At 52.9% G+C, this 123398-nt stretch overlaps 15 non-coding genes and 1 pseudogene across 15 annotated transcripts; 8 read left to right on the top strand and 8 right to left on the bottom strand.

The window, feature by feature from the left end:
- Nucleotides 1-2764: 2764 nt before the first annotated feature.
- Nucleotides 2765-2837, bottom strand: TRNAA-AGC (transfer RNA alanine (anticodon AGC)). Its single transcript has one exon. It is a non-coding gene; the product is annotated as a tRNA-Ala (tRNA).
- Nucleotides 2838-14217: 11380 nt separating this feature from the next.
- On the bottom strand, nucleotides 14218-14290 carry TRNAV-AAC (transfer RNA valine (anticodon AAC)). The gene has a single exon. It is a non-coding gene; the product is annotated as a tRNA-Val (tRNA).
- A 6715-nt stretch (nucleotides 14291-21005) lies between these two features.
- TRNAL-CAA (transfer RNA leucine (anticodon CAA)) lies at nucleotides 21006-21114 on the top strand. Its single transcript has 2 exons — nucleotides 21006-21043; nucleotides 21069-21114. It is a non-coding gene; the product is annotated as a tRNA-Leu (tRNA).
- Nucleotides 21115-28242: 7128 nt separating this feature from the next.
- Nucleotides 28243-28314, top strand: TRNAG-UCC (transfer RNA glycine (anticodon UCC)). Its single transcript has one exon. It is a non-coding gene; the product is annotated as a tRNA-Gly (tRNA).
- A 9569-nt stretch (nucleotides 28315-37883) lies between these two features.
- On the top strand, nucleotides 37884-37956 carry TRNAF-GAA (transfer RNA phenylalanine (anticodon GAA)). The gene has a single exon. It is a non-coding gene; the product is annotated as a tRNA-Phe (tRNA).
- Nucleotides 37957-51803: 13847 nt separating this feature from the next.
- Nucleotides 51804-51885, top strand: TRNAS-GCU (transfer RNA serine (anticodon GCU)). The gene has a single exon. It is a non-coding gene; the product is annotated as a tRNA-Ser (tRNA).
- Nucleotides 51886-55050: 3165 nt separating this feature from the next.
- Nucleotides 55051-55122, top strand: TRNAQ-CUG (transfer RNA glutamine (anticodon CUG)). The gene has a single exon. It is a non-coding gene; the product is annotated as a tRNA-Gln (tRNA).
- Nucleotides 55123-58763: 3641 nt separating this feature from the next.
- Nucleotides 58764-58836, top strand: TRNAA-AGC (transfer RNA alanine (anticodon AGC)). The gene has a single exon. It is a non-coding gene; the product is annotated as a tRNA-Ala (tRNA).
- Nucleotides 58837-65845: 7009 nt separating this feature from the next.
- TRNAK-CUU (transfer RNA lysine (anticodon CUU)) lies at nucleotides 65846-65918 on the top strand. Its single transcript has one exon. It is a non-coding gene; the product is annotated as a tRNA-Lys (tRNA).
- A 4003-nt stretch (nucleotides 65919-69921) lies between these two features.
- TRNAT-UGU (transfer RNA threonine (anticodon UGU)) lies at nucleotides 69922-69995 on the bottom strand. Its single transcript has one exon. It is a non-coding gene; the product is annotated as a tRNA-Thr (tRNA).
- Nucleotides 69996-83544: 13549 nt separating this feature from the next.
- Nucleotides 83545-83616, top strand: TRNAC-GCA (transfer RNA cysteine (anticodon GCA)). The gene has a single exon. It is a non-coding gene; the product is annotated as a tRNA-Cys (tRNA).
- A 7422-nt stretch (nucleotides 83617-91038) lies between these two features.
- Nucleotides 91039-91139, bottom strand: TRNAL-UAA (transfer RNA leucine (anticodon UAA)). The gene is given in 2 exon segments: nucleotides 91039-91084; nucleotides 91102-91139. It is a non-coding gene; the product is annotated as a tRNA-Leu (tRNA).
- A 2914-nt stretch (nucleotides 91140-94053) lies between these two features.
- Nucleotides 94054-94125, bottom strand: TRNAP-CGG (transfer RNA proline (anticodon CGG)). The gene has a single exon. It is a non-coding gene; the product is annotated as a tRNA-Pro (tRNA).
- Nucleotides 94126-97842: 3717 nt separating this feature from the next.
- On the bottom strand, nucleotides 97843-103428 carry LOC142005144 (C-signal-like; annotated as a pseudogene).
- Nucleotides 103429-107137: 3709 nt separating this feature from the next.
- Nucleotides 107138-107209, bottom strand: TRNAQ-CUG (transfer RNA glutamine (anticodon CUG)). The gene has a single exon. It is a non-coding gene; the product is annotated as a tRNA-Gln (tRNA).
- Nucleotides 107210-110258: 3049 nt separating this feature from the next.
- Nucleotides 110259-110340, bottom strand: TRNAS-GCU (transfer RNA serine (anticodon GCU)). Its single transcript has one exon. It is a non-coding gene; the product is annotated as a tRNA-Ser (tRNA).
- Nucleotides 110341-123398: the final 13058 nt, after the last annotated feature.

Consider the following 123398-nt stretch of genomic DNA (forward strand, 5'->3'; position numbering starts at 1 on the left):
GAGCAAATCACAGAGTAGAGGGCTGGAAGCCGGGAGGTGGTGGTCAAGAATTAGATTAAGCCAAGTATGCAAATAAGCCCCTTTAGTGAATCAGAAAATCCCCATCCCAGTTCAAACAATGTGTCAATGTGCCGAATTTGAGTAGAAAAGACAGCTCAGCTGTTTCCCTTTGAATAGAGGTGGGATTTCTTTTTTCAGTAACATGCATACTCTTAAGTCATTAATAGAATGGTCAGTGCATTAAAATGTTGACAAACTGGTTTGTGGATCTGGAGTGTTTTGATGCCTGTTTTGTGCCCATTAACCCTTTGTTGAAGGGAATTAGAAGTTTGTCCAATACACAAAGCATCTGGGCATTGTTGGCATATGATGGTAAGAGAAACGTAGGGAACACAAAGTCAGGGAGAGCAGCAAACACACTCTGTGGCGGGAGCATCAGGGAGTTCAACTCAAGACTTCTTGCTCCCTGAGCAACACTCGGCCTTGCAAAACTCATCTTTGGAGGAAAAGCAAACATCACATATCAGAGTTTTAGACAAAAACAAAACCAACCAACCCCCGCCACACAAACCCCAGCTGCACTTGACTTCTCCTTGCCAAAGCCTTCCCCACACTTCCTCCTGCCTGGAGGGAGATTCAGCTGGTGCTGCTGGGCTCAGTCATTCACAGCTCTGCCTGGTCTGTGTGACCCCACTCAGCACAAGTTGAGCTTCCTCCGGTGCCTTATAAGATCCAAACAGCATCAAAGCTGGGCAGCCCCAAGTGTTGGGGCTGGCAGGGAGTCAGGTGTGGGCACAAAGCAGAGTTTTATCTGATATTTCAAGGAAAGAAGTAGAAAGAGTAGTGGTACGACTTTAGAAAAACAAATGCTCGAGAAATGATAAGATCATGCGAGAGATGATCAAATACAGCAGAGAAAGTACGTGTCAGGAAATACACCGACTATATAAGATTGCAGGGAAGGAAGGAAAGTCCACTGAGGAATGGACAACAACCGTGCTGGCGACAATACACAAGAAAGGCAGTGCACAGAAGGATTGCCCTAACAAGTCATCTAGGCAAGCTACTGCTGATGATACTGATGGAGAGATTGAGATCAAAAATAAAAGAACATCTAATAGGCAAGCAAGTGAGATTTGAGAAAGATAAAAGAACCATACAGCAAATAGACACTAAGATTAATAGCAGAGAAAGGCGCTGAAAGAACAAGGGCATCTGTAACTGCTTCATTGATTGGGAAGGAGGCTCTTGAAGAGTCCCATAAGGATTTCAACAGTTTCCACCCCACCATCAACATTTGTCTGGACTAGTCCACAAAAGAGATCCACTTCCTGCACACTATTGTGCAGATAAGGGATGATCACATAAATACCACCCTATACTGAAAACCCACAGACCTCTTTGCTTATCTACACGCCTCCAGATTCCATCCAGAGGAGACTACATGACCCATTGTACACAGCCAGGCACGAAGGTACAACCATATTTGCTGTGCTCCATCAGAGACAAACATTTAAAAGACCTTTTCCAAACGTTCCTCAAACTGCAATACCCACCTAAGGAAGTGAGGAAACAGAGTGACAGAGCCAGATGGGTATCCAGAAGCCACCTCCTAAAAGACAGTTCTTGCAAGGAAAGCAAGAGAACACCACGGACCGTCACATAGAGCCACAACCTAAGGCCTCTCCAACACATCTTCAGTGATCTGCAAACCATCCTGGAGAATGACTCTTCACTCTCACAGCCCTTGAGAGGCAGGCCTGTCCTCGCCTACAGACAGCCGGCCAACCTGAAACAAATCCTCACCACCAACTAAAGATCACAACACAGGGAACCAAGCCCTGCAACAAACCTTGCTGCCACTTCTCCTCGCATATCTACACCACGAATGTCCTCACAGGACCTAACAGAAACCAGACCAACAGGGGCTCCTTTACCTGCACATCTACTAATATAATATATGCCATTGTGCACCAGCAATACCCCACTGCAATGTACATTGGCCAAACTGGACAGTCTCTATGTAAAAAACTAAAAGGACAGAAATCAGACTTCAGAAAGGGTCCTGGAAACAAACCTGTGGGAGAGCACTTCAATCTCCCTGGACACTCACTAACAGATTTAAAAGTAGCAGTCCTACAAGAAAGACATTTTAAAAATCAAATCGAGAGAGAAATCTCTGAGCTGCAATTTATTTGCAAATTTAACTCCATCAACCAAGGATTAAACAGAGAGTGGGAGTTGCTGGCTCCTTCCAAAAGCAGCTCCTCTGCCCTGGGTGTGAACAGCTCCACATTAGTCTCTGACAATGGGCCACATCCCCCTGTGTGATCTGACTTGTTTTTTCCTCTTTTGATACAAACTACTGATCATGGGCCATTTCCACCTGGACAGAATAGACCGTGTCAGCTCTGGCCCTCCCTTTTACTGGGACCCCACTCTTGGTGTTCAGAGAACCATGCTCAAAGCAATCGAGCAAGCCAGCCTGCACAGTGACAGCTCACAAGGGCCCTTTCAGAAAGGAGCAAGAGGCAGCTGCAGGGTCCCTGGGGCCTCTGGAATTAGCTTGCGACCCCTCCCCCACTGCTCAGAATCCCCACAGCAGGTGGGAGAGAAGATGGTCCTAGTGCTCTTTTGTGCCCTTGCACACAGCTGAGCACAAACACCTGCAAATGGCCCCTGTCGATGGAGAGCTTCCTGGGGAGCAGCCAAGAAGAAGGAAGTGGGGAGGGGTCTCCTGTTGCCTTGGGGGAAAAGTCAGTACTGGAGAATGTGGGTATCGATCCCACTACCTCTTGCATGCTAAGCAAGCGCTCTACCATTTGAGCTAATTCCCCTCTGGGAAAGGAAAAGTTCTGCCCCAGCCACCTCATTGTTGAGTCCATATGTCCCTGCAGCTCCCCTGACTCCTTTCCTAAGATGACACTTGTAAAACCAGTTCCAGCCAGCTGGCTGAGCGGTTTCGACATTGGTCATAATAACCTCACGGTGACGGTTTCAAGCTCCAGGTGAGCCCTTGGGGCATCTTGACTGAGTGGCCTGGCTGCTATGGATGGGGAGGTTCCATCACGCACAGGGATCTGTGCAGGTCCAGCCTTGTGGGAGGGCTCTATGAGAATCCCTGCCTGCATCACAATGCCACTGCCTGGGGGTACTGGCGGGTGCTTTCTAACAGCTCTGGCTAGAAAACACACCCAGATGGGGCACTCTGAAAACAGCTCTAGAAATAAATCACACACATGGCCAGTAATTAAAAGCATTAAAAATATGCTCCAGAGCCCTAATTTGAACCCCTCTTCCCACAGTCACTGACTGTCCTTGATCTTCTCTGCAGCTGCTCTCAGAAATGAAGCATCTGCCAAAGCACCACGTTACAGACCTCTGCAGTTCACAGGGCCCCCCCTGCTGCGTGTATATCACCTGCCCATGTAGATCAGTGAAACTCTGAGACCAGGGAGGTGACACAGCCAGTTGAACCTGTTCAGAGAACACCAGGTATTGCAAAGCCAGGCTGCCAGGCACCAGCACCCCCAGGCAGTGGCATTGTGATGCAGGCAGGGATTCCCACAGAGCCCTCCCACAAGGCTGGACCTGCACAGCTCCCTGTGCGTGCTGGAACCTCCCCATCCACAGCAGCCAGGCCACTTCGTCAAGATGCCCCAAGGGCTCACCTAGAGCTTGAAACCATCTCCTTGGCATTATTAGCAACTGTGTCAAAAGAGCTCAGCCAGCCAGCTGGTAGGAACTGGGCTGGAACTGGAACATATGGACTCAGCAATGAGGTGGCTGAGGCAAAACCTTTCCTTTTCCAGAGGGGAATTAGCTCAAATGGTAGAGCGCTTGCTCAGCAGGTAAGAGATGGTGGGATTAATACCCACATTCTCTAATCAACCTGATATTCTTGAAACTTCCTGCCCAAGGAATCAAGATGAGCTCCTCAGGGCTGCTTTTGCCCCCCCAGGAAGCTCACGATGTCCATGGGGGTTTGAGGCTGTCCGTGCTGAGCTGTGTGCACTGGCACAAGAGAGCACTATCAACATCTTGTCTCCCACCTGGTGGGAAGAGGAAGTGCTCTCACCTGGAGGCTGGATTTGAAAGAGGAAGTCAGGAGCATGGGCTGCCTCAGGTGAGAGAAAGTGGTGATGCACAGGTGAGCCATGTACTGATGAGGGAGATACCCCTGGAGACGGTAGGAACAAGTTGCAGGGGGGTCATTTTGGAGGGCAGGTTTAGCGCTGCGTACGCAGATGTTCTGGAGTTGGGGTGACAGCTGTGGGCTCTGTTTCTGTGGTAGGAGAGCAGCCAGGGCAGCTGCTGCTCCAAGGCCATGTGCTCTGGGTGAGCTGGGAGCAGCTGAGCTCAGGAGCAGGCAGCAAACTGGGGTCCCTCCATCGGAAGCACATTGCAGCAGTGGGTGGTGATGGTGTTACCCTCTCTCAAGGAACATGGGCCATGTTAAGGTCGTGCTCAGGGGAAGAGAGGGAGGGGACAGGCAGGGTCTGACGGGACACCTGGCAGGGCCTAGGACAGCGGGTGAGGGGCAGCAGGGTCTGAGGGAATTCCTTGCCAGGGCTCAGGGCAGTGGGGAATGGGAGACACAGTCTGAGGGGGGGATTCCAGGTGGGGGTTCAGGGTGGTGAGGGAGAGGCTGAGGGGATGCCTGGGTGGGATGCTGAGCAGTGGGGGAGGGACAGCAATCTCACTCCAGGAACCACACTGTACCTACAGCTGCCTGTTGCTCCTTTCTGAAAGAGCCCTTGTGAGCTGTTTCTCTGTAGCTTGGATAGTTTAGGTGGGTAGCGCATGGTTCTCATAAAAGCAAGGGTTCTAACCCTTGCTAGCCAGTAGACAAGTGCAGGGTGTTGCTCTGTTACCCTTTGCTGGACTGCTATAGGCAGCAATGTCCAAAGACATGAAGGAAGTTAAGTGACTTCTGCAGACCAGACCAGAGTCTTGTTCAGGAGGCTTCACTCTGCTTTGCTGGGAGGAGCCCTGACCTTTATTCCCTTCACTCCATTACGCTTCCTAATGCCCCTTCACTGGGGTGCTGATGAGTGACAACCTGACCTGCAGGGCTTGTTATCTTCTGAGCAGCTGCTGCTGTGCCTGTCACAGCCCTGGATTTATAAGGGGCTTCTGCACAACAAAGTTATTTCAAAATAACTATCCCAGCCTCTGCACAAGGCAACCGCTGCTTTGAAATAATTCAGAAATAAATAAATAGGGGACGGCTTATTTTGAAATGAGTAAACCTCCTTTTACAAGCACAAGTACAAGTAACAGCAGCTATTTGGAATCAGGGGCTGCTAAGACAGGGGCTTGAGCCTAATTTGAAATAGGCCATAGTGTGTCCATTGGATGCATCTGAAATTAGCTTCCTGTGTGTAGATGTGGTATTAGGAAATCTTGGTCTTGCCACTCACTGGTGCTGCAGCTCCCCAAACACTTCATGCACCCACAGTAATATTGGCACAACACATTAAGGCTGACACAATTTAGCACTGACGAGGGCAGAACCTTAATCTGGTGTTTTCCCTGTCTCTGTTTTGCCCCCCACCAGCTGGATCAGACTCTGACCCTCCCCACACAGACGCTGCCGTCCAGCGCAGTTAGTCGTGGGAAAGGAGAATGGGCCAAAGAGGATCCTCCTTGCGCTCACGTTCCTCACCATGAATTCTCTCCCCAGCCTCCAGGGCAGAGCTCTGAAGAAGGAGACTCCCTGAGGCAAAGCCCTGGGGGGGGGTCTCTGAGATGGCCCCGGCCCTGCAGCCTGTCCCACCTGGCCATTGTGCTGGACTGTCTGTGAGGTCACCACCTCCCCACCTCCTTTAGCCAATCATCTGAGGTTCTTCCAAAGGCCCTTGTGATGTCACAGACACACCCACCAGTGCCCTGCAGGGCTCATGTCCTGCCCCTGGCAGCCCCCTCTGCAAACGCACCCCAAGGGTCTGCAACACAAAAGACCCATAAAAAACACAAGAACCCAAACTCCTCCCATCCTCAGTGTCCTGTGGGATCCTGGCGCTGGGGCAGGTGGGGAGAGAGGAGGGGAGACTGGTGGATTCTGACCTGTCCACTGCAGAGGGCACAATAAGTGAAAGGAACATTTTAACTCCTCCCGTCCTCAATGTCCTCTAGGCAGCAAATCCAGCTTCCCTCTGGCACAATGTCTGTGCTGGGGAATGGGAAGGTGTTGTTGTGGGCAGTCCAGCCGTGTGGGTTGGCGCCACGAAAACACAGTTCTTAAAAGTGCTACAGGGCTGTTTTTTGGTTTAAGACACAGACGAACACAGTTACCTCCCTATCAGGAAGCAGTAACATAACAAGGAGACTATTGTGGCTTACCTGGCTAACATACCTGCCTCATAAACAGGAGATCATGAATCAGCTCCCAGTGGTGCCCTGCTGTATGTCCTCCCTTGGCAATGTCTCTCCCTGCTGGGGAAGGTAAAGGCTGATGGAAAAGGAGCGTTGGAAAGAATCTAGTCACAGCCTGGAGCTCGGGAAAAGGCAGTTGTGATGGGTGTGGGGAAGGTGCTGCTGCGGCTGCCAGAAGACAGTCTGTGCCTCACAGCTTTGTGGTTCTGGGGAGGCCTGTGCCAGCCAGCTCCTCCAGCACGTTTGTAACACAGACACAATTCCCTGTCGGCAGGAGCTCTGTTCTGCCCTGTCTGTGGGAGCAGCTCCTGCCCCAGCCCTGCCGCTGCAGAGACACCCCACAGCCCTCTCCCTGCACACCATGTGCACACACTAGTGCGTGACAGGGGGCATCTCACTCCCAGGCACACCCAGCTCTGCCCCCACCCCAGTGGTAATTCACCTCTCAACCCAGCTGTCCCCAGTGCTGACCTGACACACCTGAGATCCCTCTTGTAGCTTCCTTCTGCTTCCTCACCAACATTTCCTAACCCTGCTGGGAAGCAAAACCCCTGCAGTGGACATGAATTGTGCAGGTGGGAGACGTTCTGACACAGCCCCTGGGCAGGGCCCAAGGTTTCAGCTGGTGACTCTACAGGGCAGAGGGAGGAGGAGTTTGGCTGCCAGGGGGGAGAGGTGACAGGTGTGAAGGGGAACCCGGGCAGGGCTTGCGGCTGAGGGAGGAGGGGAAAAGGGAAGTGGGGGGGGGTTGGCAGGGTCTGAGGGGACAAGGGGATCAGGGCACTGGGGAGGGGTGGGAGAGACAGGATCTGAGGGACCCACTGCAGGGCCCAGGGCAGCTGGCAAGGGGCAGCCGGGGCTGGGGGAACTCCAAGCTGGGCTCAGAGCAGTGGGGGATGGGTGAGAGATTCTGAAAGGGGAGGCCAGGCTGGTGGGGGAGGGGAGGAAATGTCAGTCCAGGGGCCCTGCAGCTGCCTGTTGCTCCTTTCCAAAAAGGCCCCTTGTGATTCCCTTTTCAGCTGGTCAGAGCGTGGTGCCAATAACGCCAAGGTCGTGGGTTCAAGCCCCATGCTGGCCATGGGTGGGTCTTTTCTGCTTTTCTTCGACTGCTCTGGGCAGGAGGCCCAAAGAGCTGAAGGAACCAGGCTGAGAGGCTGGCAGGGAGCAAGTCAGAGTCACCACCCCAGGCTAAGGGGGGGGCTGCAGAGTGGGTCTGGGGTTGGTGAGGATCTCCAACTCTGCAACACACACCTCCCACAGGAAGGAGCAGCAGGAGCCCCCTGCCAAGGGCACCAGCCCCCTACAGCAGCTCCATTGGCTTTCTCTGCTCCCCATCTCCCCACAAAGGCCGCCTGGCCTCACAGGCTCCCTCCCTGGACACCTGCTACTGCAGCACCACAGGCCCAGGTAACTCACCAGTGGTGCCAGTCCCTGCCTGCCCTGCTCCTCTTCCTGCATGAGTTCTGCTTCTTCACTCAGGTCCCCCAGCTGCTGCTCTGGTGGGCAGAGGGCTGGGGAAGGCACAGGAAGGGCCCTTGGGGGTGGGGTGCAGAAGCACAAGGAGCAGGCCCTGGAGGAAGTCCATGATGAGCAGCTTTGGCCATGGGAGCTCAGGTGAGGGGCAGAGAGGTAGAGGTGACAGGATGGGTGGGTGGGTCTCTGCAGAGGTGGGGTTGGCTGGCGGTCCTTGGGGAAGGGGGAGAGGCCTGTGGGGAGGAGAGGAGAGAGCAGCAGGCTGCTGGGGGCAGAGCTCAGGGGAAGAAGCAGAGGTGGGATAGGAAGAGGTGAGACGGGAGGAGGAGCACAGGTGGCCTCAGAGGGAGCAGGCCAAGCAAACCAGATCCCCTCCCACTCCTCGGGACCTTCCAGCACTGGCACCAGCCTCCCCAGTGCAGCTGTCACAGGCCACAATGGCCATTCTGGTGCTTTACATGATGCTGACAGGCACTGACCAGAGAGGTGCAGAGTTATTTCAGAAGAGTTTATTCCAGAATTATTCCTCCAAAATAATCTAGTTCACAATGACGCCTTCACGCTGCAAGGCAGCCCCAGAACAAACAAAACATGTTTCATCAGGGCAGGTCCATGCACAGCAGAGCCTGTCTGTGAATAGAGACCCTGGGGCCATGCTGGGGCTATCGCTGCACAGCAGCGTTGTTTTGGAATACACTGTTCTTCAATAACTTACCCATCTCCACCTGGCTGTAAGGCAACATTTCTTTCAAGCCCCCGGAAAGATTAAAAGGGTTAATTATTCTTTGACAATAAGCAGCCTGCAGAGAATGAAGAGAAATGCAGGGACTGGGGAGCTTGGTGGTGCGTGTGTATGAATATCGACCTGAGGGAGGACGTAATGGCCTTCGCTGTGAATTCCCAGAGTAATTGACATCCTCTCAACACACACATTTACAAAGTGTGCAGAGACCTTTCCTGCTGGAAGTGACGTATTGGATAGACTCTGAACGAGCATCTCTTTATGGAAATGAGACCCAAAATCCCTCATGTCAGTGTCAAATGTCAGTTTCCCTGTGGAGCCAGATTTCAGCAGAGGGAGGGATTTGCTAAGTTTGTCTGCATGGGCACTGACAAATGTTAAGGGCTCATTTCCATTTTCAGGATCCCCGTACTATAGAAATCCAGAGCATGTTGGTTAACGTGAGACAACTCTTGTCATACAAGTGGCTGCCTTTGAAAAGGGGAGCATGGATTAGAAAGAAGATCACTTCATCTGAAATCAAACACTCTGCCACTGGCCTACACCCACATTTCACTCTTGCTTGAATCACTCATCTTCAGGTCCCTGTCGGACAAACTCTTCTTCCCCAGGCTCCTTTTTCTGTCCCAGCCCAGAGTAGTTTTTCAAATGGGGGTTGATGAAACTTTCTCTCCCCAGGTGCACACCACAGCTTCCCCACTGACCTAGCTTCTCCCACTCAGAAAGCTACTATCACTCAGGGGCCGTGTCTACACTAGCCCCAAACTTCGAAACGGGCATGCAGATGGCCACTTCGAAGTTTACTTATGAAGCGCTGAAATGCATATTCAGTGCTTCATTAGCATGCGGGTGGCCGCGGCACTTCGAAATTGACGCGCCTCACCGCCGCGCGGCTTGTCCTGATGGGGCTCCTTTTCAAAAGGGCCCCGCCTACTTCGAAGTCCCCTTATTCCCATCAGCTGAGTGATCTAAAGCAAATGAAACCAGAACATGGGGTTGAAGACACATGCTCCGTGATTCATATTTCTGGTTGTTGCCCACTCTCCTCAAGCAGGTGTTGGTGGTGTAGTGACTAGCACAGCTGCTTTCCGAGCAGTTGGTCTGGGTTCAATTCTCAGGTTTAGTTCTTCTTTTCTTTCAATTTCTCTGTTGGAAGTGGAGAGAGGAGATGTCCTGCTCCTTGGTGAAATGGGAGGTGTCTTGGCTTTCTAAGCTGTGATGCTTGGTGTGAGCCGAGTTCTGTCAGCTAAAGGTTGCGGATAGCTTGTGTGCAACCCGCCCCACTGCCTTGTGGTTTATCCTGGGAAGGAGCAAGGCTGAGGGAGTAAACCCTGACAGAAAATCCCGAGGGGAGTCCTAAGGCGGTTCTGTGCCAACTTCTGGCATTGACCTGGCAGTTCCTGCAGCTGAGCTGGTACCAGACGTAGAGGTTATCCTCTCCTTTGGACGATATCAGTAAAGCCGAGAGGGGGACGCTGGCGTCTGGGCAGCCCAGCGTCCCAAAAATTGCCCAGGCTCGCACCTGGAGAGGTTCTCCAGCATCTGCAGTAGCTTTGTTGATTTTCAAAAGGCATTTGACATGATAGAGCAGACAGTGACTTGGGCGCTGTTGGAGTCACAGGGAGTGAATAGCAGACTGATCGGTTGTTGATAGGTATCAACAACAATGCTCAGGCAGTGGTAAGAATGGTAAGTGGTGAGGCAGTGGTAAGCCAGCTCCTCAGCAGCTCTCTCACTGCTTCCACCTATGGGACTCAGTGTGGCAGTGGAGCAGGGGATGTGGCCTCAAGAGGTTTCTCGCCTTCGAATGAGAAGCAGAGAAACCCCCAGTACTGCAAAGGGGCTATTAAATGAGCTCCCTGCAGCACAAGGATGAGCACCATTTGGAAGAGGGAAACTGCTCCACACACAAGCCTGATTTACCCCCCACCTTCTTTGGCAAGTCCAGAAAGGTAATGGCTCAGTGGGAGCAGCCAAGGCTCATGCCTGCCCAGCGACTGCCTCTCAGAGTCCAGTTGGAGCCAGACCATTGCTCAGAGCAGCCAAGGAGAAGGTTGCAATCTGTGGGCAAAGGCTGCACAGAGTGAGTGTAGAGCAAGTAGGAGCACATAGGAACTCAGACCACCAATGGTCTCATCCGAAGTCCAACACTGTGTCCAACTGGCCACACAGAAAAGCGGCGCCTGAGCCCTCCTTTCTGGCAGGCAGATGTTCTGCTTCTTATGCCGTTTTGCAATGAGCAGAGACTCTCTGGGCTCCCATCAGTAAGTGGTGAGGACAGCGGCTCGGCGTTAGAGGAACCTCCTGGAAATCAGCCTGCATCCCCCACTGGTACACAGCCCTCCCATGGACCAAACCCAAAGGGGCCTTGCTGTTGTGTTCACCTCAGCTGCTCTGAGGGAGGCCACTGCTGTGGCCCAAACCTTCCTGCCCTCACACCCCACTGTGCCAGACCCTGAATGGCAAGTCCGACCTGGTATGGGAGTGGAGAGGCTGTGTTAATAAAGGTGGGGGGGTCCTTGTAATCTGTGCTACCTTCCCCCACCAGCAGCCCCCAACCCTGGCACTGCACCAAGTGGGATGGAAAACTTTAGTCAACTATGAACCTCCTTGTCACCCCAATATTTCCCACTGGGCCTGTTCTTCTCCTTGGCTCTAGTACAAACAAAGACAGAACAAGGAGGATTGGGGTTGACATTCTGCAGCCCTCTACTTGGAAGTAGTGGGGTCTGCAATGGCAGGAATCAGCTCTTAAAGCTGCAAGGACCTGGAAACCCTGAATCAGGAAGCTGAGACCATGCAGGCAGCAGCCATACCATGAGGTGCTCCTCCAGAGACCAGATGTCAGCCAGCCCCTGAGTGCCCCCAGGGCTCCCCCACCAGGCCATCCCATGGCTCTCAGGCCTCCAGCCATTGGAACAGGAAGTGGGGCCCGTCCTGCACTGAGTCTGAGCTCTGTGACCTCTGGAGTGAGGAGGACGTGCTCCACGTAATGGGAAGCAAACAATGGAATGCAGAAGTGTTCACCCAGCTGGCCAAGGGCCTGACCACCTGTGGTCACCCTGCCCACATGCCTCACCATATCAAGAGTAAGGTCAAGGAGTTGTAGCAGGGTTATGCCTGGGTGCAGGACTCGGCCGTCTGGTCTGGGGGCTGTCCCCAACACTTGCCCCTATTACCGGGAGCTCATAGCCACCCTGGGCCCCAGGGACACCTCCTGTCCCCTGGCCTTCCTTGACGCCATGGCTGAGGAGCCCCAGCAGGATATGAAGTCTGAGTCTGGACCAGAGCCCAGCCCCACAGCGGGGACCATCCGCCCCACCATCCAAGTGATCCAGCGAGGAGGTTGAGCGCGTGCTGGACGTCCCCTCCTACAGCTCCAGCCAGACATCTGCCCAGTGGTCATTCCCAGACCATGGCAGTGGACTGTCAGGCATGAACCCCACAGGGCACACGCCCCCAGGGCATGACCCCCACATGCCAGGGCCCGGGCACACCGCAGCACATGGAGAAGGCCACAGCCACCAGCACCCTCACCGTCGGAAAGTCCCATGTGCCCCATGGCCTCCCATGTAAATAGTTAGTGTATATAGTTATCCCCCCATTGTACATAGTTAGTTATGCTGGTGGTTGTTATGTTCCATGCTCAGATGTGAGCTTTTAGGTTGTTTAACAAGGAAGCAGTTTCATTTTTCACACCCCCCCCCCCAATGTGTTATGTGTGGGTCCGGTGAGCAGGTGGTGCGGGCAATGTGTGTCTGTGTGTGTGGTGGGGCTGGTGTGTGGGTGATGGGGGCAGTCAGTGAGTGGTGGGTACAGTTTGCACGTAGTGGTGGGAGTGTGCATGGGGGGCAATGGGTTACCCTTTGTGGTGCTCAGTTGAGCCCCCCCAATTAAAGTACTCCCACAGGGCCTGTCAGACATGGACCCAGTCTTGCTGATGGCTACAGGCAGCAGCCCAGCTCACCTGTCCTCCTTTGGGCACCTGGAGGTGCAGCTGCTGGTACTGACACATCCATGGAATGGCTCTAATGCCACAGAGCACCTCAGGACAGCTTAAGAAGATGGGAGGACCATAACTACATGTGGCCAGAGGCTTCTCCCCTCCACCAAACACACCCCCAAAGCAGCAGGCATGCTGAGGCCAGCATCACAAGGTGGTAGAAAATTGGGTGATCCCCAAGTGGGGCCTCTTAACAGTGGGGCTCCTTTTAGCTGTGGGGTAGGAGAAGTGTCCCAAAGGGGCATTCCCCAGCTGCTGAGAAGCACAGAAGAACTCAGGGCTTGCCCAGGGTGGCACAGTTGAATGGAGACCTGCCTCAGGGCCTCTAGCTGGTGCTGTGGAAGAACCTATTGCAGTTGGGGCAGAGAAACATTCATTCCCCTCTGGCAAGTATCTGCTCTTTTCCCAGCTGTGCACTGCCCAGCCCAGGAGCTGGGAGAGACCAGAGCCCCTGATTCAGCCTTGGGAACAGGCCCTTCCTCAGAGGCAGCTGCCCATGTCACTGGCTGCAGCTCAGCCAGGGCTGCCCCCACCTTGCCACTCTGTCTGGCTGGGGCACTGCACTCTGGCTGCAGGGGACTGAGGTGAGTGTAGCACTGTTGGTCTGACACTGGAGATGGGCTGGGCCCTTGTCAGGCAAATGAAATTTTCTCATCCCCGGGAGCCAGAGCTCAGCTCAGCCTCACAGAGTTGAACTGTGCTTGGAGTCTGCCCAGCACAGGAGCTGGGGGGCAGCCGGCTCAGCCGTGCTAGAAGAAGCATCACACAATAGGACTGGAACTCAACAAAGCTCGGCAGGAAGGTGCCTATAAAGGCTCAGTGAGGATGGGATTCAAACCCTGCAGAGCACAATGGATTAGCCGTCCATCCCCTTCACCACTCGGCACCTCACCCAACGTGCCTGGAACTTTTTCATATGTCCCAACTTCCGCCCTGCCAGGAAGTCTGGCCGGGGACACAGGACGGGCAGGTTTGGCCCAACAGGGCTACGCTCACTCCTGTCCCCTGCAGTGCTGCTTCCTGGGGTGAGCAGGGCCCTGTGGTGCCCTGGCCTGGGAGCAGCACAGCCTGGCCATGACCATTCTCTACTCTGGGGCTGGGCCCTGCCCCAGCTCTGTGCATGTGTCCCTGCTGGGTGGGTACAGAGCAGGGCCATGGGCAGGGTCTGCAGCCTTTGTGTCTCCTCCTGACATGCTCTGCTCCTTTCCAGCTGCTCTGTTAGCACAGCAGCTCCGGCTTTATTGCCCCCTTCTCTGCCAGGCCTGTCTGTGAGGTAGGGAGCTGCTGGGAGGCAGGTTCAGGAGCAGGCTGTGGCTGGGAGGGAACACGTGGGATAGGGCAGGGGCACTCGCCTGGCACAGCTTCGGTTGGAGGAGGGGCAAAGATAGTTCTGTGGTTCCCAGCCAGTGAAATCAGTGAGGGAAAACCCTTCAAGTACATGCCAGGAGAGAGCTTCTGTGCAACAGCAGCGATGCATCTGCTGGGCTCCCCTCCTGGACAACAGGGTCTGGTTGAACTTCTTCTGTCACATGGGGGTTGGGCTTGTCAGAGAGAGAGGCTACAGGAGAAAGAGATGAGCCCTCAGGGGCATAAGAGAAAGTGAGACAAACAGAGACGCTCGTGCTTCTGCCTGGTTTTGACCCAGGGACCTTTTGCGTGTTAGGCAAACGTGATAACCACTACACTACAGAAGCTGACCTTGTGCCTAGGTGGTAGATTGCCCTCCACTAAATTGCATCCTCAAGCCACTGCTTGCCCTGCCACATGTGGATGGGGGACCTAATAGAAATTGAGGGGAGTCCTTTACCGGCTCAGCTGCTGGAGGAGAGGGCAGCAGCTGCACTCACAACTGGGAATTTCAATATCAGCTCTTCCAGAACTGAGGTCCCAAGTGGTTATGCAAATGAGACATGCAATATTTTAGTCTGCACTTCATTTGCATTTCTTATTGGCCATACTTCCATGCCACTTTCAAAAGGGCTGGGCAGTGGAGCCACAGCCTTCCTGTGTAGATGCTCAACAGGACTTTTTGAAAGAGCTGCGGCTTTTTTGAAAAAAACTCTCTCGTGCAGACATAGCCGTGGGGAAAAAAGTAGAAAAGCAGAACCAGGCTCCAGCCGAAACATTTGCAACAGCTGATAACAAAGAAATGTGTGTGTGCGTAACAGAACACTAGAATTCTTTTAACAACTACAGAACATACAAATGTTTAAACTCCAGTTTTCTTCTCTCTCTTCACACTTGCTTCAAAAAAAGTAATTCTCAGCACACTGAAATGTCTATCAAAAGGTTCCCATAAGAGCTATTTACTTGGGCCATGGCTTCACTTTTGAAAGGGAAATGCTGATGAGGCTCTGCCATTCCACACAGAGGAGCAAGGAGCACTGAGCTTTTAGCAGCCCTCCCCACATAAAGGAAATCATCAATATGTCTTTTGGGGGGTCATAGCTAACATGCACAAGGACACATCCTGTCCACAAACAGGGGACCCCATGAAGGCACCACTAGAAGTTGAACCCAGGATCCCCTGCTTACAAGGCAGGTGTTTTAAACAGCTAAGCCATGGTGCCTGCATCTAGGCATGCTCTTCTGTCTGCCCACACCAGACTCCCACCAGCCCCACCTGGGCCTGCTTCGCTCTGCTGGAGTTTCGATCCTGTCAGACAGAGGAGCTGGGGAAGTTTAACTCCCAAGGGGGGTGACTCTTGGCATAGGTCTGCGCTCAAGAATTAGGTGGTGTCACTCAGGGGTGTAAGAAACTGTCCCCCACCTCCGGAAGAAAACTGACCTACTCCAGTGCTCAGACTGCCATGGCAACCACAGGGCCTTCATGGTCCACATTGGTTGGGGAAGGGCCTTGGCCAGTGAAGACCCAGAGGACAGGTGTCCTGTGACTGCTGTACTGGGGAGACTGTGGTCAGCGCTGGAAGCTCCCTAGAAATGGGGAGCTGGCGACATCTGAAAGATTAGGTAATCATAGCCCATGACCCAGGTTAACCTTTGTTTTAAAGAGAAATCTTTAAGGCCAAGGAGGCTGGGGTCCAGCAGCTTTCGAACCCAAATGGGCTGTTTCTTTGCAGGGGCAAATGTAGGAAATGGAAGGGGACACTGGAGAAGCTTAGCTCCTGGCTTGGCACTGCCTTGGAAAAGAAGGAAAAAAGACACCACTTCTGTTGGAGAATGTGGGCATTTATCCCAAAGCCTCTCGCATGCTAAGTGAGCGCTCTACCAATTCAGCAAATTCCCCTGTGTCTGAGCATAATTTCTGACTCACCGATCTTATTCCAGAGGCCAAAACATCCCTGTGGCCGCCCATGGCTACGGCAAAGGGTCGCAAAGGCTGTGTTTGCACAGCAGTGTTGTTCCTGAATAAGCGGTTCCAGAAGAGGTATTCCAGAGTTGTTGATTCCGATATAGCGCAGCTGCACACAACGTGGAGTTTGAAATACTGCTCTGCTACTTTGACATTCAGCATCTACAAACAATGGAGCCTGTTTTTAAGCTCCTGTTTCAAAATAGCTATTTGAACTAGCTCCAATCATGGTCCCAGGAGATGCCCAGCCAAGACTCTGCTCTCTCTCTCTCTCTGTCTCCTTTGAGCTCCTGGCCTTAGGCAGGAAAAGTCTCTTCTTGTCCTCAGTTGTAGAGGGGAAAATTTGATATTTCTATCACCCTCAGAAAGCAGAAGAGGATTTTCTTCTCTTCAGTTCGATCCCCACATGCCCCAAGAGGACAGAAAACAGCCCTTCGCCAGCTCACTGTCCTCCTCAGCACTCTCTTGTGTTATGTCTTTCCAAATCAGCTCCATTTGTGCCCTGGACCTATAAATGACCTTCACATAGCCAGGAAAGGAGGAGCTCTGAATCTGAGTTATTCACTTACATCAGGCTCTGCCTAATTCTTGACCTTCCCCCTGACCCCTCCACTCTCTGATTTGCTCACCTTGATTATCTTTTTCTGATTTGTCCTCCTTGCTTACTGTTTTTGGTTCTCTGTGCCTGAAATATTGAGTCTGTTCTGGTCTGGCTATGGTCTGAAGAAGTGGGTCTGTCACACGAAAGCTAACCTCATAAACCATTTTGCTATTCTTTAAAGTGCTACTTGACGGCTTTTTGTTTTGACAAGGATAAGGGTTTGAACACTCTGCCACTCGAGCTAACTCCTCTGCCTGGGAGTAACTCTTAACCCACTCACCTTGTTCCTGAGCCCATAATGGGCCTTTCTCTGCCCCTGAATCGGTTCTGAAAGGGCCACTTCTAAAGCATTTTTCAGGTGACCTGAAACTAGCTAGCTTAAATGTTTGGTTCCTTGCAATAATAACACCAAATTGGTGGGTTTAAGTCTGCTTGGGTCACTTGGTAGACTGTGTCCAATGTTCTCACTTAGCTCACAGGTGTAAGCGGGCAACAGAAGCTGGTGGGAATGTCCATTTCAAAGATTTGTGGAAGTGTAGACTCGGCCAATCAGAGCTCCCATCAACCACCTATTTAGTAAATATGTGCATAGAAGAATGCCAGGCCTCTGTTCTGCAAGCAGGTGGTTCCCACTTCGTCCAAATGACAAAGCACCTCCCAACGTTAGGTGAGGGTGATTGTGTATAACAACAAGCTCTGCTGAAGAACACCAGTTTGGTGCTGAAAAAGATGCTCTCCTGTGGTCTGCCTGAGCAACTCATCAAACATTAAAGAGAACTGGGACTGACAGTTCCCCTTTCTCACCACTGTCAGGCTGCCCAGGTGCTCCGTGACTGCAAACTCAAGGTACTGTCTGTCCCTTCTTTTGGTCTTCTGGTCTCCAAAGGGAGGTGTGGGTTGAAATCCCACTCTTAACATCAGTTCTATTCTCTGAATGCTCTGCTGGCCTCATTTCAATGTCTCTGCTAACATTGCACCAGCCCTTGCTGTGGGTTTCTGGTAGACGAGTGGCACGACAGAGGCAAAATTAAGACACGAACTTCATGGAAAAGTGATGGGGATCCTCTCATTTCTGCACTGCAGGCACCCAGTCATGTAGCCAGCACCTGTACTGGGCACCTATTTTCTGCTCTGAGAACTACACTAATGCCAGGTTTGTAATACACCAAAGGAGATTTTGCCCCTGTGGGTCACTTCCCCACCTGGCAGTTGTGCCCTGGGATAGCTGTTTGGTCTCAGCCTGTGGGCGGAACAATTCTATGCAAGGGGGAGGGAGCCGCACACCTGTCTGTGGTGCTTGTGGTACCCGAGTGGGAGAAAGGGAAAGATGCTCAGTCCTGCCCCACACCGCTCACACAGGGGATGGGAACTGTGGTGGGAGTGGCAATAGCCTCAAGGGGCTCAGAAAGAGCTACAGGTGGTAACTCGACCCTGTGACTGTCTAACATGAATGAGGGTAAATAGGGCTGCCAGGCTGGTCCAGGGTTGCTCTGAGGACGCCCATTGACCGTTTCCTCTCCCACCTGGTGGGCAAGGGAACAGCTGTGCCTAGGGGGCTGCATTTGAAAGAGGAAGTCAGGCCTAGGTACTGCCTTAGCTGAGAGAAAGTGGTGATGCCCATGTGAGCCGTGTCCCGAATAGGCAGACAGCCCTGGAGCAGGTAGGAGTCAGTTGCAGGCGGGTCATTTCAGTGGTAGAGAAATTCTGTTCCTCTATCTCAGTTTTCATTCTTTTTTTTGGAAAGTCCTCGAATCCTTATTGCATCTAAAATAACCTCCAGAATATGAAACTAGTGTAAACGATGCAGCAGAGTCTGAGTTTTCAGAGAGGGGTGAACCTGCTCATTCATCTCAATGAGGTGTTGACTTGGAAACCAAATCACAACTCATGGAACGACAGTATTAGTGATTGAAGTGCTGATTCTCCAGCTCATGTCTGCTTCCATTGATGCTGGATGTAGCAGCAGGTATCCTGGCACAGCACAGTGAGGAGTCCAAGCCTATTAACCCAGGTGTAAAGCGTCCCTTGCAAAAAAATGAGGCGAGAGGAAGAAGAAATTCATTCCCTGTTTCGTACCAAGATTCTTATCTTCTTCCTGAGCATGAAGCCTTCCTGGGCAGGTTTAGCACTGCACAGGCACAAGGTTCTGGAGTTGGGGTGACAGCAGAGGGGTCTGTTCCTGTGGGGTCTGTGTCTGTGGGTAGGAGAGCAGAAACGGCAGCTGCTGGTCCAAGACCATATGAGCTGGGAGCAGATGAGCTCAGGAGCACGCAGCAGGCTGGGGTCTCTCCATCAAAAGCATATTGCAGCAGGTGGTGATTGTGTTCCCCCTATTCCAGGGAACATGGGTCGTGTTAATGTCGTGCTCAGGGCAGTGGAGGTAGGGGGATAGAGAGGGTATGAGGGAACACCCGGCAGAGGTCTAGGACAGTGGGTGAGGCGCAGAAGGGTCTGAGAGTTCTCTGTTTGACCCTTTTCCCCCAAGGGTTGACCTGGTGCCTGTAATTCTTCCTGCCTGCACTGTCCACCCAAATGCTCCCTCACAGGGCATGTTTTGCAGCTCAAGCCACAGAGGGAGGTGTAATTGTCACCAGCTCAGGCTAAGGGAGATGCTAAACTGTGGTCCCAAGCCATGTAAGTCTGGGGCTTAGCTGGGCAGAGGCAGTCACTGGAGTAGGGGGTGGAGAGCCATGAGCAGCAGGTGGGCAGGCCTGGGGGGAATACAGGAGAGAACAGCAGAACGGCAGGCTGGTGGGAGGAGAGGTGAGAGCAGGAGGCAGACTGCAGCGGAAGAGGCAGAGCAGGGATGGGAAGAGGTGAGCTGGGAGTGAGGGGAGAGCACAGGTGGGACCTCAGAGGGAGGAGGCTGAGCAAGTCATCTGGAGGGGATATGGGCACAGTGAGCAAACCAGTGCCTCCCCCATACTTCTACAGAGCTCCAAGTGCTCACATGAAGCCTCCACTTCTCGGGACCTTCCCGCCTTGGCACCAGCCATTTGGGAAGAAGGGGCTTTTGAAGTCCAGGGGTCCTTTAGAAAGGCCCCTGTTTACATGGGCAGGGTGCGTTTGGAATGTGGCACTTTTGAATCACTCATGGACACCTCTATGCTAACGGGGAGCTGCATATTCATGGCAGCACCTCATTCGCCTCTGAAAAAATCCCTCATTACCTTTCCCCTTTTGAAAGGAGGGGGCAGTGGAGACAGGCCCTGTTTGTGCCTCTCCTAAGTGCTGTGGGAACAACCTCTGGCACGCAGAGAATCCATTCATGGTCTTGCATAATGGTTTCCTGTTTTATTGAAGGGGTCCCAGTTGGTAAGAAGGAAATGTTGAGTGGATGTGAACATTGTTGGTTGGAAGGTTTGGTTGTGTTTTGTCTCCTCAGGAGAAGTGCAAACTGGGGAAGCTATTGTACCATTGCTATTGATGAAGTTTTTAAAAGTTCCTGGTGCACTTTGCTTTCCCGTTCTTCAAAGGGAAAGTGGCTGATGCACTGGCTTCTGAGAAAACTTTAGAAAAGTGTCCAAAATGTCTCAGGAGGTATTTTCTGCAGCTTGACACTTATCACCTTTGCTTAACAAATAAGTAGTCACTTGTTCAAAACCAGACAGAAACCTTCCTCCTTTCTCTTGTTGTTTCTTCTGTGGGATCAGCTAATTTCTGAAAGAATCCTGAACAGCTCTGCTTTCTTCCTCATTGCTCTTTTTTCTTTCATGAAACTTTAACACTTGAGGGATAGTGGGGAATAACAGCCAAGAAGAAGTCCCATCACTTGAGCACTTGATTGCCACGTATTTAAGAAATATGAGCAAAGAAGAATTCCAACCCTCAGACTGTGTCAACATAAGTGAGTTCTTCTGAAAGATTTTTTGAATGAAGGGGGCTCTTTCAAAAGAGCTCATGGATTGTCTTCACTCAAAAACCATTCTTTTGAAAGGAAATTGAAAGAATGCGTTGCTCCTTCTGCAATCAGTCGTCCTTTCCTGTTTCAGGAACAGCACCTCCTTTCCAAAGCTTCTTTTGAAACAACATGTGCATAAATGCTTTGCAGGGCCTGTCTTTTGAAAGAACCGTCTTCATTTAGGATCCCTGGTCCATTCTTTTGAAAGAGCGGGGGCTGTGTGGATGCTCGCTTTTGAAAGAGCAGATCACTCTTTTGATAGTCTTCTTTGTGTGTGGACGCACTCTTTGAAAGAAGTTCTTTTGGATGAGATCTTCTGGAGGGCTTCTTTCAAGGGATCTCTGTGGAGTACCCATAGCCTCAGCGTGGCAAACTGGCAGTTCCTCCTTCATCCATTTCTTTTCAGCTAATGGCAAAGTACCTCCCAGCATTAGATCATATTGGGGTGATTGCGTATGAAAGCCAGCTGAGCTGGAGAATGGCTCTTTGCTGTTGAAAGATTTGTGCTACAGATGAGTACAGAATGAATTGAGCCTGCCTGGCTCATCAAATATTAAGCAAAACTAGCATAAAGAGAGTACCTTCTTCAGCTGTGTCAGGATGGCCGAGTGGTCTAAGGCGCCAGACTCAAGGTACTGTCTTTCCTTCACCTGGGGGTTCTGGTCTCCTGAAGGAGGCATGGGTTCAAATCCCATTCCTGACATCACTTTCATTTTCTACATGCCAAACTGGCCTCCAGAGGCTCCTGGAAAGAACTGACCTGTCAGCATACTTCCACTGGCTGGAGTCTACCAAGCCTTGCTTTGGATTTCTGTTAGAGCAGTACCAAGACAGGCATAACTCTGACATGAACTTGGTGGGCAAGTGATGGTGAACCTGCAGTGTCAGTTTGACACTTGGAAGTTGCTGTGGGAGGAATATGTCTCTTTGGGAAAGGATCCTGAGTCCTTATCCCAGCCATGTGCCTGGGCACAAACAGCAATGGCCCCTGCATGAGGTGTGTCATAGGGATAAGAGTTACCCCCACCAAAAGCACCACACTGGTGAAGGAAAAGACTTCTCTGTGTTTAGGCAGCTGACATTCAGCTTTATTGAATTCAATAAGGCAACAGATGAGCCGAACTGGACACCAGTAAGGCCAGGTCCAGCAAGGCTGCTTGATGCAGCTAACTCGAGTATTTTATACCCTCCCACAAACAAGTCCAGAGCCAGAAGCAATTAGTTCGAGAAACATCAGTTATTTTCAGAGAGAAAACCGTTCTCAGCAAGGAGGAAGAGGCACTGGGGAGCAAGAGCCCCAAATGCAAGGAGTTCAGTGAGGCATTCCACTGAGCTCACCCTCCCTGCCAGGCCCAAACAGGTGAGGGAAAGTCCAAGCTCTTGTGCACATGCAGAAATAAGAAACAAGAAACGGCGTCGATCTAAGATGGCTTCCACAGCACCTCAGAAAAGAAAACGGCTGTGACGTGACCCAACCAACCCGGCCGCACACCCAGCTCAGCATCCCCAGCTGGCCGCCCCCAAACTCCCAGCGAGGCCCAGCACACAATGAACAGCCCTGCCTTGGCCTGGCTGGACACCCACAGACAATGTTCCCTCCAGCCTTTTCCACCCATGTGTGCAATAAATTTTAGACGCTCTGAACTACGCACCAATGTGCAGCACCAACAGAAACAAAAGCCTCAGTGGTGAGCGCTCTGCTAATCAGCTGGGCAACACTCGAGTCTCTCCGAGCAGTCACACAAGGGCACAGCTGACAGGGAACCCAGCCACAGCCACAGCACCGCACCCAGCCCTGCCCTGATTTGCCTCACTGCAGGGCACAAGGGCTCAGCTCCCTGGGATGCACTGAGTGAGGCAGCCGACTGGCGGGAGGGGTCCGATGCCCTCACAGCTGCAGGGCAGGTCACCCACCTGCCCCTGAGCTCAGCCCGTGCGGGAGGCAGCCGGACAGCTTAAGCAGAACACAGTGTCAGATGGGGGGGGGCTCCTGAGTGCTGCTTCCCAGCCGCGTGCGTCAGCCATGGCCCTGACTTCCTCTTATAATCCAGCCTCCCGGTCAGAGCTGTTCCCGTTCCCTCCACGGGGAGGGGAGATGGTCAAGGTGCTCTCCTGTGCCATTGCATATGGCTGAGCACAGAGAGCCCCAGATCCCCACCAGTCCCGTGCGCTGGGAGCCAGGAGGTTGTTTGAATTCTGTTTTGCTGAAGACGTCAGGCCTGGGCCCTCTGATTATTTTCATGTCTCTGGCTTAACAGCTGGCAGGGCCTTTCAGCTGTGATGGTTGAGTGGTTAAGGTGTTGGACTAGACCTCCCATACGGTTTTCCCTGGGCAGGTTCCAATCCTGCTCACAGCGATGCCTGTGTTAGCCACACTCCTACCCTGGCAATGCAGGCAGGCGCTCTGAGCACAGCCTGAGCTTGCCACACAAAGGTGTCTGTGCCTGGGGCAAATGCTGAAGCTGTGATGCAGTTGCTGCTCCAGACACACACTGGCTGCTGCTGTTTGGGGGAGCCTCTCCGCCGTACCGCTTGCTGGAGGACCGAGGTGCAGACGGGTTCGAAGGAGGCGGCTGGGAGCTTTGAGTATCTCTGTGGAAAGCTGGTCCCAGGTGGGAGGGCCTGCGATGGAGAGAGCAGGAATTGTGTGTGTGGCTGATCCAAGAGGCGATGGAGGCTGGGGTGAGGCTGACAGGAGGTGGGACCTGAATGGGGGTAGCAGTAGCGCAGGGCGGTCGCTCACGAAGGGCCAGGTGAGTGCAGAGCTGCAGCCTGTGTTTGAGGAGGTGAGAAGTGGGAGTCAGCGGAGGCTGCAGAGACAGGGGAGCTGTGTGAGCAGCAGGCCAGGAGAAGGCCCATTTTGCAAATGCTGTGCTAACGGAGCAGCTGCAAAGGAGCAGAGAGTGTCCGGGGAGACACAAGAGCTGCAAACCCTGCCCAGGGCCGCCCATAGCCCCTGTCTGTACCCGTCCAGCAGGGACACGTGGACAGAGCTGGTGCAGGACCCAGCCCCAGAGCGGAGCCTGCCCATGTCCGGACTGTGCTGCTCCCAGGGCAGGGCACTGCAGCTGGGGTTTTGTTCTCAGTGGAAGCAGGGGAAGAGGGAGCTTTGGTCTGGGCCTCGCCCAAGGTCCTTGCATCAGGGTTTTCCTTTCCACTGCACAGAGGCTCTGGGTGAAGTGGGGTCAGTGTCAACTTGGGAAGGGTTGAAACAGCTCCCCTCCGCCCCAAGCCCTGCCCTCGCCTCTGGCTTTACCCCTTTCCTGCACCTGCCCCACCTGCCAGTGGGAACAAGGTTTGGGCTCCAGGCCCTGTGTGTGTCTCTGCGCCCTCAGGACGTTCTCCCACCCTTGGGGTTTGTCCCCTCACTCCCTGTGCACAGCCCCATGTGCTCCCCACTGGCACTTTCTCAGGAGTTCCCCACACTGCATTTAGTGCAGCCAGGGGCCCTATTCTGCCTGGGCTGTTGTGCCGTTGGGGAAGTGCCCAGCTCCCAGGGCAGCAGGAGCAAACGGCACTTTCAACAGCCTTTCTCTGGGCACTGCTGAGCAGGGACCCCAGGGGCTCCAGGGTGGGACAGCCACATGGACACCTGCCTCAGGCCCTGTGGCTGGTGCTGCAGACTGATCTATTGCTCTCAGCGTCAGAGAGAGGGGAGTGTGACATTCATCTCTACAGGCAAGTGTCTGCCCCTTTCCCAGCTCAGCCCAGCCCCTGGGAGAGACCAGAGCCCCTGAGCCAGCACTGGGGACAGGCCCTTCTCTTTGAGGCAGCTGCCCATGTGAGTGGCTGCAGCTGAGCCAGGGCTGCCCCCACCTTACCCCCATGTGTGGCTGGGGCACTGCACCCCAGCTGTGCTTGGGGCCGTGCTCACCCCAGGAAGCCGCACCGCAGGGAAAAGGAGTGAGTGTAGCCCTGTGGGGCCAAACCTGATGTCCTGTGTCCCCGGCGGACCAGCCAGTGGCAGAAAGGTTCCTGGCAGCATTCACTTTGGTGAATATAAAAGGCTCATAGAGGTATCAGGTGAGGTGGCTGAGTGGTGAAGGTGATAGACTACAAATCCCTTGTGCCCTGCATATTATGCAACCCTTCTATTAATGGCAGGTGCTTGCCAGAACAGCCGGGTTCAACTCCTGGGGGGTTTCTTGTCAAGGACACAACCAATCAGCTCAAGCCCCCACCCAGTGGCCTGGGACAATTTCAGCCCACTTGCTGGGTGCCTGTAAGGCAGTTCTCCCCCTGGCACCAGCACAGAGTCTGAGATAGAAACAGCTTATTTAATAGCAATGACCATAACGTACCCCAAGGATACAGTGACAGATGCCGTGTGTCTAAGCAAAGAAGAGAAAAACCCCTTTACCCAGATCCCATCCCCATACGCTGTAGAACCAAGTCTCTTGCTGGGGCTCTTGGCCCTTTACCCCACACACAGTTTCAGGGTGTACCTCCTGCGGTGCATCCCGAACCCAGAGCCCATAGATACGTCACAGGGGCAGTACGAGCTGCCCACTTATCTGCAGCATCCCACTGGCTGCCCCTCCTACAGGCCAGTCAGCCACCCACCCACCGGTTGCGGTCATCCGCACTCTTCCTACATGCCATCCACCATCATCCATCACTACGCCTACCAGCCAGCCACCTGCCAGTCAGCATCGTCCCTCCCTCACCCATCACACTGCTGGGGATTGCCCTGAAGTAGAAACCTGTGATTTCAGCTCTATGTGATCTTAGCTGCTACTTTGCAACTTCAGCTCTTAATACCTCCAGAAGGGCTTCATGAACACCCTAGCACCCAACTCTTTGTTGCAACAGGTAGTAACAGCCAGACCAAACCAGACCTACAGCTTTACAACCAACCAACAGACAGACAGACAGACAAGACCCAATCAGCAAGCAAGCCAACTAACCTAATTAGTCCTGCTCCTCAGATGTTTACAATGCTTTAAATCAGGGAGCCCTTCATTATCAATGTCTTTTGCAGCTGTGGCAACTGCTCTGTCCACTACAACAACCCAGAGCATTGGTGAGATCTCACAACTCCCACACTGAGTGTCAGCTTAAATTGTGATTTTACAACAACGTGTTTACAATAGACCAAATCTCATGGCTGACTTGTGACCCATTAGGCTTTGCCTGAAAGGTATCACACATGCACACCTTTGCACTCTCATGCAAATGGCCTCTGGGGGACACATTCCTCCCAGCCTCAGTAACCTTGTGTTCCTGCTGCCACATTCCCTACACAGAGGTTCAAATCCCATTATCATTGAATCTTTATAGTCACCAGCCTGCTGAGGTTTGTTGAGCTCCAGCCTGTGTGTGTGATGTTGCTTCCTACACACCCCCTCCCTCTGCCTGCTGCCTCCCAGCTTCTCTGCTGGCCACAGGACAAGCACAGACCAACTCTGGGAGGCTGAGCTGAGCTCTGGCTGCCAGAGGTGGGGGTGGGATGATTTCATTTGCCTGACAGGGCCCAGCTTGTCTCCAATGTCAGCCCAACAGTGCTGTGCTCATCTCAGTCCCCTGCAGTGCTCCTGCCAGGACCTCAGTAGGGCCCCAAACACAACCAGTGGTGCAGTGCTCTGGTAAAGAGGGGAGCCCTGCTCAGGTGCAGCCAATGACAGGGGAAGGGCACCTGCCCAAGGCTTCATATGGTGCTCTGGTCTCTCCTAGCTCCTGGGCTGGCAGTGCACATGTGGGAAAGGAGCAGATACTTGAGCAGGGGAAATGAATGATGCTCTGCCATGGACAGTAATAGCTCCATCTACAGCCCAAGTCACAGGGCATGAGGCAGGTCTCCTTTCAACTGTGCTACCCTGTACAGATCCTGACTTCTTCTGTGCTTCTCAGCAGCTGGGGAAAAGCCTCTTTGGGACTTATCTCCTGCCCCACAGCTGAAAGGAGCCCCACAGTTAAGAGGCCCCTTTTGGGGAGAGCTGATTTTCTATCCCATTTTGATGCTGGCTGCAGAGCACATGCTGCTTTGTAGGTGGGAACAGCCAGGTTCTGTGATCTTTAGGGAAGTCCTCTGGCCAATGCAGTCATGGCCCTCCCCTCCTCTTGTGCTGGCCTTGGGTGCTCTGGAGCATTAGAGCATCCCATGGAGGTGTCAGAACTAGCAGCCCCTGCTCCAAGGGCCCAGAGGGGGACAGATGAGTTGGGCTCTAGCCTGGAACTCTTCCTCTCACTTGCTGTCCCCTGACTTTCTTAGCCTGCTCTGGATGGTCCTTCCTTTAAATGCCAAGTGTGCAATAGGAATTGCCTGGCAGCTCCAGGTGCTGGCAACAATTGGGTGGCAATCAGGAGAAGCTGTGAAAAACACAACCTCACGCCTCAGGTATCTCTTCACAGACTGGTAAGTTGCAGGGCCTCGACCTATTGCAGCCATGTTGGTGACTCAGCCCAGCCAGAGTCCTATCTAACTCCAGTGGGCCTCACTCATCCAGCAGGAGGAAAAAAACACTTTGTCAGGTGCACCAGTGAATAAAGAAGCCCAAGCTTTGGAGAGACAAAGATTTACAGCAACAACACAACCAACCAGCCATCCACTGAGATTTGAACTCAGATTGCAGAGATCAGACTCCTGAGTAGTGCTTTTTACACCTCAGGACCAACCAAATGTAACTCCTTAGAGCACCTGTGACTCTTGACAGGCTGGCACCCTGCACTCCATGCCACCCTCCAGCTGTTTCACCTCTCAGGACACTCCTTCCTGCCCCATTTCTACCACTCTTCTCCCCTAGACATTCAGCCCAACCCGTCTTGCTGCCAGCTCCACCTGGTTGTAAGGCAACATTTTTTAGAAGCCCCCAAAAGGTGAAAAGGGTTAATATTTATTTTACAATTACCAGCCTGCAGGGAATTAACAGAAATGAAGAGACTGGGGAGCTTGCTGGTGCGTGTGTATGAATATCTAGCTGAGGGAGGACATAAAGGCCTTGGATGTGAATTCCCAGAATAATTGACATCCTCTCGACACACACATTTACAAAGTGTGCAGAGACCTTTCCTGCTGGAAGTGATGTATTTGATAGACTCTGAATGAGCACCTCTTTATGGAAATAAGACCCAAAATTCTTCATGTCAGTCTCAACTTTCAGTTTCGCTGTGTAGCCAGATTTCAACAAAGGGAGGGGTTTGCTAGGTTTATCTGCATTGGCACTGACAAATGTTAAGGGTTCATTTCCATTTTCAGGATCCCCATACGATAGAAGTCCAGAGCATGTTGGGAAAGGTGATACAACTATTGTCATACAAGTGGCTGCCTTTGAAAAGGGGAGCATGGATTAGAAAGAAGATCACTTTACCTGGAATCAAATACTCTATCACTGGCTGACATCCATATTTCACTCTTGCTTGAATCGCTAATCTTCAGATCCCTGTAAGACAAACTCTTCTTCCCCAGGCTCCTTTTTCTGTCCCAGCCCAGAGTAGTTTTTCAAATGGGTGTTGATTAAACTTTCTCTCCTCACGCGCACACCACAGCTTCCCCACTGACCTAGGTTCTCCCACTCACATAGCTACCATCACTCAGGAAGGCAGATTTCCTTTGTGTGTGGGACAGTGTTCTTCTATATGCTTGGAGACTGTTTAGTAGAAATCAGAGAAAATGCACTGAAGGACATGAGCCGATCTGTGAGGTGTGGCTGGGTTTGCATTCAGGGTAGGTAAGTCTTTTATCTGGCACATTTGATTATCTAGCCCCCCGGGTGCCCTGTGAGTGATAGAGAATAGATCTTCTACAATATCAATATATCAAAGCAAAACCTGGGGTTGAAGACACATGCTCTGTCCTTTATATTCCTGATTTTAGCACAGGCCCTTCAAGGAGGTGTTGGTGGTGTAGTGGTTAGCATGGCTGCCTTCCAAGCAGTTGGTCTGGGTTCAATTCCCAGTCAACACAGGTTAACTTCTTGCTTTTAATTTCTCCGTTGGAAGCGGAGAGAGGGCATGTCCTGCTCCTTGGTGAAATGGGAAGTGTCTTGGCTTTTTAAGCTATCATGCTTGGTGTGAGCCAAGTTCTGTCAGCTAAAGGTTGTGGATAGCTTCTGTGCAACCCGCCCCACTGCCTTGTGGGTTATCCTGGTAAGGTGCAAGGCTGAGGGAGTAAACCCAGACAGAAAGTCCGGAGGGGAGTCCTTAGGCAGTTCTGTGCCAACTTCTGGCATTGACCTGGCAGTCTCTGCAGCTGAGCTGGTACCAGACGTAGAGGTTATCCTCTCCTTTGGATGATGTCAGTAAAGTCGAGAGGGGGACACTGGAGTCTGGGAAGCCCAGGGTCCCACAAAATTGCCCAGGCTCGTGCCTGGAGAGGTACTCCAGCATCTGCAGTAGCTTTGTTGATTTTCAAAAGGCATTTGACAGGATAGATCAGAAAGTGACTTGGGTGCTGTTGGAGTCACAGGGAGTGAATAGAAGACTGATCGGTTGTTGACAGGTATCAACAACAATGCTCAGGCAGTGGTAAGAATGTGTGGAGGGATGGGCATTTGGTTATAACAAGTATCTTCATCATGCATCTTGACAAGATGGAGGAAAAAGTAGACGGAGTAGCTGCTCGGGATGATAATCTACAAGCTGAGGTTTGTGGATAATATAGTTCTCATTGAAGATGATGAAAAGAAGGAAACAAGAATGGTGCAGGTGCTAAATGAGGAAGGGAAGTGGTAAAGATGGATTATGAATATTGTTATACAAAAACAACGATATATGTAGATTAGAAAATTAGAAGGGAGATCAGTGCAGATGGGATCGAAGTAGAGAAGATCACATATGTGGGAAGCAACATCATATATGCTCTGGGCTGTGAGAAGGAAATAGCGACTTGAATTGTGAAAGCAAGTGCGTGTCTGAAGGCAATGGATGAGAACTGAAGAAACAAAGCAATTATGTTAGGAGCAAAGCTGAGTGTCTCGAACACGTGTGTATTCAGCAGCATGATGTGCGGTTGTGAGACATGGGTGATCAGGAAAGATTCAAAGAGAAGGATATTGGCATTTGAGAGGAGCTGTTATAAAAAGATTCGGATAATGGGATAGATGCTGAAGCTCACCTATGAGGAATTCTACATAAAGAAGCAACTGAAAGAAAACCTACTGCAGCAGGTTATGCAATGGAAGTTACAGGAATTTGAGTCTATCTGCAGAATGCAGGAGGAAAAAAAAATCAAGACCCTGGTATTTAACATTATGAATGGTTCAAACAGGAAAGGCAGAGCCCACAGAGAATGGGGAGATGGTGCACTAGATGGGTGTGGAGTTTGTCTACAGAAACTAAGCTGTTCCACCCTGGACAGGGAAAGAATGAAGGAAATTGGGAGTCATTGGCCACCAGTGAGCACTGAGCCACTGGTCCTTGAGGGTCTGTGGATTAGCTGGTTGAAGCGCATGTCTTAGAAGCAGAGGAGCCTGGGTCCCATTCCCAGTAGTGCCTGGGTTTTAGCAATGGCGATGGGCTCTGTGGCTTAGCTGATGAATGCATGACCTGGCATCCACCCACCCTCAGGCTCTGTCTCCCATTCCCCACAGCCCTGAGCCCTGGCTAGGAATTACTTCAGACCCTGCTGCCCCTCACCCGTTGCGCTAGGCCCCTGCCGGGTGTCCCCTCAAACCCTGCCTGTCCCCTCTCTCTGCTGCCCTGAGCACAACATTAACATGGCCCATGTTCCCTGACAGAGGGTAACACCATCACCACCTGCTGCAACGTGCTTCCAGCGGAGGGAGCCCAGTCTGCTGCCTGCTCTTGAGCTCAGCTGCTCCCAGCTCACCCACAGCACATGGCCTTGGAGCAGCTGCTCTCCTGCCTGCTCTCCTACCCACAGACACAGAGCCCGCAGGAGCAGACCCCACAGCTGTCACCCCAACTCCAGAACCTTCTGCGAATGCAGCACTAAACCTGCCCACCAAAATGACCCACATGCAACTCACTCCTACCCGCTCCAAGTGTATTACCATATTAGGTACACGGCTCACATGTGCATCAGCACTTTCTCTCGCCTGAGGTAGTCCATGGTCCTGACTTCCTCTTTCAAATACTGCCTCCAGAGCAAACGTGTGTGAGTTCCCAGCAGGTGGGAGAGGAGATGTTCAAAGAGCTCTCTTGTACCCTTGCACACAGCTAAGCACAGACGGCCCCAAATCCTGCCTCCACATTGAGAGGTTTGGTGGGGGGAACCCAGCTGTAAGAGGAAGGGGCTCTGGTCTCACTTTGCATTGGAAGAAAAGGCTGGAGAATGCAATTCTTATTGGAGAACGTGGGCATCGATCCCACTGCCTGTTGCATGCAAAGCAATGCAATTAGCTCTACCTTTTGAGCTAATTCCCCAGGGTATGAGATAAAGCCCTGCCCCAGCCACCTCACTGTTGAGTCCATATGTCCCTGCAGCTCCCCGGCTCCTTTCCTAAGACGACACTTGTAAGACCCGTTGCTACCAGCTGGCTGGCTGAGCTGTTCAGACAGTGCTGCTAATAACGCCGAAATGACAGTTTCCAGTTCAAGGTGAGCCCTTGGCGCATCTTGACTAAGTGGCCTGGCTGCTCTGGACAGGGAGGTTCCTGTGGCTTTGCAGTGCCTGATGTCGTCTGAACAGGTTCTACTGGCTGCGTCAACTCCCTGGACTCAGCTTCATTAAGCGCCGTGGGCAGGTGATATCCATGTAACGGGTGGCTCTGTGAACTGCAGAGGTCTGTAGCATGCGGTGCTTAGGCAGATACTTCATTTCTGAGAGCAGCTGCAGTGGAGATTGTGGAGAGTTCGTGGTCTGTGGGAGGAGGTGTTTCCATTGGGGCTCTGGGGTGGATTTTTATGTTTCACTGAATGGCCATGTCTGTGATTTATTTATAAGGCCATTTTCAGAGTGCTTCATCTGGGTGTGTTTAACAGCTGGAGCTGTAAGAAAGGGTGATCAAATAGAGGTACTGAAATGGGGCATTAATATTCTTTTTAATATGACGTCACATGAAATAACTATTAGAAACATTGCTCCTTGTGAGTTATCCCCCGGTTAGATGTGTTTGTCTTCCATACCTTTGATCTGTTCCAAACATGTATTTATAGGTAAGGATGTTAATCTGTACCCATGATGCAAATCTGCACATGACCCCAGCATTGGTGTTGCCCCTAAAAAGTTCATCCCACCTTAAAGGAAATTCCACCAGCCCGAGGATGGGCAATGTCCGAGGGAACACGGATGTGGCCTTTGTCCTCTGGTGACTGAAAGAGGGTGGTGTGAGTGCTGTAACTGGTGAACCTCGTGGGCTGCTGCCCACCCCCAATGGCCAGACCACTGGAAGGATGCAGAGCAGAAGCTATAATTCTGGATAGTTTTGCAGAAAATGTTTGCTCCCTGCCTTGGAATTGACTGGGGCTGAGGGAGGTCTGGACTGTTCCATGTTACACCACTGAGGGGACAATGCTACTCCTTTTGCTTGACACCTCTCAGATTATTCATCTGATTTTTCTGGCCATATTTGGGAAACTGATTCATTCTGTCTGGTGCACTCCCCTGTGGGACCAAGAGCCCCCGGAATGCAGGTAGCAGTGTCTGGGAATGGATATATTGCTTGGCATTTAGCCACCAAGGTCATGAGGTGCAGTGCCTCAGTTTCCCCTTCCCCACCGCAATGCAGGCTTGTTACCCCTTTCCTGCTCTACCCAGTTGTAAGCCTGTCTAAAGGTCGTGGTTTACAAGCTGCCTGCTTTTGGGACTGCTCTGCTCCTGTCCCAGCATGTCCACAATCTTTCTCCCAAAATCATGTGTGTCACACACTGTTAAAGGATTCACCATCATACCTGGCCCACAGACAGCCACAGACACCCCCAGCCAGGCTGCTCCCCAACCCCCTGGAAGACTCAACACTGACCAAAGGCCTCTCAGAGATCAGCCTGAGGGCAGATCGGCAGAGACACCCCCAGCCAGGCTGTTCCCCTGACTCTGGCAGGCCACACAGTGACTGAAAGCCTCCCCTCAACCAGAATGGGGCCAGCTGCTGACAGTCTGCTCCCAGTGTCAGGAGAGCACAGAAAGCAGAGCCAGCTCCTCAGCAGCTTTGTCACCACTCCTGCTTATGGGTCTCAGTTTGGCAGTGGGGCAGGAGATGTGTCCTCAAGAGCTTTCTCACCTTCGAATGAGAAGTGAAGAAACCCCAGTACTGCAAAGGGGCTAGTAAATGAGCTCTCTCCTGCACAAGGACAGGCACCATTTGGAAGAGGGAAACTGCCCAACATACAAACCTGTATTGCCCCACCTCTTCTTTGGCAAGGCCAGAAAGGTGATGGCTCAGTGGGAGCAGCCAGGGCTCATGCCTGACCAGCGACTGCTTCCCAGAGTCCAGTTGGACCCAAGCCATTGCTCAGAGCAGCCAAGGAGAAGGTTGCAATCTGTGGGCAAAGGCTGCACAGAGTGAGTATAGAGCAAGTAGGACCACATGGGAACTCAGACCACCAATGGCCTCATCCGAAGTCCAACACTGTGTCCAACTGGCCACACAGAAAAGCGGCGCCTGAGCCCTCCCTTCCGGCAGGCAGATGTTCTGCTTCTTATGCCATTTTGCAATGAGCAGAGACTCTCTGGGCTCCCATCAGTAAGTGGTGGGGACGGAGTCTCAGCGTTAGAGGAACCTCCCAGAAATCAGCCTGTATCCCCCACTGGTCCAAAGCCCTCCCCATGGACCAAACCCAAAGGGGCCCTGCTGTTGTGTTCACCTCATCTGCTCTGAGGGAGGCCACTGCTGTGGCTCAAACCTTCCTGCCCTCACACCCCACCGAGCCAGACCCGGAAAGGCAAGTCTGACCTGGTATGGGAGTGGAGAGGCTGTGTTAATAAAGGTGGGGGGGGTCCTTCTAATCTGTGCTACCTTCCCCCACCAGCAGCCCCCAACCCTGGCACTGCACCAAGTGGGATGGAAAACTTTAGTCAACTATGAACCTCCTTGTTACCCCAATATTTTCCACTGGGCTGGCCTGCCCCTGCCTCAGCCACTCACTGGCCTGGCCCACACCCCTCCCCATCCAGCATCTTGAACTCCCATCTCCAGAGACGGCTGTGACCAGAAGACACCATCTTAGATGGGTCAGCCAACCACACCCCAGCTTTTACCCTCTTCACCCCACAACCCCCTCTGTCCACTTTGCACCTGCCTCTCCCTGCTGTCAGGCTCTCCCCAAGAGGTTCCTCTGCCCCACTTCAGGCTCCCCGCCAGTCCTACACTGTCAGTGGGGCAATGAGGACCATAGGCCAGGCCCTTGCCACTATTTCCTGTGTGAGCGGAGCAGGAGGTGGCCCCGGGGGAGAAGGTGGGGCAGGGACTGGTGGAGGCAGACACCAACAGACACTGGGGGATGAGGCAGATGGGTGCAGGCAGAGACAGAGCAGAGCAGGACAGCATTGCAGAAGCAGAGCAGAGCAGGGCATGGGAGAGACGCCTACTTGTCTGGAGCTTTACTCACAGCAGGTGGCAGCAGCCAGCTTGTGTCTGGAGCACCGACCACATCACAACCGTGGCATTTCTCCCTCGAAAGAGCCAGCCTTTGTGCAGCAGGATTAGGGACCCAGCCTCTTGCATTTGCCACCCACACAGGGTGTGCCAGTGTGTGTGGGGCTGAATTGCCCTGGGTAGGGGTAAAAGGCAGGCTTTGCTGTAAGCAGGATTTGAACCTGTGCACGGAAACCCTAGAGGATTTCAAGTCCAACACCTTAACCACTCATTCATCACATCTCTGAGCCTTTTACTGTTTTGTTATCATGGATACTGTTCTCAGCCATGTGCAATGGCACAAGAGAGCACCTTGAACATCTCCTCTCCCCCTGGAAGGAACGGGAACAGCTCTGACCTGGAGGCTGGATTTGTGAGGAAGTCAGGACCATGGACAAAGCACATGACTGGGATGCAGCACTCAGGATCCCTTCCCCAAATACAAGTATCTGCTCCTCATTTGACACTGTGTTCTGCTAAAGCTGCCTGGCTGCCTCCAGCATGGGCTGCGCTCAGGGACATGTGGTTAACCTGCCCTACAGATGTAAGGTCATCAGGTCCCTACCACCAGTTGGCTCCCGCACTCAGTGTATCCCAGGGAATGAGCCCTTGTGCCCTGGGGTGACCCAAAGCAGGTCTGGGCTGGGTGGGATTCTGTGTCTCTGGCTGTGTTCCCTGTCACATGCTGGAGTTACCTTCTATCAGAGCTTTAGTTTGCTCCCTGCAAGCCATTTGGTCTGTTTCTCTTTGAGCCTCTCTGTCCGTTGCGGCCAGTGCACAGAGCACAGTCAACCTGGCCAAGGCTGTTGGCTGATGTTTTTGGTTCATTAATTGAAAAACTGTTCCCTGTCTTGCTAAAAGGTATTCCAGGTTCTCACTTTCAGGAACTCATAGGAGCAGGGAATGCTCAGTCACAGACTAGCCATAGAAGCAGAAATCCCTGCCAGGATAGAAATGAGTTGCTGTGTTTGTTGTTGAGTTCAATGGGGGAACTTGTGTGATATCCAGTGTCCCACAGAATCTCACCTGGATTCTTCTTCCTCTCTCCTGAAATGCCATCACCTGGGTGGCACTTGTCATAACACGTGGGTGGGTTGAACTAGCTACAGGAGTGGGCAGAGGTCTAAGTGCTGCATTTCTATAGCTCAGCTGGTAGAACAGAGGACAATAGGGAGTCTTCAGCAAGAAGCCAAGAGCCCAAGGGAGGCCATTGATTGTCTGCCAAGCCCCTGGCCCTGCTCAAAGGTTTCACACAGGGAAAGCTGTAAAGTCAGCCCCGCCCCCAGGGCACAGTGATTTGCACTGGGCTGGTAATAAAGCAAAGGGGTTGTGTAGAGAATCACAAGTGGGACTGAAGGGCAGAAGGAGACAGAAAGGCAAAATGTTCTTCTCGTTACACTGCAGCAAATGCTCACCCTGAAAAGCTCCAGCCGGGGCAGCACAGCCCATCCCCCACTCCGTGAGAGACAGGAGATAACTCTGCCCCACAGCTGGGCCATTCCTCATTCCACCCCTGGGGTGTGAAGAGGGAGAAAGGAGGGTGTGGAGAGCACAGAGTGAAAGTCAGGCTGAGGTAGCAAAGGACGGGCAGGACTCCAGGCTCTGCTGGTGGGATCCTGGCACTGGGGCAGGTGGGGTGGGAGGAGGGTAGATTGGTGGAGTCTGATCCACACACTGCAGACAGGACAGGAAGTTAAAGGGGGTTTTTCGTTCCTCTCACCCTCAATGTCCTCTTGGCGACAACTCCAGCTTCCGTCGGGCACAATGTCTGTGCTGGGCAATGGGAAGGGGTTGTTGTGGGCATCCATCACAGTGGGTCGGCCCCACAAAAGCTCGTCACTTGATAAATTAGGTTGGTTGTCTTTAAAGTGCTACAGGACGGCTTTTTGGCTGAAGACACAGACTAATACAGATACTTCTCTGCCAGGACCCACACCTCAAGCAAAGGGGGCACCATGGCTTAACTGGCTAAAGCACCTACCTTGTGAACAGGGCATCCTTGGTTCAAATCTCAGGGCATCACCCAGGAGTGCCTTGTTGTATATCACGAGCAATGTTTTCTGACATGTGTCTGGGGACCAAAAAGCCCTCCCTCGGCAATCCCAGTCATGGCTGGGGGAGGCAAAGGCTGATGGGAGAGGAGCATTGGGAAGAATCCAGGCACAGACAAGATCTCAGACAAAGGCAGCTGAAACTGGTGTTGGAAAGGTGGCTCCTCTGACTACAAGAAAAGACTGATCCTCCCAGCACTATGGGTCTCTGGCACTGCCTCTGCCCAGAAGGTAACAGTGCAATCTCTGCAGGTGGGGTGGGGCAGGGCAGGAGAGGGAGCGTTACTCTCCTCTCACATCCCTTTGTTTGTCACTGACAAAACACAAAAGAGTTTGGAGAAAAGTCCCAGAGAGGCACTGTGGCTTCCCTGCCTGTGGAGATTAGGAAAGCAACACCCAGTGGTGCCTGGCCAAATCTTTCTGGCTGCCTCTCACCTGCTTTGCAGCACCTCTGGGCTGTGCTGGAGAGTTCAGAGAGCTGCAGGAGGCGGCTGCCGTCCTTCTGCAGGAAGAACAACCACTGACAGGTGGACAGCTGAGGTGGCTGCAGAGTGGGTGTGGGGAGCATGGGAGGAACCCCAAAGCCCTTTGTCTGTTACTAAGGCAGGGAGGTGATGCCCTTGATTCTTGTTATTCACCAACAGGTCTATGGAGCCAAGGGCTCAGCATTAAGGCCTGGGCCACTGAGCACTGGGGAATCCCATTCACAGTGTGTATTGTCTCCTGGCCCTCTCCTGCCCCAGACCTGCCTCTGCAGAGACACCCCCCACACTAGTGAGCGACAGCGTTGGCCTGTGCTTGGAGTCTGCCCAGCACAGGCGCTGGGAGGCAGCAGGCTCAGCTGTGCTAGAAGTAGCATCGCACAATAGGACTGGAACTCAACAAAGCTCAGCAGGATGGTGCCTGTAAAGGCTCAGTGAGGATGGGATTCAAGCCCTGCGGAGCACAATGGATTAGCCGTCCATCCCCTTCACCACTCGGCCGCCTCACCCAACACGCCTGGAACTTTTTCATATGTCCCAACTTCAGCCCTGCCAGGAAGTCTGGCTGGGGACACGGGAAGGGCAGGTTTGGCCCAACAGGGCTACGCTCACTCATGTCCCCTGCAGTGCTGCTTCCTGGGGTGAGCAGGGGACTGTGGTGCCCTGCCCTGGGAGCAGCACAGCTCAGCCCATGTGTCCCTGCTGGGTGGGTCCAGAGCAGGGCCATGGGCAGGGTTTGCAGCCTTTGTGTCTCCTCCTGTCATGCTCTGCTCCTTTCCAGCTGCTCCCTTAGCACAGCAGCTCCGGCTGGATTGGCCCCTTCTCTGCCAGGTCAGTCTGTGAGGGGCCGATGGGAGGCAGGTTCAGGAACAGGCTTTGGCTGGGTCTGGCTGGGACTGAACATGTGGGATCAGGCAGGGGCACTTGCCTGGCACAGCTTATTTTGGCTGAGGAGCAAAGATAGCTCTGTGATTCCCAGCCAGCGACATCAGTGAGGGCAAAGCCTTCAAGTCCATGCTCCTGACCTTGCCTCCCATCACACACACACATTGCCCCCCCCACCACCCACTCACCGCCCCCACAGGTAACACATGGGGGGGTGAAAAAATGAAACAGATTGTGATAGTGTGGGGGGGGCGTGTGGGTGCATGTGTGAGACTCAGGCTGTAGGTAAAGTATCTTCTGTAAAAGGCCTTGTGATTGGAGAAAAACATCTCCAATACGCCTACCTTCATACCTCCAGCTTCCATCCCAGACACACCACACGATCCATTGTCTACAGCCCAGCATTAAGATATAACCACATTTGCTCCAACCCCTCCGACAGAGACAAACACCTGCAGAATCTTCTGACTCAGGAAGCTGCCAACATTCCTCCTGCCTCCCAAGGACACTTGCTATCACAGCAATAGCTGAGAAAAACACCTCCAATATTGAGGTGATGACCTGAAAGCCTCATAAACAGCTGCTGAAGTAGCTCAGTTGGGAGAGCGTTAGACTGAAGATCTAAAGGTCCTTGGTTCAATCCCAAGCTTTAGCAGAACTTTTCTGAACTTTGGCCAGAGAGCAATTAGTGACTGCTTGGTGCCTTGCTGCTCGCAAATGCTCCTGGAAAGGATGTTGTCAGCCCTTCTGGGACACCAAGGTGCTAGCGTGCTCTTCCTTTCTTCTCTTGCTCTTCCGCAGCAAGGGGAGGAAAAAAGCCCCATTGTGCCCAGTATGATCCAGCCAACTTCACAGATCTTGCTGAGTGTTCCCAAAAGTCCACTGCTCAACCCGCCGAGCGAGTGAAAGGCAGCTCTGAGGCCCTCTCACCACCACTTTCTCCAGGTTGGGCCATCCAGGTGTCACAGCAAATGCCACACTGGTGGATGGCATTGCAGGGGAGGCTCAGAGGAACACAGCCGAGATTCTGTGGTGCACTGGTAATCACAGAACTCTCCAAGCTGAAATCAGCAAAAAACACAGTATGTCATTTGTGTCCTGGCATGTGTTCCTGCTTCTATGGCTGGCCTGGAGCCTGGCATTCCCTGCCCCTGTGAATGCCAGCAATCAGACAGCCTGCGGTACCTTTCAATGAGACATGGGAACACTTTTGTAATTAGTGAAACAAAAAACATCCACCAACAGTAGTTGTCCCCTTTGCTGAACTTAGGTGCCTGTATGCTGTTGATTTCTTCTCTTTGAGGCAATAAGAAGCAGCCAACTCAGAAGGTGCTGAGCTCGCCCATCTTCCCTGAGATGTGAGATTGCCTCTCCCCACTTGAGACACCCTTTGAGGTGGTGGGCCGAGAAGCCTTTAAGGACTCTCTTTTCTTGGTTTTCAGCTTTAAGCTGCTGGATGAGGAAAGAGTGGCCAGGCAAGTGGGTGGCTGAAAAAGAGAAAGAGGTCTGACAAACAGGAAATGGTGGAGTGACAACAAAGTCCGCAACCCCTTGCATATTTTTCCAGCCAACAAAATGCAGCACCAGATTTGTGCTTGGTCCACAGGGAGGGATTTGAAGTAGTTAGGGAACGTAGGCCATTTTCTGTGAGGTTCCCCTAAAGTTAAAATACTGTTGATGGAGCTCCAGAGGGCTTCACTCATCCACTAGGAGGAAAAAGCCCCAACTCAGGTGTACCTGTGGAGAAGAAAGGCCCTGGAGAGACAGAGATTTAGAGCAAAACCCACAGATTTGAAACCAGATTGCAGAATGCGGAGCTCTGAACACTGCCATTACGCCATGGGACCTGCAGATAAACAATTTCTGGGCACCTTTGACTCTTTGGAGGTTGGCACCCTGCTTACCTTGGCTATTGATACTGGCATACATGCATTCCTTCTGAGAAAGGTAGAGTTGCTGTGGTGGGGTTCAGGGGTCCCCATGCACTGCACCCTGGCCGTAGGCAGGAGTGACTCTCACTCAGCAGGTAGAGTAGGAAGTTTATTAGGTGACAGAGGTCCAGTTTCTCACAGAAGAGTCAGTGCAGCAATCAGAGAAAGTCATTCCATCTCATCCTAGGGAAAGAAGCCTGAGGGGTTCCTCTCTGAGGTGTAGCTTCCCCCTTGCCCGGCTGGCTGGCTTCAAGCTCCCTCTCCCCTCCAGCTTCTAACTGCCCCCTCCGATTCAAAGCCAGATCAGCTCCTCCCTCCTCTTTGTTCAGGGCAGAGGTGTTACCTGCCAGCCTAGGTTATAGCCCCAGGGGCATCCTTAGCTGCTGGGAGTTGCTCTGCTTGTCTCAGACACATCCAGCCTGAGTCTCACACATGCACTCCTCCCACTCCATCACACTTGCCTCTACAGCATAACCAAACTTTCTCCGTTTTCCACTGGTATAGAGTACAGCTTCGTGGTGGAGCATTTGACTGCAGCTGAAAAAGTCCCAGCTGCTCCTTCACAGATGGTTGTCTTAAGGGAAATAGGTCTTCATCTCCAGTCCATTTGGGGTTTTCCCTGGATTTTTGAAATAGATTTAAACACTTATCATTTTCCTCTGCCAATGTACCAGCACTGAGCAAACCTATCCTTCAGCTGAGATCAGTTCCCAGCCTGCAAAGCTCAGGGTTCTGTTCCATTGAACACACGAGGGTACTGTACATCACAGATATGCAGGGCCCTGCTCACAGTGGCCTGTGCTGGGCAGGAGAACCAGGCCCAAAGCCAGGGGGCTCAGGAATCTAACACACAAAGGCCACTTGGTTCAGACTGAGCTCACAGCACTTTGGCTTCATCACACTCGTCCAGCAGTGTCAGGGCCCACCCCAGGCACAGGAAGAAGCCTGTGTCTCTGACCAAGAAACATTCAACTGGCAGGGGCAGAGCTTCCGGAAGCCCCCGAAAAGAACCCAGCCCAGGACCAGGCAAAGCCCTCCCACAGTGGGGGCTGCAGAAAGGACCAACACATCTCAGAAAAGTCACTGACAGTTCCCAGCTGCAGAGCCCCATGCATTGGCCCAAGCAGCAGTAGCAGTAGGCATCCTTCAGTCTGCACAGCCTATGGATCGCGCCCTTTAAAGTTTCAATGTAAGACGTCATTTACAGCGTCTATTGTGACTATAAAGACCCACACGAGAGTGACAGTCCTTGCTGCATCTCTTGCAGATGTAGTGGGTGTCTGGCAAGTCCTTATTGTGCTTTCTGTGTGCTCGCTTCTCCTCTGCTAGCTGTCTGATCTTCAACTCGCCCTTCTGAAGGCCCTTGTGTAACCCCTGCATCCATCTGCCGCAGTCATCTGCTAGTTCTTCCCAGTTGTCCAGCTCGATGGCTACCTCTTTGAGGTCTCTCTTGCAGACATCTTTGTAACGCAACTGGGGGCGTCCGGGGGCTCTTTTGCCAGAGGCTAGCTCACCATACATGATGTCTTTTGGAATCCTTCCATCGTTCATCCCGTGGACGTGGCCAAGCCAGCGGAGTCGATGCTGCCTAAGGAGGGTGTGCATGGTTGGGATTCCAGCTTGCTCGAGGACGGCAGTGTTGGTCACTCTGTCCTTCCATGATATTCCAAGGATGTGCCTGAGGCAGCGCAAGTGGAAGAAGTTCAGCCTCTTTTCCTGGCGGTCATACAGGGTCCAAGTCTCGCTGCCATAAAGGAGGGTGCTGAGGATGCAGGCTCTGTAGACTTGCATTTTGGTGTGAGTGTACAGCTTGTTGTTATTTCACACTCTCTTGCTGAGTCTGGACAGAGTTGTGGCCGCTTTTCCGATCCTCCTGTTCAGCTCAGTGTCCAACGACAGGGTGTTAGTGATGGTGGACCCGAGGTAAACGTACTCATGGACAACCTCTAACGTATACTTGTCAATGCTGATTGATGGGGATTCAGCAACACCTTGACCAAGTACATTTGTCTTCTTTAGGCTGATGGAAAGCCCCAAGTCCTTGCACGCTTTGGAGAACCGATCCAGCAGTTTTTGAAGCTGGTCTTCTGTGTGAGACAATACAGCAGCATCGTCTGCGAACAGCATGTCTCTGATGAGAACTTCTCGCACCTTAGTCTTAGCCTTCAGCCTTGCAAGGTTAAACAGTTTCCCATCAGATCCTGTGTGCAGCAAGATGCCCTCTGTTGAAGATCCAAAGGCATGCTTCAGGAGGAGCGCGAAGAAGATCCCGAACAATGTCGGAGCAAGCACGCATCCTTGTTTGACGCCGCTCCTGATTCTGAAAGCATCCGATAATGCGCCGTCATATTGGATGGTTCCTCTCATGTTTCCGTGGAACGACTGGATCATCTTAAGTAACCATAGAGGACAGCCTATCTTGTGCAGCAGTTTGAACAGACCATCCCTGCTGACCAAGTCAAAAGCCTTCGTCAAATGCTCTGTGGCAAATACTGGACACCCATCTCCAGATATAGGGGAGCTGCTCTCCTGTGTCAGGGCTCCATGGTGATGGGGGGCTGTGCCCCATGGAGAGACACCACAGGTGGAGGTGCAACAGCAGAGATGAGGGGCAGCAAAGAAGAGGGAGCCCCAGAATCTCCTGGTGGGGGTGTGTGCTGAGAAAACGGACTGTGAAAGCTCTCACCGGGGGAGGGGGGTCAGGAAATGCAGCAGGGGTTCCTGGCAGTGGGGCTGCCATGCTGGGGAAAGGGGCAGCTGTCCCATGGAGGAGATTCCCTGCAGCAGGAGCTGCCTCACTCAGTTGTGGAGTAAGACAAGAGAGAACAGAGCTGAGGTCTCTGAAGCGTAGATCCCGGCTGTTTGAAGTCCCTGCTCTGCCATCTTCGCCAGCCCTCCCAACGGGTACTGCACAGCAAAGTGAGTCTGGCAGCATTTGAACTCACACCCTTTGAATGATTGGCCTTAACTCAAGGTAACCACACAGCACAAAACCGCACAAATGCAGCACTTTAAAGACTAACAAGACAATCTCTTTGGTGATGAGCTTCAGCTCAAGGTGATCACGACAGCTTAGAAGGCCAGAACGTTTTCCATTGCACCACACACCTCTGGCACACAGAGGCTAGGGACACCCAGCATATGAGCTCCCCTCTCTCACTCTCCTGGCTAAGAACCATCCATGTCCCTCTCCCTTTATGTCCTGGGACAGAGTTGTGCCCTTCACTCCACAGTGACACACCTCTGGGCCCCAGAATTCAAGGGGTGGGTGTGGCAGTGACATCACAAGGGCTTTTTTGCAGAGCAGTCACTGATTGGTTAAAGGAGGTGGGAAGTGGTGACCTCACAGACAGTACAGAACAATGGCCAGGTGGGACAGGCTGCAGGACAGGGGCCATCTCAGAGTCCCCCCAGGGCTTTGCTGCAGGGAGTCTCTTTCTTGAGAGCTCTGCCCTGGAGGCTGGGGAGAGAATTCAGGGTGAGGAAGATGAGCGTGAGGAGAAGCCTGTTTGACGTGTTCTCCTTCCCCACCACGAACTGCGCTGGATGGCAGACGTCCCTGTGGGGAAGGTCGAGTCTGATCCAGCTGGTGCTGGGCAAATTGAAGGGAGGAAAACAACAGCTTAAGGTTCTGCAATCCCCAATGGAACCGCACAGTAAATGAATCAGGATTCTCCTTCCAGCTCCCTTGGCCCAGAGCTGGAAAGCGCAACAGTCTGGGAGCCACTAATGCCTTTTTCTCTGGAGCAGGGCTACCAGGCCATCTGCCACAGAAAAGTCTCTTCTAATGTGCAGTGCAGCTGTACATGAAAAAGAGACCTGTTCAACCGACTGCACTAGCTCAGCGCTGAGGTCAATTTTGTCGGCCTTAATTTGTTGTGTCGATATTTCGGGAGGTGTAGAAAGTGTTTGGGACAGCTGCAGCACCAGTGAGTGGCAAGATCAAGATTTCCAAATGCAGCATCTACACACAGGAAGCCTATTTCAGATGCAGCCATTGGACACGCTATGGTTGATTTCAAAATGGGCTGCAGTCCCTGTCTTAGCAACCCCTGTTCCCAAGAGCTGCTCTTACTCGTACAAGGAGGTTTACGCCTTTCAAAATAAGCCAACCCCGATTTACTTCTGAATTATTTCAAAGCAGCGGTTGCCTTGTGTAGACGCTGGGATAGTTATTTTGAAATAGCTTTGCTGTGTAGAACCCCCTTATGAACCCAGGGCTGTGACAGGCACAGCAGCAGCTGCTCAGAAGACACCCAGCACTGCAAGTCAGGTTGTCACTCACCAGCACCCCAGGGACAGGGGATCTGGAATGGTAACTGAGTGAGGGGAATACAGGGCAGAGACTCCCCCACACCCAGCAAAGCATCTGCATCCTGCCACCTCCTCTCAGCAGGACTCTGGCCTGCTCCCTACAAGCCACTCAACCTCTTTCCTTGATCTTTGGCCCTTGCTGTCTCTAGCAGTCAAGCAAAGGGGAACAGACCAGCACCCTGAAGCTGTCTCGGAGGTAGCAAAGGGCTCAGTGTTAAGCAAACAAGCCAGCCAACCCACAGAGGACCAGGCTTCTCCGAGGTGCTTTCAGAAAGGAGCAACTGGCAGTTGCAAGGACAGTATTACCCCTGCAGTGAGATCGCTGTCCCTCCCCCACAGCTCAGCATCCCACCTGCGCATTCCCAAACCCCCTCCCCCCACCATCCTGAGCCCCAACCTGGCTCCTCCGCCCCCACCCCAGACTGTGTCTCCCATTTCCCACTGCCCTGAGCCCTGGCTAGAAATTCCCTCAAACCCTGCTGCCCCTCACCCGCTGTCCTAGGCCCCTGCCGGGTGTTTCCTCAGACCCTGCCAATCCCCTACCCCCACTGCCCTGAGAACGACATTAACGTGGCCCATGTTCCCTGCCAGAGGGGTAACACCATCACCACCTACTGTAATGTGCTTCCTTTGGAGGGACCCCAGTCTGCTGCCTGCTCCTGAGCTCAGCTGCTCCCAGCTCACCCACAGCACAGGGCCTTAGACCAGCAGCTGCCCTGTCTGCTCTCCTACCACAGACACAGAGCCCACAGGAGCAGACCCCACAGCTGTCACCCCAACTCCAGAACCTCTGTGTATGCAGCACTAAACCTGCCCACCAAATGACACACCTGCAACTCACTCCTACCTGCTGCAGGGGTATCTCCACATGAGGTAAATGGCTCACGTGTGCATCACCACTTTCTCTCAGCCAAGGAGGTCCATGGCCACGGCCTCCTCTTTCATATCCAGCCTCCACATCAAACGTGTGTCTGTTCCCACCAGGTGGGAGAGGAAATGCTCAAAGTGCTCTCTTGAGCCCTTGCAGACAGCTCAGCTCAGCGAGCTACAGATCCCCCCCTGTACATCGAGAGCTTTCTGGGGGGTAACCGAGTCAGGGGAGAAAGGAGGCACTGCTCTCACACTGCCTTGGAAGAAAAGTGTGGAAAATGGAGTAGTCATTGGAGAATGTGGGTATCGATCCCACTACCTCTTGCAAGCGAAGCAAGCGCTCTACCACTTGAGCTAATTCCACTGATTATATGTCAGAGTTATGCCCCAGCCCCCTCACTGTTGAGTCCCTATGTCCCTGCAGCTCCCTGGCTCCTTTCCTAAGACGACACTTGTAAGACCCGCTCCTACCAGCTGGCTGGCTGAGCTGTTCAGACAGTGCTGCTAATAATGCCAAAATGACAGTTTCCAGCTCTAGGTGAGCCCTTGGGGCATCTTGACTTCGTGGCCTGGCTGCTCTGGATAGGGAGGTTCCTGTGGCTTTGTAGTGCCTGGTGTCCTCTGCACAGGTTCTGGGGGCTGTGTCCCCTCCCTGGACTCAGCTTGGTTAAGCTCCGTGGGCAGGTGAGGTAGATGTAACGGGTGACTCTGTGAACTGCAGGGGTCTGTAGCATGTGGTGCTTTGGCAGATGCTTCATTTCTGAGAGCAGCTGCAGTGGAGAATTAGTGGTCTGTGGGAGGAGGGGTTTCCACTGGGGCATATTTTTAAGCTTTTACTGAATAGCCGTGTCTGTGATTTATTTCTCAAGCCATTTTCAGAGTGTCCCATCTGGGTGTGTTTAACAGCTGGAGCTGGTAGAATGGGTGATCAAATAGAGGTTCAGAAATGGGGCATTAATATTCTTTTTAGAATGACGTCATATGAAATAATCATCAGAAGCATTGCTCCTTGTCAGTTATCAGCTGCTTAAATCTGATTGTCTTCCATACCTATGAGCTGTTCCAAATATGTATTTATAGCAAGGATGTTTATTTGTACCCATGGGGCAAATCTACACATGAGCCCAGCATTGGTGTTACCCATAAAAAATTCTTTCCGCCCCAAAGGAAATTCCACCGGCCCGAGGATGGGCAATGTCCAAGGGAACACAGATGTGGCCTTGGTTCTCTGGTGGCTGACAAAGGAAGGGATGAGGGCTGCAGAGGTTGAGGCTCGTGGACTGCTTTCCTCCCCGAATGGCCAGACCACTGGACGGATGCAGTACAGAAGCTGTTATTCTGGATAGTTCTGCAGAAACATTTTCCTCCCTGCCCTGGAATTGAATGGGGGGAGGAAGGTGTGGACTGTTTGATGTTACACCACTGAGGGGACAATGCTACTCCTTTTGCTTGACACCTCTCAGATATTCATGTGATTTTTCTGACCAAGTTTGGGAAACTGATTTCTTCAGCCTGATGCACTCCCCTGTGGGACCAAGAGCCCCCAGAGTGCAGGTGGGCACCTCCACTTTGGTCTTCATTCCAATTCCTCTCTTGTGGAACCTCTCTGCTAAGAAGTGAGCCCAAAAGGCCTTCTGAGCCACGCTCAGAGAGGAGGAGGAGGTGGTTAGAGTCTTGTTTTAGCCAGCTGGCAGTTCACTCTGCAGCTCTTCAAGCCTGCACCAAATCTTTGCAATTGGGCTCTGTAATTTGATGGCTCTCACCATTTGACTGTCAACATTTTCTCCCTTTCTTATTCCTGAAGAAAGCTGTCGAATTTAGATTGTACGGTATTGGCACAGTCTGCCCTTTTGGGTAAGAAGCTGAGAGGGAAGGCTGCTTCCAGTAATAAGGAAACTCACACAAAGGTAGTCAGTAGCAGACTCTGAACAGCACCATCCCTGTGTGGGCTTGAATCACCATCTTTCCGGTTAATAGCTACAGGATTAGCACATGGCTGCAAAGCCACTCACCAGGAGAACACTCGCCCTCTGCCAGCGTCAGTGCAGGATACTCACCAGACTGCATGCTGGGTAAAGCCTTCACAGCTGAGTAGTGCGGCGTAGCAGAAGTGTGCTGTGCCCATAACCCAGTGGTCAAGGGATGAAAATGGTTCTCTGCTAGCTGTATAGACTTTGAAGATACCAGCCTGGCCCACTTCTGCTGCAAGCCTGCATCAAAAACTTTGTGACTGAGGTCTGCAATTTGATTGTTTTGGCAATTTTACCCTCCACCTTGTCTTTCTTTTAATTAATAAATGCAAAAGGATTGGCCCAGTGGGCTCTTTTGGGTAAGATCTTCTGGGTACCTTGACCTGGGGCTGTGGCAGGTCTTTTGGAACTGGAAGAACCTGGGTGGATTTGGTGAGATTGGTTTCCGTCTGTGTGAGGAGGATACGGGCTGAGGCACAAGGGAAGCTGGGGTGTGCAAGAAACCTGCTTGTGTGACTTCTTGCTGGCCAGGCTGGCAACAGATGTGCTCTTTGTGACTGGTTTGGTGCCATGTGGGGAGAACACCCAGTGCTGGGCTGTAAGCAGCCCTGTGTAGCAAAAGGGTGTTGCACCCCCATCCCCAGAAGAAGGGGACGCCTGCTGGAGGCCTCAGTGGGTGAGCCCAGAACACCTGTGCCCAGCCCCACAGAGACTGACACAGGAGACAGGACATGCTCATGGCAGGACCCAGGGCTCACTAAAAGGGTGGCCTCTACGCCAAGCAGAGGAGCCTGGCTGAGGTCCTGGAATCAGGAGACAAAGACCATACACCCAGGTGGCTGATTGGCCAGAAGGGCCCACCTGCTGCTTTGACATGACCCCAGAGGTGGAGATGACCCTCCTGCTTACCTGCTACTCAGAGGTCCTGGACTGACCTGAGCTCTCTGCCCCTCTGTGAAGTCACTCCAGGGAAGGTCCTGATCTGCTGGCTGCCAGCTACCTGTGCATCCCAGACCTACCCAGGGGTCCAGAACCATCCTGAGCCGACAGCTCTGCTGTCACTGCACTAGCCCAATGACGTAGGCATGCCCGACTTTCCAGACCTGATGGCGGCGACTTACCCAGATGACATAGAACTGCCCAACCTCCCAGATAACACGGCGTGGGACCTTGAGACAAGGGAGGTGGAGGTAGGAAGCAGCCGGGGGAACGCCCCATCAGAGCCCATGTCGATGTGTTTTGGGGGATCCCCACTGACCAGAGCTGGTGTGCCTGTGCCCCCTCCCCATCTCCTTTGCCTCTCCCAACCCAGAGTGCCTTGGTGGTGTGCTTGGTGCTGTACCCTGCTTCAGGGAAAACCCACTGGCAAACTGTGTGAACCGCTCCGCCCTGCCCCTGGCCCAGGGCTCTTACATTGTTTGGACTGCCCCGCCCTGCGAACAAGCTGCTGAGGCTGATTAAACGCCGCCCAGCCCTGCCCCAGGCCCAGGGCTTCTGCACAGACTGGCTGTGTAGAGGCTGAGTCTGACTAAGGGACTGCCCTAGGGCTGGGGCTTCTATCTTGACTGCCCACCTGCAGCCCTGTTAAATGGGACTGGGGCCCATGGAGACTGTTGTCTGCTCAGAACCAGGCAGTGCCTTGATTTGGAGAGGTCTTGTGGCCTGCTCCACCCCAGAGGGGGTGCACATGCCTGACCCACACCTCTACACCCAGTTTGAAGCAATTTGCCCTGGTTTGGCTCTCTCAGTTGTACCCAGAGTATCCTCCTGTCTTCCAGACACATAAAGAGAAAGGGAGATACAGTGTAGGCAGAGGTTCCTGGCCCCCCTATCCCAGTGACCCCTGCCTGCCTTGGGGACAGGGGCTTCTCGGCCCAGGTTAGGGAGTGTCGGCTGGGATATCTCGGCACAGCTAATTCAACACACTGCATGAGTCCAGGAAAGGTGGTATCATTGCACGTGGGCTCTCCCTGGGCCCTCTTCTCTGCAACAGTGAGGTCCTGGGTGTCCTCCTCACCCCGGCTGCCACCCTCAGCCACCCCCTCCCAGACAGCCACCCACCCAAAGCTCCTCCTTCACAGGCCAGCTCTGCGCCTTGGCTGTGCGGGGAGGAACCAATGGTCACATGGCAGCTCCACCCAGGCGCAGCCAGTGTCTCCCAGGACAGGACAGAGCAGGCCCGGCTCAGGCAGTGCTGCTGCGTTAGCTCAGTGGGTTTATTGAGGACACAGGCACAGCTGACAGCAGGGTCACTGGAACAGCCTGGCCCAGAGGTCCTGGCGCAGGGCTGGGAGCGTCTCACCAGGGAAGAACTTCCCCTTCCCAGTTCCCAAAGGCCCCATTGTCCTTCTCGCAGAGCGTGGAGAGCACGTGCAGCATCCCTCGGACACTCGCCTCCACCGTCAGTAGAGCCTGCGGGGGGAAGCAGAGTTAGGGGGGAGCCTGCCCTGGGACTGACTCAGGACACCAGGGGCCCACAGGCAGGGTCCAGCTGGCATTCCCTTGAATTGTCCCACACCTGAGTGGCATGAATTTTCTCATGTGTGTCGAGGTGAGGGGGGTGCAACACGCAGCTGACGTGTGACTCCTCCCCTTCACCCTGGTGCACATAACACAATTCATGTGGTGGGAGGGGGCCAAGGGGTCTGAGTGGGGGAAGGGCTCCGGGCTGGGACAGAGGGTTGGGGTACAGAAGTGTGAGGGCTCTGGCTGCGAGTTTGGGCTTTAGGGAGGTGCTGGAAATTAGGGATTTGGGCTGCCGGAGGGGAGCTCTGGGTGTGGAAGATGCTCAGGACTGGGGTGGGTGTGAGGATGGGGGTCCAGGCTCTGAGCTGGGGTGCTGGAGTGGGTTTAGGCTCTGGGTAGGGAGTGGGCTGTAGAAGGGGTCCAGGGTCAGAGCTGGGAGTTGGGCTTTTGGGTACATGAGGATACTGGGTGGAGATCACAGATATCACCCCCATGGAAGTACCTGCGAGCTGGTGCGCATGACGACCAGCTCCCCCTCTCCAGCTCCTCACAGCAGCAGCTCTGCTCACCTTCACTCTGGGATGCCAGCAGCTTGAGGAACCAAGCAAGTGGCAGCAGGAGGTTGGAAGCCCAGGGCACAGCACTGAATCCCTGAGGGCATCTGAGTGGGACATGATCCCTCCGTGCAGGGCAGAGGTGGAGGGCAGGATGGGTTCCAGCATAGCCACTACCCATACAATGAACATCTGCCACAACATGTGGCTACCACTGGCCTCTCCCAGCGAGATCGCTAACTGGTCAGAGCCGGAATTCCCCATGTGTGTCTGCACAGCACCAGGGCGGACACCAACACTCAGGATCCCGTCTCCGCCGTACCCCAAGGCCTGGCACTTGGTGAGCATGTTCAGAGCAGCCTGTGGGCGAGATGCCATGAGCAGAGACAGCAGAGTGTGGGGGAGGGAATGAACCCTGTAGGAAATGACTTGCCCTTCCGAGGGGAGGGATGGGAAAGGCTGACAAGGAAGTGAGGCGGCATTAATTTTAATTGTCTTTCCATGTGCAGAACAAATTTTATGTCCACTGAGAAATGTGTGGACGGGCACCGCCAAGAAAAACACATGCTGCCGGCTGTGGGTGCTCTGCTAATCAGCTGGGCAGCATTTGAATTTCTCCTGGATGGCCACTCAAGCACTCAGCTTCTGGGAAGCACTCGTGAGAACAAAACACTCCTGTGGGCTGCACTCTCTCATGCTCTCAATGATGATAGCAACCTACAGAGATGCGGGTATAGCTGCCCTTTGATAAGCCACTGATGCTGAGGCTTCCAGTGAGCTGTGACAGGTGAGCACACCTGAGAGCCGTGCTGAGGCTGCTCTCGGTTATGCAGGGTCTGGTTGGTTAGGGAGAAGTGGAAAAGTGACATGGATGCTCCTTTTGGTTTTCCCATAACTTTTCCAGATGCAGTGAGGATCTGGCCCCCCTTCAGTTGAACTGGGGATGGTCTCTAAATGGGGTATGCCCACCCTTAGAAAGGGGTAGAATTAACAGCTCCTCAGTGACCCTTCCTTGAGCTAACACTGGCTCGACTGGCGCTGAGCTGCACCCGGCCCATCACTGCATGGGGATTTCTCTGGCGGGAGACAGGCACAACAGAAAGTTCCTCACCGGATGGGAACTCTGATCTAAAGCTGTGAGCTTCCACGGCTGTAAGTGGTGTTGTACGCAGGGGAGGGAGAAAATGGCAGTAGGTGAAATAAGACTATCATACTTGCCCTTTATAAAGCTGTGGTATCCCCACGTCTTGAGTACTGTGTGCAGATGTGGTCTCCTCACCTCAGAAAAGATATATTGGCATTAGAAAAGGTTCAGAAAAGGGCAACTAAAATGACGAAGGGTTTGGAAGGGGTCCCACATGAGGAGAGGCGACAGAGACTGGGACTTTTCAGTCTAGAAAAGAGGAGAGTGAGGGGCGATATGATAGAGGTAGATACAATCATGAATGGAGTGGAGAAAGTGGACACAGAAAAGTTATTTACTTGTTCCCATACTAAAAGAAGGATAGGACACCAAATGAAATTAATGGGTAGCAGGTTCAAAACTAATAAAAGAAAGTTTTTCTTCACACAGAGCACAGTCAACCTGTGGACTCCTTTCCAGAAGAGGCTGTGAAGGCCAGGACTCAAACAGAGTTTAAAAAAGAGCTCGATAGATATTTGGAGGTGAGGTCCATAGATGGCTGTCAGCAAGGGGTAAGGGATGGTGTTTGGCCTTTTGTCGAAGGCGGGAGACGGATGGCAGGAGACAAATCGCTTGACCATTGTCTTCGGTTCACCTCCTCTGGGGCATCCGGCACTGGCACTGGCACCAGTATGGCCGTTCTTATGTTCACCTTATAGACTGGGTAAGGGCAGCGATGTTCTTATGCTATTTCTAAACAGCCTTTCTGTGGGCACTGCTGAGCAGGGACCCCAGGGTCTCCAGGGTGGGACAGCCACATGGACATCTGCTTCAGGCCCTGTGGCTGGTGCTGCAGACTGATCTATTGCTCTCAGTGTCAGAGAGAGGGGAGTGTGACATTCAACCCCACAGGCAAGTGTCTGCCCCTTTCCCAGCTGTGCACAGCCCAGCTCATCCCAGCTGCTGGGAGAGACCAGAGCCCCTGAGCCAGCCTTAGGGACAGGCCCTTCTCTCAGAGGTAGCTGCCCATGTCAGTGGCTGCAGCTGAGCCAGGGCTGCCCCCAACCTTGTCCCCATGTCTGGCCGGGGCACTGCACCCCAGCTGTTTTTGGGGCCATGCTCACCCCAGGAAGCCGCACTGCAGGGAACAGGAGTGAGAGTAGCACTGCCGGGCCAAAATATGTCCATCCTGTGTCCCTGGCCAACTAGTGAGTTGCAGAAAGGTTCCTGGCAGGGTTGACTTTGGGACATATGAAAAACCTGCAACAGCAGAAGATGAGGTGGCCGAGTGGTTAAGGTGATGGACTGCTAATCCGTTGTGCTCTGCACGCATGGGTTCAAATCCCATCCTCATCGCATCTTTCTTTGTTGATTTCCAGCCTTTTTTGGGATGCTACTTCCACCACAGCTGAGCCTGCTGCCTCCAAGCACAGGACACCTCTGTGAGGTTGAGCTGAGCTCCAGCTGGCAGAGGTGGGGGTGGCATGATTTCATTTGCCCTGAAAGTGCCAAGCCTGACTCCAGTGTCAGCTCCACTCACCTCTGCCCCCTGCAGTGCTGCTGCCTGGAGCTAAGCAGGGCCCCAAACACAGCCAGGGGTGTAGTTCCCTGGCAAGGAGGGGGCAGCCCTGACTCAGCTGAGGTCAGGCACAGATGCAGCTGACTCTGAGTGAATTTCTGGTTCCCCAAGGCTTGATGCAGTGCTCTGGTCTCTCCCAGCTCCTTGGCTGGGCAGTGCACATCTGGGAAAAGAGCAGATACTTGCCCAGGGGGAAGGAATGTTTCTCTGCCCCTGACAGCAATAGATCCAGCCACAGGGCCTGGGGCAGGTCTCCATTCCACTGTGCCACCCTGAGCAAGCCCTGAATTCTTCTGTGCTTCTCAGCAGCTGGGGAAAAGCCTCTTTGGGACATATTTCCTGCTCCACAGCTGAAAGGAGCACACAGGAGCTGCTGAGTTCAGCTCCCAGGGGTGCCGGGCTGCTACCTTCTGCAGCCCCTGGTGTTGGCCCTGACAGGACATGGGACTGGAGGGACCTTTGTTCTGACCCACAATGGATGTTCTGAAGGTTCACATGCTCGTGACAGGCCAGTACTCCAGGCCCTCCTGGACACTCCTGCCGTTGTGGGAAAGGAGCAGCTCTGGGCTTTCAGGTCAAACTGCACATAGTGACTTCCACACTGTGGGTTGGCTCTTGCAGTGCTGCTGAGGGCGGCTTTGTGTGCTGTGTCTGAGACTGGAACCCCCAAGCCCCTTTGGGGTAACGACTGCAGCAGGACAGGTCAGTGTCCGGGCTCCAACGCAGCCAGACCCACTGAAATGCCGGAGAGTCCAGGGAAACACTTCCCTACCTCTGGGCTGTTTTCACCGGCTTAACTCCCTTCCAGAATTGACCTGAGTGAGACGCTGACAGGGCCACTTCTCAGCCCCAGCCAGGGCACTCAGCCACTAGCACACCCAGGTGCCGCTCTCAGAGCTGGGACGGCTGGGTTTGGCTTGTGCTGCAGGGCTGTAAAATGCCAGGGGAGTCACTTTCCTTGAGTGCTCCTTCCTGCCCCATCTCCCCCTGCCCACTCCCAGACATCGCTCCCAACCCTTGTTGCTACTCGCGCCAACTGGCCAGAGGGGCACATTTGTCTGAAGCCCCCAGAGCTCATTTTTCTTTTCTTTGCTTTTCCAGTTACCAGTCTGGAAAGAAGTCATGGAGATGCAAAGATTGGCAAGCTTGGTGGTGATTGGGTGGGAATATCTGGCTGAGGGAGGCCACAACAGCCTTGGCTGGGAGGTCACAGAGGCTCTGGCCACACTAGCCTCTTGTTTGAGAGGGGCTGTGGTAATGAGCCACGTCGCCAGATGCTAATGAGGCACTGCCGTGAACATGCAGCACCTCATTAACAGAATGGCAGCCGCTCTTGCTTTGGAAGTGCTGGTTTCAGAATACACACTGTGAGTGTAATAGGGGACCCTTCGAAACACTCCCCTGGATTTCAAAAGCCCCTTCTTCCCAAACAGCATCTGGTACAGTAGAGGAAACTTGAACTCAGAACGTTTCTTTGCAATATTGGCCCCAAGCCATTGCACTACTGAAAGACGAGCAGCTCACCGCTTTGTACACCTCAGAGCTCAGCTCAATCACTGCCAAGGCTGGATCAACAGCTCATAGGCCCTCACCGCTGCATGGCTTTTTTGGGGGTGGCAGCCAAAAAGGAAGAGGAAAGACACTGACCGCCTATGGTTAGACTGCAGGTGTATCTCAAAGTAACTGGCGCAGTTTGTGCATTGCCAATTGCATGGTTCATCTGGAAATACCTTATTTGAAATGTGGGCCAATTGCAAAGGTTCCATTCGCCCTCTCTGCAGGAGGGGGAGCAGAACCAGAGTAGAGCACTGAAATGTCTGTACCTCTGTGTCCCTAAATAGCAGCTGCAGTCTAACCATCCCCAGGAAGCAAGCTGCAGGATCATCAAAAGTGCCAGATAGAGAAATTACTGCCACTGACTGCAAACTCAGCAGCATCTGATTGATTGGTGGGTGTCCTTCAGCAGGTTCTTTTTGCAGTGATTGATGATGCTCCAAGCAGATGAGAGAGAGGTGCCCCACACATGCTGGTAATCTGTCTCCCTAAGTGGCTGTAGCTCTGTTAGGCTGTGTCTACACGTGCCCCAAACTTCGAAATGGCCATGCAAATGGCCATTTCGAAGTTTACTAATGAAGCGCTGAAATGTATATTCAGCGCTTCATTAGCATGCGGGCGGCAGCGGCGCTTCGAAATTGACGAGCCTTGCCGCCGCGCGGCGCGTCCAGACGAGGCTCCTTTTCGAAAGGATGCCACCTTCTTCAAAGTCCCCTTATTCCCATGAGCTCATGAGCTGGGGAAAACAGTGTTTGTCCTGCAGGAGGGTGAAGATGAATGAATCCAAGGGGCACTCTTTGTGTGGTGGTATAGTTCAGAGGTAGACTGTCTAAATACAGTTTAAGAGATTTTTGTTCAAATCTAAAGACCTCCCTTTCCCATCACATTCTGCATTTCTATTCTATGTGTGTTTGTCATATGGAGATGAGCCCTCAACATTTGCTACTGCCAATGCATATAACCCCAGCAAGCCCTTCCCTCAGCTGACAAGAGAGAGTGATATGAACAAAGAGGTGCTCACTGAGAGTCTATAAAATGTATCCCATTCAGCCACATGTATCTGCGCACTTTTAAATGTGTGTGAATTCAGAGCCAGGGTTATTGTACCCTCCCTCACCCAGATATTCCTCGACAATCACCTCCAGCCTTTCCAGTCTCTGCTTCTCCCTTACTTCTCTCCAGGCTGGTTACTTTAAAGGAGTAATGAACCTGTCTAGTGTCTCTGGGCTTAGCAGAAAGAAGGGCAGGGATTGATGTCTGGGGGAGGACAGCAGCAGAGATGGGGCAGGAAGCAGTGTCCTGAGAGGAGAAAGAGTTGGAGGGTGGCAAGCGCTGCAGGGTGCCAGCCTAAAAAGAGTTACAGCAGCTGAGAAAAGAGCCAATGGACAGGTCCTATGGTGTAAGGGGCAGCACTCAGGACTCTGAATCCTGTGATCTGAGTTCAAATCTCAGTGGGACCTTCTGTTTGTTCACTGTAAATCTCTTCCCTATCTGTAAATCAAGGGGGACTCTTCATGCCTGTGAGTGTCGATTTCTTCTGCTTGGTTGAGGAATGAGGCTCCCTGGAGCTAGGTCTCTTGTTGGGCTGGTTCACTAATATACCTGCAATAAGTTGGGCCTCAAGAACACAGCAACCCTTCCAGGAATTCAGGAGAACCTGTGGCAGGTGCTGCAAATAGATGGATTGCTGTCAAGGGCAGAGAGAGGGGAGTGCCACATTCATTTCCCCAGGGCAAAGGTCTGCACCTTGCCCAGCCCAGCCCAGCCCAGCAGCTGGGAGAAACCAGAGCCCCTGAGGCAGCCTTGGGGAAAGGGCCTTCCCTCCCAGGCAGATTCCCATGCCCCTGTCTGCAGCTGAGTCACAGCTGTCCTTTCCCCTCTGCCTGGCTGAGACATCACACTCCCCAGGTGTGTTTGGGGCCCTGCTTAGTGGGGGGAGTGTGGCACTGTTGGGCTGGCATAGGAGATAGATTGGGCCCTGCCATGGAAAATTAAAGCATCCCCCTCCAGCCTCAAGCAGTTACTTTGTGCTTGGAGTCTGCCCAGCAGAGGAGCTGGAACCCAGCAGGGTCGGGGACGGGGTGTGTTGAAAGCAGGAGGCACAGAAGAGACTTCAGTAGGAAAGACAGCAGAAAGGCCAAACAATAAAGGGATTTGAATGCAGTGTGCAGAGTACAACACATTAGCAATCCTTTTCCTTTTCCCCTCAGCCACCTCACCTGAGTGGTGCCAGGGCTTTTGAAACATCCCAAGGTGAGCACTGCCAGGAACCTTTCTGCCACTCCCTGGCTGGCTGGGGACACCCGAGGGGCAGGTGTGGCTGTTTAAAGAGGCCTCCTGTGCTATTGTGCACTTCTTTGCTCCTCCCCTGGGCTCACCTTTTCCTGTAGAAACACACTCAGTGGGCACCTTTGCTGAGCTAATGTCCCTGCAGCTGCCTGGCCTGGGCCTCTGCCTCGGGTGCTGTAGGGCAACCGACTACAGGGAGAGAGAATTGGCCTAATCTGGCTCTGGCCTGTGCAGCTCCACTATCCCTCTACAACCATTGACAGTCATATCATTAACACCGCAGACTCCAATCCTGTCCCCGGGCGCACACACACCACATGGCAGTGAGTGTACCGGGGAAGCTGGGCTTGCATTGGCTGAATGCATTGGCCCAGAGCCCCCTAAATCAAGACATGAGTGAGGCAGGCTAACACCAGCACCACTGCCATGGGTCAGAAGGTGGCCTTGAGAGTGAAGAGACAAGACATTCACAGAGTGACACTTGAGAGGCTGAGGGTTCAGAGCCAGTGCAGCCAACTGAAGGGGGAGGTGTAGGAAGGAGTCCAGGGAGGAGCTGGGAGAGCTGGGAGGGGAAAGCCCAGTTGTGCTGGGAGTAGGGTCCCTCCGGGGCTGGAACCAGAAGGAGGATGGGCCTAGGTTCCCCCAGCTGCCACTGAGGTCATGTTGTAGACCTGGCCTGTGGCAGGGAACGAGAAGACTGCAGGGCCACTGTGGGAGAGACAGAGAATTGAAGGACTTGGTCCCAGGAGGGGGGAAATGCCAAGTTATCCAGACAAATGCTGAGTCAAAAGCTGGACCTTTGCAGCTTCTGCCAGTGAGAGGTGCTGCCACAGCAAACGGGACAGGTGTTGTCACAGCAGGGGCCACATCTTGAGCAATTGAAGGGAAGAAAAACACACACAAGGACACCAGCCCCCACTTGTCCTGACTCACTGTCAGAGAAAGGCAGAAGAAGGGCTAGTTTGGGCTTTGGAACCCTGGAGCTTTCTCATCCTGAGCAAGAAGCGCACCCTGAGACCACCCTCAGAAAAGAAGCTCTGGGGGCTCTTCAGGACCACGTTTCAGCAAAGAGCCAGTAGCTGATAAAAACAACAAGAAGTCCTTTGGCGCCTCACAGACGAGCATCTATTTAGGAGCAGATGCTTCCGTGGGTTTCGTCAGTGCTACTGATAAGTCCTATGTCAAACTTCAGGACTACCACTGTGCAGACGTAACTTTGTGTGCCTGAGCCCCAGCCATGAGGCAGCTGCAGGAACGTGGTGGCCTCTGGAATGAGTTCAGTGGGTCAGAAGAGCTCATTGAGCCAGAGGGGAATTGGCTCAAGTGGTAGAGCGCTTGCTCAGCATGAGAGAGACAGTAGCACTGATGCCCACGTTCTCCAGGGGGAGGTGTGTTTTTATTCCCTCTTCTCCAAGGCAGTGTCAGGCCAGGGGCTAAGTGCTTCAGGTGCCTCCTTCCTCTTCCCACTTGGTAGCCCCCCACCAAAACAAGCCCACGCAGGGCAGAAAGCTGCTGGTCCCGGCCCTCCGAAATACGATTCAAACCCATCAGCGTTTTTAGAGACACGTCACTTCTTAGTTAATAGTTGAGAAGGAAAAATATCACGAGCATGGAAATTCTTTCCCAGAACAGCCATTCCCATTGCATGGAGCACCAGTGCTCCACAGAGCAGCCTGGGAATGACTGGGTGAGAATCAGCACACGGGATCATTTCCAGGGCAGAAGGCAATATGCCACCTCTGTGATAGACCCAACCTGGAAAGCAGCGTATGGAAACTGGAAACACAGAAATGATCCAGGCGCATGGACAGTACAGACAGAATGCCTGTCCACACTGGAGCTGGGGACATGAGCTGGCTGGCTTATGTCGGTGGACAGCAGCAGCCTGACCCTTGTTAGCCCAGTTCCTACCAGCTGCCTGGCTGAGCTTTTTAGACACAGCTGCTAATAATGCCATGGTGACAGTTTCAAGCTCTATGTGAGCCCTTGGGGCATCTTGATGAAGTGGCCTGGCTGCTATGGACAGGGAGGTTCCATCACGCACAGGGAGCTGTTCCGTGCCAGCCTTGTGGGAGGGCTCTGTGGGAATCCCTGCCTGCATCACAATGCCACTGCCTGGGGGTGCTGGTGCCTGTCAGCCTGGCTTTGCAGTGCCTGGTGGCCTCTGACCAGGTTCCACTGCCTGTGTCACCTCCCTGGGCTCAGAGTTTCACTGATCTACATGGGCTGGTGATATGCACACAACAGGGGTGGCTCTGTGAACTGCAGAGGTCTGTAGCATGTCGTGCTTTGGCAGATGCTTCATTTCTGAGAGCAGCTGCAGAGGAGATGATGGACAGTCAGCGTCTGTGGGAGGAGGGGTTCACATTGGGGCCCTGGGGCATATTTTTATGCTTTTAATTACTGGCCATGTGTGTGATTTATTTCTAGAGCTGTTTTCAGAGTGCCCCATCTGGGTGTGTTTACTAGCCAGAGCTGTTAGAAAGCACCACCAGCAGCCCCAGGCAGTGGCATTGTGATGTAGGCAGGGATTCCCATAGAGCCCTCCCACAAGGCTGGACTTGCACAACTCCCTGTGCGTGCTGGAACCTCCCCTTCCACAGCAGCCAGGCCACTTAGTCAAGATGCCCCAAGGGCTCACCTGGAGCTTGAAACCGTCACCGTGACGTTATTATCACCACTGTCGAAACTGCTCAGCCAGCTGGTTGGAACTGGTTTTACAAGTGTCATCTTGGGAAAGGAGTCAGGGGAGCTGCAGGGACATATGGATTCAATAATGAGGTGGCTGGGGCAGAACGTTTCCTTGTGCAGAGGGGAATTAGCTCAAATGGTAGAGCGCTTGCTTAGCATGCAAGAGGTAGTGGGATCGATACCCACATTCTCCAGTGCAGACTTTTCTTCTGAGGCAATGGGAGACCCCTCCCCACTTCCTTCTTCTTGGCTGCTCCCCAGGAAGCTCTCCATGGACAGGGGCATTTGGAGGTGTCTGTGCTCAGCTGTGTGCAAGGGCACAAAAGAGCACTTGGATCATCTTCTCTCCCACCTGCTGTGGGGATTCTGAGCAGTGGGGGAGGGGTAGCAAGTGAATTCCAGAGGCCCCAGGGACCCTGCAGCTGCCTCTTGCTCCTTTCTGAAAGGGCCCTTGTGAGCTGTCACTGTGCAGGCTGGCTCGCTCAGTTGGTGTGAGTATGATTCTCCAAACACCAAGAGTGGGGTCCCAGTAAAAGGGAGGGCCAGAGCTGACAAGGTCTATTCTGTCCAGGTGGAAATGGCCCATTATCAGTAGTTTGGATCAAAATAGGAAAAAGTAAGTCAGATCACACAGGGGGATGTGGCCCATTGTCAGAGTCTAATGTGGAGCTGTTCACACCCAGGGCAGACAAGCTGCTTTTGGAAGGAGCCAGCAACTCCCAGTATCTGTTTAATCCTTGGTTGATGGAGTTAAATTTGCAAATAAATTGCAGCTCAGAGATTTCTCTCTCAATTTGATTTTTAAAATGTCTTTGTTGTAGAACTGCAACTTTCAAATCTGTTACTGAGTGTCCAGGGAGATTGAAGTGCTCTCCCACAGGTTTGTTTCCATTTCCCTTTCTGATGTCTGGTTTATGTCCATTTAGTTTTTTTCATAGAGACTGTCCAGTTTGGCCAAAGTAAATTGCAGTGGGGTATTGCTGGTGCCCGATGGTATATATTATATTAGTAGATGTGCAGGTAAAGGAGCCCCTGATGGTATGGTTGCTGTTAGGTCCTGTGAGGATATTCGTGGTGTAGATATGCGAGAAGAACTGGCAGCAAGGTTTGTTGCAGGGCTTGGTTCCCTGTTTAGTGTTACTGTGTTGTGATCTTTAGTTGGTGGTGAGGAGTTGTTTTAGGTTGGCAGGCTGTCTGTATGCGAGGACAAACCTGCCTCTCAAGGGCTGTGAGAGTGAAGAGTCATTGTCCAGGATGGTTTGCAGATCATGGATGATGTGTTGGAGAGGTCTAAAGTAGTGACTGTATGTGAGATGGCCAGTGGTGTTCTCTTGTTTTCCTTGTGAGACCACTTGTAGCAGGTGGCTTCTGGGTACCCGTCTGGCTCTGTCAATCTGTTTCCTCACTTCCTTTGGTGGGTATTGTAGTTTGAGGAAAGCTTGGTAAAGGTCTTGTAGATGTTTGTCTCTGATGGAGCAGCGCAAATACGGTTGTACCTTCGTGCCTGGCTGTATACAATGGATCATGTAGTCTCCTCTGGATGGAATCTGGAGTTGTGTAGATAAGCATATATGTCTGTGGGTTTTCGGTATAGGGTGGTATTTAAGTGACCATTGCTTATCTGCACAGTTGCAGTAGTGTGCAGGAAGTGGATCACTTTTGTGGACTGGTCCAGACTAAGGTTGATGGTGGGGTAGAAATTTGAAATTCTTCAAGAGCCTCCTTCCCAAACAATGAAGCAGTTGCAGATGTCCTTGTTCTTTCATTGAGCTTTCTCTGCAATTAATATTAGTATCTATATTTGCTGTATGGTCCTTTTATCTTTCCCAAATCCCACCTGCTTGCCTGTTAGATGTTCTTTTATTTTTTATCTCAATCTCTCCATCAGTATCATCAGCAGTAGCTTGCCTAGATGACTTGTTAGGTCAAACCTTCTGTGCACTTCCTTTCTTGTGTATTGTCGCTAGCACGGTTGTTGTCCATTCCTCAGTGGACTTTCCTTCCTTCCATACAATCTTATATAGTCGGGGTATTTCCTGACACGTTCTTTCTCTGCTGTTTTTGATCATCTCTCGCATGATCTTATTTCTCCAGCATTTGTTTTTCTATAGTCGTACCACTACTTTTTCTACTTCTTTCCTTGAAATATCAGATAAAGCTCTGCTTTGTGCCCACACCTGACTCCCTGCCAGCCCCAACACTTGGGGCTGCCCAGCTTTGATGCTGTTTGGATCTTATAAGGCACCGGAGGAAGCTCAACTTGTGCTGAGTGGGGTCACACAGACCAGGCAGAGCTGTGAATGACTGAGCCCAGCAGCACCAGCTGAATCTCCCTCCAGGCAGGAGGAAGTGTGGGGAAGGCTTTGGCAAGGAGAAGTCAAGTGCAGCTGGGGTTTGTGTGGCGGGGGTTGGTTGGTTTTGTTTTTGTCTAAAACTCTGATATGTGATGTTTGCTTTTCCTCCAAAGATGAGTTTTGCAAGGCCGAGTGTTGCTCAGGGAGCAAGAAGTCTTGAGTTGAACTCCCTGATGCTCCCGCCACAGAGTGTGTTTGCTGCTTTCCCTGATTTTGTGTTCCCTGTGTTTCTCTTACCATCATATGCCAACAATGCCCAGATGCTTTGTGTGTTGGACAAACTTCTAATTCCCTTCAACAAAGGGTTAATGGGCACAAAACAGGCATCAAAACACTCCGGATCCACAAACCAGTTTGTCAACATTTTAATGGACTGACCATTCTATTAATGACTTAAGAGTATGCATGTTACTGAAAAAAAAATTCCCACCACTATTCAAAGGGAAACAGCTGAGCTGTCTTTTCTACTCAAATTCGGCACATTGACACATTGTTTGAACTGGGATGGGGATTTTCTGATTCACTAAAGGGGCTTATTTGCATACTTGGCTTAATCTAATTCTTGACCTCCCCCGCACCCCCGGCTTCCACCCCTCTGCTCTGTGATTTGCCACCTTGATCATTTTTTTCTGAATTGTCCTCCTTGATTACAGTTTTAGGGTCTCTGTGCCTTTAATATCGAGTCTGTTCTGGTATGGCTATGGTCTGCAGAAGTGGGTCTGTCCAATCAAAGTTTGCCTCCTAAATTGTTTTCCTTGTCCTTAAAGTGCTCCTTGACTGATTTTTGTTTTGACAGAGGGGTTTGTGACCTGTTCCAAGTGGGAAGTTGGTTTCTTGCTTCAGGACTGTGAAGAGAGCTTGGAAATAACCTTGGAAAGGTGAAGTTAGGTGCAGGACTTCTCAGAGCACTGGCTGTGTGTTCCAGGCTGGTTCTGGAGTATGCCCAGTGCCTCCATTCTGATGGTGGCATGTTGCTCAAGGGGTGGGAGAGCTCCGGGGCTCAAGTCCCAGGCAAGCCCTTCTTCTGCCTTTCTCTGATATCTTACCCAGACATCTGAGGGGACCGATGTCTCTTTGCATGTTTTCCCTCTGTTCATTCGTCAGTATGATGAAGCAGCCTTTTGCTACTGGATGGCTCAGCTCAGGCATTAGCTCTGTTAAGATGTTGTCCTCCCAGCGTTTATGTCCCTCCTTGTCACTGGGGCAGCACCACTTGCTGGTGGAAGCCGCAAATGTCCAGCTTCCGGCTTTGCCTTTTTCCTGGATAACTTGGCATTTCCCCCTTTCTAGGCTACAGTCCTTTAATTCCCTGTCACTCCCACAGTGACCCAGGCAGTCCTCTTGTTCCCTGCCACAAGCCACATCTATGCCACACCCTCAGTGGCTGTTGGGGGAATCCCTCCTTCTGGCTGCAGCTCAGCATGGACTCCACATGCAGCACTTCTGCGCTTTCCCTTCTCAGCTTTCCCTTCTCCTTCCCTGGACTGCTTCCTACAACACCCCTTCATTTGGCTGTGCTGGCTATGAACCCTCAGCCCTACAAGGGGCTGCCCTTTACCTGAAGCCTCTGTCTTACCAGCTTCCATCCCTGATTTCTAGTCCCATCTGCTCCTGCTGACAATCTCTGCTGCCAGCCTCTTCCTGCAGGTGCAGCCTGGGCAGTGATTCAGCCAGACACTTAGACACTTGAATGTCACTGAAGAGGATTTCCAGAGTTCCACAACAACCTCTGCAGAAGTGCTGGGGACCACGATTGGCTGGGGCAGTGGTCTCCTGTGTTTATCAGTTCCCTGATTCCTGGAGCTTTGAGGCCAGCAGAACTGGGGAGGAAACGGAGATTAAAGAAAACCACTGGAACTGCTGTGGAGGGCAGGTGCCCCTGGCAGGGTGCTCCTGCTGCACCTTCCTGTGGGAGGTGTGTAGAGCAGTGCGAGCTTCTGGGGGCTGGCTTTGTGCTTTGGGAGGCTGGGTCCAGGCAAGCCCCAGCCTCACCTTTTCCAGACCCATGAGGAAGCCTGTCCCTTATGTAAAGGTAGTGACTATTAAGCCTTCCTCTGCCACATGGGCTGGAGACCCTGCCCCTGGTTGGGTGTATTTGGACAGTAAGAATTTTGGCCATCAGGTCAACACAATGAGGACAGGACAAGACCCCTGTGATGAAGAACATCTCCTGGGATGGGGAAAGGCTGGCCAGGCTGTGTCCAGGGCCCAAGTCCTTCTCAGTCACGTGAAGTAAGTAGCCAAGAGAGAGGAGGGATGGAAATGGCCAAAGCCCCTTTCCAACAGGCTGGCCAGCCTCACCACATGTGCATGCTGGAATCTCTTCCCATCAGGGCTCTAGATTGCTCCCTGCCAGCGAAGTACACAGTGGCAGGGCCGTCCTTATCCATATGCTGACTGCACAGCTGCATAGGGCACCTCAACATTTCCCAGTTGATTGCATTCATTGCAATGGGAGCTGGGCAGATGAGTCCCCAGTCCTAGCCCTGTGTTCCTTCTGTGCTGTGTGGGCCAGGCTGCCAGGGAACAGAGAGGCCCTGGAGATGCCAGAACTGATATACAGGCTCAGATATTCTGCGTAGACAGTCTTGTGCCTCCAGCAAATCCTCCAGGCGCTGCAGGGCATTGGGTAGCAGCAGTATCCCTTGTGCAGCAGCGTAGATTGGGGGCATATCAAACTGTGATGCAGCCATGGGGTGGTGCAGTGGGGTAAAGCAGGTTCACCTCCCACTAGCAGCAGCTCCTGGGGGCGAGGGGAAAGTGTCTCCAAGCACATTGTGACATTTTGAACACACCACCCACCACTTCCTATTGGCTGTGGTTCCCCCTTCCTGGCCAATGGGAAACACAGGGCAATTCCTGCATATGTGATTTCCCCCTTCCCTACCTCCCCCAGGGCCTGCAGGGGATGTGTCGTCCACTAAAGAGAAGAGTTGAGACTCCCAGGCCAAGAAGCAGGGCACAGAAGATCCAAAGTCTTAAGTCTTATGAAATTCCCTAAGGGGGGCAGAGCCCAGTCAGCTGCTGGGTCACAGGCTCATCCACCTCATTAAAAACGATGAAATCTGTTACTGCTTCTCAGTTTTTCCTTTCTGCAGACTTATTTTCTTCCACGCGCCCAAATGGGATTTTTATATATATGAACATCACTTAAATTTCTGTCAGGTCTGATCACATGAGACAGGTTCTGGGGGAGCTGCTAATTTCAGGGATGAAAAGTGGGGACCAATGTAAAAAGTTTCCTTATTTATATTTATCCAAATTCTAAAATATCTCCAAAGATGAAGACTTTGCCCTTACCTGAGGCCATTTATTTCAGTGCTTAACTGCCCTGACAGGAAATATTTCCAAATCTCCAACCTCCCTTGCTGCAATTAAAGGGGAATTCAATGTAACTAAAATTAAAGGGAAGGAATTTTATGAATGGTAGAAGTATTCCCAATTCGATAGATTGATTGATTGATGTTTGGTGTCTATCTATCTAGCTATCAATCTATTGGTCATTACTCTGGCCAGATTAGGAATTTCAGAACTCACTGCTCAGAGAATTAAATGTAAACTTGAGAGAGAAATAAAATTGTGAAATGTGCAGACCTGAGCACAGAGATGTTCTGCAAGTGAATTATGATACAGACCCACAAGTGTGGACTTTGGGTCCTTTCCCTTCCAGTCACTGCATTAATATCCTTCAAACACCCCAGAGGTGTGGGGCTTTCTCTAGCCCTGGGCGCCTTCCAGTGCAGACCAAGTGCCTCTCTGGTGTGCGCTTTGGTGCCACACTCCCGACTGCACCATACAGGAGGCCTGTGATCTGCAGGGGCGTCAGATGAGATGATCTCTGCAAAGAGCCTGTGGCACAGAGCAGCCTCTGCTGTTCCCATGTGCAGCCGGCTAGAGCCCCAGAATGTCCCTGAGAGAGTGGGGGTGACACAGGGGTAGCAGCTCAGCCATGCAAAGGGGCTGCCAGGGGCAGGACATGAGCCCTGCTGGCCAGGGGCAGGTGTGGGAGTGACATCACAAGGGCCTTTTACAGCACCTCAGCCGATTGGTTAAAAGACGTTGGAAGGTGATGACCTCATAGAGAGTCCCTGACACCAGCCATGTGGGACAGGCTGCAGGGCTGGGGCCATCTCAGACACCCCCGGGGCTTCCCCACAGGGAGTCTCCTTCCTCCGCTCTGCCCGTGAGGCTGGAGAGGAATCAGGGTGAGGAAAATGAGCATGAGAAGGAGCCTCTTTGTCCCGTTCTCCTTCCCTCTTGACTAACTGCGCTGGACGACCGACGTTCACCTGGGGCGGGTCAGAGCCTGACCCAGCTGATGCTGAGCAAATTGAAGTCAGGGAAAACACTCGGTTAAGGTGCTGCCCTCCCCAGTGGAACTGAAGAGTGAATGAATCAGGGTCCTGCTTTCTCGTCCCATCGCCCATTGTTGTAAAGCACAACAGTCTGTGAGCCACGAATGCCCCTTGCTCTGGAGAGTCACTAACAGGCAATTTACCACAGAAAACTCTCTGCAAATGTGTGTTCGGTCTTTATGAAAAAGAAACATGTTCTACTGACTGCACCGGCTCTGCGCTGAGATCAATGGTGTCAGCATTCATTTGTTGTGCAGAAATTGCCGTAGGTGTGTGAGGTGTTCGGGAGAGCTCGCAGCACCAGTGAGAGGCTTGGCCAAGATTCACTCCAACAGCCTGTTTTCTTTGCATCTCACCTCCTGCAGCCCAGATAACAAAGACTGGAGTCCGGCCCTTGTGAGCACTTTGCCCCACACGTTTGACTTTTGCCCAGCTGACAGGCACATTTGACTCTTTCTACTCTGTGATAGGCTGTATGGCATGTTTTGTTTGTGGCCCAGCTAGCTCAGTTGGCAGAGCATGAGACTCTTAATCTTAGGGTCATGGGTTCAAGCCCTATGCTGGGCGCTTCTGTTCTTGCACTACTGTTCTCAGCCTAACAAACAGTTTTCACTGTTGTCCCGGCCTCTGGCAGGAAATGTGTGTTCTTCTCCTTGGCTCTAGTACAAACAAAGACAGTACAAGGAGGATTCCTGTTGACATTCTGCAGCCCTCTACTTGGAAGTAGTGGGGTCTGCCATAGCAGGAATCAGCTCTTAAAGCTGCAAGGACCTGGAAACCCTGAATCAGGAAGCTGAGACCGTGCAGGCAGCAGCCATACCATGAGGTGCTCCTCCAGAGACCAGATGTAAGCCAGCCCCCTGAGTGCCCCCAGGGCTCCCCCACCAGGCCATCCCATGGCTCTCAGGCCTCCAGCCATTGGAAGAGGAAGTGGGGCCTGTCCTGCACTGACTCTGAGCTCTGTGACTTCTGGAGTGAGGAGGACGTGCTCCACGTAATGGGAAGCAAACAATGGAATGCAGAAGTGTTCAACCAGCTGGGCAAGGGCCTGACCACTTGGGGTCACCCTTCCTGCCCACCTCACCATATCAGGAGTAAGGTCAAGGAGTTGCAGCAGGGTTATGCCCGGGTGCAGGACTCAGCCATCTGGTCTGGGGGTTGTCCCCAACACTTGCCCTTATTACCCGGAGCTCAAAGCCATCCTAGGCCCCAGGGACACCTACTCTCTCCTGGTCTTCCTTGACACCATGGCCGAGGAGCCCCAGCAGAAAGTGAAGCCTGAGTCAGGACCAGAGCCCAGCTCCAAACCCCCAGGGCCAGAGCAAGGACCATCCAGCCCAGCACCCAAGTGACCCAGCGAGGAGGTTGAGCTTTTGCTGGACGTCCCATCCCACAGCTCCAGCTGGACATCTGCCCAATGGTCAATCCCAGACCATGGCGATGGACTGTCAGGCACGTACCCCACAGGGCACACACTCCCAGGGCATGACCCTAGCATGCTAGGGCCCAAGCACACCGCAGCCCATGGATAAGGCTACGGCCACCAGCACCCTCACCCTCGGAAAGTCCCATGTGCCCCCTGTCCCTCCCCATGTAAATAGTTGGTGTATATAGTTATCCCCCCCCATTGTACATAGTTAGTTCTGATGGTGTTTGTTATGTTCCATGCTCAGAGGCGAGAATTTAGGTTGTTTAATGAGGAATCATTTTCATTTTTCACAACCCCCGCATGTTCTATGTGTGGGGGGCAGTGAGCGGGTGGTGGGGGTAATGTGTGGGTGTTGGGGGCAGTGAGTGAGTGGTGGGGGGGGGGTGGTATGCTGGTGGTGGTGGGAGTGTGCAGGGGAGGCCTGGATGATGCTCACTTGATCCCCCAATCAAAGTACTCCCATAGGGCCTCCCAGAAATGGACCCATTCTTTGGGGGCGTGAAGGCTACGGGCAGCAGCCCAGCTCACCTGTCCTCCTTTGGGCACCCGGAGGTGCAGCTGCTGGTACTGACACATCCATGGGATGGCTCTAATGCCACAGAGCACCTCAGCACAGCTTAAGAAAAAGGGAGGACCATGACTACGTGTGGCCAGATGACTCCCATAAAGAGCCTCCCCCGCTCCCCCCGCCCCGGCCTGGCTTCTCCCCTCCACCAAACCCACCCCCAAAGCAGCAGGCATGCTGAGGCCAGCATCACACGGTGGTACAAAATTGGGCAATCCCCAAGTGGGGCCTCTTAACTGTGGGGCTCCTTTTAGCTGTGGGACAGGAGCTGTGGCCCAAAGACGCATTCCTCAGCTGCTGAGAAGCACAGAAGAACTCAAGTCTTGCCCAGGGTGGCACAGTCGAATGGAGACCTGCCTCAGGGCCTGCAGCTGGTGCTGTGGAACAATCTATTGCAGTCGGGGCAGAGAAACATTCATTCCCCTCTGGCAAGTATCTGCTCTTTTCCCAGCTGTGCACTGCCCAGCCCAGGAGCTGGGAGGGACCAGAGCCCCTGATTCAGCCTTGGGAACAGGACTTTCCTTAGAGACAGCTGCCCATGTCACTGGGTGCAGCTCAGCCAGGGGTGCCCCCACCTTGCCACGCTGTCTGGCTAGGGCACTGAACCCCTGCACGCTGGCGACAGGGGACTGAGGTGAGTGTAGCACTGTTGTTCTGACACTGGAGATGGGCTGGGTCCTGTCAGGCAAATGAAATCATCCCACCCGCCCCCCCCCACCTGCCACCCCACCACCTCTGGCAGCCAGAGCTCAGCTCGGCCTCACGGAATTGGCCTGTGCTTGGAGTCTGCCCAGCACAGGCGCTGGGAGGCAGCCGGCTCAGCCGTTGTAGAAGTAGCATCACACAAGAGGACTGGAACTCAACAAAGCTCAGCAGGATGGTGCCTATAAAGGCTCAGTGAGGATGGGATTCAAACCCTGCAGAGCACAATGGATTAGCCGTCCATCACCTTCACCACTCGGCACCTCACCCAACGTGCCTCGAAATTTTTCATATGTCCCAACTTCAGCCCTGCCAGGAAGTCTGGCCGGGGACACAGGACGTGCAGGTTTGGCCCAACAGGGCTACGCTCACTCCTGTCCCCTGCAGTGCTGCTTCCTGGGGCGAGCAGGGCCCTGTGGTGCCCTGGCCTGGGAGCAGCACAGCCCGGCCATGACCATTCTCTACTCTGGGGCTGGGCCCTGCCCCAGCTCTGTGCATGTGTCCCTGCTGGGTGGGTACAGACCAGGGCCATGGGCAGGGTCTGCAGCTTTTGTGTCTCCTCCTGACATGCTCTGCTCCTTTCCAGCTGCTCTGTTAGCACAGCAGCTCCAGCTTTATTACCCCCTTCTCTGCCAGGCCTGTCTGTGAGGTAGGGAGCTGTTGGGAGGCAGGTTCAGGAGCAGGCTGTGGCTGGGAGGGAACACGTGGGATAGGGCAGGGGCACTTGCCTGCAACAGCTTCTGTTAGAGGAGGGGCAAAGATAGTTCTGGGATTCCCAGCCAGTGACATCAGTGAGGGAAAACCCTTCAAGTTCATGCCAGGAGAGAGCTTCTGTGCACGAGCAGCAATGCATCTGCTGGGCTCCCCTCCTGGACAACAGGGTTTGGTTCAACTTCTTCTGTCACATGGGTGTTGGGCTTATCAGAGAGAGAGGCTACAGGAGAAAGAGATGAGCCCTCAGGGGCAAAAGAGAAAGCAAGAGAAGCAGACGAATGCAGGCTCCTGCCTGGTTTTGAAACAGGGACCTTTTGCGGGTGAGGTAAATGTGATAACCACTACACTACAGAAGATGTACTGGGTTTTGGGTGCTATCTTGCCCTCTGGTAAATTGCATCCTGAAACCACGGCTTGCCCTGCCACATGCGGATGGGGGACCTTATGGAAATTGAGGGGAGTCCTTTACCGGCTCAGCTGCTAGAGGAGAGGGAAGCAGCTGCACTCACAACTGGGACTTTCAATAGCAGCTCTTCCAGAATTGAGGTCCCAAGTGGTTATGCAAATGAGACATGCAATATTTAAGTCTGCACCTCATTTGTATTTCTCATTGGCCACATTTCCATGCCACTTCCAAAAGGGCTGGGCAGTGGAGCCACAGCCTTCCTTTGTAGATGCTCAACAGGACTTTTTGAAAGAGCTGCGGCTTTTTTGAAAAAAGAGCTCTCTGGTGCAGACATAGCCGTGGGGAAAAAAGTAGAAAAGCAGAGCCAGGCTCCAGCCGAAACATTTGCAACAGCTGATAACAAAGAAATGTGTGTGTGCAAAACAGAACACGAGAATTCTTTTAACAACTACAGAACATACAAATGTTTAAACTCCAGTTTTCTTCTCTCTCTTCACACTTGCTTCAAAAAAAGTAATTCTCAGCACACTGAAATGTCTCTCAAAAGGTTCCCATAAGAGCTATTTACTTGGGCCATGGCTTCACTTTTGAAAGGGAAATGCTGATGAGGCTCTGCCATTCCACACAGAGGAGCCAGGAGCACTGAGCTTTTAGCAGCCCTCCCCACATAAAGGGGATCATCAATGTGTATTTTGGGGGGTCATAGCTAACTTGCCCAGTGCCACATCCTGTCCACAAACAGGGGACCCCATGAAGGCACCACTGGGAGTTGAACCCAGGATCCTCTGCTTACAAGGCAGGTGCTTTAACCAGCTAAGCCATGGTGCCTGCATCTAGGCAAGCTCTCCTGTCTGCCTGCACCTGACTCCCACCAGCCCCACCTGGGCCTGCTTCGCTCTGCTGGAGTTTCAATCCTGTCAGGCAGAGGAGCTGGGGAAGTTTAACTCACAAGGGGGGGGTGACTCTTTGCACAGGTCTGTGCTCAAGAATTAGGTGGTGTCACTCAGGGGTATAAGAAACTGTCCCCCACCTCCGGAAGAAAACAGACCTACTCCTGTGCTCAGACTGCCATGGCAACCACAGGGCCTTCATGGTCCACATTGGTTGGGGAAGGTCCTTGGCCAGTGAAGACCCAGAGGACAGGTGTCCTGTGACTGCTGTACTGGGGAGACTGTGGTCAGCGCTGGAAGCTCCCTAGAAATGGGGAACTGGCGACATCTGAAAGACTAGGTAATCATAGCCCATGACCCAGGTTAATCTTTGTTTTAAACGGAAATGTTTAAGGCCAAGGAGGCCGGGGTCCAGCAGCTTTCGAACCCAAATGGGCTGTTTCTTTGCAGGGGCAAATGTAGGAAATGGAAGGGGACACTGGAGAAGCTTCGCTCCTGGCTTGACACTGCCTTGGAAAAGAAGGAAAAAAGACCCCACTTCTGTTGGAGAATGTGGGCATTTATCCCAAAGCCTCTCGCATGCTTAGTGAGCGCTCTACCAATTCAGCAAATTCCCGTGTCTGAGCATAATTTCTGACTCACCGATCTTATTCCAGAGGCCAAAACATCCCTGTGGCCGCCCATGACTGCGGCTAAGGGTCGCAAAGGCTGTGTTTGCACAGCAGTGTTGTTCCTGAATAAGCGGTTCCAGAAGAGGGATTCCAGGGTTGTTGATTCCGATGTAGCGCAGCTGCACACAACGTGGAGTTTGAAATACTGCTCTGCTATTTTGACATTCAGCATCTACAAAAAATGGAGCCAGTTTTGAAGCTCCTGTTTCAAAATAGCTATTTGAACTAGCTCCAATCATTATCCCAGGAGATGCCCAGCCAAGACTCTGCTCTCTCTCTCTCTCTTGCTCTGTCTCCTTTGAGCTCCTGGCCTTAGGCAGGAAAAGTCTCTTCTTGTCCTCAGTTCTAGAGGGGAAAAATTGGGATCTCTGTCACCCTCAGAGAGCAGAAGAGGATTTTCTTCTCTTCAGTTCGATCCCCACATGCCCCGAGAGGGCAGAAAACAACCCTTCGCCAGCTCACTGTCCTCCTCAGCACTCTGTCGTGTTTTGTCTTTCCACATCAGCTCCATTTGTGACCTGGACCTATATATGATCTTCACATAGCCAGGAAAGGAGGAGCTCTGAATTTGAGCTATTCACTTACACAAGGACAAGGGTTCGAGCACTCTGCCACTTGAGCGAACTCCTCTGCCTGGGAGCCCCAAAACAATTTGGGAGGCCAGGCTGGCAAAACCCACGATGGCAGCATCTGGGTTCCCAAGCCGCACAAGCCTCTGGAGGAGCAAGGCATTGATTGCATGGACGACCTGCAGGGGAAGGACATGAGAGAGCACTGGTGAGGGGTGTGCGGGGTGTGCCTGGCCCTCACCCCCGGGCTTCTGACTGCTGCTACGCTGCCTGTCAGTGCTTCAAAGTCAGCAGCTTTGAAGTTCCCAAGGTGGCCATTACGATTATGAAGTGCTACATATGCATCACAGCACCTCATTAGCCTCCTCCAGCATGCCTGCTTAGCACGCCCCATTGGAAGGAGGGGGCTTGTATGGAAGCACCCAGAGAGGAGCTACTGACACTGAACGCAAACCCAGCAATACCTGTTGGATGACATGGTATACGTCACTAGGTTCTCCCCTTCTTCTTTGTAATCACTGCTGAGGCTCCAGGCAGATGGGAGAAAGCTGCCCTTCATGCACAAATCACCAGCATCCCTTAGCAGCGGTAGCTCTGTGGGTGGGAGAAGCCAGGTCTGTGGGAGGCAGCTGTAGGGTGCACCTGGAGAGAGAAAGTAACAGAGAGAAAGCCGTGCTAGTCTGTATACTATCCCAACAAAAAAGCAGTGAAGTAGAACTTTAAAGATTAACAAAATAATTTATCAGGTGAGCTTTCATGGGACAGACCCACTTCTTGAGACCACAGCCAGACTGGAACAGACTCAATATTTCAGGTATAGGGAACCAAAAACAGCAGTTAAAGTTGACAACTTCAAACTCTCTCAGACAAAGAGTTAAGGGGCACAAAACAGACATCAAAACATTCCTGATTCACAAACCAGTTAGTGTACATTTTAATGGAGTGGGCCATTCTGTTAATGACTTAAGAGTTTGCATCTTGAAGAAAAATTTTCAGTTTGCTTTGGAAAACGAGACTGCTGAACTCTCTTTCGTATTCAAATTCGACACATTAACATGTGGTTTGAACTGGGATGCAAATTTTCTGAGATACTATAGGGGCTCTTTTGTATCTTTGGCTTCATGTAACTCTTGACTCCCACGCCCCCATTACTCTCTGATTTGCTGACCTAGATAATAATTTTTTTCTGATTTGTCAACCTTGATGTCTATTTTTGGTTCTTCGTGCCTTAAATATCAAGTGTGTTCTGCTATGGCTCTGGTCTGAAGAAGTGGGTCTGTCCCACAAAAGCTCACCTAATAAATTATTTTGTTCGTCTTTAAAGTGCTACTTTACTGCTTTTTTGTTCAAGAGAGAGAAAGTTTAATTAAACTCCATTTGTAAAACCACTCTGGACATGGGGAGGAAAAGGAGCTGGGGAAGCCGGGTTTGTCCTGCAGGGGCCTGAAGATCAATGACTCAAATGAGAGTGTCTGTCACTTGCATACAGAGGAACGGCAAAGCCCAGGGCAGGAAGAGGAGAGTGCTTGTGCTGCCAGCGGAAGAGAGCTCACTCCATCCGTCTCCTCAGGCTGAAGGCAGGTGGTAACAAGAGTCTCTTGGGTACCCACAGCTTTGAGTCTCTTCCTTTCCCAGAGTGGCCTATTTTCATGATCTGCCTCTTCTCAAGCAACCCCTTTCTCCTTCTCCACAGCCCAACTTCTGTCTGATACCCACAGGATGTGGCCACACGAGCCCCTCTTTTGCAGGGGCTATGGGAGTGTGCCACTTCAGAAGATGCTGTGGTGTGGAGGGGTGTGTGTGTGTGTGTGTGTGTGTGTGTGTCCATGTGTGTGTGTATGTGAGTGGCTCACAGAGGGTGTGGGGCTCCTGTTGAGGGTAACCTGGTGACCAGGTAACACCTTTGAACTGCAGACAAAGGGGGAGGTGGAGCCCAAGGAGTTTAAATTGAAACTGGGAGTTGGGAAGCAATTAAGTCTGGGCTGGAAGGGAGAGAGACAAAGGAGGGAGCAAGGCCCCAGCTCTAAGGGCCCATCAGGGCCTCCTCTCACCAGCATGGACTGGACTGGCTGCCTCTGCCTGCTGTACTGACTCTTCTGTAAGACGCTGTGTCCTGTCAGTTAATAAATGTGCTCTTCTCCTGCTGAGTAAGAGTCACTCCTGCCTGCAGAGCTTCAGGAAGCCTAAACCCCCTCACCGATTTGAATGAGGTCATGATATGAACCTGCAACAACTCATTTGCATAAATGCACACTCATGCATTTCAGAAAGCACCCATGGCACAGAATTGCTCAAGTGACCCTGTCTGGTTTTGAAAGCTCACATTATTCTTTACCTTGAGGCTGACAGGTGGGAAAGAGGGCTTCACCCCAGGTGGGATTTGAACCCGCAATCCTTGGCTTAGAAGGCCAATGCCTTATCCATTAGGCCATTGGAGTACACAAGTAAGGAAAAGTAATGAGGGATAAAATTCTCTCAAAAATGTACCTTTCTTACCTTGGAAGACAAAAAAATTGCTCTTTCTTTGTGTTTGTTCTTTCTTTGCTGTGAATCTGAGAAACGCCCAGGGACTAACTCTGCAGTAGCAACAAAGGAGTGACCCACACCCAGCTAGATGTTTAGTTACCATCCCTGGCCATTCACCAGGAAGGGACATGTAGGCAACAGGTTCACAATTGCCATGAAAGGCAGCTGCTCAATGGGCTGTTTGCCCTGAGGTGCCTGGCTCTGAGACACACCGAGGATCTTTCTGGCACCCAGAGGAGCGTGTAAAGTAAGGGACATTGACAGGATCATTTCTCCTCTCCTCCTGTACCTACACTGAAGGCAGCAACAATGTTGGAAAGACAAAGAAGCCTTTGACGTGGCCTAATTGGAAAAGCATCCCAGGAAGCACAAACTGCTGGAAGTTATGCAGAAGGGAAACCTTCCAATCTGGCTCAGCGTGAGCACATTTAGGAATTAGACTGGAATTTCTCTTTTCTTTCTCTTGTCACAGTTCTGGACTCCTGAACCAATACCACCTGGAAACAGATGCAACTGATCTTTTTGTGGGGAATATATCTCAGCTACTGGAGTTTTGATTGACATTTGGGGAGTCCGTGTGAGGAAACATGCAGGGAACTGGGCTTGTTGACCTCGTGAGGTCCCTTCCACTTCTAGTACTCTGTGAAAGAGACTGGAGGATAGTCACCCCTTTGATTTACTGAGGGACTCATGAAGGAGCTCAGTCTGATAAGAGGGTCTACAGCTGTGTAACGTAAGTCTTTTGTCAGAATGAGTCGGGAGCAACCAGGGTCTGTTTCAACAATGAGGGGTCCCTTTTCATCCATCTCACATAGAACCAGCTGGAGTCCCCACCCAGAAGCCTGGGAAATTTGCACAGCCCTGGGTGCCTCCAGGGGCAATGCTTCCCCACTCACAAGCACAGAGTCTGAGTGTACAAAATGAGCTTTTAATGAAAGAAGCAGAAAAGTCATATGGCATAAGCTTGGGAAAATACCACACCCAGAGTTCACAACCAAGCCACAAGTAAGTATCCCAGCTCAAGCAGATGGAGCAGCGCCCTTTGCCTCTCAGGCTCAGCAGTCCTATACTGGAAAGAGCCAATCCACACACCCAAACTTTCTCCCTATCCACTTCAAATGCCCCACTTCCAAGTCTTCCCAGTCCCTGCACTCCCTGACACATCACTTTCGACTTGTCTACACTCGCCCCTTCATAAAACGAAACAGGAAGAAGGGACATTTGAATAATAGGTGGTCCTTTCGACAGGCCCCCCCCCACACAGATGGTACAAGATTTGAAAGTGGCACCTTTCAATCGCCTTGTGCTCCATTATGCTTATGAGGCACTGCATGTTGATGGCAGCACCTCATTATCATCTTCCGACCTCACTCATTACCACGCCCCTTCCGAAAGGAACAGGCTAGTGTAGACGTGGCCCTTGCTGCATTCCCTCTCTGAACTGGAGGTAATGCAACCTTTGTGCTGCACTGGTGTTCTGCTTCCCCTGCCAGCTGCCCACCTGCTGCTCACACCTGCTGGCTCACACCAGATGTCCCTCTACTGTCTTGTGGGTTTTGCAATAGACAGAACCCTGTGTTTGAAGCACTCCAGGGCCTCAGCTACCAGCTCATAGGGGATTTCAGTTCACACTGGTATTCAGCTCTGCATCGAGGTGCAGCATCTCCGTATTCACCAGGATGAATTCTAGCAGAATAGTTATTGACCCATTTTTAGGTCCACCTTCTAACAGCGGGGGGAAGAAATAGTCAAACCAGTTTTACCGCTGTATAGCCCAAAGGCTTCCAGCAAGCTGAATCAACCACTAGTCCAACCCTTTTTCACTTCATAATGTTTCCATGAAGGGATCCCTCTGTAATCCATATCTGACACCGCAGTCATGAGTGCCCTGTAGCCCACAACAACTTCAAGCACTGGTGAGACTCCACAATTCTTATACTGGGTAAAGTCATAAAATGTGACTTTCCAACAACAAGCTATTTACAAGAGATGAAAACGCTTTGCTTCACTTGCTCCCATCAGGCTTTGTTTTCAAGGCATTACATGGGCGCACCTTTACATTTGAGGACACATTCCCCAAATCCTTCAGCAGTACAAAGCTCCTGTTGGCACATTCTTTACAGGAAGAAGAAAATTTCTGAGAAGCAGGAGATTAGCTGGTGTCTCCCTGCAGAGAGTTCATGAGCAGGGCGGGGGACCATACATGCACTTCACCGAGCTGTGCCTCTTCACACTGACAGCCATGTGACAAAAAAGCAAAAAGGGGCTACTTGCTAGTGAAGAGGAGACAGTAAGGTGTGTTCTGGGGCACTCAGAAATCCCAAAGTCAGACTGTCAGGGTTGAAAGGAGTAACAACCCTCCAGACCACACTCTGGCAAGCAAGTAATGAAGCCTCGGTCTCTGATGAGACAGCTCCCTGCAGCCCTATTGAGAGTCCCAGAGCAGCTGATTGGCTGGCTGGCCCTACTTTAGCCAGCACAGGAATAAAAAGCTGTGGAAACAACCAGTGAGAACTCACAAATGTTACAGCTTCTTACCAAGACCATTGATGACCTCCGTCCCTACACAACTTGCAGGGGAAAGAAGAACCAGGCAGCAGTTCTCTGTCTGTGCTGGAGTTCACAGAAGCAATGAATGATGGTTTCCCTCCCCTGGGACTCAGCAGGTACAGTTACAGACCCCTCTATCTGGTACCCGATTCTCACTCTGATAATCTCTTGGTTGATCTGGAGCTGCTGGACTTGTGGAGGGTATTTCATGTCCTCCAGAAGTTACTTTCTTTACCATTCTCAGAGTCTGGGCTGGGCTGAATGGGTGGGGAACCAGCCAGAGGGGAATTTTAACCCAAACTTGGCTCTTCTGAGCATCTCGAGCACAATGGTTCTCAACTTGTTCACTACTGTAGGCTGCATATGAAACCACAGCGTGTAATGTGGGCTGTGTCCAATACTACCTTTGTGTTTGTGAGGATGTCACAAGTGGGTGCTGACTGAGCTGCAAACAGGTCAGAGATTGTGAACCACTGCTGTGGTGTGGAGCTACTGGAGCTGATGTGGAGCCAGCCAGAGGAGGCAAGTGTCCTTTTGCACACGAACAGGGCAGAGCAGGGACAAGGGAACTCAGCTTTTCAATCTTCTAAGCTGAGTGTGACGCTCCTCAGGGACACCCAGGATTGTGAGGGACCTGCTCCCACCAGCCTGTGGTACTGTACAAGCAAGGCGCTAACAAACTTCCACACACTTTATTTCCAAAAGTGAGACCTCTTGACAAAGCTGCTGCACTATTTTGTAGCTCTCTGTAAGGCCCCTGCTAATCTTCTAACTTCTTCTTCATGTTTTCTGTGTTTCCAGACTGCCAGCAGCCTGGATTCGCAGTTCTAGTAATTACAAGCAGTCTTACACCTAAAGCACCACATTCCCTCCCCTCTTGAGAAGCCCTCTTCATTTTAAAATAAAACTGATTCTAACTACAGCAACAAATATGGAATAAGCCACTATACTGTTGGCAGAAATACTACATCAAAAACACTGGAAATACGACATAACATGGTCTCTAGTCTCGACAGGTGGTCGTTTGGATCTGGCAGACCTTCTCTCAAATCCAGTTCCTGATGCAGTATCTTGTTGTGTTGGCAACTACGGTGAAGTCATCCAATGGGGTTGGGTGTTGGCATCATCTCATTTTGGTGCACAAGCAGGTTTCCAAAGGACCCCGCAGACTTTGAAATCCCCCTATTCCTATCAGCAGAGTAGCTGGCCATTAGCATGACTATTTTGAGGTTTTGGCCAAATGTGGCCACAGCCCATTTGTCCTTATTGATCCTTATCACATTTCTTTTGACCCCACCCTGCAATTTATCCAAGTCACTCAGGAACCTATCCCTACCCTCCAGCAGATCTACCTCTTCCCCTAGTTTAGGGTCATCTGCAAATTTGCTAAGGGTGTAGTCCTGCCCCTCATCCAGCTTTTCAATAAAGATGTTGAACCTTGCAAGACAGAGAATTGATCATGAGGACATTATACTTGAAACCCATCTCCAAACAGAGATGTCAGTTCCAACAGTTGGGGTCTGGCCATCAATGCAGCTTTCTATCCCTCTTCCAGTTGATAAAGAGATGGCAGTGGTGGGATTTGAACCCACACCTCCAATGAGACTGGAGCCTAAATTCTGTGCCTTAGACCACTTGGCCACACTAGGTGCAAAAGCCACCTCCTGCGAGCATCAACCTCTCTTGACATTTCCTGAGTTTCAGAACAGTTTACACCAAGAGTACATAGGAAGTTTTAAAAAGCCTCATATGTCATACCTAGCGAAAATGTCAGCATGTTTTCAATAAAAGGGGGCTGTGACACAGTATTCCAAAAAGATGGCTTTTAGCACATCCTAACCTTCCCCTGCCGTCTCTCTCGGCTGCTTTTTATCCCAGATCACACTGACACACAGAGGAAGGTGATGGGGATTACTGGTCATGATACTCTTAAAGCTGGAGTCACAGTTCCTGAGTGCAGCTGCCATCCTCTGCTCTGGCAGCTGAGCCTTTGAAGGGCTCCCCACATGGGCCAGGGTAAGCAGTGACTTGTGGATGGATGTGATGGGAGGGGAACCCAACCCAGATAGAACTTCTGTAGCTTTGTGGCTGTTATATTTGCTTCACACGTGCAATGTACTTGTTTAAAGCCCCATGAAAACACCAGTGCTTTGGTTGCTTTGCTCCCCTTTGGGGCTGAGAAGAGCTGGTCTCATTCTGTCTCCGGAGTAAACCCAACTGCTGTGTGAAAAAGGGTAGAGGTATCAGCAGAGCATATACGTCGCTCTCAGACTGGGGAAGCTACACAAGTTCGGCCGGTCTTTTTCAGGAGGCTTGTGTCTTGGCCTCCTCTGCCCTTGAGGATTGACTGACTGAGGCCGGCTCTCCTGCTGGCCTCCTTTGCGTGACTTGCTAAAGGAAGAAGTGAGGCTGGAAGGGGGCAGAAGAAGGAAGTAAAGCTGAGGCAGGCAGGAGAGCAGCTTAGCACCTCAGTGCAGTTAATGGAGCACCACTCTTTCTCCTGCCAAAGCCTGTGCAGGTGAGGCTGGCTGCAGGGAGGCAGAATCCTGTGCCTGTCCAATGGTGCTCCAGGAGTGGCTCCTGGTACCCCAGGAAGAGAAGTGGGATTCTGGGTGGAAGGAAAACAAGCAAAGCTCTGTCTGAGTGAGTAAGGAGCAGGTCCTGGGTGGACTGGGCAGTGGTGGTCTTGAGGGGCTCTCTGTCAGCCTTGGGGCAGCAGGGACCACTGTCCCTTTGTGACTGAGCCAGGCTGGTGGTTCATGGCTTTGGATGTGTCTGGTTGTGAGCAACTGGGACCACAAACCCTCCACCTGCCTGTGTGATGGGCAGATGTGCTTAATATGACATTTGAGGGAAATGGTTTAGCTGTCAAATATCAGAACCTCTTTTCTGTGTGTGAACAGCCTTTGTAGCTGGGTGCAGGATGTGTCTGTCTGTCTGTCTGTCTGTGCTACAGAGCGTGTGGTATGTTTCTGGGTCACACTCACAGACGATTGGGCAATACGCTGCCTCGCCTGCTTAATGGCCCATCCTGTAGCCCCTGCTGACTTGTTGGCTCATTGGGAAAGCGAGGGGTACAGCTGAAGGCTCAGCAGCTCGGCTTTGCATGCAGTGTGGGCGTCTCAATTATCGGTAGCAGCCGAGGGCAATTTGAGGCCCTGTGGTCAACATCTAGCCTGTTAGCCCCCTTGTCTGTACGCTTCAGTCCAGGGTCATGCTGACACTGCACATCTGTGTTCTGAAGCATCTAAACGCTGGGCTTGAGATAGGCGCGTTTGTGCTTTCAAACGCTCTAAGACTGTGCTGTTCCTTTGTGCTGTGTGCTCAGAGGCACCGAAAAGGGGCAAGATGGAGTAGAGCAGGGGGATTGTGTCTGGTTACAGGACCCCAGGGGCTCCCGGGAGGGACAGTCACACGGACACCTGCCTCAGGCCCTGTGGCTGGTGCTGCAGGCTGATCTATTGCTCTCAGTGTCAGAGAGAGGGGAGTTTGACATTCAACCCCAGAAGCAAGTGTCTGCCCCTTTCCCAGCTGTGCACAGCCCAGCTCATCCCAGCTGCTGGGAGAGAGCAGAGCCCCTGAGCCAGCCTTGGGGACAGGCCCTTCTCTCACAGGCAGCTGCCCATGTCAGTGGCTGCAGCTGAACCAGGGCTTCCCCCACCTCATCCCCATGTTTGGCTGGGGCACTGCACCCCAGCTGTGTTTGGGGCCCTGCTCACCCCAGGAAGCCGCACTGCAGGGGACAGGAGTGAGAGTGGTACTGTTGGGCCAAATCTGCCCATCCTGTGTCCCTGGCCAACCAGCGAGGTGCAGAAAGGTTCCTGGCAGGGTTGACTTTGGGAAGGATGAAAAACTTGCAGCACATGAAGATGAGGGGGTGAAGGTGATTGATTGCTAATCCATTGTGCTCTGCCTGCATGGGTTCAAATCCCATCCTCCCTGCATCTTTCTTTGTTGATTTCCAGCCCCATTGTTTGCAACTTCCAGCACACCTGAGTTTGCCGCCTCCCAGCTCCTGTGTTGGGCAGACTCCAAGCACAGGACACCTCTGTGAGGGTGAGCTGAGCTCTGGCTGCCAGAGGAGGGGGGTGGGATGATTTCATTTGCCCTGAAAGTGCCAAGCCTGACTGAAGTGTCGGCTCCACTCAGCTCTGCCCCCTTCAGGGCTGCTGTGTGGGGCTCACTAGGGCCCCAAACACAGCCAGGGGTGTACTTCCCTGGCAAGGAAGGGGCAGCCCTGACTCAGCTGAGGTCAGGCACAGGTGCAGCTGCCTCTGAGTGAAGAGCTGGTTCCCCAAGGCTTGATGCAGTGCTCTGGTCTCTCCCAGCTCCTGGGCTGGGCAGTGCACATCTGGGAAAAGAGCAGATACTTTCCCAGGGGGAAGGAATGTTTCTCTGCCCCTGACAGCAACAGATCCAGCCACAGGGCCTGGGGCAGGTCTCCATTCCACTGTGCCACCCAGGGCAAGTTCTGAGTTCTTCTGTGCTTCTCAGCAGCTGGGGAAAAGCCTCTTTGGGACATATCTCCTGCTCCACAGCTGAAAGGAGCACACAGGAGCTGCTGGGTTCAGCTCCCAGGGGTGCCAGGCTGCGACCTTCTGCAGCCCCTGGTGTTGGCCCTGACAGGACATGGGGCTGGAGGGACCTTTGTTCTGACCCACAATGGATGTTCTGAAGGTTCACATGCTGGTGACAGGCCAGTGCTCCAGGCCCCCCTGGGACACTCCTGCCCTTGTGGGAAAGGAGCAGCTCTGGGCTTTCAGGTCAAACTGCACATAGCGACTGCCACACTGTGGGGTGGCTCTTGCAGTGCTGCTGAGGGCGGCTTTGTGTGCTGTGTCTGAGACTGGAACCCCCAAGCCCCTTTGGGGTAACGACTGCAGCAGGACAGGTCAGTGTCCTGGCTCCAAAGCAGCCAGACCCACTGAAATGCCAGAGAGTCCAGGGAAACACTTCTCTGCCCCTGGGCTGTTTTCATGGGCTAAACTCCCTTCCAGCATTGACCTGAGTGAGACGCTGACACGGCTACTTCCCAGACCCAGCCCTGGGCACTCACCCACTAGCACTAGTAAATGTTCTACCCCTGGAGCGCATGACCCTCGGAATAAGCAAATGTCCTGACCCGCACAGCTCATTCCAGAGACCACAAACTCTCTGCAGCTGCCCATGGCTCCTTTCCACCGAGGCTGGCGAGATGAACTGGTTATTGTGAGTCTCCTAATGCTCCGATGATGGGTTCAAGTCCTGCAGTACCTTTTAGCTCACCTTTGCTTGGTGTCCTGGCTGCAATGGACAAATAGGCTCTACGATGCCCAGGGGGCTGTGCAGGGGTCAGCCTGGAGGGTGGGGGGTTGCTGGGTATCACTGTTGGCATCACCATAAGAATTCCAAATGCCTCTGTCCAGGGGTGCTGGTGAGTGGCAGTAACCTGCTGTTACTGTTCTTGGCATCCTCTGTGTTTCTGTGCCTGTCACCTGCCTGGTCACACAGATTTGCTGAGCTACTTGGGCAGGTGAGGTACATGCAACAGGGCTGGTTGTGTCAACCGCACAAGTCTGCCACTTGCGAGCATTTTGGTGGATGCTCCATTGTCTGAGAGCAGCCGCAGTGGAGATGTCGTTGTCTCCGGCAATAAGAGTTCAAACTGGGGCTCGTGGGGTAGATTTTTGTGCTTCCTTTCACGCTTACTAAACTGTGCTCTGCATGGGCTGTGCCCCAAGGGGTCTGTTCCCTCTGGGTGCCCAGAGGTAAACTCACAAATGAGCCTTTTGGGGGAAGGAGTCACTCCCGGGACCTCTCTCCCCTTCAGTCTCAGGGTGAATTGCTGACCCATGGCTGTGGGACTGGCATGAGCCTGGCTCACTCGTATCTTGCTTCGGTAGCTCTGAGCCAATGTGTGAGACTCGGCAGTTATGTCTCTTTGTGTGCTTTTCTCTGCTGCATTGGTCCCTTCTGCAGCTCCCTCTGTGGGAGGGCTGTGCCTGGCCCTGTGCCCAGCTCTGCCCCCTGCCTGGTGACTATTTACTGCTCAGAGCCACAGGCTTGTTCCTGGGCCTGGGTCAGTCCCTGCTGCTGCTGGTTGAGTGTGACACGGCCTAGGTGTGTCAGCCTGCACCCAGGGCATTTCTGTGTCACGCTCCTGAGCTCCCTGGCTGTGGGTCTGGTTCTTCTGCCCAGTGCAGCCCATGGAAGCAGAGCCTTGCACATGTGCATCGTACTGCACCTTTGTGTGATGGATGGGAACAGAAACCTGAGCCTCAGAGGCTGGGAACTGAGGCAGCTGAGGGACGGGTTTGCTCGGTTTTCGTACGTTTGTAGAGGAAAGTGTGAAGTGTTTAAATCCATGTCAAGCATCCAGTGCAACCCCAAAACATACTGGAGCCAGAGGTGACAATGGATTTCCATTAAGAAAACCATCCAAACAGGGGCACCTGGGAGAGCTTCATCTGCAGTCAAGTGTTCCACCACTGAGCCAGGCTCTCTATCACTGGAATATGGGGAGAGGTTTGTTATTGTGCAGAGGATGCTCCACCTTTCCTAGGAGCAACGTGCCTCTGACAATATGACTGGGAAAGGGACTGTTGGAAATTGTGCTGCCAGACCAGTTTAAAAGGTGTGTGACGTTGTGAAAGTGTTGAACCCCAAACTCTACATGGATTAAATGTCACTGGTACGGGCATGTTCAATGCATCCCAGCACCTTCTTACTGAAAACAGTGCGCTCATATTGTCACGAGGGCTGACGTGTTAGCACTGCAAAAGATCTGCTGTCCAGCACCTCAGGGAAGCAGGTTGCTGGGTCACCACCTGTGCCAGGTAGAGAAGTTACTGACACTGACTGCATACCCAACTATATCTGATTGATTGGTGGGTGTCCTGCAGTAGGTTTTTTCCTCGTTCTTTGTAACCACTGATGTTGCTCCAAGTGGCTGGGAGAGAACTGTCCCACGTATGCCGGTAATCTGTCTCCCTGAGGGGCTGTAACTGTGAGTAGGAGAAGCCAGGTCAGCGGGGCACAAGCTGTAACATGCACAGGGAGAAATAAAGTTTAATCAAACCCCGTCTGTCCGTTTGTCAAACCACTCTGGGTTCAGGGAGGGAAAGGAGCTGGGAAAACAGTATTTGATCTGTAGGAGACTCAAGATCAATGACTCAAAAGGTTTTTTGGGTGAGGGAGTGTAGCTCAGTGGTAGAGCATTTGACTGCAGATCAAGAGGCCCTTGGTTCAAATCCAAGTACTCCCTTTCAAAGACAGTTACTGACCTCCCTGTTTCCAACACACTCTGGCTTTCTCTTCTAGGGGGATTCTTTCCACAGAGCTGAAGCCTCAACAATTGCTCTTGCTAACACACAAACCTGTCCCTTAGCTGGCCGTAGATAGTGACATGAGCAATTTTGGGCCTCATACCTATAAAGAGGTTCTTGTCCCTGGTTAATGAAATGTATCACGTTCAGGCCTGTGTATCTGTGAAGCTTTAAGTGCATGAAGAGAGGTTGTTGATCACTCTGTGAGTTCACAGCCAGGGCTATGGTGTCCTCCCCCACCCACATCCTCCTCTACAATCACCACCAGCCTTTCCAGTCTCTCCTTCTCCACCAGTTCTCTCCAGGCTGGTCACTTTCAGAGAGAAATGAACCTGCCTCCTCACTCTGGAGTTGCAGCGAGAGGGGCGGAGATGGACGTGTGGTGAGGAGAGCAGGGGAAGTGGAGCAGGAAGCAGTGTCCTGAGAGGTGAAAGAGCTGGAGGGGGGCAAGGAGGGCAGGGGAGCAGCCTGCCAAGAGTCAGAGGTGCTCAGAAAGGGCTTAAACTGCAGGTTCCATGGTGCGATGATTGGCACTCAGCACTCTGAGCTCAGCTCTCAGGGGGACCTGTGTGTGGTTTATGATACATCTCTGTCAGGGCTGGGCTTCTTTCTCCCCAGCTGCCCCTGCGTGAGGGCTTCTCCCTCCTGCCTGCTGAATTGGTTCCCCTGCAGCTGGGTCTCTGCTTGGGCTGGTTCACCAACCTTTCTGTGATACATTGGGGCCCCAGAAATGTCCTGTCTGGTTGGAGATACAGGAGGACCTGTGGCTGGTGCTGCAGACTGACCTGTTGCTGTCAGAAGCAGAGTGGGGAGTGTGACATTCGCTCTCTCAGGGCAATGATCTGCCCCTTCCCCAGCTCTGCACAGCCCAGCCCAGGCCAGCAGCTGGGAGCGACCACAGCACCTGAGTCAGCTGTGGGGACAGACCCTTCCCTTACAAGCAACTGGCCATGTCCCTGTCTGCAGCTGAGTCACAGCTGCCCTTTTGCCTGTGCCTGGTTGAAGCACCATATCCCCCAGGTGTGTTTGAGTCCCTGCTCAGCTGGGGTGAGTGTGGCACTGTGGGGCTGACACAGGGGACAGGCTGGGCTCTATGGGGGATAATTAAACCATCCCACCCCACCCTTACACCGTCAGGTTGTGCTTGGAGTCTGCCCAGCAGAGGAGCTGGAACCCAGCAGGGCCAGGCATGGGGCGTGTAGGTGTGTAGGCTGGCCTGGAACCTGAGGTTGGTGAGCCTGAGTTCCCGCAACAGCCACTGATGGAGTAGCATAGACTGGGCTTGTGGCAGGGAAAAAGAGGACTGCCTGGTGCACTGGGGGAGTGGCAGAGAATTGAAGGGCCTTTAGCCCAGAAGATGGGAAATGCCAAGTTATCCAAAACACAGCTGAGTCGCACGCTGGGCATTGGTGGCCTCTGCCAGCAACTAGTCCTACCTCAGTGAACAGGAGGGGGTGTAGTCACTGGCAGGAGCTGCATCCTGCAGAGCTAATGCCTTGGCTGAGCCATCCAATGGAAAGCAACTGCTCCATCACACTGAAAAAATGAACAGAAGGAAAATAAGAATGAGAATCAGAAGAATAAGAAAAAGAGTAAGAATAGATAAATAAATAATCATCATAATAAATAAATAAGAAGAAAAAACCCTCAAAGACAATCTGGAAGAAGCAGATGAAGGGCTTGTCTGGGATTTGACCACAAGACTTCTGGCACCATAAGGGAGTGTCATACCCCCAGACCAAAAGCACCTTTTTAGAAGGTGTGTACTGAATGTGCTCGAGGACCAGGTTTGAACAAATAGCCAGTGCTCTGATAAGTACCACACCTAACTTCACCTTTCCAAGGTCATTTCCAAGGTCTCTTCACAGCTCTGAAGCTAGAAACCAACTTCACACTCTGAACAAATCACAAACCACACTGTGTGGGAGAAAAACGTCAGGAAACACGCAGTCAAGGAGAGCAGCAAACACACTGTTTGGGGGGACCATCAGGGAGTTCAACTCAAGACTTCTTGCGCTCCGAGTAACACTCGGCCTTGCAAAACACCCAGGCTGTGGAGGAAAAACAAACATCGTTTCTCACACCAACTCCACCTGATTTCACCTTGCCAAACCCTTCCCCACACTCCCTCCTGCCAGGAGGGAGATTCACACACCCTGATCTGGGTGGACTGCTGGTGCTGGGCTTAGTCCTTCACAGCCCCTTTACCTGCCTCTTCTGTATGACTCTACCCAGCACAAGCCAAGATTTCCCTGCTGCCTTTCAGGATGCAAACACCAGCAAAGCTGGACAGGTGTTGGGGCTGGCAGGGAATCGGGTGTGGGTCTTGGTGTCCTCTGTGCTGCTGGGACTGTCACCTACCTGCTCTCACAGATTTGCTGAGCTTCATGGGCAGGTGCTGTACATGCAACAGGGACAGTTTTGTGAACTGCAAAAGTCTGCAGCTTGCTCGTTTTTTGGCGGATGATCATTCAGAGTCTATCAAATGTGTCACATTCAGCCGAATGGTGTCTGCACACTTTGGAAATGTGTTTGCAGAGAGGATGTCAGTTACTCTGGGAATTCACAGCCAGGGCTATTCTGTCTTCCTTCGACCGGATATTCCTCTCCAATCACCCCCGACTTTTCCAATCTCTGCATCTCCGTCATTTGTCTCCAGCTGGTTATTGTAAAAGGAGAATGGCCCTATCTCGTCACTCTGGGGCCTTCAGAGAAATGTGGCCCTGCAGCCAGTTGGAGTCAGCAGCGAGAAGCACAGAAGCACCAGGGATGGCTGTGCTGGTGGAAGGGGAAATGCATTCAGGTACAATGACGGGTTGCAGAATTCAAACAGCAACCCGGCTTCCAGCACACACGGGGTGGGGGGGATTGGGACTGTCTATGCGTAGCCATTTGCAATGGCACAAGAGAGCACCATGAACAACTCCCCTCCGCCAGGGAGGGAAAGGGAAAGGCTGTGACCAGGAGGGTGGATTTGAAAGAGGAAGTCGGGGCCATGGATCAAGGGTAGGGCTGGGATGCAGATCTCAGACCCCTTTCCCAAATATATCTGTCTGCCCCTGCTCTGACACTGTGTTCTGCTTTAGGTGTCTGGCTGCCTCCAGCATGGGCTGAGCTCAGGGGCACTTGGCTCTCCCTCTCAGTGCATCCCAGGGCCAATTGGGGGCAGGGCTGGGTGCGGCGCTGTGTCTGAGGGCCTGTTCCCTGTCAGCTGTGAGCTTGTTCAACTGCTCAGGAGAGATTCCAATGTCACTCAGCTGATTAGCAGAGTGCTCACCGCTGAGGCTTTGGTTTCCATTGGTGGTGGTGCACATTGGTGACTAGTTCAGAGCATATGAAATTTATTCCACATGAGGCTGGAGGGACCATTGTCTGCGGGTGTCCAGCCTGACTAAGGGAGGGCTGTTCAGTGTGTGCTGGGCCTCACTGAGCATTTGGGGAAGGCCAGCTGGGGATGCTGAGCTGGGTGTGCAGCTGGGCATGTTGGGTAACATCACAGTGGTTTTCTTTTCTGAGGTGTGGTGCTTTTGTGGGGGTAACTCTTATCCCCCGACACACCTGATGCAGGGGCCATTGCTTTTTGTGCCAAAGCATGTGGCTGGGATCTGGCACTCAGGATCCTTTCCGTGAATATACATATTCGCCTCTCATCACACACATCTGACCCTCTTCCACTTGAAACCCTGGAGCCTTCACTTTGCTTGGCAGGTGTCTCAAACTGCTTGCATATGTGGGGTGTTAGCTGGTGAGAGGAGAGTCCGTTCCATGCCCATATTCTCCCGCTGCTGGTTTGCCTCTCTCCCACGAGCCCTGTGTTGTCAGCCTGCAAATGTATCTCTTTTCTCCAAGGTTGGCTTCCCTCTTACTACAATGAGGCAATACAAAATTCACCTCAACTCATTTAGCCTAATTTTTTAGTGCAGACATACCCAGAGGCACTTGGACCAGGCTGAATGGGGTTTTGAGGGTGCCAAAAGACTCTCTGCTAAATTGTGGCTGTGCACTGTTGGCTGAGGTGCTGGATTCCTGTTTCTATGACTTCCCCACTTCCTAAAGAGGGAGTCCTTGAGGCCAGAAGACCTGGCGAGGAAATGAGGGGCAGAGAAAGCCAATGGGGCTGCTGTGGAGGGCTAATGCCCTTGGGAGGGTGATCCTGCTGCTCCTTCCTGTGTGAGCAGTGCTGTGCAGTGTGGGCTTAGGGCAGGTGGCTCTGAACTTTGAGAGGTTGGGTCCAGGGATGTCTGAACCTCACCTGGCCCAGGTCCACGAGGAAGCCTCTACCTCAGGTTGAGGGAGTGATTATGAATCCTTCATCTGGTGCATGGGCTGGAGAGCCTGTGTGTCATGGGGTGCACTTGGGCAGCAAGAATTTGGGTCATGGGGTGAATGCAATGGGGCAAAGACGAGAACCCTGTGACCAACATCCTCTCTGGCCATTGGGGTAAGGGCTGGTTTGGGAGAACCTGAGTTGAGAGCCTGAGTCCTTCTCAGTCCAAGGGTGAAGGAAGTAGCCGAGGAAAGGAGGTGAAGGAAGTGGTCAAAGGTTCTTCTCAAGGCTTTGCCCACAGCAGCAAGTGAGGAGATGACAAGCGACCTGGCCAAGGCTGTTGCCTGATGTTTTTGTTTCATTAATTAGAAAAGTGGTCCCTGTCCCATTGAAAGGTTCTGCGTGCTGTCTGCTTGCCAGCACTGAGAGGGGCAGGGAATGCCAGGTCAGAGGCCAGCAACACCTGCCAAGATAGAAAGGAGCTACTGGGTTCCTTCCTGCTTTTAGCTGGGGAACATTTGCAGGCAAGACAATGTGATAACCAGTGCATCACATAATGTCAGCTGGGTTCTTCTGTCCCTCCCCGGAAATACAAAGCTCCTGGATGGCGCTTACCCTGGTGCCCCTGGAAGGGCCACCCTGGAGAAAGTGACTCAGGGAAGCGGCTAATGGCTACCTTTCAACAGCTAACGTAGCAGAGCAGTGGACTGTAGGGAGAGCCCAGCAAGTTCCCTCCAGTTGAAGAAGCTTCTGGCAGGGCTCTTGTCTTGCTGATGGGTTGACTTGTTGACCCTGATGTCTTGCCACCCACCTACCCCGAAACAATCTCTTTGGGAAGTGTCAGTGGGGCCTGAATGTCACAGGCTTCCTGGGGCTCTCTCAAGCACCCACTGAGGATCTGCCAACAACTGTCTTCTGTGTCCGTCTCACCAATACACAGATAACCTGGAGATGACCTCAAGGACTGAAGCTTTCTGGCTCCCCAATTCCAGCTATCACTCAGCCCTAGGCCCTGGAGTCACTGGCCCTCTCCCTGCCAGACCTGCTCCCACGGGTGGCTGCTCGGACAGAAGAAGACTGTCTCGTTTGTGATGTCACACTCTATCCCAGGGAGTGTGTGTACTCTGGGATTTCCCTAAGAGGTGCATGAGAGAATGAGGGAGTTGAGCTGACAGCAGTGTTCAGCGCGGAAAGTTGCCTCTTGCGTGTGTTGAGGAGCACAGTCTGAACAGCATCATTTCTAGGTGCGCCTCACAGAACAGAAAGGGGATGTGCAAAGAAAGAGATGAAGTGTTTCCATCCGCTTTCAACTGGGGGGCACTTTTGCATGCCTGGCCAACATGAGAGCCCAGTGGGCAACACAATCTGCACTGGCCTCTTTGGCTTCTCCCCTGAAACGCCATCCGCTTGGGAGGCACTCGACCTGACACATGCAGAGGGGCCTCCCTGGACAGTGTGACAGCTTCTAGCTGCCCTTTAATAGCTCAGCTGGCAGAGCCCAAGACGATAGGGAATGTTCACCAAGTTATCTTCAAGTGGCCGGTTGAACTCCAGTTCGAAGGAGCACGTCCTTTTTCATCCACTTTGCCAAACAAAAGAAGAAAGGAAACACACACTGACGCTGTGACCGAGCAGACAATGACAGTCCAGGAAAAGGCAGCTGTCGTCTCCCGAAAGCAGCCAAATAACTGCTTCTCCAGAGTGAGAAAGGTCTCTGGCGAAGTCTGGGATTGGGCCCAAGACCTTTAGAGCTTCAGCACAACACTTGTCCAGCTGAGGTACTTTGCCAGCTGCTCTGCAGCCTGTACCACTGCCGCTTCTCGGGCTCAGCCGTAGTGCACAAGAAAGAAGCTCTTCCCTGTGGCCCTTGCAGGCAAGCTGAGGGGTGCCTGCTCCCCTCAGCTTGACCCGCTTCTTTGCCCCATTCCCACCTTCCTTCCCAGGTTGACCCAGTAGATGAAGAAGGAGCAGCTGGCAGGGCAGAAGGGGGAACTGCAGAGAACCACAGGCCGTGTTTCTGCCCGTTTTTGATTCGGGCTCCTTTTGCATGTCAAGCGCACATCACAAGCCCCTCTGCTGGTGAGGTCTTTCACCCCAGCTCTGAAATGCCATTCGTTTTTGTGGCATTTGTCCTGAGAGGTGCCCGTGACGGCCTGCTGGAAAGTCAAGCGCTGGTGTGGGAGAGGTGAACGTCTCCTGTCTCCTTTGCCAGCCAGAACCATCAGTGATTTCGGGTCCCCTTTTCTTGCTCTGAAGAGTGGCTGTGCTGCTGTTGAGGGAGCACACAAGGGATGCTTTTGGGATCATCATCATCATCATGAACAACCACCATTGGCTCAGCACCCGTTGGTGTCCCATGCCTGTCTCACTATTTCCTTCCATCTTTCTCTGTCCAATGAGGAGTCGCTTCATTTTTGTAGACCAGCTCCGCACCAATCTACTAGAACTACTCTATCATCTACTATATCATCTGTGGGCTCTGCCTCTCCTTGTTGAACCTTCCGTTATGCCCAATACCAGGCTCTTGGTTTTCAATTCATCATTCATTCTGCAGATATGCCCGAACGGCTGTATTTTCCCTTGTACAGATTCTCTTTTGGTTGTACCTTCCTGTAGAATTCCTCCTTTGCGAGTTTCTGCAGCCATCCTGTTCTCCGGAGCTTTCTACATCAACTCCTCTCAAAGGCCAGTAGCCTTCTCTTTGAATCTTCCATTATCACCCATGTTTCACATCTGCACAACATGCTGCTCAGTACGTGTTTTGGGAGGAAGGGAACTTTGAGGTTTGGGCTGTGAGGATTATGCAAATGAGGTGCTGCGTGTGCAAGACAGCACCTCATTGCAATTCACAAATCTGACTCATTTCCATGCCCCTTTTCCAGCAGGTGGCTACTGTAGATAAGCCTCAGCTGCGGCCTCACCAGTTCTGAATCAAGAGGGGGATAACAAAGTCTCTGGTTCTGCAAGAAACTCTCCTGCCAAGGCCCCCCAAGATGCTTTTAGCTTCGCTGGCTCCAAGGGCACAACGTTGACTCACCTACCTCCACTGTTGCTGAGCCCCTCAGCCAAAACAAGGCTAAAGAGAGAGTGTGTGTGTCAGGAGTGGGATTTGAACCCACGTCTCTCTACAGAGACCAGATTACTGAAAAGATATCATCTTAAGTCTGGCGCCTTAGACCACTCGGCCATCCTGACAAACACACAAAAGAAACCCCTGTGATTCACATACAAGTTTCTCTTTGAACCTGGTGACCATCTGGTGCTGGCTGTTCCACAGCACCCACCCAGGGGCTGGTCACCTCCCCTGTCTGGCTGTGTCTACACTGGCCCAAAACTTTGAAATGTCTATGCAAATGGCCATTTCGAAGTTCCCCAATGAAGTCATGAAATATGTATTCAGCACCCCATGAGAATGCTGGCAGCCGTGGAACTTCGAAATTGACACAGCTCACCGCCACACGGCTCATCCAGACAGGGCTTCTTTTCAAGAGGACCCCGGCTACTTCGAAATCCCCTGATTCCAAACAGCAGATGAGAATAAGGGGATATTGAACTGGCCGGGGTCCTTTTGAAAAGGAGCCCCATTTGGACAAGCCCCATGGCGGGGAGCCGTGTCAATTTTGAAGTGTCGCAGCTGTTGGCATTCTAATGAGGCGCTGAATATGTATTTCAGCACTTCCTTAGTAAACTTTGAAATGGCCATTTGCATGGCTATTTCAAAGTTTTGGGCTCATGTCGACATGGCCTCTTTGTTTCTTCAAAGCCCTGAAACTTGCTGACTCAGTGAAAGTTGAACTTTCTGACTCCTGGCCCAGCCCGCTCAACACAAACCTTTTCCTGGGCCACCAGCCAACCACCCCGATGACAAATGCATTTTGTTTTTTGCTTCCAAATACCTCAAATACTAAATTATTCACATTACAGTATTAGGTCTCTCAGAGAAGGGGGGTTGTAAAAATTGGTATGAAAGGAGTTATTAGTAATAAAAACAAAAATAATTAAACAGATTAAGAGGTTTAACTTTTTACCAAACTTCCTTACAAATAAAGCAAAACATGAATTTATGTCCAAAAGGGGGGTGAGGGTGGGGGGTTCCTTTGCCCCTTACCCCCCATGGCACTAAAGGGAAGGAGGAGCAGGGCCAGAATCCAAAGTCAGGGAAAGTGGGAGGAAGGAAGGTCCCCAGGCTGGAGCCCAGTCGCCTTCCCTCCTCTAGGCACCTGGTGCAGGGAGCAGCTGGTGCTCACAGCTCCAAGGAGAGACTTAAAAGCCATGGAGCAGCTGAGAGTCAGGCAAGAGGAGGGGAGGACCATGCCCATGCCTGGACTGCAGACAGCCATACAGACCATACCAGGGCACACATGTATCCTCATCCATATATATGTATATATATATATATATAAACTCTGTAGTGTCGACACACCCTAAATAATCCCACACTGTGACTGGTTATAATAAGGAATTTGTCTTTACAAATTGCCAGTTCACCACCGCTGTTATTCCCCAGGGCAGAGGTTTTCCAGCTTTGCCTGCACTACAGAGTTATTTCAGAATAGCTTATTTCAGAATTATTCCTCCCAAATAAGCCATTTGATAAGAACCCCTTCACACACCAAGGAAGCCCCGGCATAAACAAAACCTATTGGAAAACAGCACGTCCCCACACAAGAGAGCCTAGTTCAGATCAGAGCCCTTGAAGCACACTGGCGCTATGGCGATACAGCAGCATTATTTTGGAATAAACTATTCTTTGAAAGAGCCCCACTTACCTGTCCATACAGCCCCTATTCTCTCTCTTGGAATAGGCACTATTTCTCGTAGAATGAGGTTTAAAGACCTCAAAAAAAGCCATCCACTATTTCTAAATTAGTTCAGTAACCTGCCTGGCTGTCTCAGGCTGTGTCTGCACTGGCTCCCATCTTGGAAGGGAGCATGGGAAATAGGGTGTTGGGAGATTACTAACGAAGCGCTGTGATGCATATGCAGCACTTCATTAAGATAATTCTCTCACCCCAGCCCCACGGACAACTTTTAAGCTGCAAACTTGGAAGTGCCAGCTTGTCTCTCACAGTGGCTAACCTGCCGGTACTTCAAAGTGCCTGGGCTACTTCAAAGCAATGGCAGCTTAGCCGTGGCTGCGCACAAGCTGCTAACAAGGTGCTGAGCCTGATTAAAGGTGGCCCAGCCCTGCCCCAGAGCCAGGGCTGCTACACAGACTGTGTGTGCCCTCCCCTGCTGTAGGGGTTGAGCCTGATTAATGAACTGTGGCCCTGCCCTTACACCTTGACTGCCTATGTGGGATGTGGCCAATCCTGTCCCAGGGCCAGGGTCCATATTCTGCCCACCTGCAGCCCCGTTAAGGAGGACTGGGCCCTTTGGAGACAGCTGCCTGCCCAGAACCAGGCAGGCCTGCTCCACCCCAGATGGGGCACACCCCTGGCCCACACCTCTGCAATCAGTTTTAAGCAATTTGCCCTGCTTTGGCTCTCTCAGCTGTGCCCAGAGAATCCTCCTGTATGACAGACTCATGAAGAGAGAGCCCCAGTGTATCCAGAGGCTCCTGGCCTCCCCATCCTCGTGCCCTGTGGGCTGCCCTGGGGGCAGGGGATTCTCAGCCCAGGTTAGGTTGCATTGGCCGGGATAGCTCGGGGTGGCTGATTCAATACACTTCATGAGAGCGTGTGATGGGGTTCAGGGGTCCCCCTGCACTGCACCCCGTCCACTGGCAGGAGTGACACTCACTCAGCAGGTACAACAGGAGGTTTATTAGGCAACAGATGCCCAGCTTCTCACAGAAGCGACAGTACAGCAGCCAGAGACAGTCCTTCCAGCCCGTCCTGGGGAGAAGACCCCGAGGGGTCTCATCCAGACAAAAGGGGAGTCAGAAGCTGGACAGTGGCAGCTTCTACCACCCAGAGGGGCTGCCACAGTGAACAGGAGGGGTGTAGTCACTGGCAGGACCATCTCTTGACAGAGCTGGTGCTTGAGCTGAGCCATCCAGAAACAAGTGGCTGTTGCATTACACTGAGCAAATGAGCAGAGGAAAATCACATAAGAGGACAAGACCCCTGAAACTGTCTGGATCAGCTATTAGACAACAATAGGACAAGGGCTTGTCTGGGATTTGAACCCAGGACCTCTCCCACCCGAAGGGAGAATCATACCCCTAGACCAACAAGCCCTGCTTGAAAAATGAAGCACTGGGCTTTCCACAGAATCAGGTTTCAATAAACCCCCAGTGCTCTGATAAATCCTACACTTAACTTCACCTTTCCAAGCTCATTTCCAAGCTCTCCTCACAGCTTTGGAGCAAGAAACCAACTACACACTCAGGACAGATCACAAACCACACTGCGTGTAAAAAAAATGTCGGCAACGCAAGGTCAGGGAGAGAAACAAACACACTCTTTGGGGGGAGCATCAGGGAGTTCAACTCAAGACTTCTTGCTCCCTGAGCAACACTTGGCCTTGCAAAACAAACCCGGCTTCTGACAAAAAGCGAACTTCACTTCTCACAATTTTAGACAAAATTAAAACCAAACAGCCCCACACACCAGCTGCACCTGGCTTCACCTTGCCAAGGACTTCCCCACACTCCCTCCTGGTTGGAGTGAGATTCACCAGCTCAGGGGGCTGGTGTGGCTGGGCTCAGTCCTTCACCACTCTTTACCTGCCTGGTCCATGTGACTCCACCCAGAACAAGCTCAGCTTGCTCCCATGCATTACAAGATCCAAACTCCATCAAAGCTGGGCAGGCCCAGGAGTTGGGGCTGGCAGGGAGTCAGGTGTGTGCAGATAGCAGAGCTTCATCTGGTGTTTAGAAGGAGGAAGCAGAAAGAGCAGAGAGACGACTAAAGAAAACAAAAGCCCTGGAAATGATAAGCTCATGGGAGAGATGATCAAATACAGCAGGGGCTTCTGGAGGGAGCGTTTCCTTCTGTAAGATCCCCATGGGCCGCACGTCTGAACGTGTGTTTTGGAGTCTGGAAGAGCTTCTTCTGGGCTCCCAATCATGCGCCCATGTGCTAATGAGGTACAGAACATTTCCATCCATGCCCCATTCGCATCTCCTGGACAGCTCATTATTACGCCACTTCTGGAAGCAGCGGCACGTGAAGACAGAGACGCAGGATCCCCCCAGGCAGGGGCTGCACCCACGGGCTGTCGCTGTTCTGACACAGCCTGTGGCAGGGCCCAAGACCTCAGTGGGTGACAAACAGTGTAGAGGGAGGGGGAGGTCGGGTGCCAGCAGGGGACGGGTGGCAGGTGTGAAGGGGAACCCGGGCAGGGCTTGTGGCTGAGGGAGGAGGGGAAAAGGGCAGTGGTGGGGTTGGCAGGGTCTGAGGGGACAAGGGGATCAGGGCAGTGGGGGGAGGGGTGGGAGAGACAGGATCTGAGGGGACCCACTTTGGGGCCCAGGACAGCTGGCAAGGGGCAGCCGGGGCTGCGGGAACCCCCAGCTGGGCTCAGAGCAGTGGGGGATGGGTGAGAGAGTCTGAAAGGGGAGGCCAGGCTGGTGGGGGAGGGGGAGGAAATCTCATTCAGTGGCCAGGGGCCCTGCAGCTGCCTGTTGCTCATTTCCAAGGTCCTGCTCTGCAGGCCGGCGAGCTCAGTGCTTTGAGCATTGGCCTGTTCAACCCAGGGGGGTGAGCTCAGCCCTTGTGGGGAGCCATTTAGGAGTCTGAGGCAAATGGGTCTGTCTCGACTACTGCCCTCCTTCAAAGGGAGGCTGGTGAGCAGGGCGTGAGGACGTCATCAATGAAGTGCTGTGCTGCATACGCAGCACCTCATTCAGCTAATTCTCCCCCACCCCCGGCAACTCCAAAGTGTGAAACTCCTCCAAACTTTGAGGACTCAAGGGACTTTGGAGTACCCCAGGCAGTGCAAAGTACGGGCAGGTGAGCCCCAGCTACACACCAGCCGACACTAAAGAGTTGCTGGTGGGGGGGAATTAGCTTAACGAAGCGCTGCCTGTGCAGCACAGCACTTCATTAACAATCTCCTTACACCCTACGTAACATGCTCCCTTCCAAGTAGGGAGGGAGAGGTAGTGTAGACAAGCCCTATATAGAGATAAAAAAAAATAATGCCTGTCAGGGAAGGTGTTAGGTCCTGCCAGGAGGGCAGAGGACTGGATTCAATGACCTCCCGAGGTCCCTTCCACTTCCGTGACATGTGTATCCTCATATGTATACATATATATATATATATATATATATATATATAAACTCTGTAGTGTCCACACACCCAAAATAATCCCACACTGTGACTGGTTGTAATCAGGAATTTGTCTTTACACATTGCCAGTTCACCACCGCTGTTATTCCCCAGGGCAGAGATTTTCCAGGTTTGCCTGCACTACAGAGTTATTTCAGAATAGCTTATTTCAGAATTATTCCTCCCAAATAAGCCATTTGATAATAACGCCTTCACGCACCAAGGAAGGCCCAGAATAAACAAAAGCTATTGGAAAACAGCACGTCCCCACACAAGACAGCCTAGTTCAGATTAGAGCCCTTGAAGCACACTGGAGCTATGGCGACACAGCAGCATTATTTCGGAATAAACTATTCTTTGAAAGAGCCCCAGTTATCTGTCCATACAGCCCCCATTCTCTCTTTTGGAATAGGCACTATTCCTAGTAGAATGAGGCTTAAAGACCTCGAAAAAAGCCATCCACTATTTCTAATTAGTTCAGTAACCTGCCCGGCTGTCTCAGGCTGTGTCTGCACTGGCTCCCATCTTGGAAGGGATCATGGGAAATAGGGTGTTGTGAGATTACTAACGAAGTGCTGTGATGCAAAAGCAGCACTTCATTAAGCTAGTTCTCGATTCCCGCGGGCGGCCCCCCCCCCCCGCGCAACTTTGAAGCAACAAACTTGGAAGTGCCAGCTTGTCTCTCACAGTGACTAACCCGCCGGTACTTCAAAGTGCCTGGGCTACTTCAAAGCAAAGGCAGGTTAGTCGTGGCTGCACACAAGCTGCTAACAAGGTGCTGAGCCTGATTAAAGGCGGCCCAGCCCTGCCCCAGATCCAGGGCTGCTACACAGACTGTGTGTGCCCTGCCCTGCTGAAGGGGTTGAGCCTGACTAATCAACTGTGGCCCTGCCCTGACCTAGGGCTGGGGCTTACATCTTGACTGCCTAAGTGGGATGTGGCCAATCCTGCCCCACGGACAGGGCCTATATGCTGCCCACCTGCAGCCCAGATAAGGAGGACTGGGCCCTATGGGGACTGCTGCCTGCCCAGAACGAGGCAGGGCTGAGAGTTGGGGAGGTCTTGTGGCCTGCTCCACCCCAGTTGGGGCACACCCTGGCCCATACCGGGACACACTGTGTTAGCATTTTGCCCTGGTTTGGCTTTCTCAGCTGTGCCCAGACAATCCTCCTGTATGACAGACTGATGAAGAGAGACACCCAGTGTATCCAGAGGCTCCTGGCCTCCCCCTCCCAGTGCCCCCTGGGCTGCCTCGGGGGCAGGGGCTTCTTGGCCCAGGTTAGGTAGCATTGGCCAAGATAACTCAGGGTGGCTAATTCAATATACTGCACAAGTGCGGGAGAAGGGGTGTCACTGCCCGTGAGCTCTCCCTGGGCCTCTTCCCTGCAGCAGTGAGGTCCTGGGTGTTTTCCTCACTCTCAGCCACCCTCTCCCAGCTGGACACCCAAAGCTCCTGCCTCACAGACCAGCTCTGGGCTTTGGCTGTGGAGGGAGGTACCAGTGGTCACATGGCATCTCCACCCAGGTGCAGCTGGTGGCTTCCAGGACAGGAGAGACCAGGCCAGGCTCAGTCAGGGCCCCTGCGTTAGCTCAGTGGGTTTATTGAGGCCAGAGGCACAGCTGACAGCACGGTCACTGGAAAAGCCTGGCCCAGGGCTCTTGGCGCAGGGCTGGGAGCATCTCACCAAGGAAGAACTTTCCCTTCCCAGTTCACAAAGCCTCCATTGTCCTTCTCGCAGAGCGTGGAGAGCACGTGCAGCATCCCTCTGACACTCGCCTCCACCGTCACTGGGGCCTGTGGGTGGGGGAAGCAGAGTGAGGTGGGGGAGCTGACTTTGGGAGCATCCCAGGACCCCAGGGGCCCAGAGACAGGACCAAGTTGAGCCCTTGGCCCAGCTGGAGTTCCCTTGAACTGTCCCTCCCCTGAGTGGCATGAATTTTCTTGTGTGTCCCAAGGCAGAGGGGTGTGCAAAACACAGCTGTGTTGTGATGCATGACCTTCACCCTGGTCCACATAACACAATTCATGCGGTGGGAGTGGGGCCAAGGGGTGTGAGTGGGGGAGGGGCTCTGGGCTGGGACAGAGGGTTGGGATGCAGGAGTGTGAGGGCTCTGCCTGGGAGTTTGGGCTTTAGGGAAATGCTGGAAATTAGTGATTTGGGCTACCAGAAGATGTGGAAGGTGCTCAGGACTGTGGGGTGGGTGTGAGGATGGGGGTCCAGGATCTGGGCTGGGGAGCTGGAGTGGGTTTCAGCTCTTGGCTAGAGAGTGGTAAGTTGAAGTTGTCCAGAGTCCAGGATGGGATTTGGGCTTTGGGGGTACATGAAGATACTGGGTGGAGAGCACAGACATGACTGCATGCAAGTACCTGTGAGCTGGTGCCCATAAAAACCCCACAGCAGCAGCAGCAGCAGCTCTGCTCACCTTCACTCGGGGATGCCAGCAGCTTGAGGAACCAAGCAAGCGGCAGCAGGAGGTTGGAAGCCCAGAGCACAGCATGGAATCCCTGAGGGCCTCTGAGTGGGACACGATCCCTCTACGCAGGGCAGAGGCGGAGGGCAGGACGGGTTCCAGCACAGCCATTACCCCTACAATAAACATCTGCTCCTAACACTTGGCAATCACTGTCCTCTCCGAGCGAGGCACCTACCTAGATGGAGTCAGAACTCCCCATGTCTGTCTGCACCCAGCCAGGATGGACAGCGACACTCAGGATCCCGTCTCCACCATACCCCAAGGCCTGGCACTTGGTGAGCATGTTCAGAGCAGCCTGCAGGTGAGACACCATGAGCAGAGACAGCAGAGTGTGTGGGAGGGAATGAGCCTTGTAGGAAACGACCCACCCTCCCGAAGGGAGGGATGGGAGAGACAGAGAGACAAAGGGGTGAGAGCAGAGCTCCTTTTGTTTTTGTCCTTCTATGTGCAGAATAAACTTTATGTGCACTGAAGCATGTGTGGATGGCACCCACCAATGAAAACACACGCTGCCGGCTGTGCGCGCTCTGCTGATCACCTGGGTGGCATGTGAGTTTTTCCAGGATGGCTGCCCAAGGACTCAGCCTGTCAGAAACACTAGTGAGAAGAAAACACTCGTGTGAGCTGCAGTCTCTGATGGGCTCAATGAGGACAGCAAGCCACCGAGATGCAGGTGTGGCTGCACTCTGATGAGCCGCTGATGCTGACAGGCCTGCAGTGAGCCGTGACAGGTGAGCACACATGAGAGCCGTGCTGAGGCTGCTCTCTGTTATGCAGGATCTGGGCAGTTAGAGGAAAGTGGAAATGTGACATCGATGCTCCTTTGGGGTACCCGACATTTGAGCCAGACACAGCAAGGATCTGACCCCCTTGAGTTGAACTGGGGATGGTCTCAAAATGGGGTATGTCCACCCCAGGGGGGATAGAATTCATAGCTCCGCAGTGACCTTCCCTGAGCTGAGACTGGCTGGACGGGGGCTGAGCTGCCCTGGCCCCTCAGAGTGTGAGGATTTCTCCAGCGGGATACAGGCACAACAGAAAGTTCCTCACCGGATGGGAACTCTGATCTGAAGCCCAAGTGAATTGCAGGCAGACAAAAATCTGCCGGCCCTGCCCAGCACAGCGCTGGAGGCTGGAGTGGTGGCAGTAGGATGGGGAACAAGGGGAAGACACCGACTGACAGGGGTTTGTGCAAGTAGCAAACCCAGGCAGCAGTCCGGCCCTGCTGGGTGTGCCCTGTACCTTGCTGCAGTGATAGGAGATGACTTTTCCCAGATGCCAGAGGTAGAGATTCCGGATGGAGCCAGCCTCGCTGGACATGTTGACGATGGCCGCCTTGCTGCAGCTCAGCCCTGTCTGGGGGCTTCCCTGGGCAGCCTGCTTCAGCAAGGGCAGGAAGGCCTGGGCAGTGGGGAGAGCAGAGCAGCCGTGAGGTCAGAAAAGGAACCAGCCTCGTGCTCGTGAGACAGGCCACCAGAATGCGGTGGGTCTCTGCTCTTCCCCCTGAAACCCAGCCCCTGGCCAGGCCAGAAGTAGGAGCCCCACACAGGCAGGTGTGGGGAGCTGTGGACCCTGCTCGTGCCCAGGTAGGAGCCCAGAATGACCCAACTCATGTGCCCGCCTTCGGAGTCCTCATCCAGGGCAGATAGATGGGGGGGTCTGCGGCTCCCCACAGCTGCCCTCATGGCTCTGAGTATGGCCCAACTGCAGCTCCTCAGCTGTGAGTCTTTGCTGGGCCAGGCTGCAAGCCAGAGCCAGGGCAGGGGAAGAGTCATGTGGACACCTGTGGGAACCCCCCTTATATCCTGGGCAGGAGGCCCCGGGATCAGGGACTCAGGCTGGATGTTGCTCCCCCATGTGCCTACCCTGGGCAGGTCAATGGTTTGAGTTGCCCAGCCAGGCTACAGCTTGTGGCTTGGCCTGGAGCCAGGGTGTGTGGGGAGAAGAGTGGAAGGATGAGGACCAGGGAGGGCACGGAGCCTCCCCACAGCCCTGCCGGGGTTGGAAGAATCTCTTTCCCCTGCTCTGAGGCATCTCCCCACCAGCTGCCCTTGACGTGAAGCTAACTGGTCTGTGCCGGCTCCGCAGCAGGTGCCTGAACCCCCCGGCCTCTGGCCACACAAGCCCTGACTCCCCGGCCTGTGCCAGACTCGGTCTCCACACACAGGCCAGCGACAGACCCACCCAGCGTGGAGCCCGCCGGGCCTTTCCTGCCCCCCCCCCAGCCCCTTGTGCTCCCCCACACGCAGGGTCAGCAGGCCTGCTGCTCGCAAGGCAGCCGAGGTGAGCCCAGCCGGGGGCCATCACTCTGCTGAGCACCCAGCACTGAGATGGGTTTGCAGTGAACACACGGGGAAGCTCATTTTCTGGGCTGTCGAGTTAGTGCCAGTTCCTGGTGCGAGTGACTCAAAAATTCCCTCAGGCTGGGGATGAAGTGGGGGTGGGGCTGAGTGTGGGTGCAGTGTGGGTGGGGCATCAGGGGAAGAGGCTGAGTGGGGGCAGGGCATGGGGTGCAGCAGGCACCAGTGGCCCCTCCTTCACCCAGACTCCTGCCAGCGCTCGGACCCAGACCCCCATTTGTGAGCCTCATGAGCTGCCCAGGGGGTCCAGGGGCTTTAGACAGATGCTCACAAGCACTCGGTGCCTTTGGTGTGCAGAGCCAGGGCCATGCAGGGATCTGGGGGTGAGTCTTCATTTCTGAGAGGTTCAAGTCCCATGATGCACCTGCAGCCTTTGTGCTCCCAGCCAAGGCCCCACATTGATCCAGTGACCCAGTCCCAGGGAAGGGAGGATTCCTTGCCCAAGCACAATCAAACCCTGGTGCATCTGGCCATGTGCTTTCTGTCAGGGCCCTTAACTGGCTCACCAGCAACGGCCCCGTCACGTTGGTCGCGTACACCAGGGCCATGTCCTCTGGTGTCTCTGACTCCAGTGTGCTCAACTTCGCCATCCCAGCATTGTTTATCAGCAGATTCAGCCCCGAGCCTTTCAGGTGTGTCTCAACTCTGGCTGCTGCCGCCTTGATGCTGGCTGGGTCAGTGACATCTACAGCGACAGAGCAGGGGGTCAAGAGCATGATTCCTCCTCTCCGATGTCACCCCCACCAGGGTACGGCCCCCTGGGCCACAGGGCTTCTTCCATTGGGCTCAGAGGTGGGAGAGGGGTTGGGGAAGGGAGTCGGGGGGTGGGAACTGCTGCTGGGTCCAGGCACGAGGAGCTGTGCTGGAGCAACAAGAGGAAAGGCCAGTTCAGAGAGACAATTATGATCATTTCCTTGGACAATCTGAGTAGCCTAGAAAATGGAAATGTGCTGGAGTTAGTGGTTAGTTCATACGTGTGGCGTTGATCTCACCTAGACAAAGGAAGTGGATGATTTAGAATTGCTTGTGATGCATTGTAGGTGAGACAAGTCCCCAGCTGGACGTGCAGGGCTCCATCCCAGAAGTGGGAATGCTGGACAGAGCTGCCCTTATGTGATTTTCACAGGAGCAACCTGCCACATGGTGGTCCTGGGGCTTTCCAGCCTCTCCAGAGCCAACCAACCCTGCCAGAATTTCCACTCACACCTGCCTCCTCTGGGGCTGTGGAAGGTGTCAAAGGGCTCTCAGCAATTACTGACTCTGGTCCTGTTCTCCTCACTGGGATTGGGTGAACCTGGGAGGTGGGGGATGCAGAGAGGGATAGGAACAGGAAGAACATGCCGCAGGGAGATGGAACCTCAGCTCTGGGCCTGGGGCCGGGCACCCACCCAGCGCAATGATCACCAGGTTCGGATGTTTGGCCTCCAGCTTCTGCAATTCCTGAAAAAGAATGAAGTAAATGGTTATTGACATTGGGCCCACGCCCAGGGCCAGGCTGGGCAGAATCCAGATCCCCACTGATCCTGGGAACCAAGTCAATGTCTTAACTGCTTTTCTCCACCAAGCCTCCTTGTGCAACAACCTGCCCTGGGTTCTGCAGCAGTAGGAGGCTTCTAATTGCCCCTGAGCATTTCCAGTTCCATTGTCTAACTCAGGGCGATGGAGTCTGGGACACAAATCACTTCCCCATCACTAATGGGGAGTGGGAGGAAGGGGTTGGAGGGCAGTTCCCCCAGGAGAGGTAAGGGAAGTCCCATCCCAGCAGCTGGGAGTTGACAGTGACACAAGCTCTCATGAGCTGCTTGTGATTGGGGATTTTCTCAGCTGAGGAAGGAGCTGGTGCCATGACCCAGAAGTTACTCAGAACCTGCAGTTCCCCAGGCTGGGTGTGTGAGCAGAGCTGAGAAGACAGAGGGCCTGAGGCAGTGGCAGACAAGGGAGGTGTCAGACTCATGAATTGGGCTCCCTGGAGGCTGGTGGGACTGGGTATAGTTGTGCTATAGTCATTATTCACCTATGCTGGGCGAGCCGGTCCACAGCCCCTGGGTAGTTGCCCCAGGCTCAGCCAGTGCTGCCACATCCTCACTGCTCTGGGACCTGAGCTGCCAGGTGTAGAGGGTTTGGGGTGCAGTTGTGCACCTTCGAGCTGGAGCAGGGTCTGCAGTCATTGCCTGCTCTAGTGTGTGGGTCTCAGCCCCAAGTGCTGCAACACTGGAAGCCCCTTGGGCAGCTTCTGCTTCCCCCTCCAGCTACTGCTTACTCAATCTCCCTCGCCCCGTTCTCACCTGCATTCGCTCTCCTGCTGCGTCCCGGCAGGTGGCAAAGACCCACTCCGGTGGGTTGGAGTTCCCCAGAAGCTGCTTGACGAATTCCAGACCAATTCCTTGATTGGCCCCGGTCACCAGAACGCTGCAGAGATTCAAGCCAGCCATGGTCCCTCCCTGCCTCTGCTCAGTGAGAGCTGCATTAGTCAGAGCCCTGAGTTCCCTGCCTGCTCACAGCTGGGGTTATGGAATGATACATCCAGGGAAATAACTCTGCTGCTATCAGGTGACAAAACAGAAAGTGCTCCAATAAGCCAGACCTTATTTGTCTATTTGTTAGTCCTCCTCTCAGGTGAGCGGGTTGGTCTGTTTGGTTTGGTTTGCTCCTTCCTCATCTTTTGGTGCAGGGCCAATCAAGTTCTGGCTGCCTTCCTGTGCAGAAGGGCAACACCGCTGCGGTGACCGTGCCCTGACCGAGGAGTCGCTGCAATAATGATCCACTTTCCACAGCTCTCAGAGGTGCTGTACGCAGAAGAGGGAGAAAGTGGGACTGGGTGAAGGACTGTAAGATTATGTAGATGGAGGCCAGGATTTTGCAGTAGAGTTCTGTGGCTTGTTAATTTTGGCTCCAAAGCGGAGGGCAAGGCTGTGCACGGCTAAGGATGTAGATGTGTATTTGTAGAGGCAATGACAATGGGTCAGGTGCCTGTACCCAGCCCCGCTAGAGCTGGAGAAGACCTTACACTGTTGCAAGAGACAAGGTCGGGTTCTTGTCAAGGAGTCTCTTCCACAATCCAAGGCAGCACTTTCCCGAGAGTGACCGTGTTTCCGTTTGCTGAATACGGGACACCCGTAAAATTCCTCAAGTTTGAGCAAGTTCAGTTGGATTCCAGCAGAACGCAGCCTGCAGGGTCACACGCCCAGCCCAGATTTCTGTCAGGGTTCCCATCAGATTGTGCCCAGCAGCAATTTTTGTAATGTGTGTGGGAGGAAAGGGACAGGAGCTGCTTCCAGCCACAGCATATGGGGTGGGTGGGAGGGATGACTTGGCCCATGGCTTTGCAAAGCTCCTCTTTTCTCCCCACCCTCCACTGTGGCTGGAAACAAGTTGTCCTTTCTCGTCTGCACAGAGTCAAAAGGCAGCAAAGAGCTCCAGGCTGCTGCTGTCCACCGACATAAGCCAGCCAGCTCATGACCCCAGCTCCAGTGTGGACAGGCATTCTGTCTGTCCTGTCCGTGCGCCTGGATCATTTCTGTGTTTCCAGTTTCCATACGCTGCTTTCCAGGTTGGGTCTATCATAGAGGGGGCATATTGCCTTCTGCCCTGGAAATGATCCCGTGTGCTGATTCTCAGCCAGTCACTCCCAGGCTGTTCTGTGGAGCACTGGTGCTCCATGCAATGGGAATGGCCGTTCTGGGAAAGAATTTCCATGCTCGTGATATTTTTCCTTCTCAAATATTAACTAAGAAGTGACGTGTCTCTAAAAACGCTGATGGGTTTGAATAGTATTTCGGAGGGCTGGGACCAGCAGCTTTCTGCCCTGCGTGGGCTTGTTTTGGTGGGGGGCTACCAAGTGGGAAGAGGAAGGAGGCACTAGAAGCACTTAGCCCCTGGCCTGACACTGCCTTGGAGAAGAGGGAATAAAAACACACCTCCCCCTGGAGAACGTGGGCATCAGTGCTACTGTCTCTCTCGTGCTGAGCAAGCGCTCTACCACTTGAGCCAATTCCCCTCGGGCTGAATGAGCTCTTCTGACCCACTGAACTCATTCCAGAGGTGACAGCGTTCCTGCAGCTGCCTCATGGCTGGGGCTCAGGCACACAAAGTTACGTCTGCACAGTGGTAGTCCTGAAGTTTGACATAGGACTTATCAGTAGGACTGACAAAACCCACGGAAGCATCTGCTCCTAAATAGCTGCTCGTCTGTGAGGCGCCAAAGGACTTCTTGTTGTTTTTATCAGCTACTGGCTCTTTGCTGAAACGTGGTCCTGAAGAGCCCCCAGAGCTTCTTTTCTGAGGGTGGTCTCAGGGTGCGCTTCTTGCTCAGGATGAGAAAGCTCCAGGGTTCCCAAGCCCAAACTAGCCCTTCTTCTGCCTTTCTCTGACAGTGTGTCAGGACAAGTGGGGGCTGGTGTCCTTGTGTGTGTTTTTCTTCCCTTCAATTGCTCAAGATGTGGCCCCTGCTGTGATGACACCTGTCCCGTTTGCTGTGGCAGCACCTCTCACTGGCAGAAGCTGCAAAGGTCCAGCTTTTGACTCAGCACTTGTCTGGATAACTTGGCATTTCCCCACTCCTGGGACCAAGTCCTTCAATTCTCTGTCACTCCCACAGTGACCCTGCAGTCTTCTCATTCCCTGCCACAGGCCTGGTCCACACCATGACCTCAGTGGCAGCTGGGGGAACCTAGGCCCATCCTCCCTCTGCTCTAGCCCCAGAGGGACCCGACACCCAATACAACTGGGCTTTCCCTTCCCAGCTCTCACTGCTCCTCCCTGGACTCCTTCCTACACCTCCCCCTTCAGTTGGCTGGACTGGCTCTGAACCCTCAGCCACTCAAGTGTCACTCTGTGAATGTCTTGTCTCTTCACTCTCAAGGCCACCTTCTGACCCATGGCAGTGGTGCTGGTGTTAGCCTGCCTCACTCATGGCTTGATTTAGGGGGCTCTGGGCCAATGCATGCAGCCAATGCAAGCCCAGCTTCCCCGACACACTCACTGCCCTGTGGTGTGTGTGCGCCCAGGGACAGGATTGGACTCTGGGGTGTTAATGATATGACTGTAAATGGTTGTAGAGGGACAGTGGAGCTGCACAGGCCAGAGCCCAGATGAGGCCAATTCTCTCTCCCTGTTGTCGGTTGCCCTACAGCACCCGAGGCAGAGGCCCAGGCCAGGCAGCTGCAGGGACATTAGCTCAGCACAGGTGCCCACTGAGTGTGTGTCTGTGGGACAAGGTGAGCCCAGGGCAGGAGCAAAGAAATGCACAATAGCACAGGGGGCCTCTTTAAACAGCCACACCTGCCCCTCGGGTGTCCCCAGCCAGCCAGGGAGTGGCAGAAAGGTTCCTGGCAGTGCTCACCTTGGGATGTTTCAAAAGCCCAGGCACCACTCAGGTGAGGTGGCTGAGTGAAAAAGGAAAAGGATAGCTAATGTGTTGTACTCTGCACACTGCATTCAAATCCCATTATTGTTTGGCCTTTCTGCTTCCTTTCCTACTGACGTCTCTTCTGTGCCTCCTGCTTTGTGCACACCCCATCCCTGACCCTGCTGGCTTCCAGCTCCTCTGCTGGGCAGACTCCAAGCACAAGGTAACTGCATGAGGCTGGAGGGGGATGCTTTAATTTTCCATGGCAGGGCCCAACATATCTCTGATGTCAGTTCAAAAGTGCCGCACTCCCCCCTGCTAAGCAGGGCCCCGAACACACCTGGGGAATGTGATGCCTCAGCCAGGCAGAGGGGAAAGGACAGCTGTGACTCAGCTGCATACAGGGGCATGGGAACCTGCCCGGGAGGGAAGGTCCTTTCCCCAAGGCTGACTCAGGGGCTCTGGTTTCTCCCAGCTGCTGGGCTGGGCTGTGCAGAGCTGGCAAAGGGGCAGACATTTGCCCCAGGGAAATGAATGTGGCACTCCCCTCTCTCTGGCCTTGACAACAATCCATCTATTTGCATCACCTGCCACAGGTCCTCCTGAATTCCCAAAAGGGCTGCTGTGTTCCAGAGACCCAACTTATTGCAGGTATATTAGTGAAACACCCCAACAAGAGACCCAGCACCAGGGGGCCTCATTCATCAACCAGGAGGAAGAAATCCTCACTCACATGCATAAAGACTCACCCCTTGATTTATAGATGGGGAAGAGGCTTACAGTGAACACACAGAAGGACCCACTGAGATTTGAACTCAGATCACAGGATTCAGAGTCCTGAGAGCTAACCATTACACCATAGGACCTGTCCATTGGTTTTTCTCTCACCTCCTGTAACTATTTTTAAGCTGGCACCTTGCAGTGCTTGCCACCCTCCAGCTGTTTCACCACTCAGGACACTGCTTCCTGCCCCATCTCTGCTGCTGTCCTCCCCCAGACATCAATCCCTGCTCTTCTTTCTGCTAAGCCCAGAGAGACTAGACAGGTTCATTATTCTTTTCAAGTAACCAGCCTGGAGAGAAGTAAGGGAGAAGCAGAGACAAGAAAGGCTGGTGGTGATTGTCGAGGAATATCTGGGTGAGGGAGGGTACAATAACCCTGGCTCTGAATTCACACACATTTAAAAGTGCGCAGATAGATGTGGCTGAATGGGATACATTTTATAGACTCTCAGTGAGCACCTCTCTGCTCATATCACTCTCTCTTGTCAGCTAAGGGAAGGGTTTCCTAGGGTTATATGCATTGGCGGTAGCAAATGTTGAGGGTTCATGTCCATATGAGAAATACACGTAGAATAGAAATCCAGAATGTGATGGGAAAAGGGAGGTCTTTAGATCTGACCAAAAAATCTCTAAAACTGTATTTAGACAGTCTACCACTGAACTGTACCACCACACAAAGAGTGCCCCTTGGATTCATTCACCTTCACCCTCCTTCAGGACAAACACAGTTTCCCCCAGCTTCTGTCCCTTCCCCAGCTCACAGTGGTTTTACAAATGAGGTTTGATTAAACTTTGTTTCTCGATGCACATATTACAGCTCATCCCCTGCTTCTCTGGCTTCTCCCACGAACAGAGCTACAGCCACTTAGGAAGACAGATTTCCACCATGTGTGGGGCACCTCTCTCTCATCTGCTTGGAGCATCATCTATCATTACAAAAAGAACCTGCTGAAGGACACCCACCAATCAATCAGATGCTGCTGAGTGCAGTCAGTGGCAGTAACTTCTTTATCTCGCACTTTTGATGATCCTGCAGCTTGCTTCCTGGGGATGGTTAGACTGCAGCTGCTATTTAGAGACACAGAGGTACAGACATTTCAGTGCTCTGTTCTGGTTCTGCTCCCCCTCCTGCAGAGAGGGCAAATGGAACCTTTGCAATTGGCCCACATTTCAAATAAGGTATTTCCAGATGAACCATGCAATTGGCAATGCACAAATTGCGCCAGTTATTTTGAGATACACCTGCAGTCTAACCATAGGTGCTCAGTGTCTTTCCTCTTCCTTTTTGGCTGCCACCCCCAAAAAAGCCATGCAGCGGTGAGGGTCTCTGAGCTGTTGATCCAGCCTTGGCAGTGATTGAGCTGAGCTCTGAGGTGTACATATCGGTGAGCTGCTCGTCTTTCAGTAGTGCAATGGCTTGGGGCAAATATTGCAAAGAAACGTTCTGAGTTCAAGTTTCTTCACCTGTACCAGATGCTGTTTGGGAAGAAGGGGCTCTTGAAATCCAGGGGAGTGTTTCGAAGGGTCCCCTATTACACTCACAGTGTGTATTCTGAAAGCAGCACTTTCAAAGCAAGAGTGGCTGCCATTATGTTAATGAGGTGCTGCACATTCACGGCAGTGCCTCGTTAGCATCAGGCGACGTGGCTCATTACCACAGCCCCTCTCAAACAAGAGGCTAGTGTGGCCAGAGCCTCTGTGAACTCCCAACCAAGGCTGTTGTGGCCTCCCTCAGCTAGATATTCCCTACCAATCACCACGGAGCTTGCCAATCTTTGCATCTCCATGACTTCTTTCCAGACTGGTAACTGGAAAAGCAAAGAAAAGAAAAATGAGCTCTGGGGGCTTCAGAGAAATGTTCCCCTCTGGCCAGTTGCCGCGAGTAGCAACAAGGGTTGGGAGCGATGTCTGGGAGTAGGCAGGGGGAGATGGGGCAGGAAGGAGCACTCAAGGTAAGTGACTCCCCTGGCATTTTACAGCCCTGCAGCACAACACAACCCCAGCTGCCCCAGCTCTGAGAGCAGTACCTGGATGTGCTGGTGGCTGAGTGCCCTGGGCTGGGGCTGGGAAGTAGCCGTGTCAGCGTCTCACTCAGGTCAATGCTGGAAGGGAGTTTAGCCCATGAAAACAGCCCAGGGGCAGGGAAGTGTTTCCGTGGAATCTCCGGCATTTCAGTGGGTCTGGCTGCTTTGGAGCCAGGACACTGACCAGTCCTGCTGCAATCGTTACCCCAAAGGGGCTTGGGGGTTCCAGTCTCAGACACAGCACACAAAGGTGGGCTCAGCAGCACTGCAAGAGCCACCCCACAGTGTGGCAGCCGCCATGTGCGGTTTGACCTGAAAGCCCAGAGCTGCTCCTTTCCCACAAGGACAGGAGTGTCCCAGGGGGCCTGGAGTACTGGCCTGTCACCAGCATGTGAATCTTCAGAACATCCATTGTGGGTTAGAACAAAGGTCCCTCCAGTCCCATGTCCTGTCAGGGCCAACACCTGGTGCTGCAGAAGGTAGCAGCCCGGCACCCCTGGGAGCTGAACCCAGCAGCTCCTGTGTGCTCGTTTCAGCTGTGGAGCAGGAGATATGTCCCAAAGAGGCTTTTCCCCAGCTGCTGAGAAGCACAGAAGAATTCAGGGCTTGCTCAGGGTGAGACAGTTGAATGGAGACCTGCCCCAGGCCCTGTGGCTGGATCTATTGCTGTCAGGGGCAGAGAAACATTCCTTCCCCCTGGGCAATATCTGCTCTTTTCCCAGATGTGCACTGCCCAGCCCAGGAGCTGGGAGAGACTAGAGCACTGCATCAAGCCTTGGGGAACCAGCCCTTCACTCAGAGGCAGCTGCACCTGTGCCTGACCTCAGCTGAGTCAGGGCTGCCCCCTCCTTGCCAGGGAACTACACCCCTGGCTGTGTTTGGGGCCCTGCTTAACTCCAGGCAGCAGCACTGCAGGGGGCAGAGGTGAGTGGAGCTGACACTGGAGTCAGGCTTGGCACTTTCAGGGTAAATGAAATCATCCCACCCCCACCTCTGGCAGCCAGAGCTCAGCTCAGCCTCACAGAGGTGTCCTGTGCTTGGAGGCAGCAGGCTCAGCTGTGGTGGAAGTAGCATCCCAATATAAGGCTGGAAATCAACAAAGAAAGTTGTGATGAGGATGGGATTTGAACCCATGCGTGCAGAGCACAATGGATTAGCAGTCCATCGCCTTAACCACTCAGCCACCTCACCTTCTCCTGTTGCATGTTTTTCATAAGTCCCAAAATCAACCCTACCAGGAACCTTTCTACAACTCACTAGTTGGCCAGGGACACAGGATGGGCAGATTTGGCCCGGCAGTGCTACTCTCACTCCTGTTCCCTGCAGTGTGGATTCCTGGGGTGAGCAGGGCCCCAAATACAGCCGGGGTGCAGCACCCCAGCCAGACATGGGGACAAAGTTGGGGGCAGCCCTGGCTCAGCTGCAGCCACTGACATGGGCAGCTACCTCTGAGAGAAGGGCCTGTCCCTCAGGCTGGCTCAGGGGCTCTGGTCTCTCCCAGCAGCTGGGATGAGCTGGGCTGTGCACAGCTGGGAAAGGGGCAGACACTTGCCTGTGGGGTTGAATGTCACACTCCCCTCTCTCTGACACTGAGAGCAATAGACCAGTCTACAGCACCAGCCACAGGGCCTGAAGCAGATGTCCATGTGGCTGTCCCACCCTGGAGCCCCTGGGGTCCCTGCTCAGCAGTGCCCTCATAAAGGCTGTTTAGAAATAGCATAAGAACATAGCTGCCCTTACCCAGTCTATAAGGTGAACATAAGAACGGCCATACTGGGTCAGAGCAAAGGTCCATCTCGCCCACTATCCTGTCTGCTGACAGTAGCCAGTGCCGGGTGCCCCAGAGGAGGTGAACCGAAGACAACGGTCAAGCGATTTGTCTCCTGCCATCCGTCTCCCGCCTTCAACAAAAGGCTCAGCACCATCCCTTACCCCTTGCTAACAGCCACCTATGGACCTAACCTCCAAATATTTATCGAGCTCTTTTTTAAACTCTGTTCGAGTCCTGGCATTCACAGCCTCCTCTGGAAAGGAGTTCCACAGGTTGACTGTGCCCTGTGTGAAGAAAAACTTTCTTTTTTTAGTTTTGAACCTGCTACCCATTAATTTCATTTGGTGTCCTCTACTTCTTTTAGTATGGGAACAAGTAAATAACTTTTCTGTATCCACTTTCTCCACTCCATTCATGATTGCATCTTCCTCTATCATATCGCCCCTCACTCTCCTCTTTTCTAGACTGAAAAGTCCCAGTCTCTGTTGCCTCTCCTCATGTGGGACCCCTTCCAAACCCTTTATCATTTTAGTTGCCCTTTTCTGAACCTTTTCTAATGCCAATATATCTTTTCTGAGGTGAGGAGACCACATCTGCACACAGTACTCAAGAAGTGGGGATACCATAGCTTTATAAAGGGGAAGTATGATAGTCTTATTTCACCCACTGCCATTTTCTCCCTCCCCTGCGTACAACACCACTTACAGCTGTGGAAGCTCACAGCTTTAGATCAGAGTTCCCATCCGGTGAGGAACTTTCTCTTGTGCCTGTCTCCCGCCAGAGAAATCCCCATGCAGTGATGGGCCGGGTGCAGCTCAGCGCCAGTCGAGCCAGTGTTAGCTCAGGGAAGGGTCACTGAGGAGCTGTTAATTCTACCCCTTTCTAAGGGTGGGCATACCCCATTTACAGACCATCCCCAGTTCAACTGAAGGGGCGCCAGATCCTCACTGCATCTGGAAAACTTATGGGAAAACCAAAAGGAGCATCAATGTCACATTTCCACTTTTCCCTAACCAACCAGACCCTGCATAACCGAGAGCAGCCTCAGCACGGCTCTCAGGTGTGCTCACCTGTCATAGCTCACTGGAGGCCTCAGCATCAGTGGCTTATCAAAGGGCAGCTATACTCGCATCTCTGTGGGTTGCTGTCATCATTGAGAGCATGAGAGAGTGCAGCCCACAGGAGTGTTTTGTTCTTACGAGTGCTTCCCAGAAGCTGAGTGCTGGAGTGGCCATCCAGGAGAAATTCAAATGCTGCCCAGCTGATTAGAAGAGCACCCACAGCCGGCAGCATGTGTTTTTATTGGCGGTGCCCCTCCACACATGTCTCAGTGGACATAACATTTGTTCTGCACATGGAAAGACAAAATTAAAATTAATGCCGCCTCACTTCCTTGTCAGCCTTTCCCGTCCCTCCCCTCGGAAGGGCAAGTCATTTCCTACAGGGCTCATTCCCTCCCCCACACTCTGCTGTCTCTGCTCATGGCATCTCGCCCACAGGCTGCTCTGAACATGCTCACCAAGTGCCAGGCCTTGGGGTACAGCGGAGACGGGATCCTGATTGTCGCTGTCCGCCCTGGTGCTGTGCAGACACACATGGGGAATTCCGGCTCTGACCAGTTAGCGATCTCGCTGGGAGAGGCCAGTGGTAGCCACATGTTGGGGCAGATGTTCATTGTAGGGGTAATGGTTACGCTGGAACCCACCCTGCCCTCCACCTCTGCCCTACATGGAGGGATCGCGTCCCACTCAGATGCCCTCAGGGATTCAGTGCTGTGCCCTGGGCTTCCAACCTCCTGCTGCCACTTGCTTGGATCCTCAAGCTGCTGGCATCCCAGAGTGAAGGTGAGCGGAGCTGCTGCTGTGAGGATCTGGAGAGGGGGAGCTGGACGTCATGCGCACCAGCTCGCAGGTACTTCCATGGGGGTGATATCTGTGATCTCCACCCAGTATCCTCATGTACCCAAAAGCCCAACTCCCAGCCATGACCCTGGACCCCTTCTACACCCCACTCCCAACCCGGAGCCTAAACCCACTCCAGCACCCCAGCTCAGAGCCTGGACCCCCATCCTCACACCCACCCCAGTCCTGAGCATCTTCCACACTCAGAGCTCCCCTCCGGCAGCCCAAATCCCTAATTTCTGGAAACTCCCTAAAGCCCAAACTCCCAGCCAGAGCCCTCACACTTCTGTACCCCAACCCTCTGTCCCAGCCCGGAGCCCCTCCCCCACTCAGACCCCTTGGCCGCACTCCCACCACATGAATTGTGTTATGTGCACCAGGGTGAAGGGGAGGAGTCACACGTCAGCTGCGTGTTGCACCCCCTCACCTCGACACACATGAGAAAATTCATGCCACTCAGGTGTGGGACAATTCAAGGGAATGCCAGCTGGACCCTGCCTGTGGGCCCCTGGTGTCCTGAGTCAGTCCCAGGGCAGGCTCCCCCCTAACTCTGCTTCCCCCCGCAGGCTCTACTGACGGCGGAGGCGAGTGTCCGAGGGATGCTGCACGTGCTCTCCACGCTCTGCGAGAAGGACAATGGGGCCTTTGGGAACTGGGAAGGGGAAGTTCTTCCCTGGTGAGACGCTCCCAGCCCTGCACCAGGAGCTCTGGGCCAGGCTGTTCCAGTGACCCTGCTGTCAGCTGTGCCTGTGTCCTCAATAAACCCACTGAGCTAACGCAGCAGCACTGCCTGAGCCGGGCCTGCTCTGTCCTGTCCTGGGAGACACTGGCTGCGCCCGGGTGGAGCTGCCATGTGACCATTGGTTCCTCCCCGCACAGCCAAAGCACAGAGCTGGCCTGTGAAGGAGGAGCTTTGGGTGGGTGGCTGTCTGGGAGGGGGTGGCTGAGGGTGGCAGCCGGGGTGAGGAGGACACCCAGGACCTCACTGTTGCAGAGAAGAGGGCCCAGGGAGAGCCCACGTGCAATGATACCACCTTTCCTGGACTCATGCAGTGTGTTGAATTAGCTACGCCGAGATATCCCAGCCGACACTCCCTAACCTGGGCCGAGAAGCACCTGTCCCCAAGGCAGGCAGGGGTCACTGGGATAGGGGGGCCAGGAACCTCTCCATACACTGGATCTCTCTCTCTCTTCATGTGTCTGGAAGACAGGAGGATACTCTGGGCACAGCTGAGAGAGCCAAACCAGGGCAAATTGCTTCAAACTGGGTGTAGAGGTTGGGTCAGGCATGTGCGCCCCCTCTGGGGTGGAGCAGGCCACAAGACCTCTCCAAATCAAGGCACTGCCTGGTTCTGGGCAGACAACAGTCTCCATGGGCCCCAGTCCCATTTAACAGGGCTGCAGGTGGGCAGTCAAGATAGAAGCCCTAGCACTAGGGCAGTCCCTTAGTCAGACTCAGCCTCTACACACTCAGTGTGTGGAGAAGCCCTGGGCCTGGGGCAGGGCTGGGCGGCGTTTAATCAGCCTCAGCAGCTTGTTCGCAGGGCGGGGCAGTCCAAACAATATAAGAGCCCTGGGCCAGGGGCAGGGCGGAGCTGTTCAAACAGTTTGCCAGTGGGTTTTCCCTGAAGCAGGGTACAGCCCCAAGCACACCACCAAGGCACTCTGGGTTGGGAGAGGCAAAGGAGATGGGGAGGGGGCACAGGCACACCAGCTCTGGTCAGTGGGGATCCCCCAAAACACATCGACATGGGCTCTGATGGGGCGTTCCCCCGGCTGCTTCCGACCTCCACCTCCCTTGTCTCAAGGTCCCACGCCGTGTTATCTGGGAGGTTGGGCAGTTCTTTGTCGTCTGGGTAAGTCGCCGCCATCAGGTCTGGAAAGTCGGGCATGCCTACGTCAGTGGGCTAGTGCAGTGACTAGAGCTGTCGGCTCAGGCCGGTCCTGGAGCCCTGGGTAGGTCTGGGATGCACAGGTAGCTGGCAGCCAGCAGATCAGGACCTTCCCTGGAGTGACTTCATAGAGGGGCACAGAGCTCAGGTCAGTCCAGGACCTCTGAGTAGCAGGTAAGCAGGAGGGTCATCTACACCTCTGGGGTCATGTCAAAGCAGCAGGTGGGCCCTTCTGGCCAATCAGCCACCTGGGTGTATGGTCTTTGTCTCCTGATTCCAGGACCTCAGCCAGACTCCTCTGCTTGGCGTAGAGGCCACCCTTTTAGTGAGCCCTGGGTCCTGTCATGAGCATGTCCTGTCTCCTGTGTCAGTCTCTGTGGGGCTGGGCACAGGTGTTCTGGGCTCACCCACTGAGGCCTCCAGCAGGCGTCCCCTTCTTCTGGGGATGGGGGTGCAACACCCCTTTGCTACACAGGGCTACTTCCATCCCAGCACTGGGTGTTCTCCCCACATGGCACCAAATCAGTCACAAAGAGCACATCTGTTGCCAGCGTGACCAGCAAGAAGTCAAACAAGCAGTTTTCTTGCACACCCAGCTTCCCCTGTGCCACAGTCCGTATCCTCCTCACACAGACGTAAACCAATCTCACCAAATCCACCCAGGTTCTTCCAGTTCCAAAAGACCTGCCACAGCCCCAGGTCAAGGTACCCAGAAGGTCTTACCCAAAAGAGCCCACTGGGCCAATCCTTTTGTGTTTATTAATAAGAAGAAAGACGAGGTGGAGGGTAAAATTGCCGAAACAATCAAATTGTAGACCCCAGTCACAAAGTTTTTGATGCAGACTTGCAGCAGAAGTGGGTCAGGCTGCTGTCTTCAAAGTCTCTACAGCTGGCAGAGAACTATTTTCATCCCTTGACCACTGGGTTCTGGGCACAGCACACTTCTGCTACGCCACACCACTCAGCTGTGAAGGCTTTACCCAGCATGCAGTCTGGTGAGTATCCTGCACTGACGCTGGCAGAGGGCGAGTATTCTGCTGGCGAGTGGCTTTGCAGCTCATGTGGTGGTCCTGTGGCTGTTAACTGGAAAGACGGTGATTCAAGCGCACCCAGGAATGGTGCTGTTAAGAGTCTGCTACTGACTACCTTTGTGTGAGTTTCTTAATTACTGGAAGCAGCCTTCCCTCTCAGCTTCTTTCCCAAAAGAGCAGACTGTGCCAATACCGCACAATCTAAATTCAAAAGCTTTCTTCAGAAATAAGAAAGGGAGAAAATGTTGACAGTCAAATGGTGAGAGCCACCAAATTACCGACCCCAATTGCAAAAAATTTGTTGCAGGCTTTTAGAGCAGCAGAGTAAACTGCCAGCTGGCTGAAACAAGACTCTTACCGCCACCTCCTCCTCTCTGAGCGTGGCTCAGAAGGCCTTTTGGGCTCACTTCTTAGTACATAGGTTCCACAAGAGAGGAGTTGGAATGAAGACCAAAGTGGAGGCGCCCACCTGTACTCTGGGGGCTCTTGTTCCCACAGGGGAGTGCACTAGGCTGAATAAATAAGTTTCCCAACCTTGGCCAGAAAAATCACATGAATATCTGAGAGGTGTCAGGCAAAAGGAGTAGCATTGTCCCCTCAGTGGTGTAACATGGAAGATTCCTCACCTTCCTCCTCCCATTCAATTCCAGGGTACGGAGAAAAGGTTTCTGCAGAACTATCTAGAATAACAGCTTCTGTACTGCATCCGTCCAGTGGTCTGGCCATTGTGGGAGGGCAGCAGCCAATGAGCCTCAACCTCTGCAGCCCTCATCCCTTCCTTTGTCAGCCACCAGAGAACCAAGGCCACATCCGTGTTCCCTCAGACATTGCCCATCCTTGCGCTGGAGGAATTTCCTTTTGGGCGGAATGAATTTTTCATAGGTGACACCAATGCTGGTGTCGTGTAGATTTGCCTCATGGGTACAAATAAATATCTTTGTTGTAAATACATATTTGGAACAGCTCATAGGTAGGGAAGACAATCAGATTTAAGCAGCTGATAACTGACAAGGAGCAATGAGTCTGATGATTATTTCATATGACGTCATTCTAAAAAGAATATTAACTCCCCATTTCAGAACCTCTATTTGATCACCCATTCTAACAGCTCCAGCTGTTAAACACACCCAGATGGGACACTCTGAAAATGGCTTGAGAAATAAATCACAGACATGGCTATCCAGTAAAAGCTTAAAAATATGCCCCAGTGGAAACCCCTCCTCCCACAGACCACTCACTCTCCACTGCAGCTGCTCTCAGAAATGAAGCATCTGCCAAAGCACCGCATGCTACAGACCTCTGCAGTTCACAGAGTCACCCGTTACATGTACCTCACCTGCCCACGGAGCTTAATCAAGCTGAGTCCAGGGAGGGGACACAGCCCCCAGAACATGTGCAGAGGACACCAGGCACTACAAAGCCACAGGAACCTCCCTGTCCAGAGCAGCCAGGCCACTAAGTCAAGATGCCCCAAGGGCTCACCTAGAGCTGGAAACCGTCATTTTGGCATTATAAGCAGCACTGTCTGAACAGCTCAGCCAGCCAGCTGGTAGGAACGGGTCTTACAAGTGGCGTCTTAGGAAAGGAGCCGGGGACCTGCAGGGACGTGTGGACTCAACAGTGAGGTGGCTGGGGCACAAACTTTGCCCACAGCCAGGGGAATTAGCTCAAATGGTAGAGCGCTTGCTTCGCATGCAAGAGGTAGCGGGATCGATACCCACTTTCTCCAATGACTACTCCATTTTCCACACTTTTCTTCCAAGGCAGCGTGAGAGCAGTGCCTCCTTCCTCCTCCTTCTCGGTGACCCCCCAGAAAGCTCTCAATGTACAGGGGGGGATCTGTAGCTGGCTGAGCTGAGCTGTGTGCAAGGGCTCAAGAGAGCACTTTGAGCATCTTCTCTCCCACCTGGTGGGAACAGACACACGTTTGATGTGGAGGCTGGATATGAAAGAGGAGGCCGTGGCCATGGACTGCCTCTGCTGAGAGAAAGTGGTGATGCACACGTGAGCCATTTACCTCATAGGGAGATACCCCTGCAGCAGGTAGGAACGAGTTGCGGGTGTGTCATTTGGTGGGCAGGCTTAGTGCTGCATACGCAGAGGTTCTGGAGTTGGGGTGACAGCTGTGGGGTCTGTGTCTGTGGTAGGAGAGCAGACAGGGCAGCTGCAGCTCCAAGGCCCTGTGCTGTGGGAGAGCTGGGAGCAGCTGAGCTCAGCAGCAGGCAGCAGACTGGGGTACCTCCGTTGGAAGCACGTTGCAGCAGGTGGTGATGCTGTGACCCCTCTTGCAGGGAACATGGGCCTTGTTAGTGTTGTTCTCATGGCAGTGGGGGTAGGGGATAGGCAGGGTCTGAGGAAACACCCGGCAGGGGCCTAGGACAGCGGGTGAGGGGCAGCAGGGTCTGAGGGAATTCCTAGCCAGGGCTCAGGGCAGTGGGGAATGGGAGACACAGACTGGGCTGGGGGTGGGGGGTGGAGCCAGGTTGGGGCTCAGGATGGTGGGGGGAGGGGGTTTGGGAATGCCCAGGTGGGATGCTGAGCTGTGGGGGAGGGACAGCGATCTCACTGCAGGGGTAATACTGTCCTTGCAACTGCCAGTTGCTCCTTTCTGAAAGCACCTCGGAGAACCCTGGTCCTCTGTGGGTTGGCTGGCTTGTTTGGTTAACACTCAGCCCTTTGCTACCTCGGAGACAGCTTCAGGGTGCTGGTCTGTTCCCCTTTGCTTAACTGCTAGAGACAGCAAGGGCCAAAGATCAAGGAAAGGCGTTGAGTGGCTTGTAGGGAGCAGGCCAGAGTCCTGCTGAGAGGAGGTGGCAGGATGCCGATGCTTTGCTGGGTGTGGGGGAGGCTCTGCCTCTATTCCCCTCACTCAGTTACCATTCCAAATCCCCTGTCCCTGGGATGCTGGTGAGTGACAACCTGACTTGCAGTGCTGGGTGTCTTCTGAGCAGCTGCTGCTCTGCCTGTCACAGCCCTGGGTTCATAAGGGGGTTCTACACAGCAAAGCTATTTCAAAATAACTCTCCCAGCGTCTACACAAGGCAACCGCTGCTTTGAAATAATTCAGAAATAAATCACGGTTGGCTTATTTTGAAAGACGTAAACCTCCTTGTACGAGAAAGAGCAGCTCTTGGGAAGAGGGGCTGCTAAGACAGGGACTGGAGCCCATTTTGAAATCAACCATAGCGTGTCCAATGGCTGCATCTGAAATGGGCTTCCTGTGTGTAGACGCTGTATTTGGAAATCTTGATCTTGCCACTCACTGGTGCTGCAGCTCTCCCAAACACTTCCTACACCTCCCGCAATATCGACACAACAAATTAAGGCTGACAAAATTGACCTCAGCGCGGAGCCAGTGCAGTCGGTAGAACAGGTCTCTTTTTCATGTACAGCTGCACTGCACATTACAAGAGACTTTTCTGTGGCAGATGGCCTGGCAGCCCTGCTCCAGAGAAAAAGGCATTAGTGGCTCCCAGACTGTTGCGCTTTCCAGCTCTGAGCCAAGGGAGCTGGAAGGAGAATCCTGATTCATTTACTGTGCGGTTCCATTGGGGATTGCAGAACCTTAAGCTGTTGTTTTCCTCCCTTCGATTTGCCCAGCACCAGCCGGATCAGACTCGACCTTCCCCACAGGGACGTCTGCCATCCAGCGCAGTTAGTGGTGGGGAAGGAGAACACGCCAAAGAGGCTTCTCCTCACGCTCATCTTCCTCACCCTGAATTCTCTCCCCAGACTCCAGGGCAGAGCTCTCAAGAAAAAGACTCCCTGCAGCAAAGCCCTTGGGGGGACTCTGAGATGGCCCCTGTCCTGCAGCCTGTCCCACCTGGCCATTGTTCTGCACTGTCTGTGAGGTCACCACTTCCCACCTCCTTGAACCAATCAGTGACTGCTCTGCAAAAGGCCCTTGTGATGTCACTGCCACACCCACCCCTTGAATTCTGGGGCCCAGAAGTGTGTCACTGTGGAGTAAAGGGCACAACTCTGTCCCAGTACATAAAGGGAGAGGGACATGGATGGTTCTTAGCCAGGAGAGTTAGAGAGGGGAGCTCATATGCTGGGTGTCCCTAGTCTCTGTGTGGCAGAGGTGTGTGGTGCAATGGAAAACGTTCTGGCCTTCTAAGCTGTCATGATCACCTTGATCTGAAGCTCATCACCAAAGAGATTGTCTTGTTAGTCTTTAAAGTGCTGCATTTGTGCGGTTTTGTGCTGTGTGGTTACCTTGAGTTAAGGCCAATCATCCAAAGGGTGTGAGTTCAAATGCTGCCAGACTCACTTTGCTGTGCATTACCCGTTGGGAGGGCTGGCGAAGATGGCAGAGCAGGGACTTCAAACAGCCGGGATCTAAACTTCAGAGACCTCAGCTCTGTTTTCTCTTGTCTTACGCCACAACTGAGTGAGGCAGCTTCTGCTGCAGGGAATCTCCTCCATGGGACAGCTGCCCCTTTCCCCAGCATGGCAGCCCCACTGCCAGGAACCCCTGCTGCATTTCCTGACCCCACCCCCCCGGTGAGAGCTTTCACAGCCCCTTTTCTCAGCACACACCCCCACCAGGAGATTCTGGGGCTCCCTCTCCTTTGCTGCCCCTCATCTCTGCTGTTGCACCTCCACCTGTGGTGTCTCTCCATGGGGCACAGCCCCCCATCACCATGGAGCCCTGACACAGGAGAGCAGCTCCCCTATATCTGGAGATGGGTGTCCAGTATTTCCCACAGAGCATTTGACGAAGGCTTTTGACTTGGTCAGCAGGGATGGTCTGTTCAAACTGCTCCACAAGATAGGCTGTCCTCCACGGTTACTCAAGATGATCCAGTCGTTCCACGAAAACGTGAGAGGAACCATCCAATATGACGGCGCATTATCGGATGCTTTCAGAATCAGGAGCGGTGTCAAACAAGGATACGTGCTTCCTCTGACATTGTTCGGGATCCTCTTCGCACTCCTCCTGAAGCATGCCTTTGGATCTTCAACAGAGGGCATCTTGCTGCACACAGGATCTGATGGGAAACTGTTTAACCTTGCAAGGCTGAGAGCTAAGACTAAGGTGCGAGAAGTCCTCATCAGAGACATGCTGTTCACAGACGATGCTGCTGTAGTGTCTCACACAGAAGACCAGCTTCAAAAACTGCTGGATCGGTTCTCCAAAGCGTGCAAGGACTTTGGGCTTACCATCAGCCTAAAGAAGACAAATGTACTTGGTCAAGATGTTGCTGAATCCCGATCAATCAGCATTGACAACTATACGTTAGAGGTTGTCCACGAGTACGTTTACCTTGGGTCCACCATCACTAACACCCTGTCGTTGGACACTGAGCTGAACAGGAGGATCGGAAAAGCGGCCACAACTCTGTCCAGACTCAGCAAGAGAATGTGGAATAACAACAAGCTGTACACTCACACCAAAATGCAAGTCTACAGAGCCTGCATCCTCAGCACCCTCCTTTATGGCAGCGAGACTTGGACCCTGTATGCCCGCCAGGAAAAGAGGCTGAACTTCTTCCACTTGCGCTGCCTCAGGCGCATCCTTGGAATATCATGGAAGGACAGAGTGACCAACACCGCCGTCCTCGAGCAAGCTGGAATCCCAACCATGCACACCCTCCTCAGGCAGCGTCGACTCCGCTGGCTTGGCCACGTCCACAGGATGAATGATGGAAGGATTCCAAAAGACATCATGTATGGTGAGCTAGCCTCTGGCAAAATACCTCCCGGACGCCCCCAGTTGTGCTACAAAGATGTCTGCAAGAGAGACCTCAGAGAGGTAGACATCGAGCTGGACAACTGGGAAGAACTAGCAGATGACCGCGGCAGATGGAGGCAGGGGTTACACAAGGGCCTTCAGAAGGGCGAGATGAGGATCAGACAGCTAGCAAAGGAGAAGCGAGCACACAGAAAGCACAATAAGGACTTGCCAGACACCCACTACATCAGCAAGAGATGCAGCAAGGACTGTCACTCTCATGTGGGTCTTTATAGTCACAATAGACGCTGTAAATGAAGTCTTACATTGAAACTTTAAAGGGCGCGATCCATAGTCTGTGCAGACTGAAGGATGCCTACTGCTACTGCTGCTTGGGCCAATGCATGGGGCTCTGCAGCTGGGAACTGTCAGTGACTTTTCTGAGATGTGTTGGTCCTTTCTGCAGCCCCCACTGTGGGAGGGCTTTGCCTGGTCCTGGGCTGGGTTCTTTTCTGGGGCTTCCGGAAGCTCTGCCCCTGCCAGTTGAATGTTTCTTGGTCAGAGACACAGGCTCCTTCCTGTGCCTGAGGTGGGCCCTGACACTGCTGGACGAGTGTGATGAAGCCAAAGTGCTGTGAGCTCAGTCTGAACCAAGTGGCCTTTGTGTGTTAGATTCCTGAGCCCCCTGGCTTTGGGCCTGGTTCTCCTGCCCAGCACAGGCCACTGTGAGCAGGGCCCTGCATATCTGTGATGTACAGTACCCTTGTGTGTTCAATGGATCAGAACCCTGAGCTTTGCAGGCTGGGAACTGATCTCAGCTGAAGGATAGGGTTGCTCAGTGCTGGTACATTGGCAGAGGAAAATGATAAGTGTTTAAATCTATTTCAAAAATCCAGGGAAAACCCCAAATGGACTGGAGATGAAGATCTATTTCCCTTAAGACAACCATCTGTGAAGGAGCACCTGGGACTTTTTCAGCTGCAGTCAAATGCTCCACCACGAAGCTGTACTCTATACCAGTGGAAAATGGTGAAAGTTTGGTTATGCTGTAGAGGCAAGTGTGATGGAGTGGGAGGAGTGCATGTGTGACACTCAGGCTGGATGTGTGTGAGAGAAGCAGAGCAACTCCCAGCAGCTAAGGATGACCCTGGGGCTATAACCTAGGCTGGCAGGTAACACCTCTGCCCTGAACAAAGAGGAGGGAAGAGCTGATCTGGCTTTGAGTCAGAGGGGGCAGTTAGAAGCTGGAGGGGAGAGGGAGCTTGAAGCCAGCCAGCTGGGCAAGGGGAAGCTACACCACAGAGAGGAACCCCTCAGGCTTCTTTCCCCAGGATGAGATGGAATGACTTTCTCTGATTGCTGCACTGACTCTTCTGTGAGAAATTGGACCTCTGTCACCTAATAAACTTCCTACTCTACCTGCTGAGTGAGAGTCACTCCTGCCTACAGCCAGGGTGCAGTGCATGGGGACCCCTGAACCCCACCACAGCAACTCTACCTTTCTCAGAAGGAATGCATGTATGCCAGTATCAATAGCCAAGGTAAGCAGGGTGCCAACCTCCAAAGAATCACAAGTGCCCAGAAATTGTTTATCTGCAGGTCCCATGGCGTAATGGCAGTATTCAGAGCTCCGCATTCTGCAATCTGATTTCAAATCTGTGGGTTTTGCTATAAATCTCTGTCTCTCCAAGGCCTTTCTTCTCCACAGGTACACCTGAGTTGGGGCTTTTTACCCCTAGTGGATGAGTGAGGCCCTCTGGAGCTCCACCAACAGTATTTTACCTTTAGGGGAACCTCCCAGAAAATGACCTACGTTCCCTACTGCTTCAAAGCCCTCCCTGTGGACCCAGCAGAAATCTGGTGCTGCACTTAGTTGGCTGGAAAAATATGCAAGGGGTTGTGGACTTTGTTGTCACTCCACCATTTCCTGTTTGTCAGACCTCTTTCCCTTTTTCAGCCACCCACTTGCCTGGCCAC

This window comes from Carettochelys insculpta, chromosome 33 (genome assembly GCF_033958435.1).
Source record: "Carettochelys insculpta isolate YL-2023 chromosome 33, ASM3395843v1, whole genome shotgun sequence".
Lineage (NCBI taxonomy): Eukaryota > Metazoa > Chordata > Testudines > Carettochelyidae > Carettochelys > Carettochelys insculpta.